Here is a 103837-nt window from a genome sequence, read left to right as displayed (position 1 = left end):
GGAGGGAGGGGAAGAAAATAAAAGAGGACCTGATGCAAAGGGCTTAAGTGGAGAGCAAATGCTTTGAGAATGATTGCGGCAGGGAATGTATGGATGTGCTTTATACAATTGATGTATGTATATGTATGGATTGTGATAAGAGTTGTATGAGTCCCTAATAAAATGTAAAAAAAGAAAAGAGGAGAAAAAAAAGAAAATGATTAGGGCAAAGAATGTACAGATGTGCTTTATACAATTGATGTAGGTATATGTATGGACTGTGATAAGAGTTGTATGAGCCCCTAATAAATTGTTTTTAAAAAAAAGGTGAAATGTCAATTGATGGCAAACCTCATTCTGGACATCCGTCAACATCCCAAACGGATGAAAATGTCGACAAAATTCATGCACGTGTGCTCAAAGACCAATGACAGACCGTTGAAAAGATGGGGACGTTATCTGGACTATCTTGGAGCTCGGTTCTGTGCATTTTAACAACCAAAAAGGTCTGACTGTGGCAGACTTGGGACTGTTTTTGCCACCATAACAATGCACCTGCTCACGCAGCCATCTCAGTACACCAGGTTTGGGCAAAAAACAGCCTGCCTTTCTTGCCCTCACACACCTGACTCACCTTACCTTGCTCCCTGAGATTTCATTTTGTTTCTGAGAATGCACAGGGACATGATAGGACAGCGATTTGACTAAGCAGAAGAGGTGAAGAAAAAAACAAAAAACGAGGGAGGTGTTGCCAGCTATCCAAACAGATGAATTTGAAAAATGTTTCCAAGAATGGAATCACAGATTTGGCAAATGTGTTAAGTGTAATGAAGAGTATTTTGGAGGTGATAAGTTTGTTTTGTTAAAAAAAATTAAATAATAGCTTTTGGGGGGCTCTGTTTTGGGGAGTACACCCTTATATAATACTCTGTGTATAAGGTGCTTTGGCCTGGAATAAAACCTGGGAATCCCACTACTGAATCACCACTACATGCTTCAGGAGTCTAGATGTTTGCATTTTCTCCTAGGGAAGCGGGAAGTCAAATGAAGGGTTTAAGAGACATTCATATATCATCAGATTTGCTTTTGAGAAATATAATATTTTGGTTGCTGCCTAGAGACTGGAAAGCAGGCAAGCACTTGTGATGACTGATTATGAAGGTTTAACAGAAATCTAGGTAAGAAAGCATATTTCTTTGTTAGCTCAAATTTCAGTGTTGGTGGATTTTTTAATGTGGAAAAGATTTTTATCAATCTCAGCATTTTTGTGGGAATTAATAATTAAATGCTTACTATAATGACAAGCATACAGTAATTGTTCAATCAATTTTGGCTACTAGTATTATACTGACTACTAAAGGTAGATATCCTTATATTAAAAAATAATTGGTTTGGGTATACATCAAATTTTAGTAGTGTGAGAATGAGTGAAAGGAAGTGAGATTTTGCTTTAGAAATATATTTAATGATTGAATAGTTCCCAATTGCCATGTTAGTGTGCTACTCACTTAAGGATATCAATAATAATCCATCACTAAATGTAACCATCAACAGCTAGAATAAAGGAGGAAGTATAACAGGATGGTTAACAGTGTAGAACTTAGAGTTAGAGAGATTTGGATTTAAATCTCCGTTTCATCATTTATTAACGTGTAACACTGAGAAAGTTATTTAACTTCTCTAAGCTTGTCTGAGAAATGGGATTAATAGTAGGACCTAGCTCATAATTATTGGTGACTGCAATAGGAAAGTTGGAAACCGAAAGGCATGTACTCCCAAACTTCAAACTCATTGCCACTGAGTTGATTTCAATTCACAGTAATCCTGTAAGAGGAAGGTACAATAGTTGGACAATATGGCCTTGGTAATAGAAACAAACCTGGAGAGCACATGATAGAATTTTGTACCTTTTCTCAACAATATAAATGGTGACTGTACACTTGAATGGACTTTGCTAGGCAGCATACATAGGAATAACAGGGACTACGGCTGGAGGTAGAGATTATGGAGAAGCTTGGAGTTAGCTGTCAACATGAAGTCAGGGGCCAACTGTGGAACAGTTGTTCAGATGTAAGTTCAGGTTGAAGTTGAAGAAAATCGAAACAAGTCCACAAGAGTCAAAATATGACCTTGAGTATATCTCACCTGACTTACAAGAACAGAATTGATGCATTGAATACTGACAGAAGACCTAACAAGTATACCAAGAAAGCAAAAAGATAATTAAAAAGGCAATAAGAAGAGACCAAAGTGGATGTCAGAAGAGAGTCTGAAATTTGCTGTTGAGCATAAAGTAACTAAATCAAATGGAAGGAACGATGAAGGCAAAGAGCTGAAAAGAAAATGTCAAAAGGCAGTTTCCAGAAAACAAAGCACTAAAATGAAATGTCAAAGACCTGGAGTTAGAAAGGAAGAACACATTTGCATATCTTAAACTAAAAGAACTGAAGAAAAATTCAAGCCTTGAGTTGCAATATTGAAGGATTCCATGGGCAAAACATGAAATGATAGAGGAAGCATCAAAAGACAATGGAAGGAATACAGAGTCATGGTTCCAATTAGAACTGGTTGGCGGTCAGCCGTTTCAAGAGGTAGCACATGACATAGAACCAATAATGCTGAAGGAAGACATCTAAGCTGTACTGAAGGCATTATTAAAAGCAAGGTTCCAGGAATTAATAGAATATTGACGGAAATGTTTCAACAACCCAATGAGGCTCTGGAAGCACTCACTTGTCTATGCCAAGAAATTTTGAAGTCTAGCCAATCAGATGGAAGAAATCCATATTTGTGCCTGTTCCAAAGAGAAGCAACCTAACACTGTGGAAATAATGGAACATTATCAATATCACATGCAAGTAAAAGTGTGTGTGTGTGTGTGTGTGTGTGTGCACGAGTGTTTTGGTGATAGTTTATAGAGCAAATTAGGTTCCCATTAAACAACTTCTATATATATTGTTCTATGACATTGGCTACGTTTTTTGCATTATATCAACATTTTTAGTGGTTTTGTTGATATAGTATTCACATATCATACACTTCCATGGTTAAATCGTTATTAAATAAGTTGTATATACATCACCACAATCAGTTCTAGTCATCCCTCCCCCTTCTAAATTCATTCTTTGTTCTCCAAATCCCCTCAATCTTCCTATCTCCCACCTGCTCATCCTTGATAAACCATTGCATCAGTTATTATCTCTACGCATCTACTCCTTCTGTGCTTCACAAACTGGGAAACCCAACAAAAACAATAAAAACTCAAAATAAAATGGCAAGAGTAAAATAACAATATAGAGATAAAAATACAAAGTAAGAAAGAAAAGACCTCCATCAATATCTTAAAAGCCAGGGAAGAAAACTTTGTCATGGAACAAGCAAGAAATACTGGAGCCTAGAGTAAGTTAAGGTTGGGTCAAGATAGAGGTCAACTGACCAAATTACATCATGTTCAATCCACCATAATAAAGTTCGCAATAATCTCTGATAGTAGAGCTCTTCTAGTCCCTTGCCTGTGGCTAGAAGGGATGTGTCAGAGGCTTCATCTAACTAGATACTCTGCAGATGGGTTTGGGGCTCCCACTGTCCTCCATACTCAAATAAAGTTAAAACAAACAAAAACAAGTATTGCAGTTCTGATTTAACCAGGATAAAATTGTAAAAGTTTCAAATCTGTAATAAACACTAAAACTTGGGAAGGGGCAAATTTTGAAATAGCGCCATGTAGCGAAGGCTGGGAAAGGAGTAAACAAAGTGAGCTGGCACATGGAGACTGTGGGAACAGATAGCTTCTTGCTTTCTCTTGGAATCTATTTTATATTGATTTTTCCCCTTTTGTACTCTTTACATCCTTCAGTGTCTCCATAGTTTATTCCCTTTTGTCGTGTTTGGTGGTGGAGGAGGTGAGAACTCAAACAATAGAGCAATGACTCCTCTTCCTGCCCCAGGTGGAAAAGTTAGATGATTTCAAATACTTTCTACAGCCTCATAGTAAGCTGCCAGTCCTTCTTCTGCATGTCAGTCAATGAGTGCATTGGTGGGCTACTGGCTGATTTTACTGACAAAGATGTATGTAGCTTCAAAATGTCTTCCATACTTTTGGGGGAGATTCACCAAGGAAAGGTTCTATTTTGACAAGAATCTTGTCCTCTTTTCATAAGATCCAGCAAGTAACATTTGGCTGAAGTTCTCTCAACAATGGTTGCAGCAGTACATTGGCAGGAAGCTGCCAAAAATTGAAGGTGGATTCAGAAGAGGGCATGGAACAAGGGCTATCATTGGTGATGTCAGATGGATCTTGGCTCCAAGCAGAGACTACCAGAAAGATGTTCCCTTGTGCTTCAGTAACTAGTCAGGCATTTGGCTGTATGGTTCAGAACAAACTATGGATAGCAGGGAAAAGAATGGAAATTCCAGAATGCTACATTGTGATCATGTGGCACCTCTATAGGGACCCGGAGGCAGTCATATGAGCAGAACAAGACAATAGTGAGTGGTTTAAAATCAAGGTTGAAAAGAAATCAGGTTGTCTCTACTCACCATATTTATTCAATCCTATGGTGAGCGAACAAGTAGAGAAGCAGGGCCATATGAAGAACTTGGCATCAGGATTCGCGGAAGGCTTACTAACCACCTGTACTATGTAGAGGACACAACCTTGCTTGCTAAAAACGAGAATTTGAAGCACTTGCTGTTGAAAATCAAGAATTGCTATGGGTCAGTGAGGGGTGCCATGTCTCATAGTGGGGCCAGACATATGCTCTTCTCTGTGGATTGGCTGCTCTGAGTGGGAATATTGTCCTGCTTGGTGGGCCAGGATGTGCTCCACTCTCTCTTCCTCCCCCTTCATTTGCTCCTGTGTGCTCTGATCAGACAAGTCCCTCTCCCTGAGCTGCAGATTCAGTGCTGTCCTCTGAAGTGAATCCTTCTGGGGCAGGTGTCCACAAAGTTGAGATTGTGGTCAGCCTCTCCTGCTGGTTCCCTACTCCATGCCGGCATGTTGCGTTCTTGTCTTGGAGCACTGGGTTGAAGTCTGGTCCCTCTTTGCCTGTGGAGATATAAACAATACCCTCCCCTTGGGTGGGTTAGTGCCCTGTTCCCTCGCTAACCATTTTTTTCTTTTCCTTTCCCCCCCCTCCTTTTTAGTTGGCTATCATATGTATCCCTGGATGTGGTCTGGCCCCTGCCATACTACCTGGTCCTAACCTTAGGAATGTTTATATACAGTAGCTTTTTCCCTATGCCCCTTTTGCATTTTTTTTAACTCTACCTCAGCAGACTCATGTTGTACTTGCCCATTTGTGCTTGGCTTACTTCGCTTAGCATGAGTTCCTCCAGTTCTCCCCACGTGGCTATGTGCTTCATACGTTCATCACTGCTTTTTAGTGATGCGTAGTACTCCATTGTATGCATGTATCACAGTTTTTTAATCTACTTGTTAGTTGATGGACATTGCAGTTGTTTCCAACTCCTTGCAATTGCGAACTGTGCCGTGATGAACATTGGAGCACAGATGTCTGGCTGTGGTTTGTTTCTTGCCTCTTCTGGGTACATGCCCAGTAGGGGGATTGCTGGGTTATATGGTAGCTCGATTTCTATCTGTTTTAGATATTGCAAGATCAATTTCCATAGTGGCTGTACATACTTCCAGGTCCACCAGCAGTGGATCAGACTTCCTATCTCCCCACAGCCCCCAGGGGGAGTGCATATTGGGGATCCAACACCCATCTGTAGGCAACTGGACATCCCTTTACAGAAGGGCTGTGAGGAGGAGACAAGCCAGTCAGAGTGCAGTGTAACAACGATGAAACATGTAACTTTCCTCTAGTTCCCAAATGCTTCCTCACCTACACTCCCCCCACCCATCATGATCCCAATTCTACCTTACAAATCTGGCTGGACCAGAGGATGTACACTGGTACAGGTAGCAACTGGAAACACAGGGAATGCAGGACAGATGATCCCTTTAGGACCAGTGGGGAGAGGGGCGATACCTGGAGGGTGGAGGGAAGGTAGGGTAGAAAGGGGGAACCAATTACAAGGATCTATATATAACCTCCTCCCTGGGGGATGGACAACAGAAAAATGGGTAAAGGGTGACGTTGGACAGTGTAAGATATGCCAAAATAATATTTTATAAATTATCTAGCGTTCATGAAGGTGGGAGTAGGGAGGGAGGGGGAAATGAGCTGATGCGAAGGGTTTAAGTGATAAGCAAATGTGTTGAGAATGTGGAGGACAATGAAAGTACAAATGTGCTTCACGCAATTAATGTATGTATGGATTGTGGTGAGTTGTATGAACCCCCAATAAAATCATTTTAAAAAAAGAAAGAAAATCAAGAATTGCAGCCTTCGATATTGATTACAACTCAATATAAAGAAAGCCAAAATTCTCAAGACTGGACCAATAGACAACATGATCAACGGAGAAAAGACTGAAGTTGTCAAAGACTTCATTTTACTCAATCCACAATCAATACCCATGGAAGCGACAGTCAAGAAATCAAACAACATATTATATTGGACACATCTGTCTAAGACCTCTTTAAAGCATTGAAGAGCAAGAATATCACTTTGAAGACAAAGGTAACCCAAACCATGCAAAAGTTGGACACGCAAAAGTTAGACAAAGAATAAGGGAGTCTGAAAAATTAATGCATTTGAATTATAGTGTTAATGAATAATATAGAAAAGTACCATGGACTGCCTGAAGAATAAATAGGCACGAAGCTGGCTAGGCTTTATCTTAGGTGTTTTGGTTATGTTATCAGGAGGGGCCAGTTCTTGGTTGTTCTTGGTTTTCCTTTGTGACATCATGTCTGGTAACAGAGATCAGCAAGAAAGAGGAAGACCATCAAAGAGATGGATTGGCACAATGCTGTTAATAATGACCTCACACATTACAACAACTGTGAGGATGGGCAGGAGTGTCCATGGGGTCAGTACGAGTGGAACTGACTTGCCAGCACCTAGCAAGCAGTGCTGTACAGGAGTGTTGTGGACAGACAAGACAAGTACGGCAAAGAAAAAAGAAAAGACAGTTATTCTCATTAAGTCGAATGGGGGAAACTAGCATTTCTTTTCCAAATCTACTTTTCTTTTTTCTGAATAAAGATAATTTTAAAAGAGCTGTGTTCACAAATTTCTTGAATATAAAAACTCAATGAGAGTTGCATTTTATTAAATACCTTTTCAGCATCCATATGCTTTCTTACTCAATTTACTAATGGTGCATACTAGCATATTACCTTTTCTTTTCTTTTTTTCCTCAAAGGTGCAAAATGCTGCCCAGAGGTTATGCGACCACAGCACTAAAACGGTGCGTGGAGCCAGACCTCACTGGGCAGCGCTTGCTCTTCCAACAGTGCAACACTGTCCCAGGCATTGTGCTGGCCTGGACAGCTGACAACCGCTGGGGGACCTTTTCTTAATACCTTAAAAAATTCCTTAGTATGAAGACATCCCACAGAGGCTGAGACTAGAGAGAAGCACCAGAGGTCGAGGTCTGGAAACAGAGCAAAGGAGCCATACAGAGGCAGAGCAGAGAGCCTTTGCTCTGAGACTGTGAGGCACAAAGTGAGCAGCAGGCAGCCTGCCTGGCCCACAAAGATAGAGGCGAGGGAATCACAAGGCTGAGGACCAGAGAGACTTGGCTGCTGGCTGAGGAAAGGTGTTGTTGTGGACCAGTGACTGCATCATTACTGCTTACCCCCCATAACTTGTAGTGAACTGCTAACTCCTTACTAAACAAACGCCCATAATTGTGTGTGGGGAGGTGTTGGTGGTGGTGGTGTTAGGGCAGGTTGACTAGAGAAACAAATCCAGAGACACTCATAGATGTATAAGAAAGAACTTTATTTCAAGAAGTAATCTACATCAATAAAAGATCCTGGCCCAGTCCAAGTCAAGTCCATAAGTCCCTCTTCAGACTCATGAAGCCACATGCAATGATGCAGAATACAGGTACCTATAAAGTCTTATGGATCCATCGGCAGTAGATGCAGCTCCAGGGCTCAAAAAGGTCTCAGTGTGGCTCATCAACAAGAAGGTGAAGGCAGAGCGATAGAGTGTCCAGCCTTCAGAGAGCCATTTATCTTGGTGGCACCTCCAAATGAGGTCATCAAACTGCGACTTGATTGACAGGCTAACCTCTACCCATACACTTTGAAATCTTCAAGTTGACACAACATTATGTAACAGTGAGGGAGACAAACCAGTATTAAGAAAAACCTGACTTAACAAATCATCCAGCTGGAGGAGGCCATAAGCATGGGGTCAAATTGGGGTAATAGGACTGACAGGACACTAGTTAAACAGACATGAAACAATGGGAACTGTTGCAAATGTATTATTGGTGGCAGACTAATACATCACAATTGTAGGAGGGACTACAGAAGTAGCAACTGGGACATGACTGGGATACTACCGTATATACTCGAGTATAAGCTGACCTGAATATCAGCCAAGGCACCTAATTTTACCACAAACACTGCATTAAAATGTGCTGAAAAACTCAGCTTATAAAAAAAAACAACACCTCAGCTTATACATGAGTATATACAGTACATTGTTAGATAGAAGAGCTAAAAAGATTGATCTGCGCCCTTTCCACTAATGCAGTCAGACCAAGGATAGGGCATGGCGCATCACTTTGGTAACACCTGTACAGTTTAAAGTATAGTTATCTCCAACAAGGACCCACCCAGGCAAACCCTTAAGAGATATTGTTCTTCCCTGGCCTGCCTAGAAATGTGTGGAGGTAATCTAGTTTCCAATGCACTCTGCTTGAGGACAAGCTTATCTATGACTTTGGTTAATGATCAGGAAGAATTACTTGGAGGCTTAATCTAAGTGGGAACTCTGCCAATAGATTTTGGGCTGTCACTGTCATTCGTTGCCTTCTGCAAATCTGAGTACTCCGAATTTAAGCTGTAATATAGTAGAAACTCACTGCCATGGTGTTGATGTGGACCCACAGAGACCCTATATGACAAGGTAGAGCTGCCCCTACAGTTTCCAAAACAATAACTGTTTACAGGAAGAGAAAGCCCTATCTTTGTCCCACAGAGTAGCTGGTGGGTTTGAACTGCTGACCTTTATTATCAAAGCCCAATAAGTAGCCATGGCTCACTGTAAAGTTAATTTTCTCTAAGGAAGCTAACTATCTAAACTCAGGAAATAAATATATGTATATAAATATACTGTATATACATAATATGCATTAAATGTGTTACAATATATGCATGTAATACAACATATACCATGTATATGAAATACAATACAATGTATACAATATTTAAAAAAGAAAGAAAAACCTGACTTAGTTGTGTTTCATCATTCTTCTAATCTGTTAAAATCAAAGATGGATTTTCTTCTAAAATGCATTACAAACTTGTTCTTTTCAAGACTAATATACTAGCATGGCTTTTATTATTCAACTTCTAGACAGTGATACTCAGTGAATTTAGAGATATGTGACTTATTTATAAAAATCACTAGTATTTCTTGAACACTGGAAAATAACAAAGCACTTCACATACTTCACCTGAAGCAGTGTCTACTCCTTAAGGAGTGTATCAGAAAAGTGAAGGATGATGACACAGAACCCAGGAGTCCGTTCTAGAGCCAGTCCTTATGATTTCACTCATTCATTCAACAAACATTTATTAAGTGCCTCTGTGTTAAGTGTCTGTGTGAGGTCCAATGGTAGAGCCTTAAAGAGCCTACACAGAGTTCCAATACAATGGGGAAACAAACAAGTTAATACAAACTGTGAAGAGTGTTGTCAGTATTCCATTTTAAGATGCCGACTTTATAGAGGATGATTCACATCATCATTCAAGTTAAGGGCCTTCAAGCTGAGAGGGAAGGAGGAGGACATTAACTGCAAAGAGCCAAAGCACTTTACCCCAAGGAAACAGTGAGTCCAAACTACCTGAGGCTAAAATCCAGGCCGATAGAAGAATCTGGTAGGAGAACTGCTAGGGAATTAGTGGGACTGGAATTAGGGCACTAAAAAAATAAGCCTGGCAAAGTAGAGGGAGCTCTGATACCATCATTCCTTATAGGCCTTGGAAAGGAATTTAGGCTTTAGGGGTATTCCAAGAGGAATGGGAATCCACTGAAGTGCTTGACATAGTTAAGAAGTACACTTTCTGAGTTATTTGTGAAGGAAAAATTTCTAGCTTCCATGTGAAAGGAAAATGGATTAGAGAGAACAGGGTGATAAATGAAGAAACTGTTACAGTAGTTCCGTAGCTCAGGTAAGAGATGAAGAGGAAGAAAACGAAGTTGTAGTGGAAGAGGTGAGAGAATAACTTGTGTGTGTTTGATTTTACAAGGAACATAAACCATAGGTTTCGTCTTGAACAACTAGGTAATAATGTCTTTTACGATGGCAGGAATATTAGAGAAGGAACAGGTTAGGTTGATAAAATCAAGAGTTACAATTTAAACATACGAACTTATATGCCAACTAGGCCTCCAGATGGAGAGGTCTAATACATAATTGGACATATGATTTGGAAAATCAGACAAGAGTTCCATGTTAGTCCAGGTAGACTAGAGAAACAAATTCATAGAGACACTCATGTGTATAAGAGCTTTATATACAAGAGCAATTGAATATTGAGAAAACATCCCAGCCCAGTCCAGATCAAGTCCATAATTCTGATATTAGCCCATATGTCTGATATAACTACCACAAGGTCTGGAGAAGTAGATTTAGGGATTACCCATTTTTGAATGGCATTTGAAACTCTATCTATGTACTTTTGATAGTTTTTTTTTTTAAATCATGGGGTATTTGAAGCTTTAAATGGATTTTCTACATAAGATCCCCTTATCTTTCTCTAATGGAGCCGCTGGTTGGATCTGAACTCCAATCTCTTGGTTAGCAGCTGAGAGCATAACCATGGCACTGCAAGGCCCAACTATAACCAACTATGAGTAACACAAAGAATGGGAATTCCGCAACACTTCATTGAGCTCGTACAGAACTTGTACATGGATCAAGAGACAGTCATTGGAACAAAACAAGGGAATCCTGCAATAGTTTAAAATCAGGAAAAGTGGGGTTCAGGGTGGTATGCTTTTACCATACTTCAATTCAATCTGTATGCTGAGCAAATAATCAGAGAAGCTGGGTTATATGAAGATCAACAAAGTTTCAGGACTGGAGGAAGGTTTATTAACAGTCTTTAATATGCAGATGATACAACTTTGTTTTCTACAATGAAGAAGGAATTGAAGTACTTGCTGATGAAGCTCAAGGACTACACATTCAATATGGCTTAAAACTCCCCATAAAGAAAATAAAAATCTTCACAATAAACATCACACTAAACAGAGAAAAGTTTACAATTGTCAAGGATTTTATTTTGCATGGATCCACAATCGATGCTCATGGAAATGTCAGGAGATCCAATGATGCATTGCATTGGGTAAATCTGCTGCACAGACCTCTTTAAAGTGTTGAAGACTAAGGAAGTCACTGTAAAGACTAAGGTGTACCTGACCCAAGTCATGGTATTTTCGATCATCTCATATATGCATGTGAAAGCTGGACATTGAATAACGAAGACTGCAGAGTTGATGTATCTGAATGATGATGCCAGTGAAGAATATTGAAAATACCACGGACTGCCAAAAGAACAACCATCCATCTTGGGAGGAGTGCAACTAGAATGTTAGAAGCAAGAACAGTAAGACTTTGTCTCAGGTACTTTGGCCATTTAATCAGGAGAGGCCAGTTCCTGGAAAAGGATATGCTTGGCCAAGAACAGTGGCAGTTACAAAGAGGAAGGCCCTCAACACAGTGGCTGTAACAATGGGCTCAAACATAAGAACAATTGGGAGGAGGGCCCAGGACCAGACAGTATTTCATTCTGTTGCATACAGGGTCATTAGGCAAAGGGACGCAATAGCACCTAACAGCAACTTCTCACCATTTCATGCTGTCTGTGGTGTTAGAGTTCTCTTTCTCCTGGGTCTAGGGGGTTCTCAGCACACATGCCCAAGGCCTAGAAGACATGCTTTGGCTCTTGGTTCTTTTTCTTGATCATAGTAAGATCTCCCTTGTGTATGTCATTGTTTGAAGTGAACTTGTTTGTCACAAGACTCCAAGTCCATTTCAGTTTCACTTTCCTCCTTTTTTAAGTTACTCAGACTACCATTTAGGTTTGAGGGCTAAGGAATCTGGAGGGACGTTTTCCTACTTCTGAGATGGCTCATTTGATGAGATGGCAAAAGGAGTTCTAGTGGAGTAGTGGGTTATGCCTTGGGCTGTCCACAAGGTTATCAGTTCCAACCCACCAGTGGTTCCTTGGGAGATAAATGAGGCTGTCTACACTTGTAAAGATTTAGTCTTGGAAACCCCAAAAGGAAGTTCTACTCTGTCCTAAAAGGTTACTTTAAGTCACAATTGACTGGATGTCAATGAGTTTAGTTTTGTGGTTTAGGGATGGCGAAACTGACTAATCCTTTACTTTCATGGACTAACTCCCACAATGGTACCTGCACCTTATTTGTATTAGCAGGGTGTCCAATCCTTTGGTGGGACATAAATACCTCATTTGCATAGTCCCACATAATAGTTTTGTGGGACTTACAATACTATGAATGACTAAAGGTCCAGCCATAATTATTCACTATACCACAGTTTCTAACTTATCAAAATAAGTTATGAATATAAGAATTTAAGGAATAATAAATGTAATGATGTGAGAGGCTTGATAAGGTTAAAGAATGATGGGGCTAGTATGATTATTGAACCCAAAAGTGATGATCAGTGAGCAGATGCTTAAAATGTCAGAAATGGCGTAGATACTAGCAAAAACAAATACTGAACTGACAATCAGTGAGGTAATGGGGAGATAGCTGATAGAGAATGGAAGAAAAGATTGATGTGAAGAAGTTAAAATCATTCATATTCATGAACAGAAGTAGCATAAATCTGGGGGTTATTCAATGGTAGCTAACAATAACTAAGGCTTATAATAAGTTCAGAATGTATTAAGTAGTGCTGGGATAAAGAAAAATGCTATATTCCTTCTATGTGCAAATTAACATGTAAATGTATATATTTTTAATCGAAAAGTCTTCCTTTTTGAATGGATCATGCCTACTTAAGTCTATTAAGTCCATAGTACTGTAACAAACGTGTATGCCTTTACGGTTTCAAAATGTGAATGTGTTTCTTTGAAATTGGTATGATTTTACTTCATTAATTCTATACAAGGTAGGGTGGATGGCCAACTTGTATGCCGATTTAGCCACCTCACTTATAAACCAAAATTTACACACACACACACACACACACACACACACACACACACACAATTTAGCCACCTCACATATAAACCAAAATTTAAACACACACACACACCCCGATTTAGCCACCTCACATATAAACCAAAATTTACACCCCCGGTCCCCCCCCCCCCCTGCCCCAAGTATATCATGGTCGTGAGAACATCCGTTGTTTCTGGGCAAGAAAAACCAGTCTGGACAATTTGCTTTCATGGGAAAATTGGTCTGGCAGTGACCATTCAAATTTCTCGCAGCAAATCAGTGGCCTACAGCCAACTCCTTTCCTGCTCATTGGCTAACTAGAAAGCTCAGCCACTCCAAGCCTCCCGCCCCTCGCCGGCAGTCAATAAAAAAAAAGGATAAGCGGTTCGTAGGCTGGCGTCATCGCGTATCGTACTTGCTATTGGCTTTGAGAGCTGTCCCTCCAGGAGAGGGCGGGGCCACGTTCCAGCGCGACTATATAAGACGAGGACAAAGGCGGCCTGCCGCCTGTGTCATCCGCCATCTTGTGCGAAGCAAAGTGGCCTCCACGTTCCCTGAACGGCTTCTTCGCTTTTGCCTCGACCGCCCTTTGATTACGGTCATGTCGCGGGACCGGTTCCGGAGTCGCGGTGGCGGAGGAGGCTTTCACCGGCGGGGAGGAGGCGGCGGCCGCGGCGGCCTCCACGACTTCCGTTCGCCGCCGCCCGGCATGGGCCTCAACCAGAACCGCGGACCTATGGGGCCTGGCCCCGTCCCGGGTGGCCCCAAGCCCCCGATCCCGCCGCCGCCTCCACACGAAGTGCAGCAGCAGCAGGCGGCACCGTCGCAGCAGCCGCCGCCCCAGCAGCCGCCGCCGCCACCGCATCAGCAGCCTCATCCACCGCCGCACCAGCCGCCGCCGCCACAGGACTCGTCTAAGGCCGGCGTTCCTCCGGGGCCCGGCCCGGCGCCTGGCGTAGGCTCCACGCCACCGGCCTCCGGCCCCGTGCCGCCTGCCACTCCTCCGACCTCCGGGGCCCCGACGGGGCCGGGTCCCACGCCGACGCCGCCGCCGGCGGTCACTTCCGCCCCTCCCGGGGCGCCTCCACCCACGCAGCCGAGCGGGGTGGTCCCGACCACCCCCCCTCAGCCCGGGGGCCCTCCGCCGCCGCCCTCCGGAGTCCCCGGCCCCGGGCCTAAGCAGGGCCCAGGACCCGGTGGGCCCAAAGGCGGCAAGATGCCCGGCGGGCCGAAGCCTGGCGGTGGCCCGGGCCTCGGCGGGCCGGGCGGCCACCCGAAGCCGCCGCACCGCGGCATCGGCGAGCCCCGGGGGGGTCGCCAGCACCACATTCCCTACCACCAGCAGCACCACCAGGGGCCCCCGCCCGGCGGCCCCGGCGGCCGCAGCGAGGAGAAGATCTCCGACTCCGAGGTGAGTGCGGGAGCAACGTGTCGGGCGCCCTAAGATGGCCGCGGCCTACGGCGCCCCCTCGCCCCTCCCTCCTCCTGCCCGACTCCATTTTGTCGGCAGGCCCCAGGGCGCCTGCGCGCGGGGGCGGGGCCCGGGCTGGGGGGGGTGACGGCGGCCCGCCCGGCGGCGGGGGCGACCCGGGGTTGGCAGCCCCCGCCTCCGTTTTCTCGGGGGAGGTGAGGGCGGAGAAGGGACGGTGTTGTCCGAAGTTAGCGGCGCGAACCCGGGGTGGGTAGCGTGCAAGATGGCGATCCGACGAGCCGAGGTTCCTTCGGGCCGGGAGATGAGCGTTTGGAGTGTTCGGGAAGTTCTGCTCTTCCCAGGGCACGTCTGTCAGCAATGGCGGGACTTGGCTTGTGGACGCCGGCTTCTCCCGTAGTGGATAATCCGAGTACTGTTTGGTTTGGGTCTTAGCAGTGCACGCGTACTGGGGACAAATCGGGTCATGCGGCTGGCAGGTTTGGGCTTAGTCGACTCTTGGGAGCAAGTGTGCGGGTGGCCCTGGGGTGAAGTCTGATTTGGTCTTCCCTCACTGATGCTGCGATGGCTGTCGGAAGTGTGGAAAGTAGAGTAAAATTAGGATTTTTACTAGAAAGGACTCGGGAAACAACCCAACTGATAATGCCTATTTATATAGTTTATTGGAATTTTCTGATCGCAGTTGTCGCACGAGTGTCTTTAAATTGCCTTCCTTTTGCTATAGGGGTTTAAAGCCAACCTCTCCCTCTTGAGGAGACCTGGAGAGAAAACATACACGCAGCGCTGTCGGCTGTTTGTGGGGAATCTGCCCGCTGATATCACGGAGGATGAATTCAAGAGACTGTTTGCTAAATACGGAGAACCAGGAGAAGTTTTTATCAACAAAGGCAAAGGATTCGGCTTTATTAAGCTTGTGAGTGTGATCGACTTGATGAGAAACTTTTGTGGCTGCTACAAAGCACGTTGTACTTGGTTTTAAACCAGTGAGGAGAACTTGGTCTTTGCATTTTTCATCTTTAAAGATGCCACTGCTATGTTAGTGCCTACTAGTCTTGGTTCCTCTCTGGAATCCTCTCAGAGGCATTTGGGGTTGGGCTAGTAAATAGCAAGGCTTTTAAACATTTGCCCCCAGTGCACTGGGGAGAGCTGAAACAGTCAATTTTGAATTGAGCTGGAGGAAGGATAAGGATAGGAATTGTGACAATTTAAGAAGGATCATTAGCCAATTCTGGGGCCATTAACCTGAATATTTGATTTTGATTTTTTTACCCCCCCCCCCAGGAATCTAGGGCATTGGCTGAAATTGCAAAAGCTGAGCTTGATGACACCCCTATGAGAGGTAGACAGCTTCGAGTACGCTTTGCTACACATGCTGCTGCCCTCTCAGTTCGTAATCTTTCACCTTATGTTTCCAATGAACTGTTGGAAGAGGCTTTTAGTCAGTTTGGTCCTATTGAAAGGGCCGTAGTAATTGTGGATGACCGTGGAAGATCAACAGGGAAAGGCATTGTTGAGTTTGCTTCTAAACCAGCAGCGAGAAAAGCATTTGAAAGATGCAGTGAAGGCGTTTTCTTACTGACCACGTAAGTCATTTTACCATCTTAATGCTTCTTTGAACGATTTCCACTTATCTGTCTTATATAAGCTGGTGATAAAACTATGGAACCATTTTTATTAGAACTCCTCGTCCAGTCATTGTGGAACCACTTGAACAACTTGATGATGAAGATGGTCTTCCTGAAAAGCTTGCACAAAAGAACCCAATGTATCAAAAGTAAGCCAGTTTTAAACAATTTTGCAGTATTTGCACCTAGCAGTCTTTCAGTTTTGCTTAACATATGCAATAATCTTGGTAATATAACAACCAGCTTAGGCTGAAAAAAAATTAAATGCCGTCACCCGAATACAATTGTTTTTCTTTGGTAATTCTGGTAAGATGTAAAAATGTACTGAAATGTAGGTGTGGGTGGGGAGGAAAAAGAAAGCTTTGGCAAGAAATCTGGCTAGAGAACAAAATTCAGGAAGGTAGAGTTTATTTCCAGTGCACGCGCGGGATTCAGATAGTGTTTGTGTGCCTAGCTACAAGTCATGTCTAAACTTTGCTTTGTTAGGGAGAGAGAAACACCGCCTCGCTTTGCCCAGCATGGCACCTTTGAATATGAATATTCCCAGCGCTGGAAGTCCTTGGACGAAATGGAAAAACAGCAGAGGGAACAAGTTGAGAAAAACATGAAAGATGCAAAGGACAAATTAGAAAGTGAAATGGAAGATGCCTATCATGAGCACCAGGCAAATCTTTTGCGCCAAGGTGAACTAGCCTTTTGAATTCTGCTGTAGCTATCTATCGTCTTGAATTCAGCTGTAGCATCCTTTGCCTTTTTGAACCTCATTAACATGTATCAAAAATATTTCCCAATATGCAGATCTAATGAGACGCCAGGAGGAATTAAGACGCATGGAGGAACTTCATAATCAAGAAATGCAGAAGCGCAAAGAAATGCAATTGAGGTAAAGTTAAGTTTTTGTTCTGCATTGGTGGTCATTTTCTTTACTTCATAAGACCTCTTTATTTCTGATTAGGGGCTCATACCACTCTTAAAACAGTCTATACATACATCAATAGGGTAAAGCACATTTGTACATTCATTACCCTCATCATTCTCAAAACACTTGCTCTCCATTTAAGTCTGGCATCAGGTCCTCATTTTTTCCCTTCTCTCCCGAACCCTTGATAATTTATAAGTTACTAATATGTATTTCTTGCCCTGTCCGACGTCTCCCTTCACCCACTTTTCTGTTGTCCTTCCCCCAGGGAGGAGGTTACATGCAGATCCTTGTAATCTTTTTTGCTTCTGAGCTAGATGGCCGCTTGTTTATCTTCAAGCCTTTCAGACCGCAGATGCTGTATCTTTTGATAGCCGGGGACCATCTAGACCTCTATAAATGCCCTTTGCCTCCTAGCTCTTTCCTCTATTTCCTTTGACTATCCTCAGTCCCCACCAGGGTTTCAGCAGTTCCTCTTGGTTACATTACCCTTGATCACGCCCTAGTAGAACTCCCACACCTACCACCGATTTGGGTTGTCCCTGGGTTTGTTAACACCATTACCACCGCCCCCCCACGTTGCGTGTTCCCGTCCCCTGTTCTATTGTTTTTCCTACAGATTGTTCATCCAGCCATCTTATTTATATTGCAGAGATAGTAACATGCACAAAAACAAGACAGCAAAACCAAGCAACAATATGCAGCAAAACACAAGAAAAGCTTGTAGTTCAAGGATTGTTGTTGGCCTTTAAGGGTGTTCTCCAGTCCAGTCTGGGGTACCACGCCCTGGCCCCATAGTCCACCTTCAGCATTCCTTGTGGACCTCACCACTCTGTTCCCTTGCTGTTCTGTTGCACCCTCTTAGTGTTTTGCCTTAGGTGTTGCGGGGTCAGATTGGGTGCAATTCCCATACTGTGTCTCCTGTGTTGTCCCCTGTAGGGCTATGGGTCAGTGAGGGGTGTCATGTCTCTGGGGCCGGACATGTGGTCCTCCCTGGACTGGCTGCTCAAATCGGGAACATTATCCTCACAGCCTGTTGGGCCAGGATGTGCTCCACTCTCTGCTCCCCCTTCATCTGCATCTGTGTGTTCCGATCAGATATGTCCCTCTTCCTGAGTGGCAGATTCAATGTGTACTTTGAATTTATTAAATTCTGGTGGGAGGGTGTGCGTTCATTTTATAGAACAGATGTAATCTTATGTAGTATACAATTTTTAATAACAGCTTTTTCTTAGGCTAAATTTATTTATAGTTGCATTGCTAATGGGTGCTCTGTTTAGGCCTTCATTTTCTTTGCTCCAACTTTTGTAAAGTTTTGGGGTTTTCTGGCTATGGGAATCACATGAAAGTGTGGGTAATGTTTTGGTTGACCTGAGTGACGGATATTCTAGGCAAGAGGAAGAACGCCGTAGAAGGGAAGAAGAGATGATGATTCGCCAACGTGAGATGGAAGAACAAATGAGACGCCAAAGAGAGGAAAGCTACAGCCGTATGGGCTACATGGATCCAGTAAGTAGTCTACAAAACGTGAAAGGACACTTGGTGGCACAATGCTTAAGCCTCCAATCGCTGTGGGCAACTGGAGGTTTGAGTCCTCTGCTTTGTGGTTAGTCGACAGTGTAACCGAACACTAGGGGCCATTTCTATTGTCATAAAGCAGTGGTTCTCAACCTGTGGGTCGTGACCCCTTTGGGAGTGGAACGACCCTTTCACAGGGGTCGCTTAAGACTATCGGAAAACACATTTCTGATGAACTTAGGACACTGTTCCTCTATCCATCTGCAGGAGGGTCTGTCCACATGCAGACAAAACACGCACATACAAGCACCCAGCATGATAACTTCGCTTCAAGACAAAATTTCATTTATTTGTAATTGAAAATAAATTTTACACAATATATAATTACATGTTTTTGTGATTAATCACTATGCTTTCATTATGTTCAATTTGTACCAATGAAAATACATCCTGCATGTCAGATCTTTATGATTCGTAACAGCAAAATTACGGTTTTGACTTAGCAAATACACGGGGAACTGCATTAAAGGGTTACCGCATTAGGAAGGTGGAGAAACTTGTCAGTCGTAAAGTGTTCCTATGAATTAATTCAGGATACACCACTATAACAATTTGTAGCTGCATTTCATATCTCCTGTTGGTATTTTTGCTTTCCCTTAAGGTTTATCTGTTCTTAGCTAACCTGCTGCCATCGTGTTGATTGACACATGGTGACCCTGTAGGGGTTCTGAGACTAAATCGTTTCAGTTGCAGAGACTACTTCCATCTTTTCTCTGGGAGTGCATGGTGGGATTGAACTACCTGCCTGTGGTTAGTAGTTCATGCTGATCTGACCGCACCAAGAGGGCTCTTTTTTCTAGACAGATCTGAGGATTTCAATCATTAGCAAGGGGCTTTAGCATCTCAATAACTGGTTTTTGGGATATTGATCTAAAATGTACCTTTGGCAATGAACCAATTGAAATACCCTCTGATTTTTACTGTGCTCTTTATTTTGGCAATTTTTCTTTCAGAGAGAAAGAGATATGAGAATGGGTGGTGGAGGAGCCATGAATATGGGAGGTAAGCAGGGAAATTAATTAAGTAACATTACCCTATAGCAGGTTTGGGGTGAATTTTAACAAGCCTTTTTATTTCCTAGATCCCTATGGTTCAGGCGGCCAGAAATTTCCACCTCTAGGTGGTGGAGGTGGCATAGGTTATGAAACCAGTCCTGGAGTTCCCCCAGCGACCATGAGTGGTTCCATGATGGGAAGTGACATGGTAATGTATCCTGTGGGACATAGTACAAAGGAAATTCTCTTATGTCCTTAACTTATTTGTGTGCTTTTTTTTATTTTTATAAGTAGGTGGCTGGACCTCCTTTAGTCTCCCTCTCATGTAAATCATAATATTGAGGAATATTTTGGCAACGTAGAGCTTCCGTGTGTGGTAACCTAAGCAGATGCGTTTGCCAATGAAGAGTCAATGCTGTTTTTAGTATGTGAAGTTCTCTTCGGCAATAATTAGACGAAGTTGCTTTCTATTCCGCACTTTTGAACTTCAGTGCATGGCAAATCCAAATTCTAAAATGAACGATTCTGTATCTGAGTGAGAGTTTTCAAATGGCAATGTGTCATTCTTTAAGCTGGTATTTGCCATAAGTATGAATCAGACTAGTAGTTTGTAGCTTTAGGCATGTTTTAGTGATGATATATGTGTAGGACTTTTGGCCTACGTATGGTGTGGCTTCTCTATTCCACGGAAAGGGAATTGCTCAGTGTTTGACTCGTCGTTTCCCACCTGTTGGGCCTGTTCATAGATTCACCTTTTAATACAGAACCGACATGTCTTTGCTGTAGGGTAGCAAAAATGATCATTTTAAGCATACTACGTGTATGCATTTGATCTGACCTTGATGCTATCATGTTTTAGCTGCATAGGTAGCCTGTCAGGAGGCTTTATTTAGAACAATGAATTGGTCTGAGTGGCTGTAATAGATTAGGGTTTTACAAATCCTTACGAGGACTGTAGTCTTACTCTGTAGAGTTGGGGTTTAGAGAGTGCATATTCATGACTGAATTGAATCTTATAGATTAATTCAACTATAGGCATTTTGCAAAGGGAGGAGAGCTTCTGTATGTAGCTCACTAGGCAATTTTAAAAACTGGGAATACTGGGATTTAGTATGGAACCTTACCTAGTTAAAATATGCTTCAGGCTTTCGGGGAAGTAAAGGTAGAATTGTAAAATAGCTGGTTGGGTTAAATATAATGCTATTAGCTTTCTTCCAATTGAACTTTGAAAGTATGTGGTCAACATGATTATGTGATTACTTTAAAAGTAGACTAGATAAAAAATTTACAAAACCGGATTTGATTTGACATATTCCATATTACAGAGAGCTTCTGACTTCTCTAAGCAATAATGTAATAGAAAAGTCGCAAGTTTTCTTTTTTAGCTTTGGGAATTAAACAATAAAAACTGCACTAAGATCCTACTTTTTCCCCTTTTCTACACTTTTTAGGTTAAGGTTTCCAAATCTTCTTACGTACCTCTGGTATTTTGTAGGAAAAACATGCTTAAATCATTTATAGGGACAGTTAAACCCTGATCCTGTTTCATTTTATCCTCTCAGTTAACTAGTGCATTTTAAGTAGAGTTTGAGAATTTAGGCTGCTGTGCATTTACTGACAGGGTTCTGTTTGGGGACACATTTTCTATTTAAATTTAGATAATTAAAACCAAATGAAATAACTGCTTAACCTGCAGTCATGTAAGCTTGGTGTTAGGCTGTTTGGGTGGTTTTCCCCCAAAACGGAATCATAGCAAGGATGTCAGGTGGACTTTCAAAGACCCAATGGAAAAATTGGGCTGATAGAGGGGGGTGCCGTATGTATGTTTAGTCATTTTGCTACAGGAAAGAATAGTGCTGTGGGTCATAGTGTTTTAATGGCTTTTTTAGTGGTGGTTCTGAAGGTAGCAAACCTGTGAGAATATGATAAGCTTTTTGATTACGTTACTGTGCCGCTTAAGTGATTAAGTCTGTTAGTCTTACGCTTTTTCTTTTTGTAGTTCGGTAGCATATATTAAAACTTTCAACCTTTTAAGATTTCTGCACCTTAGCAGATGTGTCTTAAGATCTTGAAAAGCACAAGGTTTCTTATGCAGCACATGCCACTAACTGGTGAGTAGGTCTTTGTCACTTCATTGAGTGATTTGAATTTGTCTGCTTGGGCTTCTTAGGCTTACTTGGAAATTAAATTTTCTGCTCAGACCTTAAAGTGAGAGTTGCAAGCTTCTCAGTGAGGTAATCTGATGTGAAATTTCTTAGAACTCATTTTGGAATGGGTTTTCACATCTACTAATTCTTAAATTTTTTAGCACTGCAGGGAAGATCTATTTTTTGAAACAGGTGTATGAGAATGGCTCAAGTGGGAACATACCACAAGGCATGTATTACGTAAACTAATTTTCAAATTACCCTTTTTTCCTTTCTATGTTCCCGGTACCTGTGGATCGACTCATTGGTGATTGTATCGACGAACGTTGACTACGGAACCTTCTAAAATATTTACTTAACACACATGGACATCAACTACATATAATGAACTGTTACTTACTGTTCCAATAGCGTACTGAGCGCTTTGGGCAGGGAGGTGCGGGGCCTGTGGGCGGACAGGGTCCTAGAGGCATGGGGCCTGGAACTCCGGCAGGCTATGGTAGAGGGAGAGAAGAGTACGAAGGCCCAAACAAAAAGCCCCGCTTTTAGATGTGACATCTAGGCTTTCAGTCCAGTTTGTTTTGTCTTCTTGTTTAGATAGCAACCTTTTAAATTCTTGCATTTTAGTAAGAAAGCTACCTTTTTATGGATGTTAGCAATTTATTGACCTAATATTTGTAAATGGTCTGTTTAGGCAGGTTAAAATTATGTAATGCAGTGTTTAAAACAGGAGAAATTTTTTCCTTTTTTTTTTAAACTGTATAATGTCCCTCAAGTTATGGCAGTGTACCTTGTGCCACTGAATTTCCAAAGTGTACCAATTTTTTTTACTGTGCTTCAAATAAATAGAAAAAGTAGTTAATACCGATCTTCAACTTTGCCATTCATGCTTTTGTGCACATTAGGCTAGGTAGGTATTCCACTTTGAAAGCATGAGAGTTTCTAGCCCTTGAAATGGCGATGCCATTGCGATGCCATTACTGGGAAATGTATGTGGAAGGCAAAGTACTGCTTTCTATGAATAACCTATCCCCTTGTTTTAAAAAGAACACATTTGGAAGCTGTTTCATGATTTGATTTGTCTGGCATTGTAGGAAGCAAGCTGGTGTGCTAACAAGTATTTTCAAATGGTTAAATGGTCTGAACTGTAAATCTTCACTTAGTTAAGTGTTAAAGATTATGGAGTGGGAGTGGGTGTGGGAACCATTTACTGGGGGGGATACGTGGGTTTGGCTAAATGGATCTTTTATGACCCAGTTATCTTTTCCTTGAAAGTTTTTGAAGAAAAAATGGAAAGATCATTCTGTTGCATTCCCCCATTCTTAGTTTTAAAGAAACAAATTCCCAAGCCCTACCAAACGGCTTGTAATGAACTTTTACATTTGAATTAAAGATTATCAAACATGAATTCTTTTCATGTATTACTTTTAAGTAGTTTTTTTAAGGTGGGGTTTAGTCTGGAAAATAATTAGCAGGAAGGGAAGGAAAGCCAGGCTAGGCGTACATTTGTACACTCTTAACTTCCTGTGTCCATGGGGAGGGGCAAAATGTGTAGCACCAAAAATATCTGTTGGTTCTCTTTCTCAGAGCTAGTGGTGATGAAATAAATAGCTTTGCAGGTAAACCGATCTTAATGTAAATTTGTTGGCCTGATTCTTTTTCTCGTTTCCTTTTCACCTAGCACTAAATCTGGAGAGTTGCTAGTGCTACACAGTACAACTATCCCTTCCCCCACCATGAAGTTTTGGAGTCTTTCAATGATCTGTCAATTTCATTGATCTCCTTCCATTGGAATAAGACATTTTGATTTACTAATGGATGGTTTACTGTGGTTGGTAGTACAATGGGAGCCTGATTTCCCTGTGGAAATGTTAGCAAAGAATGGCCTTTTAATACTAGGTAAAGGAATGGTTTGGCTGTGTTCTTAGTTTCCATTTAAATTGGTACATTGCAGAATTTTTTCTTCCTCCTTTTCACCTCTGTTCTTGGCGCTAATTGGCAAAAGTCAAATTCTAAATCAAACCTTGTTAACATGCAGACGTTTTGTAATGTGCCTGAGTACAAAGGGAACCTTATTGGTGAAACCACTTGAGCACTTTCTGAATAGAAATGGGGATATACCAAAGTGAAACATACGAAGGCATGTCACGAAATTCTGGTTGTGACTGATGGGTACATGGTGATTGAAGGAAGAGACTCTCAAGACCCTTGGTAATGGGTAGGGGTAGTTCTCTCATACCTTATGTCAATGAGCAGAAAGTTTCGTCCCAAGTCAAGTAATGGTGACAAGTATGATTTTTGAATAGAAAAAAGTTCTGGATTTGAAAAGGAGCCTGTTATAATTTGGATGCACTGGATAATTAGGGATTCTACTCATGACAAACAATAAGAGGTGTTCATGGGACACCCACAGAGGGTGAACTTGAATGTGTGGGTGGGGGGTGGTGGGAAATGGGAAAATCTGCCTATAAAATTAATGTTTCAGTTTATTTTTCAGATTACATGCCTTTCTTTGTAAGGGATGCTGGCACAAAACCCTAAATAAACTTTTGGTAGTACTGTACCTTTGAAGAGTGGTGAAGGATGATAATGGATAACCTCCTGAAAGTTGTGGCTTTTTGATTACCCTTATTGGGTGTTGTAGAATTGCTAAACGTTGTTTAGCAAATAAATGATGCTTCTTTACAACTGACATTTGACTTCCATCACTGAAACAGTACCAAGGGTTGTAAGCTACTCAGACTTGCAACGTATTTGCTGTTTTTAGCCTAATGTGAATTTAAATCATCTTTGAAAGTAGTTTTCCTAAAAGCTGATGAAACATGGGATGGGGAAGGGAAGTAGTTTTGAAGTATTTTAGCCATGTTCTCATAAAAAAAATCACCTGTCCCCATTTCCTCCTCTTCACTTTCTCTCATAATTTTGTTTTAAGAGGAACTTGGTTGTTATTGGACTTCCCCAATCTCTTAAAAGCTGCATTCTCTAAGACCACCCCAGTCCCCAGCGTGTTCAGTAAGCTTTACCCCATTGGCTTACATTATTTAGAGAAACCATAATGTGCTTAGAATCTTAAACTCTTAAGTACTACAAACCCTACCACTCTAGATAGCACTAATACATAAACTACAATTTGGGAAACTGTAATGTTACGCCTGTGAAAATTTTATATACGTGGCATATTATGGCAGATAAAAATTTAGGTACTTGGCTTCTCTCTGGCAAGCCACTAGGCTGTGGCTGAATGTTTTCTGGTGTTCTTGGACTGAGATCGTGCATTAAAAAGTAGTGGCCTGCTACATAACTGCGTTTAGCCAGCATTTCTGCAGTGCGTAACTGTGAGGAACGTAGTACCGCAAATGGCAATGGACATTAGGACCCGGATGTAGTATTCCTGCTTGCTCCAAGATTCTCATTGCCGACTGCATACAGGTAGGTAACAAGCAATATAATCTAACTTGGTGACTTGCTATGTACTTTTATTCCGTGGGCATTCTGACATCACACTTCTGACAATGAAAATACAGTGCAGCACCTAACACTTGTATGGTAAAGCTAATTAGATCAAAACCTGTGTGGGTTTGGGGTTAGAGCTGTAATTTGTTAGGTAGAATTCAGCATTGCTTAAAAAGTGCAAACAACTCTTTGGTGTCTCTGACTTAAGTTGTGTGGTTTTCTTTAGTTGCATTGTAACTGAAGACAACGTGGAACACACCAGTGGTGTGGGGGAAAGGGAACCAAACCATACTTGGGAAGACGAGTGCTTTTAGCATCTTGACATGGACTCTATGAAGCATGTTGTAATTAGTCTCTGTTGTGGCAAACTGACCTTCCTGTAGGTCACCACTATTAGTGATTTCAGTATGTAATCTTGGTACTTACTCCAAAGCTTGAGTGAATTAAGAATACAATATTTTTGCAATACATTTTTTTCTAACAGTTGGGCTTCTTGGGAGAATACCTTTCTTACTAACTTGGATGACTTAGATGGGGACCTAATGTGAATAGTTCAAGTTCATGTGACTTGTCTAAATGTACCTGTGCTCTGGACCTTGGGGAAAGTTTTGGTGGCACATTGACTTGGCCTACAGTTGAGAATACACATTGGAATCATTTCCTAGTGATAAGACTTCGTCGTATACCATAGGACTTAAACGTTCAAAATAGACCATTGAACTTGCTTCACTTAGCTTTTGAAATTTGATGTCATAATTCAAAATGTCCCAGTTACAAGAAAACACAAATCTTCCAAAGCACTTCTTTTGTTGTCTAGGGAGTATGGACTTTAGCTTTTCATCAACTCTTTCCAGACCGCAATTCAACTAAACTTTGGTCTCTGAACTGGTTCTTGGCTGGCATGCATGAGAGTTTTTTGTATGCTGTTTTCTGCTCTGTAACTGGAAAATTTATAGCATAAATGCCAGTGAAAACTCTTCATATCTGAGAATTTTCTGTTGTATCAAGAATGGAGCCTTGGTGGATTAGTGGTTATGAGTTGGGCTGTTAGCCATGAGGTCAGCAGTTCAAAACCACCAGCTGCTCCATGGGAGATAGGTGGGGCTTTCTACTCCTGTAAGGAATTAATCTTGGAAATTCACAGGGGGCATTGCTCCCTCATAGGGTCACTATGAGAATATTGACTCGATGTCAGTGAGTTTGGTTTTGGTATCAAGAATAACAAATAGCTTGCTCACTGGCAATTGTTCACAAGGTGGGTACATAAGCTTTATATATATCTAGTTTGTTCCACAAACTTCTCATTGAAGATCAAATGGCGGGTTTAACAGATAAAACGTAAAGCTCAGTGTCACTAAAATAGCTTAGAATCCTGATAGCGCTTGCTTCCTGAGGCGCATACTCTTCCATCAGTGGCCAGCAGCTTGCTACTGTGACTCAGTGATGAGGTGCTTAGAAGTAAAAGTGCAGAGTTGTTTGGTAGCCATTAGTAACAATTCTCAGAGAACATACTTAGCAGGATAACATGGACTTCAGGCACTGGGTTGGTGGGGGGGTTGTTATTTTGCTTGAAGGTGACTAGTTTGACATTTTAGAAACCTGTGACTAATAATCTGTTCTTACTATTTGTATGTAGTTTAAACATGTGACTCAGAGCAGTGAGTTTTTTAAAAGCACTCATTCAAAAGCTGGGAATAAGTGGTGGTGGTGGGTTCTTTCGATAATGCTATACCGAGGTGCTTGCATCGTATTTCATAGTCTTGTTAAACCAAAATTATGACTTTCAATAAGAACAGCCTGAAGTCAGAGGTGTGATGCCAGAATGCATTTCCGTACTGTCGTACTGTCAGGCCCTTGGAAGAGATGGCGGTGCTTTCGGAAAGGTGAAAGAAAGGCAGTGGGTTCTCTCCTTACAAGGTTGTAAACCTACAGAGAATGCATAACAGTATCCCTTTTCCCCAGTCAAGAGCTGCGTGTGACTAGTTTCGGACTTTTAACCTTAATAATAGGGGGTTGCATGTTTATTGTTAATCATTGTCAGCTGCAGTGACATGATCCACAAGTCCTGCATTTTATGGTCTTTCCCTAAATGATCGTGGACAGGTTTGAGAGAGCCAGGCAGCTTGTTCTGGGTCTTTATTTGGTTTTGGATTTAGCTGATAATTCAGTGTTCTGTCAGCTAGTGCAGTTCACATATGACTGCTAATTAGGGAAAGAATTCAGAGGATTGACTGTTTCTAATCATCTGTCATTGCTGCTAGATAATGATTGGCAATTTTAAAGACTCAACTGTGGAAGTCTCACAGTTTGGTAAACCACCAACTGTAAAAATAGTTGCTTTTGAACACCAGTGCTGAAGAGAGACTTTGGTGGGTAGAAGAGAGTGGACTGGAGCATAATCTGAGTGGGGGAAGAGTGCAAAACGATATAGTATCCCTTATGGAGGGTACATGTGCAACAGGGAACTCTTCATATCTTTGGCAGTAACTGAAGAACAGGGAGGGAGTAAACTACAGGAACCAGAATAAGGTTGATCTGCTGTTTGTGCACTGTGGCCCTGCTAGGCATATTAGTGACTAAAATGTCTCCTCCCTTAAACACAGAATCCTTACTGTCCTAGTAAGGTGTAGCTTCCTCGCCCCAACTTAAAACTCCGTGAGGACTCGGGGAAAGAGAAGGCGAAGTCCAGGATTGCAGGAAAACAACTGCAGTGTCGTGTACTGTCGAGTGGGGAGGGATCTTGGGCATCCCCGCCTGAGAATGGAAGATACATGAAATGGGAAGTTAGAGGTGTGCTTTTACATGAAAAGAGAACTGATGTTGAAACTCATTTGGTAAGGTAAACGTTGTCACATACCTTCACATAAGGGATAGTATATTTTGGGTTGCAGTCAAATGTCTGTGCTCAGACTGGGGAAGTAATAGTTGGGCATTTGTATTTGAGAGAAGACACCGTTTTCATGCTAATATAGGCAATTTTAGACCCTTTGCCCTGAAGTTGCCTTTTTTTAATAATGTAATTTGTCCCCCAGTCTTTGTCTCTGGTTTTTCACTCTTTTAAGATTTTGAAGTTAACTAGCATTTTCAACCTTTTATTTTATGCCTTTGCCTTTTATTTTAACTTTGTCTTAATTATTCTTTAGGTAAGAGTGATTGGTGTTGGCTGATAATGGAATGCTCATTTGGTTGAAGTAAGTTTACTTAAATTTTTAATCTTCTGTTTTATGGTAGAATAATTTTATTTAGCTATGTATATTGGAACTTTAAATGAACCTCTCCTGAGGGGTAATATTTCTACAATTTTTTTAATTCTGTAGAACAAAATCCTAGAATTGAGAAAAGGTCACTTTAGTTCTCTAAATTGACTTCAGACTCATTCATATAATTTGCTTATATTTATTACTCATTAAATGGTTTAGAAACAACTATCTAATCATCTGTAAGAAACAGCAAGGTATACATACAAAGAAAATTTAGAAGGTAACCCGTGGTATGGAGAGCTCCCTGTGATTTGCTGAATGTTTTTTAAACTAGTTTCTTTTTAATATTAGGTGGATAAGACTTTCTCAAGACAATACAGCACGAGCCAACCAAAAAGAACCACAACTTGTTCAGACTGATCAAGGGTCTAGGTAAGTCACTTTAAATTCTGTTAACAGTTACTCCTTTACATTAAACCTGCTTGTGGGAAGTAGATTGCTTTTGGTTTCATAATTCTTAATTAGCTTTATAATGCAGTTCTTAAGTATTGGACTGCTAACCACAAAGTTGGTTTCAAACCCACCAGCTGCTCATGTGGGGCGGGGAGGTGGAGATGCTCCTGATAAGAGTTACAATCTCGGGAATCTCAGGAACTTGAGTGGGGTTGCTACAAGTCAGTTCACTCAGTGGGAAGTGCTAAGAAAGACAGGTAGCATTCTGATTAAATACAGCAAGTACTTCAGAAAATTCTGGTTGTTTACCATAAGCCTTTTTATAGATGGGTTGATAAATTCTGTTTTTAAATTAGTATCTTATTTTGTAGATTTACTTCTTTATAGGTAATTTACTATTAATAGCCCCATCCTCGATTATGATTTATTTGGTGATGAAAAGTTCTTGTGCAAATAACTTATTTTTTTAGTGGTTCTTTGAAGTAATCATATATTTCCTTGGCACAGGATCAAGTGAGCTGAGGCCAGAAAACAAGTGAGAAGCGAGCAGAGCAAGGAGGAATTGACCAATCAACCCATTTATCTTTAATAAAGACAGACATTTTGAAATGTTTCCTTTTTTTAAAGTATGAGACTTCTTACAAAATGGTTGCCCAGTGCACATTAAAGAGTGTCAGAATTTTTTTAAAAAGTGTCACAGATAGCCAAATTATATCTTGAAACTCAGAGACCTGTTTCATGAGGTGTTTTATTTAGGCCCATGTCTTACATCAACATTCTAAAATGGTCTTCACTCTTTATGGCTAAATTTCTAAAATTGCCACTAATTTTAGGAATCTGTCTTAACATACACTTTTTTTGTAGAGGCAAATAGCATTTTATAGCCAACCTCCCTAAGTGGTATGTTTATATGATGGATTCTGCAGCTTTTCAAGTATTAATCTGGTTCCATTGATGGCTAAAGAGTTGTACAGCCCACCCAATACAATCTTTTTAAATTGTTGCATCAACTATTTTGATTAAGTCCAGTGCCAAGCAGCCAAGACTACTTCCCAGCAATACGTGCCACAATGTTAAGGACTTGTACCAACTTAGAATGAGATCTGGGCCAAGTATAAATTCACTTGCTGCTGTATTAAGTGGCATCTTAAGTGGCCAAGTTGGTTCTGGCTTTTAGTGACCCTATATATAACTACAGCAGTATACCTACTAATGGTATATAAAATGGCACTTTGTAGTTATTTTGTTAGGCCCATCTCATTGAGGACCTTTATAACATACAATGTGCAATCACCATTTTTTCAATTCCGTGTTACCTCCACATTTTTCCCCTCTGCCATGTCCCTAGGTAATTATTAGTCTTGTCTACAGATTGACCTTAGATATCACATATAGAAGATAAAACGGGAAGCAAAGTTGAAAATAAATCCAGGAGAAACGAGACTTTTGCCAGAGACTTCATGTGTGAGGGCTTCAATAAGTTTTGGAATTCACTGCAGGTCACTCCCCACGGAAGCTACCTTTTTACGGGTAGCTTATAGCAGATCTCATGGAATCATGGAAGGGATGGCAATATAATTGTAAACCAGAGAATCATGCCCCAGCCAAGTTGACATGCATTCTTAACATGGAAAGACATCCCACTATGTGGAGAAACGGGGATATTTTCAAAGAATGCAAATCTCAGAACATTTGTGACCATATGGAATCAGTATGCCACTTGTCAGTTTGTCTTACTATGCTGACTTGTGTGGTATGGAATATCACCAGTATTTTAAATACCAGCAGAGTTACCCACAGTGAACAGGTTTGAGCAGCTTCCAGATTAGACTACAAAAGAAATAGGTCTGTCTACGCTGGAGGAAGTGAGAACCATTAAAACGTCATATTTCTAAAGGCCTAGTGAGGCAGAATATTGTAAGCTTCAGTGCAAGAAAATGCACCCCAGAGGTTATGACATAAATCCTTTGAGACTCATTTGTTGATTGGGTACATACCACTTAACCTTCAGATTTGGGTTTTCTTTATAACCCTTGGATCACAGGCTGGTGTGTTACTTTGAACTTTTGATACCTTGCTTATATGACTTTATAAAGCCTTTAAGACCTCAGGCACTGCTTTCTTCACATTTTGCTATAGAGCCAGATGTTCAGCGAACTCTTGAGTAGCAAGAGGCTGATAAGTCCCAAAGTAGACTGGCAATACAGCAGGCACCTGGCTCAAGTCCCAGAACCAGAGACCAGATACAAGTGCCCTCTTCTGATGTGACCCCCAAGTACCTATCACTCCTAGGCAAAAAGTCAATCTATAGATTCCTGTATATTCACCCAAACAAGGGATACTTCCCTTATACTCTCATCGCACAAACCCACATTCCTGCTTTCATAGCAATAGGATCTCAGCACCGAAAACCAGGCCACACCAGTGTTTTGTCCCTTGTCTCCTTGTGCATTCACCCATGATCTTTTTTTTTCTCATGAAATACGTTTATTTAAAATCATTTTATTAGGGGCTCATACAATGCATCACAATCCTTATATACATCAATTTTGTAAAGCACGTTTGTATATTCATTGCCCTCATTCTCAAAACATGCTCTCCACTTAAGCCCCTGGCATGAAATATATTTATGGAACTTATTCTGGTTAACCCTCTTAAATTACATTTTCCCATTTTTACAAATAGCAGATCATTGCCTATTTAACTATTTTCTTTTATTACTCATTCCTTCATCCCACTTAGCCTATTTCTCTTCTTTTGACTACTGTCTATTTTCCAGCTCCTATTAGACCTCTCCCAAGTCACTAGACAGAGCCAACTCTGATCCAGCAATTTACACAAAGCCAAGGAAACAGCAGTCAACCACAGTACACCAAAATAATAATAAATGAACTCAAGCAATTGAAATACCCAAAGTACTCTGAAGAAGGTCATGAATCTCAATTCAGAAGAATGACATATCACCCAAAATAATTATATTTGAAGAGATATGGGAACACTCAGAACAACAGTAGAAATAGAAAACTAACATCTTTAAGCCAAAAGAAACCTTAAAAGACAGTAACAGAATTGGGCAACATTCTAAGAGACTCGAGGAACAGAGAAGAAGAGGAAAGTCAATTAAGACAATCATTCTGACAATTTAGGAGAGACTCAACAACAAAGGAGTGACGGGACACTGCCAAGAGAAGTAACCTCACTGCCCCTAGAGACGCTGCAGCGTGGCCACCCTGCCACAGCTGTGTTAGAGGGCAGAGAGAAGAGGGGCTATGTCTAGGCTCGGGTCTGACGTGAACCACCAGAATGACTGCTAGCCCCACAGTCCTATTGTGCCTGTGTGACCTGGGCCACCTGGGGAACCTGAACATTTTGCAAAGTGACAAGATCCTGGCAGCTGGATGACAGGGCACACCCTCCGGGCCCAGCACACACATTGGCTGGTTAATGCATGAAGGCAGGTGACGTCCCGCTCATGGGCACTGGCCACAGTCAGTGACTGACCGCCACCGTTCAGCCAAGAGTCAGCTGCAGACCACGGTACAGGCTGCAGGAGCCTCCACTCCATGCCAGGAGCACATCCCACTGTGACAAGCACAGAAACTGCAGGGGACGGGGAGCAAGCGACATCCTTGGACACATGCAGAGTTCGGTAGGTGTGGACTGAAGATGACCCTGTGTCTGTCCCCACATGACCACCAGCTGAGGAGGCTGCAGGGAGGATGAAGGTGTCTGGCAGAAGCTAAGTGGTCAAAGAATCCTTTGGAAAGAATAAAGTGAACTGAAGGTGGTGTGTGGGGGGAAAAAATAGAAATAACCTATGTTTCATCAGGATCCTGTAACAAAAAGAAACAAAACATCTACAGAAAATAGCACAAGAAATCATAGAACATTTCCCCAACATCACAAAGGAGTAGAAAATCACTAAGTAGTTGAGAGAACTCCAGGTAGGATGGATCTCCAAAGAAAATCATGACATATCATAGTGAAACTACAATTTCACAAGAAAGGAGAGAATCCTGAGGGCAGCTATAGAAAAAAAGAAATCCCATATAAAGGAAAACTAGTCAGGATAAGCTTGGATTTCTCAGCAAAAACTATGCAGGCAAGAAGACTGACATATAAAAATCTGTAAGAAACAAAGGCCAATCAAGAGTCCTAATCCAACAAAATCATCCCTCAAATATAAGAGAGAAAAAAAGGTATTTCCAGACAGGGAAATAAAGGAATTCATAAAAACAAGAAAAACCAAAAACTAAAATAAATACCATTGAGTTAATGCCAACTCATAGCAACCCTATAGGCAAGGGTAGAGATGTCCCTGTGGATTTCTGAGACTGTAAGTCTTTACAGGAGTAGAAAGCTCCATCCTTCACCCAAAGAGCTGCTGATGGTTTCAAACAGCTCCTAAACAAGATCTAGCATTACAAGAAATATTAATTGGGTCACCATGGATGGAGAAATAACAGAAACCTGAGAGCACCATGCAGGGCAACACCACCCAGAAAGAACAGAGACACTGATGAAAAGGGAAAAACCCAAACTTCCAAACAATAGCAAAACAGAAAAATAATAGCAACAAGATTAACTATTATCAATGTCACTGAATGTCAGTTCCGGAGGAAAATGGGAGAGGGGAAGGTAGTGGTGTTAACAAACCCAGGGACAAGGAAACAACAAGTGATCCAAATCAGTGGTGAGAAGGGTGTGGGAGACCTGGTAAGGCGTGATCAAGGGTAATGTAACCAAGAGGAATTACTGAAACCCAAATGAAGACTGAGCATGATAGTAGGACAAGAGGAAAGTCAAAGGAAATAGAGGAAAGAACTAGGAGCTAAAGGGCATTTATAGCGGTCTAAATAAAGGCATGTCCATATGAAAATATCTATGAGGATGGGGAAATAAATCTATGTGTCTATATTTATAGGTTTAGTATTAAGGTAGCAGAAGGACATTGGGCTCTCCATTCAAGTACTCTCCTTCAATGAAAGAATACTTTGTTCTATTAAACTGGCAATCTATGATGCTCACCTTCCCGACACAATTGCTGAAGACAAAGCGGGTGAATAAGCAAATGTGGTGAAGAAAGCTGATGGTGCCCGGCTATCAAAAGATATAGTGTCTGGGGTCTTAAAGGCTTGAAGATAAACAAGCAGCCACCTAGCTTAGAAGGAACAAAGCCCACATGGAAGAAACACACCAGCCTGTGCGATCATGAGGTGTTGAAGGGATCAAATATCAGGCATCATCAGAAGCAAAAGTCTTACCACAGTGAATGAGGGGGTAAGTGTAGGGTAGAGACCCAAAGCCCAATTGTAGGCCACTGGACATCACCTTACAGAAGGGTCTCGGGGAAGAGACAAGCCAGTCAGAGTGTGATGTATCAATGATGAAACACAACTTTCCTCTAGTTCCTAAATGATTCCTTCCCCCACTCCCACTGTCATGATCCCAATTCTACCTTACAAATAAAGCTAGACCAGAGGATGTACACTGGTACAGTACAGATAGGAACTGGAAACACAGGGAATCCAGGGTCGATGATCCCTTCAGGACCTGTGGTGTGAGTGGAGATACTGGGAGGGTGGGTTGAAAAGGAGAAACCGATTACCAGGATCTATATATAACCTCCTCCCTGGAGGATGGACAACAGAAAAGTGGGTGAAGAGAGACGTCGGACAGAGCAAGATATGACAAAATAATAATTTATAAATTATCAAGGGTTCATGAGGGGGGAGCAGGAAGGGAGGAGAAAAATGAGGAACTGATATCAGGGCTTAAGTGGAGAGTAAATGTTTCGAGAATGATAAAGGCAATGAATATACAAATGTGCTTTAAAAACAACAACAACAAAAGCCACAGAGTGGTAGAATAGATTTTTTTTAAAAAGAAGCATCATTGTGGAGAGCAAGTGTTTTGAGAATTATGAGGGTAACGAATGTATTAATGTGCTTTATACAGTTGATGTATGTATGAATTGTGATAAGTTGTATGAGCCCCCAATAAAACGGCTCAAAAACAAATAAATAAATAAATAAATGGATGCATACATACCCAGTGAAAGACCCTCAAAATACATCAATCATCGCACAGAGTTAAAAAAGAAACAGCTCAACAATAATAGCAGGAAACTTCAACACAGCACACTTCAGGAGAGACAGGAAAGAAACCCAACAAGTCAAACAACACAGTCAGCCAGCTTGACCAAAACATACACAGAGCACGCGACACAACACAGTTCATTCTTTAGATCACGTTAGGCCACAAAGTAAGCCTTAACATGTTGAGAAACACAGATCATACAATGTTTCCTCGGATCACAATGCTATAAAACTGGAAATCCATAGTAGAACAGGAACATAGGGCAAACACTGAACAACATACTACTTAAAAATGGGTCATAGATAAAAAATGGATGAAATTAAGACATTCCTTCAAACAAGCAATATTGATAACGCATTATACTAGAACCTTTGGGACGCAGAAACAGCAGCTATCAAATGGCAATTTATAGCAATGAATGCAAACATGAAAAAGGACAAATTAAAAATCAATACCTTAACACAACACCTCCAACAAGTAGAACAAAGACAACAATATAAACCCTCTAACACCACAAGAATTCATAAAGACTGGAAATAAGTGAACTCATAATCCCATTTGGGAATGGAGTTTCTTTGTTAATGAGGCAGGATTAGTGCAAGCTGTGCTTTACTCTCGAGATGACTAAATCATAACTTTCAAACCAGAGAATTGTGACCCAGCCACGTTGACATACAACCTTAACTATCACATGGGGCAAGAGAGATGCTAAGTCATATTAAGGTGCCCGAGATAAAGGACTTTCCTTCAGAGCCAGCAGAGAAAATTCTCCCCTCGAGCTGGTGTCCTGAATTCAAACTTTAGTCATTTAAACATTGGGTGTCCTGGTGGAATAGTGGTAACTCATGCCGCAAAGTAAAGTCAGCAGTTCATAACCACCAGTCACTCTTCCTTCTATGCCTGTGAAAATTACCGGCTCAGAAACCCACAGGGGCCACTCTATCCTGCCCTACAGGGTCATCATGAGTCGGAAACAACTCAATGGCAGTTAGTTGAGTTCAAGTCACTTCAACTGTGAAAGGATAAATTTGTTAAAGTCAACCATCTGCTAGTTATAGCACCCCTAAAGAGATAAAGACAATCTCCCTGACATGTACGCCCATTTAGTAAACTGGATTATTTATTAATTTATTCTCTTATCAATCTACAACCTAAGTAAGAAGGGAGATGTGTGTACGCAGGGAGTTCTCTGTGTTTGGTTTACTGCAGTCTCCTTCCTATGTACAGAGTACTATCTGGATATAGGTGCTCAGTAATGAAAATGGAAATAGCTACACAGTGCCCACTGTGGGTCAAGCATATTTGAAGTCCTTGCATGCTTAAACTCACATGCATGTGAAAGTTGGACATTGAATGAAAAAGACTGAAGAATGGATGCGTCTGAACTGTGGTGCTGGCAAAAACGCTGAAAGTACCGTGGACTGCTAAAAAGACAAACAGATCCGTCTTGGAAGAATGGCCAGGGTGCTCCTTAGAGACAAGGATGGCGCGATTTTGTCTTACATACTTCCGTCATGCCAGGAGAGACCACTCCCCGGAGAAGGGCATCATGCTTGATCGAGTACAAGGGCAGTAAAAGAGAAAGGCCCTCAGGAGGTGGACTGACAATGGGCTGCATGGATGGGCTCAGGCATGGGACCAATTGTGAGGATGGCGCAGGACCGGGCAGTGTTTCGTTCTGCTGTGCGTAGGTTGCTGTGTTTTTCGAACTGACTTGATAGCACCTAACACACCACACGTTCAAACATTTGTTGAATAAATCAATCATTAGTTGTCACACTGAGAAAAGTACATGGATTAGTAGTTTTTGGCTTTTGAAATTTTTATGAAAGGGTTGTCTATTAATCATTATGAAAAGGTTGTCTGGAACAACAACTTAAGATTTGGTGAACCATCTCAAGTTAGTGATAGTGAGTGACTATTCAGGCGATAATATTATGAAGGATTCTGACGATTGGCCTGGGTTTAGTGGCATGAATGTTATGTTTACTCAGGACAAGAGGCAGTGTCTTGTTCCTGGCATTTCTGGGTAAGAGCTCAGTTACTGAAAGAATGAATATTTGTCTAGAATATCATATATATAATGCAATATACTATATTAATTTCATTTTTAAAAATTGAAAGGAATTTTGTGATGTCCAAAAGCCAGACTTGAAATAATATTCAACATAGTATTACATTTAAATATTGACAAACTCTTAAAAAGTCTTTTTGCTCCTGTAGGACTTATACTCGAAGGAAAAAAAAAAGATTTACACTCACAGAATCTCTACATAGGGTCACTATAGCAGTGGGAAAAAAAATTATTAGGAAGAAAGTCTGATGATATAGCATGACAACAACTATGACAATACATTGTAATTGTTAAAAACAAGAATCTATACCAAACTGTGAGAAACCCTGGTAGTGTAGTGGTTATGCATTTGGCTGCTGTGAAGTCAGCAGTTCACACCCAGCCATCTTTGCATGCTCCTGTAAAGAGTCAGTCTCAGGGACAGTTCTACCCGGACCTATAGGGTGCCTGCAATCAGCCCCGATGATAGAGTGCAGTGAGAATCTGAACTCACATTCTACTTCCTTTTCTCCTCTGCTGTGAATCCCTTTTTCCTTCAGCTCCCACTACAGCTGCTCCTGACTGGAAATTATCTTTAGAGGCAAACTGCTTACCAGAGGTTTGCACCGCTCAGTTACTCTTTTGTACACTATGTTTCGCGTAGCCCTTATTCCAAGAAAACTTGGTCAAACTACTAATAAAAAACAGTTCTAAAGTATGGCCTATTGATTTCTGTGTACATTTCTCAGAGAATTAGTTAATTTTCTACATTTCCATGTTTCTGAAAAAATGTCACTTTAGGACAAATATGTTACGCTTGCTTTCAAATTTCCTCAAAAAGGACTTAGCTTGTTGAAGGATTTATAGATTCTAAAATACCAGGAGTTTCATTTTTCTTCAAGATTAAATAATGTGACTAGGTAGTTGAAGGAGCACTTGAAACGAATTATCCTATCTCTTGCAGTTGAAATTCCTTATAAAAACAATCACGTAGGATTATATTATGCTTCATACCTGTAGATAACTACTATTTAAACACCATTCCTTATTTAACAATAGCTAAGTAGGAATTTCTCAAGGACGAGAGTAAAATAATGTTAGTCTTATATGTGGGAAGTTAATTTTTTTGAAGATAAGTACAGATTAATCTTTCACACATTCTTAGAAACTACTACTTTTGAGACAATGTATTGTTAATGTCTCCTTTAGGTAAGCATGCTCTAGTGGAGATCGGGGCAGTGTCTTCAGTAGAGTTATAAATAGAATTTGTGACGTGTATCTGGAAACTCTTTCACTTGGGAGATGTTGGAAGATCTAGAACAGCGGTTCTCAACCTGTGGGTCGAGACCCCTTTGGGGGTCGAACGACTTCCACCAGGGCCGCCCAATACATAATAGTAAAATTACAGTTATGAAGTAGCAACAAAAATAATGTTATGGTTGGGGGTCCCCACCACATGAGGAACGGTATGAAAGGGTCACGGTTTTAGGGAGGTTGAGAACCCCTGCTCTAGAGTATTTTGGTTACTTAATACTTTACAGTTTCTACTGTAAAGAAATGCCAGGGATACAACATATATCCAGGGATCAGTAGACAGTAGTTCTAAAATGTTCTTGATGACCTATGAAAGGAAAACAATAAAATTCCATGTATGTGTTTGTTTGTATTCTTTTGTTTTCCTTTACGTACTTTTATTGGGGCTCTTACATATCTTATCACAACCCATACATTTCTCCACGGTGTCAAGCACATTTGCACATAAGCTGCCCTCATCATTCTCAAAACATTTGCTTTCTACTTGAGCCCTTGGTAGCAGCTCATTTTTTCCTGTCCCCACCCCCTCCCTCCTGAACCCTTGATAATTTATAAATTACTATTTTGTCATGTCTTACACTGTCTTGATGTCTCCTTTTACCCACTTTTCTGTTGTCCATTCCCAGGGAGGGAGTTATATGTAGATCCTTGCAAATAGTTCCCCCCAATTCCCTATTTTATCCCTAAACTTTTAAGTTTGGATTTTTTAATACATATTTTAACATTGCCATTAAAAACGAAGTATTTTAGCACAACCAAGATTGGCTTTCCTCTTCAGTTTGCTGGTAATACGACTGATAGTCACGTTTCATTTTCAGTCTAAAGACAATGACTGGGTCACTTGGCCAAGCTTTTCAGATACGTTTCTATTCGGAATAGAATTATTCATTTTAAAATAACATAGCCTTATTTCTCTAGACAGCCCCTTTCTCAGGTGCCTTTGTCGGTCGGGTTGTGGCTATAAGGCATTTGTACGATTCGGTTTCTTCTGTCTGTGGAGCCCAGGTTCTTCTTTAAGGGGATCCTTGATGAGGTCTGAAGGTGGGTGTAGCTATCTATATGCTGGTAAGGTAGCTGGTCTATATGTAGCTGGTCTATATGCTGGGGAGTAAGGTACACCACTGACCGGATTATTACCATGTGACAACTACTAGGCTAGGTATTTGACAGCCATAATCTCATTCACCTTTGCAGCAGCTCTGTGACGAGAGATGTTATTTACCACCACCACCCCCTTTTCCCCAGAGGAGGAAACGAAACCTTACTGCTGCTAACCTTGCTCAAACTCACACAAGGACAAGGTGGTGGTGATGAGATGCGGACAAAGGATAGTTCATGAGCTTGCTGTCTTAATCACCCTGTCCCCTTGGGGAGCTCATCTGAGTTTAGCTTTGATGCGGAGGTTCTCATGCAATGGCCAGCACCTCGCGTCAAGCCGGAGAGTTTCTGCATTGCTTTCTTGAGCAGTCAGTCTCCTTCCATGTGAAGGCCCAAGCCAGAGACATGGGGCACTCACACTCCTCGGAGAGCTCAAGGAGCCCGGCCATGACCGCTAACAAGACCAGCAATTCGGAGTCACCAGCTGCTCTGAGGGAGGATGCGGCGCTCTGCTCCGGTCAAGATTTATAGCCTTGGAAACTCAAAGGGGCAATTCCACCCTGTCCTATAGAGTCCCCATGAGTCAGAACTGATTTGATGGTAGTGAATTTGGAGGGTTTTCTAAGGCGAATTCAGTGCAAACGGTTAATTTTTGAGAAATGTGTCAGATTCATTTGTTCATATGTGGTCAATATGTTTCAGTAATCTTTTCTTCATGGAATTGCTTTGCTTATCAAGGATGATTAAATTTATGTGGGTATATTTCTGGACTCCATTCCTTTGTTACTGATACCACAGTCTGGACTAGTGCACTTTAAAATAACCTTGACATTGAAGAGTGTCTCTCCAATGACTTGTTTTCTGCTGGCTATTCTAGGTTTTTTATCTTTCCTTTAACTTTAGAGCCAATTGTGGATATCTATGAATAACTTGCTGGAAATTTGACTATGATTGAATGGTACTGAAATGACAGATCAAGTTGGAGAGGGCTGATCTAAAAAACTTTCCATTTGGGATTTTCTTCAGAATTTTTCAGTTTTTCTCATACAGATTTTATATACATTTTCTTAGGCCTATTACTTTCCTGGTGCTAAATGGTGTTGCACTTTAATTTTACTTACTCATTGCTGGTCTATATGAATGTTAACACAGCTTTAAATATCATCTGTCTGCTGTAACCTCTTGCTATAATTACTTATAGTTCCAGGAGTATTTTTGTTAATTTATTCACCTGTGGAGTTATTTCATTCCTACTTTGTACAAATTTTAATTTTCTTTTGACTTTTTGTTTTAGATCTCTCCTTAATTTGCAGACAATTTTACTATGACTCTTAGATTTTGTCAAATAGTTTTAGCATTTACATGTGATTTTTTCTTTACCCTGTTGGTGTGATGGATTACATTTATGGACCTGAATGTGGAACCAGCCTTGGAATAAACTCCACTTTACTTGGTATATAATTTAAAAAATACATGGGTGGATTCAAATTGCGTTTTGCACCTATGTTTGCGCGCATTATTGATCTGTACTTTGGTTTTGTTGTGATGTCTTGTATAAACTTGGTATTACGGGCAGGCAGGACAAGAGTTAAGAAAGTGTTCTTTCAAAACCAAACTAACAAAAAACAAAGTGTTCTCCCGGCTGTTACTATGAGCTTGTAGAGAACGGCAGCATGTTTCTTAGTTTGACGTTTGTCAGGACGGCGAAGGCAAGCTGCTGTTCTATTTGTTAATGAGTGATTTAGACCTATGAGCTATTTTTCATTAGGTGAGTTTTGGCAGATGCGTCTTTAATGAAATTTGTCCATTTCATCTAAGTTATCATACTTGTGGGCATAGTTGTTCATTATATAAAAAATATCTTTTATCCAAGGGAACAGTAATGATGGCTTTTCATTTCTGATATTAGTAACTTATCTTTTGGTTGTTGTTTACTTGTCTAGAAGTTTTTATCAACATTATCCTTTCAACAAAACATTTTTTCCCTAGTAAGTTTGTTTTCATTGATTTCTGTTCTAGTTTAACCTCCCTGGTGGTCTAATTATGTCAGTAATTTTGTACCCAAAGTAGTATTGTTTTGCATAAAAATCGTATGTCTCTTTTAGACTTGCAGTTTTGAATTTCCCGCCCAGCTCCGTCCCTGCGCGGTGACACAGCACAGAGAGAACAGAACAAGGAAGTCAGATCGCTCTCTGCGATCACAGCTCACAGCGGAGGGCACCGCTGGACCGGGAGCAGAGAAGGGACTTCTCTGCAGTGTAATCCGAATGTGGCTCTGGGGTTACCACTTCTGACAGTGAACATTTCCCCCGAGCCACACTCACGATGACGCCAGGGAGGTTAAGGTTTTTTCAAATATTCATCTTGGATTTAATTTGCTCATTTTCTAGCTTTTTAGATCTTTCTTTTCTAAGACTTCCAAGGAATTAAGAGAGAAGTCTTTTCATATTAGTAAATATCCAACATTGTAAGCACTGCTCTCAGTACTGCTTCTGCTGCATTCCCAGATTTTGGATATTTTTATTTTCAACTATTTTTAAAAATTCTTAGTTTTTGATTCATGTGTTATGTATTAGTGCATCTTAAATTTCTTAGTATTTTGGAATTCTCTGCTATTGCATTTGTTTAATTCTAGTGATCTATGAGTATACTTTGTATGAATTTGATTCTTTTATGTTTGTTGTTTATTATGGCCCAGGATAGGTTTTATTATTTTTAATATGATTGATCAGGATATGGTTTATCTTGGCAAATATCCTTTGTGAACTTGAGAAGAATGTGTATTCTGCTGTTTTTCTATATACAGGAACTTCATTAAGTTCATAGGAAAATTTCATTATCTTTCCATTTAGTTTTACTAAAACCTGTTGGAAATTTACTCATTTTGTGTCCATTAGATCAATTAAATTGATGGTGTTATTTGACTGCAGCCTTCCTAATTTTCACCTTCTGAGTCTGTGTTGGTAGTGTTGAAGTCTCTTACTACAATAGTGGATTTGTCTGTTTTTCCTCATAGTTCGAGCAGATGTTGCCTCATGCATTTTGATGCTCTGTTCTGTATCTTGACTATGGTGATTACACAAATCTACCCATGCAAAAGTGCTTAGAATGAATTATCTCTCCCTTCCCCAACACACACATGCACACACACACATGCGCACACACCACACACACACACCAGTGCAAGAGCATGTTAAACTGGTGAAGCTGAGTAAGATCAGTGGTTTCAAAAAAAAAAAAAAGATCAGTGGTTTCTTTCTATCAATGGCAATTTCATGTTGTGATTCTGAATTATAGTTGGAAAGAAGTCACCCTTGGGAAAGTTAGGTGAAGGGAACATGAGATCTGCAGTATTTTAAAATAATTTCATAGCAATTTATAATTATTTCAGATATCATTTAAGGAAAAATCATATAGTAGATAATAAGTACCCATGACTTAGTCCTGGAGAGAAGGCCTAAGATTTACCTCTAAACATGCTCTTATATGTACTATTGACTAGGTGCTATGCACACCACCAAATGCCCTCAAGTCAGTTCTGACTCACAGTGGCTCTTACAGGACAGAGTCTGGTTTCTGAGACTGCAAACCTTTACAGGAGGAGACAGCCTCATCTGGCTCCCTCAGAGCAGCTGGTGGAGGTAAACTGCTGCACTTCCAGGTAGTAACCCAACACGTACCCCACGAGGCCACCAGAGCTTCTGGCTAGGTCTATTATTATGTTTGTAGAAAAATGGAATGAAAAGATAATGGACTGTTTTCCCAGAAAAATTTTGAAATCTTTTTGAATCTACATACATTAGATATATTTCATCATTTTAAAGTAATAACTTTTTATTCTAATCTTACCAAGGATTTTAATCAGGCATATATATGACAATTTAATCAGTTTTAAAAATAAATTTCCCAATATTGAAATGCCTTTATATTCCTGGTATAAGCTCCAACAACAGATAAGATTCATTTGAAAAAATAATTTCTTACAGAAAACTTTAAAAAGGCAAATAAAGGTTTACTGCTGATGAGAATTCCACCTGGTCATTCAGGTTATTCAGTCTGATTTCTCTGTATCTACTGATTGGCCTTTCCAACAAAATGAAGGTGCTACAAAGTTCAGATACCAATGGGAGTTTTTTTTATTGTACCACCACGTACTGCAACTGTCAGCATAATGGAACACAAGGTTAGTAGAATACTTATCACTAGAAAATGGTCACTAGTCTTTTTCCAGTTGGCATGAACTGGTTGTCTGCCTTTCTGAGTGTACCATTTACTGACTCTGCAGCTAATTAAACTCCTCTGACTTATTTCCTTCAGTTCTATTTTCAGTAAGCTTTTGTATATCTCTACAGGTAAAACAGAAATTTAGAACCTATTGCCTTTAATTTTTCCGTCAAGATTTTTTAAAATACAGACAACAGGAAAAATAATCTCATTAAAAAAATCATCTCATTCTTTAGAGGTTATTTACTTAAAAAATACCATCAAAATTTCTTAAACTGAAAATATATTTGAATTTTAATCCTCATACAATTCACAGAAAAGAAAATATAAATAGCTCAAATACACACCGAATCTTATTCTTAAGAAGAATATGAATTAAAATTGCTGGAGAGGGGAGGTGGAGAAAGGGGGAACCCATCACAAGGTTGGATATAGAGCCCACGCCCCAGGGAGACGAATAACAGAAACGTGGGTTAAGGGAGACAAAAGACAGTGTAAGACACGAAATAACAATACAAGAATATATAACTGATCAAGGATTCATGAGTGTGAGAGGGTGGGGGAGGGAGGGGAAAATAGTTGATACAAAGAAAATGTTTTGGAAATGTTGACGGCAACATATGAACAAGTGTGCTCAATACAATTGGATGATGGATTGTTATAAGATTTGAAAGAGCCCCTCAATAAAATGATTTAAAAAAATGCTCTGAGAAGAAAATTCCAAATTTCAACTCAAAGATTAGCAAAGATCAAGACGTTAGCTAACAGTGGTAAAGATTCCTGGGAGTACAGACAGAAAGCAATTTGTCTATATCTATCAAAAACAAAGATATAAATCTTCTGATCTAGTAATTTTAATCTTTGAATTTATCTTACAGAAATTCACTCATGAATTTGAATTCCATTCATGTATACAAAGTTATTAAAAGCAGTATTACTTATCATAGCAAAAGAATTATAATACTCTGTCAGTAGTGACTGATCAAATACATTTTGGTCCATTCACACAATATACTCTTCTGCATGGAGCCCTCAATACTGGCCCGACACTTCTGAATCCAGGAACTGAACTCACTCCTCAAGGTTTCCTTTCAGCAAAGCAACGGACACACAGTTCTACAAAGTGCACCCTTACACTCATGAGGAATGCGCTTCTCTGAATAATCATGAGCTCAGAAGGACAGCATTTGCCAAATCAAGTTTATATGGCAGGAAGGGGCAGGAAAGATGGATGGATGGAACTAGGGACTTGAGGGGGATAATGGAGCGCGTGCTGTTGCATTGAGGAGGTTGTAACCCATGTCAAGAAATAAATGTGTACAAATTGTTAAATGGGAAACACATTTACTAACTAACTTTCAGCTAAACCACAGTAAAATACTAACATTTTGAGACAAAGGCATGCAGTTGTATTCCTGTACTGCTATGAGATGATCTCAGAAATATCATTTGAAAAGAAAGAATGAGCAGGAAAACTGTTTGCACTGAGTAGAGTATCACATCCACAAACTCTACTGAAAACACCCCAAGGAAGGAGCTCTGGGCGCTAATAGTGGGAAGAAGGCTTTTCACTGTACATCTTTAAGCCTTAAATTTTGAAACATACAAAGTTACAGGTTTTGTTGGAAAACTGCTTTTCTTTTTTTTCAATAGTTTTATTAGCACTTCAACCATGTCATACAACTCCATAATGAAATCATATCAAGTAGAGTTGTATAATTATCACAATCAATTCTAGAACATTTTCGTCTTCCTTATACTCATTGTTAAGCATGAAATTTTTTTCTATTTGTGGCCAAAATATACACAACAAAACACTGTCTAATTCAAAAAATGACTTTTCTTAGAGAACATCCAAAAATATTTATTTATTTATAATTGGGAGTTCAATCCCGGCAAGCAGTACTGTACAATTGCTACCACAATCAGTTTCCCAACATTCCTTCACATCATCTCCCTTTTCTCAAGAGAGCATTTTGAATAAAAACTATACTGCTCCAACAGAAATACAAGCTTCTTCCAGGTAAATTAAAATTAGCAAGCATCACATCTCTTTCACCTGACCGACAAACTTTTCAGAAATTGCAGTGAGTCTTTCAGGTTCCATCAGTTTGTTTACTAATTCCTGCTCAACTGCCATCAAGGCCAGGCCACTACACCGCTTCTGTCCTGTGGTATGACACACATACATTTTAAGGCGAGGCAGTACGGAAAATGAACTTTTAGCACTTGCTGACGTAATTGGCCAAGACAAAGCAATATGTAATAGCTGTGAGATACCAGGAATATTACTGTAAAGACCATGCTGAATAAACAAATAGCCAAGATTTATGAAGTCGATGTAATCATAATCCATGACAAAGTTGAGCTTTGCATAGTGTCGATAAAACCTAAGTTCTGGGATAATATCTGTATCGAGTTTATAGAATTCTTGAACGTGTCTGGCTGTTGTTTCATTTAGTGGCTCATTCCATTTAAATAGCAGTTCTGAAATTTCCTTTATTTTGCAATAATCAAACTCTGAAAAATATAATTTTAAATTTTGCAATATAGTATCTAATCCTTGGTAATAAATATTAGTTTTACACTGCTCTTCAGTAGGAGAGAGTAACCTATCTGAATTGCTCTGATCTGTTATTTTCTGAATTTTCCTTCTTTTCTGCAGAGGTTCTTCAACTTCCAAACCTTTACATGTTATTTTTTGACATATTTCTTCTGCTTCATCCCAGAGAGTTTTGAAACTGTTATCATTTCTCTCAGATGATAAGCATTCAAAGATTGTTTCTATTTTTGAAGACAGAGAAAAAATATTCATAGCTTTACCCTGAAGCTCCTTGGAAAGAATTCTTGTAACACTCAGCACACGATAAAGAAATTTTAAACAAAAGATAAATTCAAATCTGGAAAGTAATGTCAACAAATTTCTTAACTCATCAGCCAAATTTGCGTGTGAGGATTGGCTTGATATAACTTCCAGTGTTTCAATAATCTCTGGAAGACCCTCAATCACTGACAGTAATGTATGATCATGGACTGCCCAACAAGTCTGTGAGGAATGATTCTTGCAGGTCTTATTTTGACTTAGGTTGCAAATATTTTGAAACTTTGCCATCATTTCCCCCGACATATAAATAGTGCTGAACAAAGCACTAAGAGTGTTCAGAGTACTTCGAAATTCGTTTACTTCTTGACAAAACCTAATGACTGCTAAATCAAAAAAATGTGCATAGCAATGCATGTATACAGCTCTCGGCTCTTCCTTCTTGAATTCTGCGGCAATTTTATTAAATTTCCCCCTTAAATTAATGGTACTATCATAGCACTGGCCACGCATGTTTTTCACATCGACTCCAATCTGCTGCAGGTATGTTTTGATAATCTTCTGTAAGTTGGGCTCAGGGATCTCTCCAGTATCAATAAAACCCAAAAATCTTTCTTTTATTAAGATAGTCTTTGGTGTTTTTTGTAGGTATCTTACACAAATCGAAAGCTGTTCTTTAGTGCTACTATCAGTTGTTTCGTCACATATGATAGAAAACGCGGAGGAACCATTGATCTCATTCACAATGGCCTGCAGCATTTCAGTCTTTATAATTTCGACAATTTCACCCTGAATTTGTGAGCTATTATAGAAGTCAACTTGTGAGCTCATCAGCCGAAATATTCCTTCTCCTTTATCCTTTGCTCTGATTTCTAATAATTCTAAAAAATTGCCTTTATTTATAGATGAAACAGACTGATCATTTCCACTGAACGGTAAGCACTGTTTTCCAAGAAATAAAATAGTTTCAATGATAAACTTTAAGTAGTTTTTGTTTTCCTCAACTTTTTTTGAATGAATGGACAAATTATTGTTGATAGCTTCATCACAAAGCTGGTATTTTTTCCAAAACTGCAATGACTTCAAATGCATCTCACTTGTTTCATGCTTTCTGAATTTTTCCAGAGTTTTTTTCCAATTAGAAATCCCATGGGTAGCACATGACTCTCCCTCACAGCTAAAAAAATGTTGGCAGTACAACTGGCACGAGTAACAGAAAGTCACCTCCTTTTTACTGCTGCTTTCCAAATGCGGATTTGAACCCTGGGACTTTTTAATACTTTGTGATTTCCTTTTAACCTTTTGATCTCTGGGTGCAAATTTGGAGCGACACAGTTCATCATTTATCTTCATAGTTTTCATATTGTCTTCAGGATCCTGGCTTGACACTCCATCTTTTTGCACGTCTACCTCCGAGTCAACTGTGGACTGGCTGAGTCCTGGTGAGGATGGCGACAGGCTTGGCTGTTCCCCACTATGATTAGCAGCACCACTGCTTGATTCACTGGGAGAACTCTTCGAAGTCTTTGGGAGAAAATGAGAACACATGAGCAGTTTTCAAATAATCTGCTAAAATATTGAGCTCTACCCCAGTAACGGTAAAATGAATGGATGAGTTACCTTATGAGCTCCACTAGGGGGAAACACTAACGACTATAAATATTTGCTGTCTAGAGTTCACATTTAACGCTCGCCGGACCCTTTAATGTACGAGCAAAACGAAGATTTGTTGCCCAGGTGACAAGGAGTGTAAAGAACAGAGAGGAAACATAGGGTGACAAACTAGATGACAAACTTGAGCTTTGGGAACCAATGTGAACAGCAGACATTACATTCAGTGACGGTTTAGTTGGTATACATGTTTTAAGATTTAAGTTGAAAATAGGAATGAAAATGCTTAAGCATGCATAAACATCTTGTTTAAAAATAAAATAAATGCCAAAGAAATAGTAAAGCTTACATTTGAGATGTCATTTGCTGTTACTGGAGAAACTGTACCTGTGAAGTTAATAAGGACATAAATTTAAGATCTTATACTCTCATCTACAAAATAGCATCATAAATTCTAATTGCTTATTGTACAGCAGGAAATAAAAAATAAGTTAAGATACAGGCAGACTTATCAAGCATGGTAAAATAGTGTTTACATAAAATATCTTTAAATCATTTCATACTTTCTAAGTCATCAGAGTGTCCAGGGGAGAGGTCACCATGAGGATCTGCCAAGGATACTATATTGCTGATAACTGGAGTTGTATCTTTCTGCAGAGGAAGGAGCTCACTTGAAGCCTCTTGTACCGTGGAAACATTTACTGATAAAAATAAACCAAGCAGAATCAATCACAAACATTGTTAATAACAAATGGTTCAAGGGGCAGTACAAATATGGAATTGCTTTAGGTGGCAGTACTGATCTAAAGTAATGCTTACGAATTGGAGTAATACATATTAGGATTTAGGGACAGCCAGGTTCTTCAGGATAACAGTTAACAATATTACACTGATAAGTTTATACTTTCTCATCATTTTATAGCTTTTGGCACACCATTTTTCCATCTTTTTATATAGATCACTTAAAATTATAAACAAATTTCTGCTGTAAAATTAGCCAAGGGAAACATAAGCAGGACCTATACAATCTGTTAAAGAGCCCTGATGCCGTAGCATTTACGCTTTGGGCTGCTAATCACCAAGGACAGCAGTTCAAAACCACCAGCTGCTCTCCAGGAGAAAGACAGGGTGTTTCTACTCCTGTAAAGAGCCACAAACTTGACAAAGAACAGTTTTTTTCTACAGGGTTGCTATGAGTCAGAAGTGACTCTATGGTAGTTGGAGTTATGCATCTCTTAATGTGTACAATTTCTTACTCTAACAGGTATAAACTCTTACTCTAACAGATACAGTTCAACCTCAATACCAATGGAGGTAGGTTGGTGTGCACGCTAACATTGAAGAGACTCTGGACAAACTCAAAGTACACTACAGTAAATGCAAAAGGCACCTCTGGTAGTACAGGAGGCTCTTTTTCTATAAGTGCACTTCCAACTAGATCTACTTTAACAACAAAGCTGATCGTTTTACTTTTACAAAGCAGGAGTCAGTTGGATAGAATGTTCTATATTGGTATTATAACAGCAATTCTGTATCATAAATATAGTGAATTAAACCAAGAGATTAACTGAGTGCTTCCTATGCACCCAATCTTGTGGTAGGTTTTCAATAAATATATCAATATAAATACATTCATTTACTAAAGGATGCAAATAATCAAAAGACCAAATAGAAACCTGTTACTCTCGATTCTGACTAGTGGTGACCCCCTATGTTCCAGAGTAAAACTGCTCACTGGTTTTCTTGGCTACATGACCTTCACAGGCCCTTCCAGCAGAGGGTGACTGGTGGGCTCACGCTGCCAGCTGCTCGGCTAGCAGACAAGCACACACGGAGTGTGCCACTTAAGGGCTCAATCGAACATGACACGAGTCTCTCATTTCCCCCCTTTAAATCTTGCCTTAAAAAGAAGACAGGGTGTTTCAAGCTGATACAATAATCTTTACAGACAAATACGAAATTCTCGTGGTGAGGTAGCCTTCCTTTTTACAGGAAAAAACAAAACACCTAAAAACTGTTTTTTTTTGGTAACACGTTTTGAATTGTTTTACTTTCAAATCAGTTTTATTTAGAAATAAATCAATATTATATATGAAAAAGACACAATATTCCTCTTTACTAATTTCAGTAACTATACCTTTGACAACTGCTAAATAAACATTACCTGTGGAAGATTCCAGCTTAGCTTTATTGTAAGCAGAAAAACAATTAAGGGAGCAGAAAAGCTCTGTCTTTCCAAAGTCATTGGTGGTCTCAATAATTTCATCTGAGTGCCTCAGCGATTTTAAAAGTACAGGTGGAAGTGTTCTGGCTGGTTTCTATTTAGAAATTAAAATAATGGTCATATTTCTGGCACTTGATACATGTTGTTAATAAACAAAAATATACCGACTATCACTACTCATGCTTAAAATATTACAAATAATATCAATGAATCCCCATCTTTTTATTAAATACTTTTCCTGGGGGCTCCTACATCCCCCATCACAACTCACACACTCATTCACTGTCAAGTACACCTGCACACATGCAGCCACCAGCATCCCCAAAGCATCTTCCCTCCACTGGAGCCCCGGAACCCTTTTTCAAATGAATCCTTATTTTAAACACTTTTAAAAAACAGTGAAAAGGACTACATAGATTGTAAAGTCTATAAGATGAAGGGTATACATTATTTATCTATTAGAAAATTAAATTTATCAGATATATAACAATATAAATGCAAGTAATGAAGAAACTGGTCATAGAAAATGTTCATCATCCTAGGCAATCAAAACCAACCAGACAAATAAACCAAAACTAGTTGCTGTTGACTCCAACTGATGGAGCGCCTATGTGCACTGGACAGTGCACCAGGAATTCTCCGTGGCTGACTTTTTGCAAGTAGACTGCCAGACTTTCTTCCGAAGTCGCTGAGGAGTCATAAATCTCCAATCTTTTGTTTAGCAGCTGAGCACATTAATTGTCCGGAACACCCAGGTATTCCCAGATTAAAAAAAAAAGTCTTATAATAGTGAATCTCTTCTCAGTGCCAGCTTGGGTGTTAACCCAGGAAAACCCTGACTGGTGCTAAGGAAAACTAAAAAGGAGCAAAATCCCTGCTTCTCTAGTTAGCCTGGCCTCCAACTCTACTGTAAGACATCAGCATACAAGCAGTAAGAAGTGATGTGAGCTTAATAAGCAGTAAGAGCACAAAGGGAAAAGATATAAACCAAGAGGCCTCCCCTTTATTCTAACAAAACCAGAACCTGGACTAAGTAACAGCAGCTTGATGGCGATGATGGCACAGAACTGGTTATGGGAGCACAAAATACAAAGATTAATTAAATGATCTGTTTGTGAAAGAACTGGCTATGGGCAAAAGAACAAAGAAACAAACAAAAAGGGGTTAATTTTGAAATTTCCTTTTTAACTATTAATGTGACTTAAGTTTTATATTTTGAAAAATACCTAATAATTCACCAATATTTAACACAAAGCAACGGTGTTATCATCATTAAATTTATTATTCACATGCGAAGGCTAAGTACTTAACATGCTGTATTGGGGGGGTCAGATTGTTAAAAAAAAAAATTAGCAGTTACTATAAATTGTGAAAAAGTTTACAAAGCAGATCAGTTGTCCAGTCAACAGTTCATACCAAACAATCCACTTTTAAAAAGAAAAGGCTGTCTATGTTTAGATTCATAGATTTGGAAACTTCTAATTCTTGGCTACAGGTCCCCAGGGTCACTCCCACACAGCATCTCCCAGGGGAGGAAAGCTCTGAGGGGTGGTGGGGCTGCTTTAGTCCGGGCACTCCTACCCTAGGACATGTGCTCAGTAACTGGCCATTCAACGCAGGCTCGTCAAAATAAAACAAGCCCTGTTTATTCTGGGAAGGAGAAAGAACAAACCACATCTTCCTTCTCCGCCTCCCACTACACCACTTGGACCTAACATAGCTCCTTTCCTGACAGCTTATTTTCCAGCAGAAAAGAGTGGCTCATAGAACTATCCTGGAACTCTGACTTGCAGTTGCCGATTTTTAAGAACTGAAGGCGAGGCGCAGGGCTGAGTCCCTCATTTGAACAGCAAGATTTATGACCGCCCATTGGGAAGGAGCCCTATCACCAGCAGTGCCCATCTCAGTCAGCCATCAAACTGCCTCTGCTCTCTGCTCTCAGAAGTTCTCACCCAAGTCTCTCTTATCAGGAGAACGTTTGTCACTAGTTTATTTCTTTCTATGACTAATTCAGAAAAGGCTTGTGACTATCTTGATTCATCTTTACCTTTCTTAGGAGTTTAAACACAGGGAATAAAAAACTTATGTCTAGATCTTACAGGAGACTAGTGTTATTTTTGCTAGTTTATTTGTAGTTTACAAACAGGCTTCTACTTACTTGCCTTTCCTGCATAAAATAATCAGCGTGAGATTCTTTGGGAAAACCTCCATCCATCATTTATCAAGAATTCTTCCATAAGAAAAACGATCAGAAGGTTTTTAAAAAATTTCATCTTCTACATCATCTTACCATTGTGTAAAGCTGTTCAAATCTGTAGCTCCCCAATTTCCTAGTAGAATTACTCATAATACAACTAATAGAATGTTGTTTTTTATTTAAATCTTACGCAGTCAATTCAGATGACACTGCCCTCAGGTTAAGTAATAAATCTTTATCCATACCTGCTTACATGCTGTAAGAGTCTTTGAATTATTAAAGTACTGGGGTTGTCCTTCCATCTGGAGCACATGGAATGAACTAGAGTTTGTGTAACAATACACCCCACAGCTCTCACAACAATTCATGACGAGGCTGTTAGCAGTGTGAAACTTTAAAAAGCAGCCACTACTGCAAAGACTATGCTTCACATTCTGGTATTTTACTTCATACTGAATCTAAATTAAAAACAGGCAAAAAAAAACCCACAGTTAAAACCGCTGATATTTAAGTACAATCATAGGAATTGAATTTACGAATGCTAAAAAAATATAAAAATTCGAACTCACACCAGTAGCTTTCTGACACATGCTGCATTTGGTTAAAATGCTATTACTACATAGAGTAACAAATGATTTTCTTTTCCCTTCATAAGATGAAAGACAAGATTGGCTGCAAAAATTTTTGCTAAAGGTAGTATCTTCCATTGGAACACTGATCACATCCTTTGGATTTAAAATGTCTCTGGAAAGAAATGAAAAGGGCACCATTAAACACTTGCATGACAATTACACTTACCTTTTCTTCCTCAACTGTCTCTTCCTCAAGCCTTCTCCCTAGCTGTTCTATTTACCTGACAACGTGTAAGTAGTAGTAAGGACAACAATCTTAGAAAGAGAAAGCTAAATTTGATATATATTTCTCTTACTTATATTAAGTAACCTTGGGGAAATTATCATCTCAATGCTAATTTCCTCATCTGCAAAGGAGGGATTATAAAAACACATTCAAAAGTGTTGTTCTGAGGACCACCAAGCTTGTATAGTTGTTGATTAAAAAAAAATGAAGAAAAATTACATATATGAATAACATTAGCAACTTTGGGAGCTATAGGATTCCATCTCTAAGACAGAGATTTCAAAGAATGGTCAGCAAACTCAAGGGCTCCTCAAAAATTTTAGGGGTCTACAAAGCAAAATTATTTGAAAAATAATAATAAGATGTTTTTTGCCTGTTTTACTGGGTTGACATTTGAATGGATGGTGAAAAGCAGTGATGGGTAAAAATGTCATTGTGAGCACAAGTCAAGGCAGTGACACCAGCATGTCCTAGCATGGACTTGCATTCCTCACTGCTGTGCATTCACAGGAGAAAAACACCCATTCTAGATTTTCTTAAGAATGGCCACTATGAAGCAGTAAAAATGAATACTTTTATTAACTATTGATCCATGCATATACTTTTTTTTTGAGGTCTCATTAAAAAAACTGTGTTAGCTGGTTGACGGCAATATGTGAGCCACCATACTAGAAGATAGTAAAAATAAACACGATTTTCCCTTTTAATGAACACCAAAGTACAACTCTTGTCTCAAGAAAAAAGGACATAATGGGAATGTTAGGACGTGCAATCTGAATTAGCTGGTTTTGGTGGGTTCTTTTCTTCCACAGAACACATGTTTCTTGAAAGAAAAATCAGCAACTATTACGCGAAAGTGGAATCTTCTCAAGATTGAACAAAGTGAGACTTGTTACTTCAAAAGCTTTTGAAAAAAACAAAAATAACCCACAATAGTATTTTTTGTCAATGAGAAAATTTGAGCTTTCAAGTGAAATCTGAACTTTAGAAAACTTGTACCAGTTATATTAAGCTTGGAGGTTTCGTAATCTTTAAAAGATTTTTCTGATGAGATTGGTGGTATTATTAACAAATAGGACTTTAAAAACATTAAATAACAAAACATGGTTAATTTCTGGCAGAGCTGCTGCTAGGAGAAATGTCAGTATCTATAACCCTAAGGATAGCAGTTGTTCAAGATGATGGTCTTCTAAAGAAATATTCCCCAAATAAATATTACTTTTACATTTTCACATTTTAAGGTATTATGAACTTTTAGCCTTCTTAAACGAAAAAAAAAAATCACAAGACAATAATATCACAGCATCATTATTTTACTAGTTTGAAATATAGCTCTATTAGTCTGGAACAGAAGGAGCCCAAGGGATGTGAGGCTCACGGTCTCCACGAGAAACTGCCTCCTTTGCCATGAGGCCAGAAGACGAGACAGTGCCGCTCTACCATCACTGGACATTTTGATCAGATTCTATGGATGAATCCTGAACAAAAGAGGTTCAATGTAGGACAGAAAACTAATGCCCCTAGATCGTCATGAAACCTTGATCCAGAAATACCCCTCTAAAGTCTTCAACCCACATAGTAGTTTAAATTAACTAGTAATGATTGTCTGCCTTGACCATGTGCTTTTTAAAAAGATTTTTTTAGCTTTATTATTGTGAAGTAGATGGGGGTTTACATTTAACAACTTATATCAACAACTTATTCAAATAGCGTGCCCTTTAGAGGATGATCTACATAGGATCAAACTGACGACAGAAAAGCCAGACAGGAAGTGAGCTGAGGAGACAGTGAGCTGAATGCTCACAGGGGAGGGCGGGTTGGGAACAGCGCGTGAGGCAGCACACCTTGCAGAGCGCCACTGAAAAGGACAGGCAGAAACCGAGCTGCCCTGCGCTTTGTTGGCGCAACACCACCAACCCAATGCAACGATCCAAACCCGGTGCCGTCAAGTGGATGCTGACTCATGCGTCCCTATAGCGCAGGGTAGGGCTGCCCCATGCGTTGCTAAGTCTTCAGACTGTAAGGCTTTGGGGGAGTAGGGAGTCCAGACTGTCTCTCTCAAAATGGTGGGGTGGTTTCAAACTGTGACCTGTGGTTAGCAGCACAATGTGTGACCATTCTGTCACCACGGCTCCATGTCTGTCTGTCTGTCTCTTTCTCTCAAAAGATCAATACAGTACTCGGTTATGCTACACTTGTATTTCATTTGACAAAAATCGCTCTAGACTCCACCTGGCCGCACACAGTGCTGGCCTTGAGGACACACAGATGAGTACGCCCTGGTCTCCACGGTCAAGAGGCTTACAGGGCAAGACAAATACTTAAGAAACAATAGCAGAGGAGTAGATAAATGGAAAGGATATTTAAAATAGACCTTTGGGAGAAATTAGCCACATAGGAAGGGAAGCAAAAGAAATACTGTTATAGACATGCTAAATCATTGGCTTCTAATCTTATTCCTGTTAGAAATGCCTAAAATTAACTTAAGCACAGGTCTGAACAACTGTCCTATAGTTTTAATGTATGGGATTATTTTTATCTCAACTAAATATGTTGGTTTAAAAAATATGTTGGTTTGAATGGGGATACTTAAATTCAGAAATGACATTAAAAAATATTTTACTCCCAGAAAACACACCATTTTTTCCACATGATTTAAAATGTCACCCTTAAAGCAATCTTTCTTTCATTTGGCTTGTGAAATAAAGTAAAAACTGCATTAATCCAAAACAAATTTAAAATTATTATCGACAAGTGGCTTTACCAATGGGCTCAAACATAACAATTACGAGGCTGGCGCGCGATGGGCAGTATTTTGTTCAGTTGTACATAGAGTTACGAGATGTTGGAATACTCTCAATGTTGCCTACCATATTGTAAACAACAGAAAATGAACTAAAACCTTGACAATTATAGATTAATACCCAAAGGGCCTATGAATATGGTATAAAAAGGAATTCTGGCAAAGGCACACATGACTTTTCAATGAACGGTCTCTCGGCCTAAGTAGCACCGCTGGCTTTCTATTAACACACAAAATAGTTTTGTCAAAAAGAATTTTATTCCAGAATGAAAACTTGACTTACACTTTTGCTCATATTGGATTTCCTTTCCTTCGAGAACAGTTTACTCATACATCTTCCCTGCTTCATCCTTTCAATCTGTTTGGGAGACTCACTAATGATACATACAGGGAAAACTCTGAACATAGCAAAAGAATACATGAACATCTCAAGGTCTCAGCAAAAGCAAAAGCAAAGATTGGGGATGCATGATCTCTAAGGTCCTTTCCACCGATATGATTCTGCAGAGAAAGCAAGCGGATGCCATACAACCCAGAGCGAAAATGAGAGAAGACAGTGTAAGATCAAAGGGCTGAGAAAGTGAGAAAGAGAGCTGAATTTCAGGGAACGTGCTTGCAGCAATGGATCACACCTGAACCAGGAGCCAAGCCAGAAGCTGAAGTACATGGGAAACTGAGGAACTAGATGAGAATGTAAAAGGCCAAATTCCCTCTGCTCATAATTACCGTGTCTGGAAAGCCGACTCTGGTGAGGGAAGGCCCTCACGGTTATATGACATAAATAAATCTTAATGAACATTCTCAAGACTAAACACAGTCCCTCCAATAATCCCTCAGATAGGAACTGTCACAAAGGAGTTACCAAAAAAGATGAATCTTTCCTGCGTTTGGCTATTAACTATGCCTGAAGTTTATCTGTAGGTAAGAGCTATTAGGTCCTATAGCCCAACCGGTGGTAAAATGTAGCACCCCCTCTGATGATGTCTCTTTCTGATAGGGATCATATATTATTCCCCTGGAGAGGGCTCAGGGGCATCCAAGGTCAACTAGCACCAGGTCAAGACGATGACTCACTTCATTGCCTGTGTAATATGTTCCCTGTATTACATGTATGCCTTTTGAAAGGTCTGTAAACTTTGTGATTACATATACCCATTGGAAAATACATTCACTCTCTTGGCTCCGACATAGGTACAAAGAGCCCCTGTGCCCCACTTTGTCTACCTATATTATTTCCACAATTGCATAGTTACTCCTGAGGACCCATTCGACTGTTGGGGGCCAGTACTCCAACAGAAGTATCTGATGAGTAAAAAAGGTTTGTGAGTTTAAAATAGGTCTTTGTGGGACCAGTGAGCCTGCAAGCTCCGAGGTGAGGCTGCTACGCTAGCTACTCAAGAATCACATTTTGGGTGACAAAATATAACTGCCAAATGGAGGAAGCAAGATTCAAATTATGGCAATCAGATTCGAAATCAAGACATTAACCAAACAAAACCAAACCCACTGCCATCAAGTTGATCATGATTCATAGTAACTATTGGGTTTCTGAGGATATAAATCTTTCTCTTTTTTCCTTAAGATTTTAATAGCACTTTAAATAAAAGTTACACATCCAAAGCTGAAATTAACACATTCTAAGTTACCTTCTGCTATTAATAGAAAGACCATTTTCTATGCATGCATTCAGCACAAACTCAACTCAGGATTAATTTGTGACGCTCACTTACAGCCCCCCCCCCCCAAAAAAAGTCAACAACTGAATCTAGTTAATAAAAATTACAAACTCAGGTACATTAACATAATATACAGAAAATTATGGCTCTATTAATGCACAAGAAACAGATTTTTAATGAAAAACCTCAGTACTCTTGTTCATTAATTTAGCCTTGTATTTTTCTTTTTTTTACAAAAATAGTATCTACACAGTATACAGGGCTCCACATTAGTTTTTTTCCTACATTAGCTTTTTGTTTTCCCATATAAACATTACACATCTCAAAATGGTACCACTACCTGAAGTGAAAAATCAACACAGCAAAATTAGCAACTTTATAAGAAAAGGTTAGAGGCTCCTAAACATGGTTTCTCACTTCAAACTCATGAAACCGGTTGAACCGCTTTTAGGGAGGGCCTCATAGGTTTGAGAAACAACAAGCACTGCCATTTAGATTGACCTACAGTTAGACTTGCTTGGACACCAGCTAGGTTTACATTTAGGATGGGGGCGGGGGGGGGGAGGTATGATCTCTTTATCAGATTGGTGTTTTTACCTGGAAGTTCCAATGAAATATTAAATTACGTAACAAGTTCAAAGTAACTGAAAACCCCACAGGATCACCTTACAAGAATATGCCATTGGTTGAAGGAGGATCTGACATTAGGAAGATCAATAATCCATCCAGATGCTGTATTTAATAAGCAGTGTCTATCTACAAACTTATTCAACAAACTGTACGGGCGTTGTGGTAGCAGTAATGAAAACGTTTAACGAGTAGCAGCTATCTATCCAACGGCAAGTTCTTCAGGTTCCATTCTGTTGACGTCCATGACGACACTGGGATTCTTCCTTACTCATCCAACAAAATAAGCTCTTGTTGAATTGCTGCCATTTCACCTTCTGGTCCTCTTTCCTGCTCAAGTTTTTATTCTTTCATGCTTTTTTTCAAAGCTTTCTTCTTTTTGTATTCACGATGCTGGGCAGGCTTTTTTGTGTGTGACATGGGTTTGTTGCCACTGTCCCCCTCTGCCGGTCTGTCCTCTTCTGCAGGCTCGAGGTTCAGCAGTGGAGTTACGCTACTTACTACCTGAGCACGGCCACGGCCAGCAAAGGTGAGTGCGGCGGGGCCACTGTCTTCATCTGGCACTTGGATCTCTGCTTCACGAACTCTACCTTCACTCCAGGTAGCCATACACGTGTCTCCGACTTTCCATGAGTGAGTGGGCAGGACAGACATAAAACTGTTGGAGCTTGTAAGCGTTTCAGAAGGTTGAGTTGAAAGGAGGTTTTTGGTTAGTTCTATAACATCTTGTAAAATTTTTTTTCAATTTTAGCAAATCTTCGCTTTCTGTATTCCAATAAAATGCAGCTTCAAGTTGCTGGAGTTGAGCTTTGTAGCCTTCCAGGTGCTTTGCTAGATCCTCTGACATCTTGTGTGGGGCTGGGTGGTAGGAAGGGCCTGTGTGATTAAGTCCACTGGTTGGAGCAGCAGCACGAGACCCCTCCACAGGGCCGATGCGGCTCTCAACCTTGACGGCTCTCAACCTTGACGCCTCATCTTCCCCTTGGTTTCAACCACTGACCTAGTTGTTAGTAGCCCAACACGTAACAATAGCCCCACCAAATCTCCTTAACCAAGACATTGTTCGAAAGGAATTCATCTAGAAGCAAAATTTAATCTTAGCATGATAATTAGCACTTAATGCAGCGGTTCTCACCTGTGGGGTGCAGCCCCTTTTGGGGTCGAACGACCCTTTCACAGGGGTCGCCCGATTCCCAACCGCAGCAAAAGTACAGTTATCAAGTAGCAACGAAAATAATTTTATGGTTGGGGCAGTCACCACAGCATGAACTGTTTTAAAGGGTCACGGCAGAGTGGCGATACTGGGAGGGTGAAGGGAAGGTGGGGCAGAAAGAAGGAACCGATTGCAAGGATCTACATATAATCTCCTCCCTAGGGGACAAATAACAAAAAAATGGGTGATGGGAGACATCAGTGTAAGATATGACAAAATAATAATAATAATTTATAAATTATCAAGGGTTCATAGGGAGTTGAGAGTAAGGAGGGAGGGGAAAAAGTCAGGAGCTGATACCAAGGGCTCAAGTAGAAAGCAAATATTTTGAGAATGATGATGGCAACAAATGTACAAATGTGCTTGACACAATGGATGTATGCATGGATTGTGATAAGTTGTATGAGCCCCTAATAAAATGATTTTTTAAAAAACAGTCACGGCATTAGGAAGGTTGAGAACCACTGATTCAATGAGTATTAACAACCTATAATTATATTACTAGAGAATTTTCAAAGACTGCATATCTCAGGGTAGTTAGTGGTAGAAGTTCTCGACAGTTTTCACTTGAGTGAAGTCACTACTTTCTTTGCTTCTAAACTGTCTAACCAAATGTAAAATAGCCAAAAAGACCTCGTATGGAAATCACAAACACAGGTTTATTTAGGACTATTCAACTTTTTGAAGGAATTGAAGAGCTTCTTGACTATTACAAGAGAAACATTATATTTAATACCTTTCAAGTTCTAAAATCAATGTCAGAGGATTTATTTTTGAGTAAATATTGCCTACATGCTAAATGATAAAATGGGCACACAAGGGAGCTTCAAAAAGTTCATGGGAAAATGGAATTGGAAGATAATTGAACTTTTCCATGAGCTTTTAATTCCCCCTAATACACTCATCCGTCACTAAACTCTAACTGCCAACGAATCAGTGCCAACATACAGCGGCACTAGTGGGACAAGGTAGAACTGCCCTTTTGAGTTTCAGAGTCTCTCTCTTTTTACGGGAGTAGAAAGCCCCACAGTTCTCCAATGGAGTGATTGTTTTTAAACTGCTGACCATGAGGATTCCAGTGGAAGACATGACCACCGTGCCACCAAAACTCCCCCAAAACTCAGTGACATCTAGTCAATTCTGACTCATATCAACCCTGTGTGACAGGCTAGAACTGTGCGTTCTACCTGAGAATGTAACTGTTGATGGGAGTAGAAAGCCTCATCTTTCCCCCAAGGAGCAGTTTGTAGCTTTGACCTTGCAGTTAGTAGTTCTTGTCCATCCCACCTTTAGATCATTTCAATGGAAAAGAACAGGAAAATATGGTTTGGAAAGTCACATGATTTAATGTAAAAAACAAAACAAAAATCTGAATTCTTCATACTGTAATTTATGAAAACCTCTCAACTCATCAGTTTTTTCCTCTGAAAAATCTCTTAGGAGGAGCTCAAAGCAGCAGCAACTTCTTTTCAATAAAGGTGATGCTTTCAGAGAAAAAAAGTGAAAAATAGAAAATACCCAAGATTCTGATCAAGAACAAGGTTGGCAAGTAAAAGGGGGTATACTTAAGAATTATATACCTGGAGCAATTTGAGCAAGTTTTCCTGGGAGGAGCTACTACATTGGCCGATGAAATGAATTCAGTGATGCACGCTGTGGAGCAGAAAAGCTGAGCAGACTCTTTCCTCTGATAAGCAGTTTGCCCTTTCTGAAGAACTTTTTTACAACCAAAACACGAAACCTGAACAGCTGTGGTTGAAATTGAAGGAAGCATTTTGTTCATGCCAGATGATGCTGGAGAAAGCTGGATGCCAGTAGTCAACTGTAAAGCTATAAAAACAAATATGAAGAGAAAAATTAGTATTCACATAAAATTAAGTATGCACTCTCTGACTTTCTTTTAAAGGTAATTCTCCTGGACTTGAGATCCAATACAAATAATCAGAATATTCTGAAAAGAGTAGACTATGCTGGCTTGAGCAAATAGAATTAACTAAAATAATGCTGTTACCACTGTCTGAAAACGTAGTGTTCACTTTCATTTCACACTCCTGAATTTTGGGCTGTTGGGCTTGAAAATATTCCTAAAAAAGAGTGATGAAAATAATCAGTTATTCCACAGAAAGTAATAAAATACGCTAGTTTGTTTAGTGAATTCAATTGGCATATGGTAGATAAGTAAGCACTACCTTTTTGGTATCTTTGGCGGAGAGAATCAATCACTAGGTTTATCATACCCATACGTGACCTCAGAGATCTTTCAACACACTCCCTCATTAGCCAGGTCCAACAGGCAGAAGAAATACTTAATGATACACCTCTTTTCCCTTATTGTTCTTAACACTAATGGCACACTGTCTTCCTAAGGCTCGAAACACAGATTTTAGATTGTGTTGCAAGATCCTTACAAAACATTTTTCAGAGTAGCAACAATTTCCTCATCACCAGATCCAAATCTGACTGATATGCTTGAATGATCATGAGTTGAAAACCGATGCCTATTTCTTAGATGGATAACATTCCCACTTAATACACTTAGAATTGGACTGACAATTTCACCATCAAATGGCAGTCAGAATCTTTTAATACTGAGCTATTTTAGGCTATTTCTAAAACAAAATAATAGAACTAAATTGTCTGATTTACTTTTTATATCATTAAAAATGTAAACTGGTTCATACACAAACATTCCAAGTAAATCTGTCCCTACTACCAAAGACTCACAGCTTGGGAGAGCTTATCCTTTATAGGTGTTTTAGCATTTGATGTCTACAAGAGTTTAACCATGTTTAAGTATAAAGCTAATGTGATGTTTTTTAAATTATGAAGACCAAGACCTCAGGGACATAGCAAAAAACAGTACTCAGGACAATTTGTGGTACTCAATGCACACATGAAAAAGAGAACCAAAATCAACAAAGTCTAGCATCTTCAATATCTAGAACAAAAGCGACAAAATAAACCTTCAGTCACCAGAAGAAAATAAATTATAAATAAAGCAGAAATAATGAACTGAAAAATAGAAAAAAAATCAACAAGACAAGAACTGACAAATAGTTGGCAAGCTTAACTAAGGGAAATATTCAAAAATAAGAGATGAAGTAAGCAGTGACATCACAAAAAAACTGAGTGAAGTAATAATAAAACACAATATTATTAAAGGCTATACTCCAAACAAGTTTGAAAACTTAGATGACACGGACAGTTTTTGGAAATTCAAGATCTACACAAAGTAGCATGGACGGATGTGAACAGAATACCTCAGCACACTCATGAAAGAAGAAACAGGTCAGGTCATTAGAAAAGGGTCAACTTAGGAAAAGTCCAAGGCCAACGCGCCAAGAAAGGTCCTTCAGTCCACAGGTTGAAGAAATGGCTTCATCAGGGAACTGTAGCAGCACTCCAAGAGCTCAGAGCAATTCTACACAACTATTCCAGAATATGAAAATAACAGCAAATCCCTAAACTCATTTTATGAAGCTAGCAAAACTTTGACACCCAAACTAGGCAAAGACATTACCAAGTTAGAGAAATACAGAGAATACCCTTATGTATGTAGATGCAACTTTTTTCAACAAAATCCTGGCCAATAAAATCCAACAATATATCAAGACAAACAAACAAACAAAAACTCTACCATGATCAAGTGGTATTTATACCAGGCACCCAAGGATGGTTCAACATTTGAAAAACAATCTATACAATCTACCATGTAAACAAAAATAACCACATGAACATATCAATTGATGCAGAAAAGACATTTGACAAATACAACATGCATTCCTAATCAACACTCAATAAACTAGGAATAGAAAAAAATGAATAGAAAGGATGTTTCTCAATATAATAAAGGTCATATATGCAAAACCAATGGCCAACATCTCACTCAATGGAGGAAAAACTGAAAGCATTCCCCCAATAAATGAGAAACAGACAAAGATGCCCCTTATCACCATTCTTCATCAATATGAGGCTGCAAGTCTTAGCCAGAGCTATCAGAAATCAAAAAGAAATAAGAAGAATCCAACTTGGCAAAGAATAAGTGAAACTCTCTTTGCAGATGCTATCATTTTAAATGTAGAAAAACCCAGAGACTCAACAAAAAATTGTGGGAAACAAAAGATTTGGCACCACGGTAGAATACAAGATCAATATAAAAAATCCAAGAAAATAGTATCATTTACAATAGCTATACAAAAGATGAAATATTAGGAATAAGCCTAGCCAGAGAAGCAAAACTTATTCAAAGGAAATCACAAAACAGAGAGCTACATTAATGGAAGAATTCCATGTTCATGGATAGGAAGGTTCACTATAATGAAAATAACAATACTAAAAAAAAAAAAACAAAAAAAAAAAAACAAAAAAAAAAAAACAATACTAACCAAAACAATGTGTAAATACAACACAATTCTGATCCAGATCTCAGCTACATTCTTTAAAGAAACTCGTGTGGAAAGCAGAGACCCGGGATATGTAATTACCTTCTCAAGAAGAACAAAGAAGTAGGAGGTCTCCCACTTCCTGATCTCAAAACCTACTACACAGCAATGACAGTTAAAACAGTGTGGGTCTGACACACAGGCCAATGGAACAGAACAGAGTATCCAGAAACAAATGCAGCAAACCGATCCTCCATAAGGATCAAAAACATCGAATGGGCAAGAGGTAACACAAATGGTGCCGGCAAAACTGGATCGCCGTCTGTAGAGACTGAAGCAGGGCCCACACCACACCCTATATACAAAAACACAATCAAGATGTGAATACCAAAGCTATGGAGATAATTGATGAGAAAATATGGGCAAACTTACGGGCCCTATTGCAGGGTCCAGACACAGTATCACATAAAACAAAGGAAATACATGCAGCAGAAGACAAATTAGATGACCAGGTCACTAGGACCTACTAAAAATAAGACACTGGGTACATTTAAAGACTTCAACAAAAGAATAAAAAGGGAACCCATATAAGAGACTAATTTCCATACAGAAAACTTTAATACTTCAATATGAAAAGACCTCTTTCCGGCCGTGGCAGGGAGAGGAGCCGCCGCCGCCGCCACGTCCGCGCATCTGCAGTGGGTGGTCGTGCAGAACTGCTCCAGTTTCCTGATCAAGAGCAACGAGCAACGGACAGCACCGAGCCCCAAAGCTTGAAAGCCTGCAATTCCTTCCGCTACAATGGGTTGATGCACCGCAAGACGGTGGGCGTCGAGCCCGCTGCAGACGGCAAGGGGGTTGTGGTGGCCCTGAAGCGGAGGTCAGGCCAAGGAAGCCGGCCACCTCCCACGTGCGGACCACCATGAATAAGAACGCCTGGGCCACGCTCAGCAGCATCCGGCACAAGATCCGCAGAAACAAGCACCGCCCCAACATTCGCATGCCATCCGCAGAGCCAGTGCCATCCTGTGCAGCCAGAAGCCTGTGATGGTGAAGAGGAAGAGGACTCGCCCCAACAAGAGCTCCTGAGCACCCCTCACCCAGAGCAATAAAGAGAACTGCCCTCAAAAAAAGAAAGAGACAAAAAAAATCCCATTGAAAAATGGGCAAATGGCATGAACAGACAGTTCACCAAAGATGACATTCAATTGCCCAATAAGCATAAGCAGAAATGCTTATGATCACCAGCAAATGAAAGCAATGATGAGATACTACCTTACACTGACAATGACAGCCAAGTTCAACTGGCTGTGGAGAGATTAGAGGATTAGATTAGAGATTAGAACTGTCATACACTGCTGGTGGGACTATAAAAATGTGCAATCACTGTGGGAAGTGAGAAGAGATACTCAAACAACAGGGAATAGAAAGCCCGTAGGATCCAGCAATTCTTCAGTGTACCCATGTTCACAGCGGTACTGTTCACAGGAGCAGAAGTCAGCAACAACCTACCAGTAAATACCCGTCATTAAAAGAACAGATAAAAAAAAAAAAGAATGGACAAAGAACCTTTGGTCCATACAACAATGGAATACTATGCACTGATTAAAAAAAAAACACTGGCTAAACTATAAAGCACCTCATGGCATGGCTTCTCAGATCAATTACAAAAGGATAAATATTGTCTGAGACCAGTTATTTAAAAACACACATAAGAAAAAAACCCTAAGACAAAAAAGACTGTCTTACTTTCAAATGAAACAGACTTTGGCAGTTTATCATGGGAGGAAAAGCAAGGAAAGGAAGGGGAAGCAATAGGTGAGGAGGGAGACAAATATGAACTTAAGTGAAGGGGAAGATAGCAATCCATGGGAGGGAGAGAAGTCACAGGGGCAGGATAAAAGCTAGTGGGGAGGTTTGATAAGTAGTTTGAATTGTTGAATACACATTAATGATCTGAGGTATATAATCCACCCTAATTCACCAAACCAAACATCTATTTTCTATGTATCTATGAAAGTTTAAAAATTTGAAAATGAACTTTTCAATAAATGAAGCTGGGAAGATTTGATTTCTATGTTAAGAATGAATCTGAACCCATCCTCACACCAAACACAAAAATCAAATCAAAATGGATTAAAAACCCAAATGTGAAGAATTAGAAGCACAAATTCTTAGAAGAAAATATAGGGGCACGGCTTCAGGGCCTAGTTTTAATCAGTGGACTGTAAATATGGTAACAAAAGCATGAGCAGTCAAAGACAAAACAGTTAAACTGGACTTTATAAGAATGAAAAATTTTGTTCAGAAGACTTTACCAAGAGTACAAAGATAACCTTTAGATTGGGAGAAATTCTGTATGAACCATGTATCTAAAAAGGGACTAATATTCAAAAAGTATATAAAACATTTACAATTGACCAAGAGAGAGAGAGAGAGGTGGACTCAAACAGACATTTCACCAAAGAGGATACTCAAATAGTCAACAACCACATGAAAAGATACTCAATCTCTGGAGAGCAAATGTTTTGAGAATGACGAGGGCAATGAATGTACAAATGTGCTTTACACAATTGATGTATGTATGGATTGTGATAAGAGTTCTATGAGCCCCTAATAAAATGATTAAACAAAAACCCCAAAAAGATACACAATCTCATTGCCTATTAGAAAGATACAAATCAAAGCCACAATGAGACTTTGCCTCTAGACAGCCAATGATGACGGCTATCTATAGGAGTGCTAAGAACTGAAAACGACTGGATGGGACACAACTAGAGGATGGGTGAGGTGAAAAAAAAGAAAAGTTTGGGAAAAATTGAAACCATTGTCCATTGCTGATAGGATTGCAAAATGGTAAAGGTGCTATGGAAAAATTGGGCATTTCTTCAGAAAGTTGAAGGGAAAACTGTGCTGTGACCCAGCTCTTCCCCTCCTAGGTATACACTCGAGAGACTTGAAACCAGTGATAAAAGTACACATGCGCCTTTGTGTCGTACACTGTTACGCTACCTTCTCAGTACCTAACAAACTATAAATGCACGTCAAGGTGACATTTCTGTCTGTTCACAAGTTCTTGGATGTTCATCGCAACACTGTCCTCAATGACCAAACAGTACAAACAACCTAAAAATAGATCAATGGGTGAAGGGATAAATAAAATGCAGCACATACATGCAATGGGATACTATTTAACCATAAAGAGAACTGCAGTCCTGATAAACGAATCTCCCCCAAGAAAACCCAGGAAAAAATTTCAAAGCTATATATTAATTTTTTTAACAAAACATCCTTATCATCTTCAAAGTACTCTCCATTACACTTAACACAGTGGTTCTCAACCTATGGGTTACAACCCCTTTGGGGGTCCAGTGACCCTTTCACAGGGTCGCCCAATTCATCACAGTAGCAAAATGAGTGATGGAGTCGCAATGAAAATCATGTGATGGTTGGGGGTCACCACACGAGGAACTGTATGAAAGGGTACAGCATGAGGAAGGCTGAGAACCACTGACAACACATTTGCCAAGTCTGCAATTCCATTCTTAGAAACAATTTCAAACTCATCTGTTCGGATGGTTGACAGCACCTCCCTCTTATTTTTCTTCACCTCTTCTCTGTCATCAAAGCATCGTCCTTTCGTGTCCCTCTTCATTCGTAGAAACAAAAAGAAGTTGCATGGAGCGAGGTCAAGTGAGTCAGGTGCGTGGGGCAAGAGAGGTATGCTGACTTTTTGTTATTTATTATTATTATTTTTTTGCCAAAAACTGGTGCACTGATGCACTGATGTGGCTGCATGAGCAGGGGCTCACCAGTTCCTGGTATACCACAAACCAGGCCTTTGTGTCGTACACTGTTACGCTACCTTCTAAATACCTAACAAACTATAAATGCACTTCAAGGTGACATTTTTGTCTGTTCACAAGTTCTTGGATGTACAGAATGAGGTTTGTGACCAATCAACATTTCACCTTTTTTTTAAAATGAGAAAAACACACGTACACGTGAATTTTCCCCATAGCACTGCTCCTGTAAGCTATGTTCAACATCACAACAGTTTTTGTGGCATTTTTCCTTGAGGAGGAAACAAAATTTCACAGCTGCAAGATGCTCTCTTAAATCGGCCATCACAAAAAAATGAGGCTCGGGTGAAACTGCTTTCATGAAAATTCACTTTGACCAGAGAGAACTTTCCCAGGCAATGCTATTGGGTGCACTCGCTCAGAGAAAATTAACAGCAGGAAAATGAATATTACGAATGCTCCGCCCAGTAGTTTTCCGGTTTGTTTTGGGGGTACCCCCTCATATGCTATAGCATGGATGAACCTTGAAAACATTATGCTGAATGAACTAAATCAATCCACAAAAGGACAGATGCTATATGATCTCAATTATATGAAATAACAAGAACAGGAAAATACGTACAGACCAAAACTTTCTGGGTTAAGTGGAGAACCAAGTAGATAATAGGGGTGGGAGGAAGGGAAGAGAAGCAGTCATTATTTAAAAAACAGTTGAGTTTGGCAGGCCCTGCCCCGCCTGAGGGGGGGGGGGGCGGGGGAGGGTTTCCCTAGTGGCACAGTGGTTATGTGTAGGTTGCTAACCATGAGGCCACCAGTGTGAAACTAACAGCCACAAATTCTTTCGTTCTGGTAAAGAGTTAGTCTCGAAACCCACAGGGGCAGTACTGCCCTGCTCCACAGGGTTGGAATGAGTTAGACTCTAATGACAGGCACTGAGTTTGGCTTGTAGGGGCTAGCACAAGGTGAGCAGCTGAAGTCAAAGAGGCTTTCTACTCCTGGAAAGATGTTCCGCCTTGGAACTCACAGGAGCAGTGCGATTCTGTCCTATAGGAGTGCTATGAGTTGGAATTAACTTGATGGCAGTGAAAAAAAAAAAGGGTAATGGTTGTACAGCATGCTTAAGGCAACTGGTACTAAACTGTATACCTGAAAATGTTTTAAATTAAAAAATATTCTACTGCTTGATAGAGATACTAGCATAAAACATTAGTTATTTATATTGTTTCAAGTAAAGAAAAATGGGAAAAAAAATGTTGGTTTCAGCTGTTTTTTTAAAATTAAATAATTTTATTGGGGGCTGTTACAGCTCTTGTAGAAATCCATATAGCAATTGTATCAAACACATTTGTATACATGTTGCCACCATCATTTTCAAAACGTTTTCTTTCTGCTAGAGTCCTTGGTATCAGCTCCTCTTTTTTCCTCCCCACACCCCTCGTGGACCCTGATAAATTATAAATTATTATTATCTTCATATCTTACACCATTGCTGTATCCCTTTGCCCATGTTTCTATTGTTCGTCCACCTGGATGAGGGTTGGTGGTGCAGTTAAACATCAATCATTACAGTTGGTTCCCAGTTTCTCCCCCTACCCTCATGGTATCACTATCCCCATTACTGTTGGAGGGCTTATCTGTCCTGGATTCTGTGTGCTGAGGGCTCTTATCTGTACCAGTGTACAAGTTGCAGTCTAGCTGGATTTGTAAGGTAGAACTGGGGTCATGATGGGGGGTGGTGGTGGAGGAAGCATTAAAGAACTAGAGGAATGCTGGGTTTTCCATGGGTGCTATGAAAATTAGTTATTTGTATTGTTTCAAGTTAAGAAAAATGGGAACATTTCAGCTGGCTTTCACCTCTCTAAAAGTTGAATTTTAAATAGGCCATTCTCTCAAATCCCTTTCTTGTATAGACTTGCTATGGCACTTAATCCCATATGTGAGGGGACTTCAAAAATCTGCTTAAAAAATTCCATGATCTTTTACGCCTATTATTTCATGAATTTTTGGAAGCCTAAAAAGGTATTATTTGATCAACTGCTTATGGGAAGATAAGGCCTTATTAAGTATTTTAACTAAATACCTGCCACTTAAATAAGAAAATCGGGCAAAGTATTTACTTGATCACTGTCAGGTTCGGTCTTGATTTCCTCCGTCCTCAGTAGCTGTGTAGTCACTGCCTTGTCCAAGTCATCATCCGACCCTGAGTCTTTCATATTCGTATCTGGTACAGAAGAATCCAGTTCAAAGCAGACAAGTGGGTTCCTTCCAGGCTTCTAAAACACAATATAAGCTCAATTAATGTCAGATTTTAAAAGAAGTTTTTGTGCATTTTCCCCAAACCCCCGTGTCCCCCCCCCCAGTCCCCTGGGTCAAATTTAAGGCAATGACAGACCTGTAAGGTGAGGTTGATTCAGAACACCAGGGATGCATGCACGCATTAGACCAGCTAACCAGAAGAGATCAAAAGGGAAGAATACGCTTAGGGAACAAGTTCAAGAGGCAGGAAAGGAAGGGAGAGGAAAGAAGGGCAAATGGAAACCCTAAGACCACGGGGAAGGAGGAAGTGGGAAGAGTGTGTTACACTGTCAGGACTGCACTCAATGTCCTGAGCCAAAATATGTACAAACTGTTGAATGGAAAACCAACTTGCTCTGTAAACGTCCCCCCAGCTCTCATAAACCAACAGGAAAAGCAGTCACAACTGCAGACTTTAGCGTTGGTAGAGAAGGTAGAAGGACTGCACTAGAATCTGACGTTAAGACAGCTATTATTCTGATTTCAGTGGAGCTCTTGCCCAAGTGAAAAAAGGTAACAAGAAATATGTTTTAAAAATTATATATGTAGTTACTTTTAAACATAATTGCTCGGGAATAACAAAAGGGTCCTTAGACAGCTCAGTCTTAAGGTTCCTTCAGGGAGTGAACACTTGTTTTCTCCATCCATTACTCAGGACAGGGACACTTTGGTGGTTGAACTCACCTCCTCCCAAATTCGTGTTCAAACACTGAAAAGCTCAAGAACCGAGCATACATTATTTTTCTCATAGGAAATCATGTCAACCCAAATAATTGGTCTGAAGTCCCAAAATTACACTTAATTTTTCCAGGATTTTAAATCACTAGGGAGGCATTTAGCCGTATTTTTCTATTTCAGATATGTTACTGTCATCTAGCTGTTTCTGTTTTGTTCAAATTACCAGAAACTTTTCAGCCTCTTTGATGTTTTGTGGTTAACAACTTCAGGATCGGATAGAACTGCTCCTGTGGGTTTCCAAGACTGTAACTCTTACTAGAGTAGAAAGCCCTTTCTCTGGCAGACCAGCTGGTAAGTTTGAACTGTTGACCTGGCATATCACAGTCCAACATGGAACCCTACACTGCCAGGGCTGTTAAAGACCCAGCTGTGTTGTGTTCTGTCCCCAAATCAGGTAAGTGGTGACCTGATTCAAATTTCCCAACAATTTCTTTAACTCCATTGTGGTCCTGTGTTCCTCTTAGCTTTACTGTTGGCATCACTAACTCTCTCTGGAGTCACAGTTAAGATATTGTATGCAAATAAAGTGGGGTGGGGGTGGCATGGGGGATGGGAAGTGCAATGACAAATGATTTAATGCCCTAACACAACTACTGGATGTTGTGTGAGGGAAGCCGCACTTCTACGTTCACAGTGCGCTGCAACCCATGACCCACTCATGGCGGGTACAGGTTTTCTCAAGTTGCATTTTCAGTTCGACTATCAAGCAAAGTTAGGAACACCCAGCAGATTTTTTCTATTTGAACTCTGTTCAAATAGTGGAAAGATGGAGCTTGGAGCCATTCGACAATAGCGTTATCACTGCGTATCGTTTTGTTCTCTGTTTTTCTGAGAGCTCTCTGCTTCCCTCTGGGACTAGTCTTCTCCATCGCAGGAGACTCTGGTTATTTCAGAGGTAGAATTCTTGCCTTTCATGGAGCACACGTGTTTGGATTCCTGACTAATGTATTTCAGGTACAGACACCATCCTTCCATCAGGGGAGCTGCTGGACAGAAAGCAAACTCAGGAAAAGGTCAGGCAATCTACTTCTGAAAGTCAGCAACCCAAAGCCCATCACTTGTCACCCTGGTCCAACCATGGATGGTGTAGACTGGGCAGTGTTTCATTCTATTGCACGGGGTAAGTTGGGGGCTGGCATGAGAGCAGCCAACAGTGAAACAGGGCTGGCTGTAGCACAAGAGAACCAGATGGAAATGTTTATTTTTAACTTAATAATGTAGCACCAGTAATCTGTATCTCACTACCCCTCAGTGCCCCTCCCCCAACACACAGAGCCAGCTATCTTGTCAGTGTTGTCAACTTCTCTTCTTTGGTTTCTTATAGGCTCTCATCATTTAGACATACTCACAGAATATTTAAACTTCTAAAGCACTACTTCCTCGCCAATCATTCCTTCCTGGGATCCTGGATCTTCCAAGCCAAACCCAAATCCACTGAGTTGCTTTTGTGCCTCATCGCAACCCTAATGCCGTATAGGGTTTCCAAGGCTGTAATTTTTATGGAAGCAGACTGTCACATATTTCTCATGTAACACAGCTGGTGTGTTCAAATGACTGACCTTCTGGTTAGCAACCAAGCGCTGAACTACTGCACACCCGGCTCCTTCCAAGACCCATTTTTCCTCTAACTTACTTGGACTTTTTCACAAACATCCATTTCATTTGCTGTCCAAATATTTGTGTTTTTCCAACACAAAATTACCCAAACTCTTCTCCCTTGCACTACAGGATCCACCTTGGACTAAGCTATTACCTATATGCTGATTTCCGGCTATACATCTGATCTCCAACCTATATACCCCTATTTGACATCTCTACTGGGATGCTCCAAAGGTCCATCAAGCTCAAGATATTTAAAACGATATTATTTTATTACACCACACATCTTTCATACATTGTAGTGCTGTGAATTACTTAATATGGTCCTTTTAACCAGTCTTGGTAACTCTCATCAAATGACTGGGTAGGATTATGCATATGCGAAGTGTTTGTGGTCTATCCAGGGAACCGGATCACTTTCTCATAATGTAAACAAGACACATGGAGCCTTTCGGATGGGCAGATAAGGTGTTTGGAACTCTAATAATACGTTTGGGCAATTTTGTCATCTGCTACTTTTAAAAGGTGTCATCCAGGCAGGAGATAGGGGAGTCTTATTGACATCAAGGAAGAAGTACGGGAAGCAGAGTGCAACCTGAAACACCTGTGTTGAACCTCCCAGATCCAGAGGTATGATACTGGAGCTAGCAAGAAGCAGCGCCAGCAGAACCTGGGACCTGAAAAGACTGAGGGCTTCAGGCTTAATTTAGCCGCCAGGCAGCAGGCTTATAGAAGAGTGGAGTGCTTTGAAGCACATAGTTGGCAGAGCTAAAAGAGCTTTGTAACACTTGCCTAAGGGCAGAAGACAAAGGGCCATGTGGCTGAGAGGAAGCCAAAGGCAGGAGAGAGGTGTGCCTGTGGGAATGGCTAAAAAACGCTGTCCTGACCAAAGAACTGCATACCCAGAGTTTCTGATGCTAAAGTGTAACTGTTGCAGGTTAAATAAACGACAGCCACTTAAAATGTCTTGATAATTTAGAAGAGCCTTTATTCAGTTATAACCGGACTGTTAACATCTAAAAATGATTCTTTGATTGCAGTCCTGAATGGACATTTCAGTCCATTTTCAAAGGTAAAAAACTCATTTATTATTTGTCTAGGACTTAAGCAAGCATGGACAGAAGCAGAAAGCAAAACTAGTTGTTATTTTTTAGAGTTGGTGAGTGTTACAGGGTACAGTATTGATTATAAAAATCCTGGTTAATAAAATAAAAATAGCAATATCCTGATTACAACATCAAAAGGAACGATATTATTAATGAAAATGTTCTGATCTCAAGAACATAAGAAATGTTTAGAATAAGATATTCTAAAATCCATCACTAAAAAGTAAATAACAAATAAATAATAATATCAATCACTAGTGGGCTTTTCTCAGATGGGAGGGGGAAGGAAGCAGGTCATTCGGCAGTCAACAAGAACTAGGAGGCAAAAGACATTTATAGAGGTCTAAATACAGACATGTACATACGTACATACATTTATATGAGAGGGAAATATATCTATGTACATATTTATATGTTAAGTATTAAGGTATCAGATGGACATTGGGCCTCTACTTAAGTACTCCCTCAATGTACTCAACACAAGAACACTTTGTTTTAATAATCCAGCATTCTGTGAGGCTCATTTTCCTAACACAATCGCTGAAGACAAAGTGGGTACATAAGCAAATGTGGTAAATAAAGCTGATGGTGGTGCCCAGCTGTAAAAAGATATAGCATCTGGGGTCTTAAAGGCTTGAAGACAAACATGCGGCCATCTAGCTGAGAAGCAACAAAGCCCACATGGAAGAAGCACACCAGCCTGTGTGATCATGAGGTGTCGATGGAATCAGGTATCAGGCATCAAAGACCCAGAACAAAAATTTAAATCATTGTGAATGAGGGTGAGTGTGGAGTGGAGACCCAAAGTCCATCTGCAGACATTTGGACATCCCCTCACAGAAGGGTAACAAGGAAGAGACGAGCCAGTCTAGGTGCAGTATAGCACCAATGAAACATACAACTTTCCTCTAGTTCTTTAATGCTTCCTCCCCTCCCCTCCACTATCATGAGTTCAATTCTACCTTACAAATCTGGCTAGACCAGAGCATATACACAGCTACAGATAAGAGCTGGAAACACAGGGAATCCAGGACAGATAAACCTCTCAGGACCAATAATGAGAGTAGTGATACCAGGAGGGTAAGAGGAAGGTGGGGGGAGAGAAGGAGAAATGATCTACATATAATCTCTTCCTAGAGGGATGAACAACAGAAAAGTGGGTGAAGGGAGACAGCGGTCAGTGTACATGTGGGGAATAAAAATTTATAAATTATCAAGGGTTCATGATGGAGGAAGGGTGGGGGAGGGGTAGAAATGAAGAGCTGATATCAAGGGCTTAAGTAAAAAATGTTTTGAAAATGATGGCAACATACGTACAAATGTGCTTGACACATGGATGTAAATGAATGAATTGTGATAAAAGCGGTAAGAGCCCCTAATAAAATGATTTTTTTAAAAAAGAAAATAAATTACACAAATAGTTCAAAAAGAAAATGTTCTAGAATTGATATGATTAACAAATGTACCACTCTTCTTGATATGGCTGAATTATTGAATTATATAATGTGGATGAAGTACTAATAAAGCTTTAAAAATTAAAATCTTTTTTGCATTTTTATTATTATTTAATAATTTTTATCATTTTATTAGGGGCTCATACAACTTTAAAAAAAACATATTATTAGGGGCTCATACAACTCTTATCACAATCCACACATATACATACATCAATTGTATAAAGCACATTTGTGCATTCTTTGCCCTAATCATTTTCAAAGCATTTACTCTCCACTTAAGCCCTTTGCATCAGGTCCTCTTGTTTTTTTCCCCTCCCTCCCCGCTCCCCCCTCCCCCCTCCCTGATGAGCCCTTGATAATTTATAGATCATTATTTGGTCATATCTTGCCCTATCCGGCGTCTCTCTTCACCCCCTTCTCTGTTGTCCGTCCCCCAGGGAGGTGGTCACATGTAGATCCTTGTAATCGGTTCCCCCTTTCCAACCCACTCACCCTCTACTCTCCCAGTATCGCCCCTCGCACCCCAGGTCCTGAAGGTATCATCTACCCTGGATTCCCTGTGCCTCCAGCTCCTATATGCACCAGTGTACATCCTCTGCTCTATCCAGACTTGCAAGGTAGAATTCGGATCATGGTAATTGGTGGGGAGGAAGCATCTAGGATCTGGGGGAAAGCTGTATTCTTCATAGGTGCTACATCGCACCCTGACTGACTCATCTCCTCCCCTAGACCCCTCTGTGAGGGGATCTCCAGTGGCTGACAAAATGGGTTTTGGATCTCCACTCTGCACTTTCCCCCTTCATTCACTATGGTGTGTGTGTGTGTATATATATATTTGGATGATGCCTTATACCTGATCCCTTTGGCACCTCGCGATTGCACAGGCTGGTGTGCTTCTTCCATTTGGGCTTAATTACTTCTGAGCTAGATGGCCGCTTGCTCACCTTCAAGCCTTTAAGACCCCAGACACTATCTCTTTCGATAGCCGGGCACCATCAGCTTTCTTCGCCACATTTGCTTATGCACTCATTTGTCTTCGGCGATCGTATCATGGAGGTGTGCAGCCAATGATATGATTTTTTGTTCTTTGATGCCTGTTAACCGATTCCTTCAGAACCACGTGCTCACAGAGGCTGGTGTGTTCTTCCAATGTGGACTTTGCTGCTTCTGAGCTAGATGGCCACTTGTTTATCTTCAAGTCTTTAAGACCCCAGACACTCTCTTTTGATAGCCGGGCACAATCAGCTTTCTTCACCACATTTACTTGTTCACCCGCTTTGGCTTCAGCAGTTGTGTTGGGAAGGTGCGCATCATAGAATGCCAATTTAATAGAAGAAAGTATTCATGCATTGAGGGAGTGCTTGAGTAGAGGCCCAAGGTCCTTCCGCCACCTTAATACTAAACCTATAGACACATTGATCTATTTTCCCATCCTCATATATATATATTTGCATGCAGATGTCTTTGTCTAGACCTCTATAAATGCCCTTTGCCTCCTAGCTCTTTCCTCTATTTCCCTTGACTTTCTCCTGCCCCACTATAATGCTCCATCCCCACCTGGGTTACAGCTGTACCTCTTCTTTACATAACCTTACCCTTGATCATTCCCCACCAGGCCTGCCACTCCCCCCTCACCACCAATTTGGATCCCATGTTGTTCCCTTGTCCCTGTGTTTGTTAACACAACTTCCTTACCAAAAAAAAAAAAAAAAGCTGCAGTCTTGGAATCCCACAGGGGCGGTTCTACCCTGTCCTACTGGGTTGCTATGAGTCAAAATCCACTCAAGGGCAGTGAGTGGAGTGAACCGAGTATGATGTGTAACAATCTAAATATGTACACAGCCAAGAAGGGTACATCACAGATCAGCAACAGGAGCAAAGCAAAGCCACAATCCCCCCGAGGAACCCCCAAAATAGACTTCAGGCTAAGAGGGGCAGTTCCTGGAACCCCCTAGGACCTATGGGGAGACAGTCCTAAAGGTCAACAGACAGACCTGAAATTATGTATACTTTTTTGTTTCTTTTTATTCAACCTTTTGTTTTCTGTTATTGTTGTTTTGCCTACCTATATAACAGTGGTTCCCAATTTTCCTAATGCCAAGACCCTTTAATACAGTTCCTCATGTTGTGGTGACCCCCAACCATAAAATTATTTTCATTGCTACTTCATCACTGTAATTTTGCTACTGTTATGAATTGTAATTGTAATCTGATATGCAGGATGTATTTTCATTGTTACAAATTGAACATAATTAAGCATAATTAAAGTACAGTGATTAATCATAAAACATTATGTAATTATACATTGTGAAATACTTATGTGTTTTCCAATGGTCTTAGGCAACCCAAGGGGGTTGCGACCCACAGGTTGAGAACCACTGCTATATATGATAGGCATGGGAAGCGAGCCTGAGGGGAAAGCAATGGGACTGACGGTTCTGGAGGGACTTGGGGGGAGGGAAGGCAGGGGAATGGAGCAGTAAGCACACAGCACTATAGACAGGGGAACAACCAGGAGGACGTAGAGATCCTGGGGGTGTTGGAGCAACAGCAACCTAGCTGAGAGGAATTACTAAGAGGCAAAAGAAGGGCAAGCATGATGGTGGGACAGGAGGAAGGTAAAAGGAAATAGGAAGCAAAGCTATGGATAGAGGTATAAACATAGGTATGCACTTATTAATTCATAAAAATAGATGTATAGGCCTATGTAAATATATTTATATGACAATACACTGAGAAGTGGACAGACTTTGGGCCTCTGTTCAAGCCCTCCCTCAATGCTTTGTTCTAATAACCTGGCATTCTGTGATGCTTACCCTCCTGACACAATCGCTGAACACAAATGTGTGCATAAACAAATGTGGTGACGAAAGCTGATGGTGCCCAGCTATCAAAAGGTATAGTGTCTTAAAGGTTTGACGTTAAACAAGCAGCCATTTAACAGAGAAGCAACAAGTCCACATGGCAGAAGCACACCCACCTGTGTGATCATGAGGTGTCAATGGAATCAGGTAACAGACACCAGAAGACCCAAAACAAACAAAAAACATATTGTTGAGAACGAGGGGGGTTGGAACAGAGACCCAAAACCTATATAGACAACAGGAATTCCCCTCACAAAAGGGTCACAGAGAAGGGATGAGTCAACCAGGGCACAACAGAGCACGGATGAAACTCACAATATTCCTCTGGTTCTTTGGGGCTTCCTCACCCCCCACTATCATGACCCCAGTCCTGCCTTTCAGTTCTGGCTAGACCGGAGCATGTACTGGTACAGATAAGACATGGAATTCAGGTCAGATAAACCCCTCAGGAGCAGAAATGAGAATAGCGATATCAGGAGGGTAAGGGTAAGGTTGAGGGGTGGGGAGGTGAGGAAGGGGAACTGATCGCAATGATCGAAGCAGAACACTCCCCCAAAGGGGGGATGAACAACTGAAACATGGGTGAAGGGAGACAGCGGTTGGTGTAAGATATGAAAACAATAATAATTTATAATATGTCAAGGGGTTACAAGGGTGGAGGGGGAGGGAGGAAAAAAGGAGGAGCTGACACCAAGGGCTCAAATAGAAAGTAAATGTTTAGAAAATGATGAAGGTAACATGTACAAATATGCTTGATACATTTGATGTGTGGAATGTTACAAGAGCTGTAAGAGCCGCCAATGAAATGATTTTTAAAAATATATAGATATGAGGGAGAGGGGACATGCTCAAAGACATCTTTGGGATGCTGAAATTTGAGCTACGTTTTGGATAGTATCTAGGGAGCATGGTCACCACGCATCAATTTGGTTTATGGTGGTGGCTTGCACACTTCTGTGAAGACAGAGCTATAGGGACTTTAAATAAAATCCTGCTGTGAAACCCCCGGGTACACCGGTTTCAGACTAAAACCAACTGGGGAGACAGGCTTGGCAATGTACTCCTGAAAACCACCCAATGGAAATCGATGGCCCACACAGAAGACCTGCTTCTCTTGCTATGGACACATCATCAGGAGGGATCAATCACTGGAGAAGGACATGCTTGGGGAAGTGGGCCAGCAAGCGTGAGGGTCACAATGCAGGACTCTGATATGCCAGCGACTGTAAGGATGACATAGGGCCAGAAGGCACTTTGCTCTAGGACACCTGAGTTGGAGTCCACTACAGAACAGCTAACAAGAAGCACTGGGGGGTGGGGGGTGAGGGAAAGGTTCACTGCAGCCACAACAGCATAAACAACAGCATAAGTATCTGAGAAATAAAGAGGAAGGTTATTGTTGAAGTTAAAATGCAAGGGTCATCATGGAAAGAGATGTCAGAAAGGCAGATGTGGATCAGGATGGTCCCTGAACACAAACACTTAGAACTTGACCTTGTACGTCAGCAGCTCTCAAACTGTACTCTTTGGGTTCAACAAGCATTTCACCTTTATTACAAACCCCCAACGTTACATAAAACATGAATTACATAACTGTTATATAGCAAAGGTTACATTTTTTAGACCCACAAAGCATTAGTTTGTTAATAGACCGCCAGAAAATAGCATCTACCACCACTTGGGTGAATATAGTTTAATTCCTAATTCCTAGTACCTGTGGGATCAAATTAAGGCAGCCTGGCCATCTACTGAAAAACAATTAAAAAAAAAAATCAGCAAACGAAAACCCTAGGGCTCATCATTAACTGTCTGATCCTGGTGGGCAACTAACTAGACTAAGAAATGTCAGTGATTAGGAAAATGACGACTTCCCACAGATCTTTTTTGGATTCTAGGCACATAAAACCCTAGCAGTAAATTTATGAATTTAATACTTTTAATGGTCTATCTTCTACCGTAAGAGTTAAATGGGCAATGAAAATATTTAACGGTGTAATGTCCTGATGCAGGTTAAATATCGTTCCTATTATATAAATGTTGGAGCTTTTATACATTTATGAAAAATACAGGCCACCATCAGATGTTGCTAGTGATTATAACTCTGAAAGCAAAAATTCACCATCTTTTCCTTCGGTCTCAAATTTAACTGAAAAGCATGCCATGATTATAATTCGAAAGATTTCGTAAAATTACTATTTGCAAAGGAATCCTGGCAAACCAAGGCATTTGCATCTCTGTGCACTAAAGCAAAAGACGAAAACGAGGTGATGCCGAGCCTGATAAAAGATGCGCACCATCCTAGAATCCCAATTTCATGCGCAGATCCACTCAGTCCACCCAAACCTAAACTAGTCACTCATAGTACGAATTATGTGATCTCTTTCAGCTGAGATCCCGCGTATGATGCCATTTAATTTTAAAGATGGAAAACCCCGGCTGCAGCCAGCAGAGCCACAGGTGATGAGCGGTGCTGCGTGCTACAGAAACGAGTAAGACCGCAGAGGGGACCCACGGCCGCAAGCCCGGGGGCGGCGCACGCCAGGCGGCGGCGCGAAGCGCTGGGCGTGCAGGCGACGAGCCCCGCTCCTCCGGCGCCAGCGGCAAGGACACGACCGTCGTGTTCTGGTTCGGCCTGGCCCGGAGATTCCGACCACAATGGCGGAGTCCGCACGCAGACCCGGCGCCTAGGAGCCCGGCCCAACCCCGGCGCTCCGGCCTCCCGCCAACAACAAGCCCTCCGCGGCCAGGCGCGCTGCTGCACGGGACTAAACACCAAGCGCACAGCTGCACGAGGAAGCTTACGTGTTCCGCCGGGGTCTCGCCGCCCGAGAAGCGTCTCAAACTTCCACCCAGCCTCTGCGCGCCACTGACGCGAAAAGCCCCCGGAGGCGCCGCCCCCTTCCCGTCGTGCTCCGCGGCGAGCATGCGCAGCGCGGCCGGCCCGGCTCCCTCCGTCGAAGGGGCGGGGGCGGGCGCGAGGCTGCAGTTGGGCGAAAGCTGGATCGCAGCCACGTTTGGCCCTTAAAATCAGGGTTCATCAGCGCTCCAACGGGCGCATTCGATTCTTTACCAGCGGTGTGCCCTGGAACGACGTGGTCGCTTTTGTAAATTCCCAATTCTCCGTCCTGGACACGGCAGTTTTTAGAGCCTAAGTCATGACTGTGAGAATTAAAGAGGTGAGGTGCCAGGTACAGAGCAGGTTCACCCGTCACGTCACATGAATTATCCACGCAAGTGGAGAGCAACTTTGGGAAGCTTTTCTTGTTACAAGGTCGCCGTGAGTTGGAATTCACTTAGTGGCAGTGAGGTTTTTTGTTGGTTTGTTTTGTTTATTGTTGTTAAGCTGAAAACCAGACAACTGCCATGGAGTTGATTCCAACTCATAGTGATACTGTATGCTGTCTGCAGGGCTGGGGGCAGTTAGCTTCAACGTTCTCCGGGAGTGGCCAGTCGGCTTGACCTGCTGAGCTCGCAGTGCACAGTGCAATGCTTACCCCACAGCAAGACCAGGGCTCCTGCTTTTGCGTTTCCTAAGGTGCATCAAGGTGTTTCCGACTCGGAGTGACCCTCGGACAGAATGGACCCTAAGACATCCTCACAATCATCCCTATGTTTGAACTCATTCTTGCCGCCACTGTGCCAATCCATCTCTGGTGAAGGTCTTTCTCTTGTTAGTAGATCCTCTAGCAAGCATGGTGCGCTTTCCAGGGACGAGTCTCTCCTCATAACATGCCCAAAGTGTGAGAGACAGATTTGTTTCTTCTTCTGGCAGTCCTTGGGACTTTGGATATTCTTCACCAAAAACCATAATTCAAATGCATCAATTCTCTTACCTCCCTTACCTGTTGCCAGCTTTCACAAGCAGGTAAGTTGATCGAGAATATCATGGCCAGGGAATTGCATTGGTTGATTTCTTGCCTGGCTGCTGCTTTCATAAAGGACATTGATTGTGAATCTAAGTAAAATGAAATCTTTGGCAATTTCAGTCTTTTCTCCCTTTTTTATGACGTCTATTGGTCCAGTGGTACAACTTATTTTCTTTCCATTGAGTTGGTATCCATGCGGAAGGCTGTCTTTGATCTTCATCATCAAGTGCTTCAACTCCTCCTCACTTTCGGCAAACAAGATGTTGCTAGAGAGCCTTCGTCCAATCGTGATACCCCACTCCTTTTTGTATACTTCAGCTTGTCTGATATTTACTCAGCTTGTAGACTGACTGAGTGTAGTTATGATGGACACAGTTGAACGCCTTTGCATAGTCAATAAAACACAAGTAAGCCTCTCTTTGGTACTCTCTGCTTTCAGCCGAGATCTCTCTGATGTCACCAGGAATATGCTTTATTCCACACTCTCTTCTGAGACAGGCTTGACTTTCTGGCAGCTCCCTGTGGATGTACTGTTACAACCTTTTTATAAAAAATATTCTCTTCCTGTATGAGCCCCCAACAAAATGATTTTAAAAAATAAAAATATATTCTCTTCAACAAACTTTACTGCTCATGGGAGCACCAGTTATGTTGTTGAAAAAAGCTACTTGTAAGGAAGAAGTAATTGATTATACAAAATTCTATCATATGATCACCAGCTTTGGTCCTATCACCTAGGATATATTTTCAAACCACTTATCATTTCTTAAAGTTTTCAACTTTGCATTCCTATCATCAGCAAATCTTCAAGGAAGATTGTGTCATCTGCATATCACAAGTTGTTAATAAGCCTTCTTTCGATCCTGATATGGCATTCTTCTTCATAGTTTCTCTGATTATTTGCCCACCATATAGATTAAATAAGTTTGGTAAGAGGATACAACCCTGATACACATCTTTGTTGATTTTAAACCATGCCATATTCCCTTTTTGTTTGTACAACTGCCTCTTGATTCAAGTACAAGTTCGAGATGAACACATGAAAGTGTTCTGTAATTCTCAATCTTCTCAAGGCCATCCATAGTTTGGTATGATCCCCATAGTTTGGTATGGTCCCCTTTGCATAGGCAATAAAACATAGGGAAACATCTTTCTGGTGTTCTCTCCTTTCAGCTAAGGTCCATCGGACATCAGCAATGTTCCTTGTTACATGTCCTTTTCTGAATCTGGCAGCTTCCTGTCAATGTACTACTACAACCACTGTTGGATGATCTTCAGCAAAATTTCACTTGCATGTAATATTAATGATATTGTTCCATAATCTGCACTTGCTGATGAAGATCAAGGATTGCAGCTGTCAGTATGGATTACAACTCAATGTAAAACAAAACAAAAAATAACTAAATCCTCACAACTGGACCAATAGGTAACATCATGATAAAGAGAAAAGACTTAAGTTGTCAAGGATTTTGTCTTGCTTGGATCCGCAATCAATACTCAAGGAAACACAGTCAAGAGATCAAAGAATGCAATGCATTGGACAAATCTGCCACACAAGATCTCTTTAAAGTGTTGATGGGAGGTAAACAAGTGGCCATCTACCTCAGAAGCAACAAAGCCCACATGGAAGAAGCACACCAGCCTGTGTGATTACAAGATGTCGAAGGGATCAGGTATCAGGCATCAAAGAACGAAAAATCAAATCATTGTGAATGAGGGAGAGTGCAGAGTGAGGACCCAAGACCCATCTGTAGGCAACAGGACATCCCCTTACAGAAGTGGGGGAGATGAGCCAGTCAGGGTGCAGTGTAGAAACGATGAAACATACAACTTTCCTCTAGTTCTTTAGTGTTTCCTCCCCCTTGACAATCACAATCCCAGTTCTACCTTACAAAACTGGCTAGACCAGAGGATGTACACTGGTACAGATAGGAACTGGAAACACGGGAAATCCATGACAGATGATCCCTTCAGGACCAGTGGTGAGAGTGGCAATACCAGAAGGGTGGAGGAAGGGTGGGGTAGAAAGAGGGAACCGATTACAAGGATCTGGGGGATGGACAACAGAAAAGTGGATGAAGGGAGACGTCAGACAGTGTAATATATGACAAAATAATAATTTGTAAATTATCAAGGGTCATGAGGGAGGCAAGCGGGGAGGGAGGGGAAAATGAGTTGATACCAAGGGCTTAAGTAGAAAGCAAATGTTTTGAGAATGATGGTGGCAACAAATGTACAAATGTGCTTGACACAATGGATGTATGTTTGGATTGTGATAAGAGTTGTATGAGCCCTCAATAAGATGATTAAAAATAAATAAAGTGCTGATGGGAAAGAAGGACTAGGGTGTGCCTGACCTAGGTCATAGTTTTTCAATTTCATCATATATGTGTGAAAGTTGGAATTGAACAAGGAAGACTAAAGAAGAATTTATGCATTTGAATTATGTCCCTGGTATTGAAAATACCATGGACTGCCAAAAGAGCAAACATGTCTGACTTGGAAGAAACACAGCCAGATTGCTCCTTAAAGGCAAGGATGGTGAGACTTCATCTCACATACTTTGGACATGTTGTCAGGAGAGATGAGGACGTCATGCTTGGTGAAGAGAGGAGCAGTGAAAAAGAGCACTGCCCTTGACAAGATGTGTTGACACAGTGGCTGCAACAATGGGCTCAAGCGTAAGGACACTTGTGAGGACGGCACGGGTCTGGGCAGTGTTTAATTATGTTGTACTTTTAGTCCCAGCAGAATGGCAAAACTGAGGCGTCCTCTACACCCCTGTTTGCATGCTCCCAGCTAGTCACTGGCTGGGAACTACAAAGACTTCGAAGAAGGATCCTAGCGACTGCTTTCACTTCACTGCAATAAAGAGTTAGGGAACTTGCTAAAAGCAGCCAATTCTATAACATTTTAAAACATGTAGTTACGTATATACCCCAACCATTATCCTTCCCCCACTTCTAGAGTCCCCTCTGCAACAGTAATGAATTGACCTACCAGAAATCATGATCGTGTAATGATTTCCCTTGTCCTTTAGCAGATACTTCAAAAAGTTCATGGAAAAATTCTATTATCTTCTCATTTGATTTTGCACAAGCTTTTTGAAGCCCCTCAAATAATAAACATTGTGTCACAGGAAAAAGGACCCCATATTTAAGTGTGTTCTAGAGAGCCTCTTTTATCAAACCTGAAGTAGGATAATGACACAATGGATTATCATCCTAGATGAAGGAAACTGTCCGCATACACACACTTCAAAGCTGATAGAGTCCTCCGAGTCACACCCCTATTTTTGAAATCATTTTATTAGGGGCTCATACAACTCTTATCAAAATCCATACGTACATCAATTGTGTAAAGCACATTTGTACATTCGTTAGCCTCATCATTCTCAAAACATTTCCTCTCCACTTAAGACCCTCGCATCAGCTCCTCATTTTTCCCTCTCCCTGCCCGCTCTACACCCCTACTTTTTATATCCACGATGGAGAACAAAGGAAGTCATCACAAGATCATCATCAGTGGCAGGTCTATAGAATTGGGAACGGACCAAGTGCTTTAGAATTTAAAATCTAGTGCAATACCATAACTGTGATTCAGTGGATTCCATCGGTCTTTTCACTAGGCGAATACTAACAGTTTCCTTCATTCTAACAATTGTCTTTGTTTTTGTCATGTAATATATTTTTAATTTGTACGTGTGTTCTTGGTCATGTAATATTAATAAAAGAGTCTCTATAACACATTTTTGAGTCTAAGGTCTTTTCCCCTAGCACAAGCTATTCTTCTGGGCTGCCAGGATTGGAAGATACCTTACTGAAATGATCTATACTCTTAGGCATCTATTTTACCAAAGGAGACCGCGAGAGCCAGAGGGCAAAGGTAACTTACCCAAATTAGACAGTGACTAAGTGGCTGGGATTATACTAGAATGCAATAATCAAAGGCCAGTGATATCATCATTCCTACCATTTTTTGTTTCTATGGTTAGGTGTTGCTAAGTCATAGTGACTCCGATGTACAAATCACAGTGACCCTATGTACAACAGAACCAAACACTGCCTGGCTCCATGCGTCCTCACAATCATTTCTATATTGGAGCCCATTCTTGCAACCACTGTGTCAATGCATCTCACTGAGGGTCTTCCTCGTTTTCTCTTACCTTTTGCTTTACCAAGCAGGATCTCTTTCCTCAAGGACCTGTTCATCTTGATCACGTAACCAAGGTACATGAGATGAAGTCTTTCCATTCTTGCTTCTAAGGAGCATTAAGGTTGTACTTCCTCCAAAACAAATTTGTTTATTCTTCTGGCAATCGATAATATACCGTATATACTCGAATGTAAGCCGACCCGAGTATAAGCTGGGAAACCAGAAAAACGGATTGACTCTAGTATAAGCCTAGGGTGGGAAATGCAGGATGTGAATTAACACAGAGACCAGAGGGGAGAGACGGAGCGCAGTCGACACATCCTTACCAGTTCAGCTGTTGGCGTAAGTGAATCACTACGGGTGCTTCTGCGAATTGGAGCCATCCACATCATAGGACGCCTCTGATTGGTTAGATGGGAGTAAATAACCATTCAAAGCCCTGCAGTGTTAGCGGGGGTTTGAATGAACAACGGAGGAACGGCAATCTCCCGTGAGATGTTACACCTTGCTGGGGTACCACTCACCCGTGTATAAGCCAAACCCCAGTTTTTTAGCACACTTTTTGTGCTGAAAAACTCAGCTTATACACGAGTATATACGGTAAACTCACTGCTATCTTGTCAGTTCTGACTCATGGTGACCCTATGGAGCAGGGTAGAACTGCCCCGGTGGGTTTCCGAGATGACAACTCTTTATGGCAGTGGAAAGCCTGATCTTTCTCCTGTGGAGCAGCTGGTGGTTTTGAACTTCTGACCTCAAGGTTAACAGCCCAACACATAATTACTATGCCCCAGAACTCTTAGTCCATGATATATTCAATATTATTCAATATATTCAATTATCCAATTTTCCCTATTCATTACCTAGCTTTCACATGCAGATGAGGTCATGAAAAATATTATAACTTGGACCAGGTACACCTTCCTCTCAGTGATATCTTCACTCCTTAACACTTTAAAGAGGTGCTTTTGTTTTTGTTTTCTAAAAAGACAGAGTTCCCAGAACAATGCATCATTTTATTTCTTTACTGTTGCATCTATTAGCATTGATTGTGGATCCAAGTAAAACAAAATTCTTGACCACTTCAATATTTTCTGATTATCATAATGTTAACTGTTGACCCAATTGTGATGATTTTGGTTTTCTTAACATTGAGTTATAATCTACACTGAAGGTTGTTATCTTTGATCCTCATCAGCTAAACACTTCAAGTTCTCTTTCCTTCCAACAAGCCAGGTTATCTGCATAACATAGGCTTTTAATGAACCTTTCCCCATATAATCCAGCTTCTCAGGTTATTTGCTCAGCATACAGATTCAATAAGTATGGCAAAACTGATTACTGTTGACTTTCTTCCATTTCATAGGATCCTTATTGTACAGAGTAGAACTGTTCCTTAAGGTTTCTGAAACTGTAAGTTTTTATGGAAGCAGAATACCTTATCTTTCTTCTACAGAGCGACTAGTGGGTCCAAACTGTCAACCTTTTGGTTAACAGTCCAATACTTAACCCACTATGCCATCAGGGATCCTTAGTGTGGTGAGAAGAGACATGAATTATAACTCCTGTGGGACTCGAAACAATGGAGATTCATAATATTGCACAAAATATACTGATATGTGATTATTTCACGATGTTGTAATTCTTCACCTACCTTCCTGGTAGAGCTAAAATTTTGACTTAAAGTTTCAGGCAATAGACTAGGATGTATACCACAAATTCCTTGTTTGTTTGTTTTTTTCCTGGAAGCCTCAAGAGTTTCCCGAGGTTGAGAGAAACTGGAGAAGGTGGCAATGAATAAGGAAAACAGGAGAAGAATTGATGCCTTTGAACTATATTGGCAAAGAATATCAAAAGTACCATGGACTTCCAGAGAAACAACCAAATCTGTCTTGGGAGAAGAACAACCAGAATGCTTCTTAGAGGTGAGGATGGCAAGGCTTCAACTCACATACTTTGGACATGTCCCTGGGAAAGAACCTGATGTTTGGTAGAGGGTCAGGGAAAGAGAAGACTCCCATTGAGATGACTGACACCCAGGCTACAACAATGGGCTCAAGCATAGGGATGATTGTGAGATGGTGCAGCACAGAGTAGTGTTTTGTCTGTTGTTTATTAGGTTGCTATAATTTTGAAATAACTGGAGGACACAACAACAACAACAACAACAACAAAGAAGGGTAGGGAGGAGTGTTCTGGGAGACAGGGACTTGATTGACTTCTTTTCAATCCTATTCTTCTCCTCTCAGCTTGAGAAAATGACTTGATGGTATGGTAATGTTTGTTTTGGTATGAAAGGAAAAAAGACAGTAACAAGCTGGAATCAGAAGGTTTTTGACTACCTCTGAAAAATTAACTCGGGAATGTGTAATACAGGGGTAATTTTAGTAACACCAGGAGCATGCAGGAACTAGGAATTAACAGCTATGGTAATTAAATCAATCAGTGCAGTGCAATATAGTGAATTATTTAATATGGCTCTTCTAGTCATAGTCTTTTCGCTTTCACCAAACAACTCTTTTTTTTTTCTCCCCATGATGGGTCTGAGTAAGAGAAGGTGAAGGAAGATGTCAATAGATTCTGTGACTCAGTTGTGAGTTATTAAGAGGGTTAATTATGTTTGTCATTCTGCTGGGTATAAAATGAGCCATCTCAGAAGCAGGAAGGACATAGATCTTTCAACCAGGAAGAGAGAAGGGCCAGGATTGGAGTATATCCTTTGGACCTTGAGATCCCTGTGCATTGAACCTTCTGCATCCACCATCAGAAAGCTGTGACACTAGAACATGACAGTGGAGTGGTAGCAGTAGAACTGAGAGGCAGCTGCAGACTTCCCTGCACACTGGACAATTGAAGCTGAGTGCCTTTGGGCAGGAAGCTGACTTGTGTGATGGAGTGCCTCTCAGCTTGTAATTAAGGGAGCTAGGTTTGCTGACCTATGGAGCTAGAGCAAGCACCTTCAAGCTTATGGCAGAGTGATGTGCCCTTTGGACCTTTATTGGGAGCCCTAAAGTAGCTTTGAAACATTGTCAAAACAGGACAGAGGCCAGGCTAAGAGGCCAAGGGCCTGCCTGAGGGCACAGCAGAGAAGAGGATGTCCTTTGTGAACAACTGTATTCAGAGCAAATAGATGGACACAGGGCTGCAAAACGGCTCAGACACAAGAACAATTCCGAGCATGGTGCAGGACCGGGCAGTATTTCATTCTGTTGTACATAAAGGTTGCTATGAGTGGAACTGACTAGATGGCACCTGACAACTTTTCTAATAAACCCCATACTGATATGTATCCTCTGTGAGTTCTGTCGGCCACTGCAATGACTTACTGAATCAAACTGGAAAGTAGAGTGCTCTGGGAGCGAGGGTTGTGGTCAGAATTGGGAAAAGGTTGGAGGCATGTCTGACGTCAGCCTCACTGGAATCAGCCTTGGAAAGCTGAGGCTAGGTGGTGATTCTCGCTCTTATAAAGTTAGAGAACAGATGCCGCCCAACACCATGTTTTTCAGTGAAAAAGTGCAAAAGTGGTGAGTATTGTGAAATGCAATGTAAAGGGGCAGTCACTACTCTTAAAAATATTAAACCAATAATAGAAATGGAAGATTATTTAATATGATTTGTGAATTGGGGTGATATTTTTACTAGAGAATCAAAAATATTCCAATGAAGAAGAATCTTTCAGATTTTTACTTTTAAAACTAATAATCATATATGGCCATGGGAATGATGTCAGAATAATGTTTAACCTAAAGCACAGTTTCTAGTCTGACCTTGAAATTTCTGTTTCTTGAAACTGACTACACATAGATAATTCCTAAAAAGATCATGAGATCCAAGGTGAATATTCATTACAAATTTAACGAAACTTTTATTTGACCTGAAGGTGGCTTTAAAAAAATGTTTTATTAGGGACTCATACAACTCATCACAATCCATACGTACATCAGTTGTGTAAAGCACATCTGTACATTCTTTGCCCTCATCATTTTCAAAGCATTTGCTCTCCACTTAAGCCCTTTGTATCAAGTCCTCTTTTTTCCCCCTCCCTCCCCGCTCCCCCCTCCCTCATGAGCCCTTGATAATTTATAAATTATTATTTTGTCATATCTTGCCCTGTCCGACGTCTCCCTTCACCCCCTTTTCTGTTGTCCCTCTCCCAGGGAGGAGGTCACATGTAGATCCTTGTAATTGGTTCCCTCTTTCCAACCCCCTCTACCTCAACCCTCCCAGTATTGCCCCTCACACCCCTGGTCCTGAAGGGATCATCTGCCCTGGATTCCCTGTGCCTCCAGCTCCTATCTGCACCAGTGTACATCCTCTGCTCTATCCAGACTTGCAAGGTAGAATTCGGATCATGATAGTGGCTGGGGCGAGGGGGGGGGGGGGGCGGGGGCGGGGAGGAAGCAAGCTGTATTCTTCATTGGTGCTACATCGCACCCTGACCGACTCATCTCCTCCCCTAGACCCCTCTGCAAGGGGATCTCCAGTGACTGACAAATGGGCTTTGGGACTCTGCACTTCCTCCTTCATTCACTATGGTAAGATTTTTTTGTTTTGTTCTGATGATGCCTTATGCCTGATCCCTTCGACACCTCGTGATCGCACAGGTTGGTGTGCTTCTTCCATGTGGGCTTTGTTGCTTCTGAGCTAGGTGTCCACTGGTTTACTTTTAAACCTTTAAGACCCCAGACGCTATCTCTTTTTGAAGGTGGCTTTTTAGAAAATATGTATTCTTAAGGTTAAAAGGGCATATCAAGGTGATATTTTGTGTGAGTAGGTCACCTTAATCTCCATAGAATCCTTAAATCTGTGTTCATGAGAATGAAACCTCTGTTTCTCACTACTTAGCAGATCACTGCAATTTAGGAATGCAAGACCCAGGGTTGATCAACCACTTTCCAATTTCTAAGAGAAGCTCAAAATTCATATTTTCATGTGGGATTTTCTGACTTAAAAAATGTTGGAAACGAATTAGATATTTTAGAAATGTGGAAAGTACCAACTCTGTGGGCTAAATCTAGTCTATGAGCTGCCTATTACAGTGGTTCTCAACTGTGGGTAACGACTCTTTTGGGGGTCATGCTAGCCTTTCACCGGGGTCACCTAAGACTATCAGAAATCACATATTTCTGATGGTCTTAGGAACCAAGACACCGCTCCTCTATCTGTCTCCAGGGAGGTCCGTCCACATGCAGATGCACCCACCTGTGAGACCCTAGCGTGAAGACTGCTGCCCATGCTACAAGAAAAAATTTCATTTATTTGTAATGAGAAATAAATATTGCACAATATATAATGACATATTATTTTTGTGATTCATCACTATGCTTTAATTATGTTCAATTTGCAATAATGAAAATACATCTTGCATATCAGATATTTACATGACGATTCATAACAGTAGCAGAATTATCCTTATGAAATAGAAATGAAATAATGTTATGATTGGGGGTCACTACCACATGAGGAACTGTATTAAAGGGTCAAGGCCTTAGGAAGGATAAGAACCCCTGGCCAATTAGCAACCTACTGATGGCAACTGGTAGCCCAGGAGTTAGCCATCTAAACTGAGTTTTTAATGTTGGTTCCTGCCAAAAGCTGTTCGTTTTTCATTTTAGCCCCTGGAAAACTTCCAAGGAGAGTGCAACAGGCTCTCTTAACAAAAGCCAAAACCTACTGAACGAAACCTTTTTCGGAGCTTTACCCTAACAGTACTAGGAACAGCAAAAGAAGAATTCAAGAACTAAAGGAAAGGATGGTCTACTGAGGTGGCAACTTGGCTTTGCCATCTCTTCAATTTTATTTCTCAATTAGCATATAATGAAATTAATGTTCAGCGTATATAGTTCTGTGAATTTTAACACTTACACAGATTTGTGTATCCATCACCACAGTCAAAATACAAAACGGTAAAAACAGTACCATCATCCACAGGATCTCCCTCACACCTGGCACCCCCCCCCCCCCCCCCATCCTAACCACTGGCAACCATCGGTTGACTGTCACTAAGATGTTGTCTATTTCAGAAGATAGTATGACTGGAATCATATAATTGCATGGCCTTCTGAAACTGGCTTCTGTCACTTGGTCATCCAAGTGTGAGGTAGCAGAACAGGGAGGGGTGGAGTGGCCCTCCACATGCCTGAAGGCCCCCTACAGGAGGTTGGAAGAGAATCAGGGGAGCCCTTAGCCAGCCATAATGACTCACTGGGCATGCTCCAAATTCAGCCCCCCACCCTCCACCCCAGCCAGGTGGGCGTTACACCTGGGTGGCCCAAAAGAGGCCAATGGGGTCAACCAATACCTCCGACCACTCCTCCCAGCCAGTGGCCTCAAACACCTTGACTGCAGGACCCCAGCCCCGCTTTCCCCATTTTTATTCGTCTTTGCCCTTGGGCTCCTGTCCTGGTCCTGCTGGGCCACCACGTGTGAGTGTGCAGTCCCTGAAGGTGGCCTGTGTTCGGCAGTGCGCCCCGGCCCAGTGGAAACGAGGTTTGGCACGCTTCCGTAAAATAGTGTGTAGTCTCTTGAGATAGGAAACCCTGAAACTTCTTCCGTCCTTTAGAAAAATCCACGTGGATCAAAATCCAGGCTTCCGCGAGGGATTTCTCACCAAGAAATCTAACACAAGTTGTTGTATAAATCAATAGTTCACTGCGATTTTATCGCTGTATTTGCTGTATGAATGACCATGCTTATTCATTCATTTACTCATTGAAGGACATTTGAGTTGTTTCCAATTTTGGTCACTGTGAACAGAACAGCTATGCATTTGTACAGGTTTTTGTGTGGATATAATTTTCTTTGTTTTTCTAGTATAAATGCCTCACTACGAGTTTGCATCAACTGAGCAACAATGTTTAGTTTTGTTTAGAGGTAAATACCTAGGCGTGAGACTGCTGGGCCATGTGTTAGGAGTATGTTTAAATATACAAGAAACTGGCAAACAGTTTTTCACAACGTCTATGCTATTTTTTTATTCTTGCCAACTATGTATAAGACCCAGTTGCCCTGCATCTTTGCTAGCACCTGCACTGCTTACGCACATATTTAAAAGAGTAGCCATTCTAGGCGGCACAGGTACCATTTTGCTGAAGAGAACGGGAAAACGATTGCAGCAGTAGTCATCTACTGACGGCGCTGCCAGAAATTTAAACCGGATTCGGAGCAGGCTGTGGAGCGAGGGGTATATTGTTACTGGTTTCAGCTGGATCTTGACTGAAGGCAGAAAACACTAGAAAGATGAGTAGCTGTGTTAATTATTGACTCTGGATCATAACACGTGATGGGTAGCATTGTGAAGAATTGGCATTCCGGTACACCTAGTTGTGCTCAATCTCTCGACATGGTTTAAAATAAGGAAGGTGTGCACCAGGGTTGTATCTTTTCACCATATTCATTCCACCTGTAGGCTGAGCAAATACGAAGAAGAGCGAGGCATCACTAAAGACTCATTAAGAACATGTACTATGCAGATTCTGCAACCTTGTTTGGGGAAAAGTGAAGAGGACTGGACGTACTAAGGACAATGAAAAGCTACAGACTCATTGTACAACTCGTCTTGATAAGAGTGAATTACTTAACTGTGTGACCTGTGGATAAAGTGCAAATAAAACTATTAATTAAACACAATTTTTAAAAAGTGACAACCTCCAGTATGGAAAAAACTAAAATTCTCACAACTGGCCCCATGAGCAATATTGCAATAAACAGAGAAAAAATTGAAAGCTGCCAAGGATCTCATTTACCTCAGAGCCACAATCAATACCCATGGAAGCAGCAGTCCAGAAATCAAAGAAAATATCGCATCGGGTGAATCTACTGAAATAGACCTCATTAAAATGTTAATAAGCAAAGATTTCACTTTTAGGACTAAGGTGCATGTGACCCAAGCCATAGGGCTTGCAATTAATTGATAATTAGAACCGATTTGACAGCACCTAACAACAAGGTACAAGTGGTATTTACTGATAGTTTGGGGGATGTGGAGGAAATCTCAGCAAGATGCTGGCTTTATCAGATAACCATCACTAACCTAATCAAAGTATCTGCGAGACAGAGCACTCACTGCCACCAGTCTAGGGCACAGAATGACAATTTTGACCTCCTGGATCCAGTCATTTGTGAACTCCATGTCTTGAATGTTCAAATGATGTGAACCAATAGATTTTCTTTTGTTCTGAACCTACTTGAACTTGATTTTCTGTTATTTGCTACCAAGACTATAAAATAGCCTCTCTCTAGTAATTCTTGGCCTTAAGTATGTTTTAGTGGATAGGTTAATACATTTTGTTTCACTAAACAGGATAAAGCAGTTAAACCTATAAGAAATGTAGACTCCTATTTCTTTCTTTCTTTCTTTTTGTTGCATTTCATCATTTACTTAGATGCTTAAGCTCTTGCAACTAGGGTTTTACAAGCTGGTGAACACTGACAACTTATTTCTCCCACAGAACTTTAACCACACATTCCCAAATAGTATAAATATATGGTCGAACTAACATTAATACACATCACCATTTTATCCATTATATAATAAAATAACTTATCAAATATCCAAATAGTAAGTTACACAGCTCAAAAGGCATATAAAAAGTAGAGTCTGCTTAATTCATTAGCAGAAACCCATGTTTTTTTGCAAGAGGTTGGAAAGAATGGAGGAAATCACTCTTCAAACAAAAAATTGGTAAACAGCTTCCAATTGGTATGAAAAGAAGACAATTGCAGAGATTTTTTATAATTAAGAATTGTTTTAGCTACAACAAAGCATCTCTACCTTTAAAAAATAGTTACTAAATTAAATAGCATATTCTACATGTTCTGCACAAGACAAAGGCAACATTTTACTAAAAATATTTAATAGCCCCTCCCATCCCATTCTTTTTTCAGGCCTGCCCTCTGTTAGATTGTATCCAAAATGCAAACCTTAAATTAACTGGAAGGCTTGACTTTTTTGTTGTCTGGAGACATTAAAGACGTGCTTCGGTACCATGTAGTTTGTTTCAAAATGAGGGTTTTCCATAAAAGCACAAAATGACAGTCAAGACACGAATTACACTGTAAGAAGACTTGTTAATCACCCCCAAAACAAACAAACAAACAAACAAACAAACCAATGGTTACACAAACCCGATGACTCTGGGAGATGTCAACAGAAAGTGAACCGGCAAATAACGGCTGTCGGTCCTACTTTCAATGTGTGAAATGAGTGAAGGAATAAATTGCCGAAGGTCCAGTGCTCACAGTTCCCAGAATTTTTTCCTTTCTTTTTCAGTTTTTATGATCCTAAAAATACACAAATATTGTGCTGGGTATTTCAGCACCTAATCTCACTAAGTTTCTTGTATGGCGATAAGATTCTGGCACGGGAAACAATACTGCATGATTTTCAGGACAGGTCCATTGGTACAAATGATAAGCACATTTTAAATGCTGAACGCTAAGTGTCCAGATAACCAAACATGGAAGTTGAAAATTCTGTAGCCTGGTCATACTGCTTTCAATACTCCTAATGAAAGTTTTGTCAAATGTATTCACCAAGCTAACATGTTAGTACATATAAATGACTAAATAGATCCTGTCTCAAGTTCCACTTCCAAAGCAGTACCATCAGGCACCCGTCGATTGGATGCAACAGCTGTTTCTATGATCACTGGAGTCTTTGAAGCGTAGCCGCATGTTAGGGCGATACGTCTCCAGATACAAACGTTGCTTGCTATTAAAAGCTCCGCGGCGCTTTTGTCTTCTGAACTGTGCTGCGTCTTCCTATTTCATGCGACCTTCCATTAATGCCAGGCAACAGGCACCGGAGCCCTCCCGAGTCCTGCAGCACAGTGGACAGCAATACAGCAGCCAGGCTCTTCCCGAAACTTAGCTTTCACGAGATTTAACCAGTCATCGACAATTTGGTTGGACGGTGGCACACCCTCGTTAAAAAGTCAATCGGGAACATGAATGCCTTCTTTTATGAATACCTTCATAAGTTGCTTCGCATCCTCTTGCAATTATGGTAACGCCGTACTTCTTCAGTTCCTCCATACATTTATTCGCATTGGTTGGGTTGTGCAATAAGAAATCTCATGTTCTTGTATGTGGTTTCCTCAGGAGCTGAGCAGTTCATTCGGACCATGTTAATTTAATTTACAAAGCACTCAACAGGGCTATGAAAGAACTTTAAAAAAATGAATACACAAATGATGTAAAGAAAACGAAGTCTACTTCAAAATACTCCACTTGAAATTCTCAGTGCTCTGAGCATGATGCTCTTAGCAATGGAAAGTTAAACGAACCTCCTAACAAGAAGCAGCAGTTCTCCCATCCAGGAGCACTGCGGCAATAGAAGGGGAGTGGGCCGAGGGCTACCCCATCCAGGTCAGAGCTCTTGAAACCTGCTCTGCGAATGGATTTCCATCCAACACTTCTGTGCCCACCTTATCCGCTCTTAGGGGGGCTTCGTGGTGGAGTAATGAATTTCTACAGTTCCCTGTCGGCATAGAGGTCGTGCTGTGCCTGGCAGTAATCTCCACTGCCCTTCAGAAACGCCTTCAATGTGTGACCAAGAACACCTCAGAACTGAGGAATATGTTTGCTCATTGAAGATTGTGGCCTAATCATACAGCCGATCCCGAGGTGGCGGCGACACAGGCACCAGGCTCTTCGTAGACTCCTATTTCTCATAAACGAAGGGCTCTTTCAGGTGACATTTAATGAGTACTATGCTTGCTTTTGTGTAACAATTTTAGGAGTGTTAGAGCAGTGAGTGAAGACCTCGCGTCTCATAATAGGAAGCAGGGAGAAGCACTATGGATTAAACATAAATCCTCACAACTGGACCAGTGAGCGATGTTGTGGTAAACCGAGATTGAATCCTGGTCCCTTAGAACTTCCATTGGGTACAAACTGTTCACAAAGCAATAACTTTTAAAGGTACCAATTTGTGTTGTTTGCTGTGTACTTTTGCATCACTGTTTCAGATTTTAGCTGGAGCCCAAGCAAAAGTGTTGGAAACTGTAAAAATGGTCTGGCCTCCGAGGTCCTTTAACTTCATCAGGTGGGAAGAGAACTGCGATCAACATTAGCCCAAAGCTGATTCCCATGAGGTAGAAGTCAGCTATACCTCCGTTTTCCACACTTAAAAATCAATCAATCAATTTGATGCCACGTATCCCTGCTACAATACTCTTCTCTGCTGTATTTGTTAATGAGTTGTAAACGAGTTGTTCACTTCATGCAAAGACCACACACAACTCAGACAATATTTGGAAGTAACAGGAACAACTCAAGATCCAGCTGCTTCTTGGCCTGCGGCCTCTGGGCCCAGCCTCTGTCCTGCTCCAGCTTGTGTCACAGCTGTTCAGTTTGGCCAATAAGTGCCTGGAGGTGCTCTGCTCTACCAGAAAATCACCTGTCCCAAAGTGCTTAGTTCTTTTGTTCTATGGGTCAGCAGCCTAGGTTGCTGGTGCTATGGGACAGCCATCTGGTACCATTTTTAGGGTGATAGCTCTGTCTCCTGGGTCTAGAAGGTTCTTAGTGCAGGGACCAGGGGTCTGTCCAAAAGACATGTTCTGCTCCTGCTCCCATTTCTCCTTGCTAGTGCAGTCCCTCCTCCACTTCTGAGATACTTATATATGGGCATGGCTAGAAAGACATTTATCTTTAGAAAAAAATTACCCTTCACAGTTTAGAGGTGGTCAAGTCCAAGTCTTGGCAGGCCCCAAAGCTGTGGGTCAGATATTAGGCTACAGACTTCTGACTCATGAAGCTATGGAACTGTTGCATCCAAGACTGGCAGGGCAGTGACAGGCTGCTGACTACCAAGTTTGGTAAGTTGTTGGGTAGATCCCTGAACACTCCCAGGGTAGGCTGGCAGTCTGCAGGAAGTTGGCTTAAGTCCAAAGAACTGGATGTCCGTAAGCCAGATGCAGAATCCAGAGCTAGCAAGTAGGCAAACAAGCTTTCCCACAGCGTCTACTTATATAGGAAACAGGCCACACCCTCAAGAAAAATTTCTTTCAATTGTATTAGGCGATGATGACCTGAGTGAGGGAGTTAAACTTCACCCTAATCTTCTTACAACCTATTGGCTGCTCACAGCATATCCCAGTATAGAGTTAATTAGATGGTGTTAAGTCACATCATGGGAAATTACTAGACCTTAACTGCCAAACTACTGAGGACTCTGGCCTAGTCAAGCTGATACAAACCTAACTATCACAGTTCCCTTTAAGCCTACTAGAGAGACAGGATTGACCAATCCCCTGTCAGGATTCCAAGCACCTTATTTGTCCAGTTCCAGTCCTATAAGATTTCCATGAACCTTATTTTATTATTAGCAGGTTGTCCAAACCTCTTGGTAGGCTACAAGGACCTTGATTGCGTAGTCCTACCAGTTATTTTGTGGGAATCCCAGGGCCATGGCTGTGGGGGTGGTTGAAAGGTGTCCTCAAGTCAGTTCCTACTCATAGCGACCCTATGTACAACAGGACAAAACATCGCTCCGTCCGTCCTGCACCATCCTCACAGTTGTTCTTAGATGTGAGCACAAGGCTTAGCTGAAGGGTGCATTTAAAGGCATTCATGGCCCCACAGAAGTCAAGAACTAGTTTTGTGTTGTATAAAAATTTCAGCTGCTGGGAAAGTTTATGAAAAGTGACCAGGGAGAGTGTGTGTGTATATGTGTATGAAGATCTTGGGAAATTCCCACTATCTTTTAATTATGTTTTTCCATAAACTTTTTGAAGTTCTTTCAGGTGTGGTTTGCTGAGGAGACATTAAGTGCCTTTGAAAAACAAGACATTTTTCCTATGTACAGATGTGCTTTACAAAATTGATGTATGTATGGATTGTGATAAGAGTTGTATGAGCCCCTAATAAGATGTTTTTAAAAAAAGAAAGCATTGACTTGCTGTTCAAGATAATAGAAAATTGGCAATGGGAAATGGAAGTAATTATAGAACTTATTCATGTAATTGATCTCACTAAATTGTTAAGTGTGAAAATTTTCAGTGGGCAAATGTTGTGTGTGTATAAATGTATGATCATCAAAAGATAAATTAAAATTGTATTATTTTGGAAATAGAAAAAAAAGGCAAACAAGAGATTTCATAATGCCTATGGGTTGTATGTTATGAGGGGACTGGCAGCATGTTTTCGACAGCACTCTGGGGAGAGGGCAGGACCCCGTGGAAGGGACTCACACATAGCCTTGCTGAACACATTTCCACTGCGACCCCTGAGAACATGCAGGCTGGGACACAGTCGTCTTTGAGTAAGTGGTCAGGACAGTTAAGAAATGACTGCAGAGCCTCGCTGATAATTTGCTGCTGGGTAATACCTACCCTAGGACAAATAGGAGGATCACACATGGGTCTGCTAACCACCAGGTCTGCAGTTGAAAACCACCAGCCTCTCTGCGGGAGAAAGACGGGGCTTTCTAATCCTATAAAGAGTGAAAGTCTTGGAAACCCACAGGGGGCACTTCTACCTTGCCCTGCAGAGTCGCTATGATTCACCATTGACTTGATGGCAGTGAATTTTTTTTTTTTTTTTTGGTTTTGAGAAATATGTGTGGTCCTAGTGGCATTCTTCCTGGAAATCTCAATAATGACTAAGATACACATTTTCTGCCAATATAGACAGATTAGGTCTCGTATTTGGATTTAGGCTGATTATACCCAACACATGTTATTTCCTCCATATCTGAGCATATGCTAAAATTTATACCCGTTTCTTTTGGATAAAGTGTTAGAATGCAGTTTGGCTCCTTCAATGGCCAATTTTAAATAAGTATCTAGAGAGGAGAGATCCCGTAGCAGGCGAGCTATGGTTCAAGAAGAGTCCCAGTTTCTTAGTGATAATCTGTGGTATGCATATTCTCTGCCCCAAAAGTCATTGCCATTGAATTTATTCTGACCCGCAGTGATCCTAAAGGACAGAATAAAATAGCCCTACAGGATTTCCAAGGCTGAAAACCTTTACTTCCATAAAGATTACGTCTTTCTCCCACGGAGCAGCTGGTGGGCTTAAACTTCCAACTTTTTGGTTAGCAACTGGACGCTCACCACTGCTCCACCAGGGCTCCTTCCCATCCCTCAGAATACCTAGATCTTAAGAGTATCCTGTTTGGTATCCAAAGCTGGAAGTTCAGGAAAAATGAGCAGTTAACTCCATGTCTTTATTCTTTGCACTCTATATCCAAATAAATTGGTTGTGTTTATTTTTTAAGCGCTGAGAACTAAAATTGCTTTATTTGATTATCTCATTTGGGTAGTATATTCATTTAGCCTGCTTGGTTCTCACATTTAAATTGGTAATCCAATTTTAACAGGTTTAAACAATAAAGGGAAGAATTTGACTCTAAAATTGAAAAATAAAGGAGAATTTCCATTTTTGGTTCCGTCAGGACTGGAGTGCAGTTTTCTTTCTTTCCCTTTTGTTGCATTTTTCTGCAATTCCGTCCCCTCCACCATCTTTGGATGTACTCTCAAGCTGACTTACTGCAGGAACGCTGGAGAACAGTGCCGTTGCGATGGCCCTGGAGGCTTGATTCCAACTGAAAACACAGCCAGTTTCAAAGTGAACTTATTCAGCAGGTGGTCATCTGAATTCATAACGCAGAGACAGTGACAATGAGAGAGAGAAACAAACAAACAAACAAACAGATCCTGAGGCAGAAAGGCTTTAGTCATTCATGCATGAATAACAGAAATATTTGTTGAGTGACTACTCCATGGCCGATACATGCAGTTCTGTAACAAGAAGCAAGTGTCAAGCGCATTATCAAACCAGTCCATAGAAAGCTCAACTTCCCTTCCCTGATCCGTTCAGAGCCCAAGTGCAAGTGCAGCCCTGTTCAGCCAGGGCCAGTCAGTAGGTACAGTCTTTTCATTTTCTTAGTGCCAATGATCTGATGGAAGGACTCACACTCTACTGGGAAAGGACTGTCCTTAATCTAGAAGGGAAAAGGAGACCAGCAAAACAGGAAGGTCCTAGAGGAGTCTTGGCATCGAGCTTTACGTCTCCAGGAGATGCCCTGACCCTGCATTTCCTCCTTCGTGCCAAAAAAAAAAGAAAAAAAAAAGGAGGTATCTCTTCACAACTATTAGATCAAGTGCCTGCTTCTGAACCAATTAATGAGGTACAATACTGTTATTGAATTGTACTAATTAGGGTCCTTCTCTAGGGGCAGAGGAGCCCTGGTGCAGTAGTGGTTACACCTTGGGCTGCAATCCTAAAGGCCAACAGTTTGAAACCACCAGCCACTCTGCTAGAGAAAAACTGGGCTTTCTACTCCTGCAAATAGTTAGTCTTGGAAACTCATGGGGTCAGTTCTACACTGTCCTTTGAGGTCACTATGAGTCAGCATCCCTGGAGAGCAATGAATTTGGTTTTGGGGTGTCTTTTTTTTGTTTGTTTTTGACTAGGGGTAGAGCCCATTCCATGCAAAGCAAGGCTTTACTCAGTGGCAAGGGTTAGAATGGAGCATTGTCTAAAGAATTCAAATAGATTTAAAACAATGCTTCACAGAAGAAAGGGAGAGGGGGATACTTTAGAGACACACTAAAACTACAGCGCAATTGGTTTTGAGACAATGAAACTGCGGGTGGATTTCATTTTCCATTATCTTTGAGCATATATACACACACACACACACACACACACCATATATACTCGTGTATAAGCTGAGTTTTTGAGCACAAAAAATGTGCTGAAAAACGGGTTTGGCTTATACACGGGTCAGTGGTACCCCAGCGAGGTGTAACATCTTGCGGGTGATTGCCATTCCTTCGCTGTTCATTCAAAGACCTGCTGAGACTGCAGGGCTTTGAATGTTTGTTTACTCACATCTAACCAATCAGAGCCGTCCTATGACATGGACAGCTCCAATTCACAGAAGCACCCATAGTGATTCACTTACACTGGCAGCTGAACTGGTAAGGATGTGTCTGTGGCTGCGCTCCGTCTCTCCCCTCTGGTCTCTGTGTTAATTCACATCCTGCATTTCCCACCCTAGGCTTATACTCGAGTCAATCCGTTTTTCTGGTTTCCCAGGTAATAATTAGGTACCTCGGCTTATATTCGAGTATATATGGTATTTATTGGCCATTTGTAGCTCTTCACTGGAAAAATGTCTATTCAGACTTTTGTCCATTCTTTAATTGGGTTATCTTTTTATTATTAAGTGATAGGGTTTAAAAATATTTCTGGAGACTTATCAACCATATTAGTTGCAAAAGTTGTATCCCATTCTCGAATTGTCCTTTTTTTCTATTTGTTTTTTTTTAATAGAGGTTTATTGGGTCCAAACTCAGCACTGAGGGACCACACCAGACTCTGTTGAGTGCTGGGTGAATTGTCTTTTATTTATGGTGTTCACAAATGTTTCTAATTTTTATGATGTTTAATTTATCGAATCTTTCTTTTGTTGCTTGTGCTGTTGGTGTCATACCTAAAAAAACTACTGTCTGATCCAAAGACTCAAGGATTTATTATAACTGTTTTCCTCTAAAAGTTTTATAGTTCAAGCTCTTACTTGAATCATTAAAATAGGGATCTATAGCCAATTAAAAAGAAGGGGAGAGGGGAAGATATGGGTAGCGGGGAAACAGGGCACTAACCCACCCAAGGGGAGGGCACTGTTTATATCTCCACAGGGAAAGAGGGACCAGACTTCAATCCGGTGCACCAAGACGTGAATGCAACATACCAGCATGAAGCAGGGAACCAGTAGAGAGGTCTGAGGGGCCGGCCCCAATCCCAACTACATGGACAGTTTCCCCTTTCCCCAGAAGAAGTCACTTCAGAGGACAGCACTGAAGCTACAGCTCATGGAGAGGGACATGTCTGATCAGAGCACACGGGAGCAAACGAAGGGGGAGGGAGAAGGAGTGGAGCACATCCTGGCCCACCAAGCCCCTGAAGATGATATTCCTACTCAGGGCAGCCAATGCACAGAGAGTACTGTAGAGCCAGCCCCACCACGAGACATGACATCCCTCGTTGACCCATAGTGCTCCAGGGGAACAACACTGGAGACACAGTGCAGGAATTGTACTCGATCTGACCCCACGGCACCTAGGCAAAACACTAGGCCATGCAACAGAACAGCAAGGGGAGCAAAGCAAGGAAGTCCCAGGAGAATACCAAAGATAGACTGTGGGGCCAGGGCGTGGCACCCCATCAAATTCAACCTGAAAATACTCCTAAAAGTCAACAAAGAGACCTTGAACTACTTATAGGCTTTTCAGTTTTTGTCATTGTTTTTTTGTTGTTGCTGCAGTTTTGTTTTCTTTTCTTGCTTTGTTTTGCTCTGTCTGGTTTTTGTGCTTATTATTGTCGCTGTATGTTTATCCAGATAAGATAGGCAGGACAAACAATCTGGAGGAGAAAACAATAGTACAGACAGTTGGGGGGGGGCGCACAGGACAGGGGAAGCAGGGGAAAGGAAGTAGGTGTTAAAAAACCTAGGAACAAGGGAACAACAAGTGATCTAAAATGTGTGGTGAAGAGGGTGTGGGAGGCCTGGTAGGGTGTGATCAAGGGCAATGTAACCAAGAGGAATTACTGAAACCCAAATGAGGCTGAACATGGTAGTGGGGCAAGAAGAAAATTAAAGGAAATAGAGGAAAGAACTAGGAGACAAAGGGCATTTATAGAGGTCTAAATACAGGCATGTACATATGTAAATA

At 40.8% G+C, this 103837-nt stretch overlaps 2 protein-coding genes and 5 pseudogenes across 4 annotated transcripts; 3 read left to right on the top strand and 4 right to left on the bottom strand.

The window, feature by feature from the left end:
• Positions 1-7230: 7230 nt before the first annotated feature.
• LOC142438358 (small nucleolar RNA SNORA74) lies at positions 7231-7397 on the bottom strand (annotated as a pseudogene).
• Positions 7398-13759: 6362 nt separating this feature from the next.
• Positions 13760-29683, top strand: SFPQ (splicing factor proline and glutamine rich). 2 transcript variants are annotated; one of them, XM_075553756.1, is made up of 13 exons: positions 13761-14682; positions 15425-15613; positions 15982-16283; positions 16379-16474; positions 16812-17008; positions 17124-17208; positions 18636-18753; positions 19776-19824; positions 19904-20025; positions 22376-25393; positions 28561-28608; positions 28969-29049; positions 29578-29683. In XM_075553756.1, exons 1-10 carry the CDS (start codon positions 13873-13875, stop codon positions 22511-22513), a joined length of 2106 nt encoding a protein of 701 aa, XP_075409871.1. In that variant the 5' UTR covers positions 13761-13872; the 3' UTR covers positions 22514-25393; positions 28561-28608; positions 28969-29049; positions 29578-29683. The 2 variants fall into 2 exon arrangements, with proteins under 2 accessions (XP_075409872.1, XP_075409871.1); XM_075553757.1 differs by lacking the exon at positions 22376-25393 and having other exon boundaries at positions 13760-14682.
• Positions 29684-32268: 2585 nt separating this feature from the next.
• On the top strand, positions 32269-32393 carry LOC142437883 (small nucleolar RNA SNORA17; annotated as a pseudogene).
• Positions 32394-45696: 13303 nt separating this feature from the next.
• ZMYM1 (zinc finger MYM-type containing 1) lies at positions 45697-81029 on the bottom strand. Of its 2 annotated transcripts, XM_075553750.1 has the most exons (10): positions 80935-81029; positions 70191-70346; positions 61900-61972; positions 61469-61718; positions 53281-53455; positions 52957-53169; positions 50455-50608; positions 48854-48991; positions 48640-48677; positions 45697-48203 (listed from the first exon to the last, which is right to left on the bottom strand). In XM_075553750.1, exons 2-10 carry the CDS (start codon positions 70284-70286, stop codon positions 45903-45905), a joined length of 3438 nt encoding a protein of 1145 aa, XP_075409865.1. In that variant the 5' UTR covers positions 70287-70346; positions 80935-81029; the 3' UTR covers positions 45697-45902. The 2 variants fall into 2 exon arrangements, with proteins under 2 accessions (XP_075409865.1, XP_075409867.1); XM_075553752.1 differs by lacking the exons at positions 61900-61972; positions 80935-81029 and having other exon boundaries at positions 70191-70340.
• LOC142434393 (survival of motor neuron-related-splicing factor 30 pseudogene) lies at positions 58174-60255 on the bottom strand (annotated as a pseudogene).
• On the top strand, positions 63161-65359 carry LOC142428831 (large ribosomal subunit protein eL28 pseudogene; annotated as a pseudogene).
• Positions 81030-95759: 14730 nt separating the features above from the next.
• Positions 95760-96279, bottom strand: LOC142423506 (protein tyrosine phosphatase type IVA 1 pseudogene; annotated as a pseudogene).
• Positions 96280-103837: the final 7558 nt, after the last annotated feature.

The sequence above is a fragment of the Tenrec ecaudatus genome, chromosome 1 (assembly GCF_050624435.1).
Source record: "Tenrec ecaudatus isolate mTenEca1 chromosome 1, mTenEca1.hap1, whole genome shotgun sequence".
In the NCBI taxonomy this organism is placed as follows: domain Eukaryota; kingdom Metazoa; phylum Chordata; class Mammalia; order Afrosoricida; family Tenrecidae; genus Tenrec; species Tenrec ecaudatus.
The sequence above is the reverse complement of the archived record's forward strand: the minus strand, read 5'-3'. Positions and strand labels throughout refer to the sequence as shown.

Bases quoted from the DNA above. Each gene is read 5' to 3' on its own strand.
- SFPQ (XM_075553756.1), top strand. From the start codon at position 13,873: ATGTCGCGGGACCGGTTCCGGAGTCGCGGTGGCGGAGGAGGCTTTCAC. The intron at 15,614-15,981 runs GTGAGTGTGATC...CCCCCCCCCCAG, and splicing joins GATTCGGCTTTATTAAGCTT to GAATCTAGGGCATTGGCTGA. The intron at 17,209-18,635 runs GTAAAGTTAAGT...CGGATATTCTAG, and splicing joins CGCAAAGAAATGCAATTGAG to GCAAGAGGAAGAACGCCGTA.
- ZMYM1 (XM_075553750.1), bottom strand. From the start codon at position 70,286: ATGAAAGACTCAGGGTCGGATGATGACTTGGACAAGGCAGTGACTACA. The intron at 53,456-61,468 runs GTATATAATTCT...ATTTCTTTCCAG, and splicing joins ACTTGCTCAAATTGCTCCAG to AGACATTTTAAATCCAAAGG. The intron at 48,992-50,454 runs GTAATGTTTATT...TATTTTTATCAG, and splicing joins TAAGCTGGAATCTTCCACAG to TAAATGTTTCCACGGTACAA.